General features: G+C 47.9%; 2 protein-coding genes across 2 annotated transcripts; both read right to left on the bottom strand.

Moving 5' to 3' along the window:
- Positions 1 to 7,011: 7,011 nt before the first annotated feature.
- SLC25A22 (solute carrier family 25 member 22) lies at positions 7,012 to 106,017 on the bottom strand. Its single transcript, XM_042862126.2, is given in 11 exon segments — positions 7,012 to 18,701; positions 19,537 to 19,612; positions 22,321 to 22,475; positions 23,693 to 23,811; positions 23,813 to 23,859; positions 30,870 to 30,988; positions 42,097 to 42,187; positions 50,555 to 50,610; positions 51,999 to 52,124; positions 60,113 to 60,226; positions 105,841 to 106,017. Coding segments are annotated over 10 exon segments (963 nt in total). The 5' UTR covers positions 60,133 to 60,226; positions 105,841 to 106,017; the 3' UTR covers positions 7,012 to 18,547.
- LOC135982964 (uncharacterized) lies at positions 91,749 to 94,408 on the bottom strand. Its single transcript, XM_065591927.1, has 2 exons — positions 92,980 to 94,408; positions 91,749 to 92,384 (listed from the first exon to the last, which is right to left on the bottom strand). Exons 1-2 carry the CDS (start codon positions 93,521 to 93,523, stop codon positions 91,882 to 91,884), a joined length of 1,047 nt encoding a protein of 348 aa, XP_065447999.1. The 5' UTR covers positions 93,524 to 94,408; the 3' UTR covers positions 91,749 to 91,881.
- Positions 106,018 to 129,167: the final 23,150 nt, after the last annotated feature.

Here is a 129,167-nt window from a genome sequence, read left to right on the forward strand (position 1 = left end):
CCTAAGGGACAGTGTATGGGGGGAGGGGGTATCAAGGGAAGAAAGGATTGCCAAGGGAGTGGCTGTGTGGGTAGAAATCTATTTGTTAAGGAAGGATGGATCAAAGCTCACCAAATGTGTTTGCGAGTAACCCCTCACTGCACGTCTATGCAGGTGCATGTGTTTTTGTTTACTTCGTGGAAGGAAGAAGAAATCACGTGGGATTGCTGTGCACTCTTTATGCTGGATTTATTCTGTGTCCAGGTCCCTTATCTGGCTCACTCACCCTCACCCCCTCCACCCAGAGAGCCTGACCCACGTACAGCAATACAAGTTTTGTAGGGTGGAGCCTGCTCCCACCTTCCTGACGAAAGCAGAGAGACGGTCTTGAACAGACCAATTCCAGGTTTTCCCCAAGACCTTCTGCTGGGCATTTTGCCAGCCATTTCCTAGACCTCCAGCCAGGCCCGCTGGATTCAGTCAGGCTGCTAGTTCCTTACCCTGACAATTGATTCTCAGTGTGTTCATTTAAAAAGCTCCTGGGGCCCTGGCACACAGTGCGTCGTGCGGGGACACTGTGGTTGTTTGCTTTAATAAGCATGAAACTGTGAGCATGGGATTCCTGCTGTGATGTGATGGCATGGAGCACGGTGGGAGTCATAACGAGCTGGGCCAACATTTCAATGGGAACCACAAGTGCTCAACGTCTTGGACTGTCAGCTCACTGCCTGAGACACGTACATACGGATTTAGGCAATTAACCACAGGCAGCCCAACTGGAAAATGTGGGCCTTGCTGTATTCCAGCCAAATAGTGCACAGAACTGGCCCCTCCCAGCAGCTGGGAAATGGAAACTCTGCTTCTTACTGGTTCTACTTTGCTTCCTTGGTCACTGATGTTACCCTTTCTCAGCCAATAGGGGAGCTCCGGCAGGAATAGTGCCTGCCATCTCAGATAAGCATAGGGGAACTTTTCCTTCTCTTTCCAAAGTGCTCAACCTCAAAATGGACAAAACTCATCCGAAGCATAAAACACAAACAGCCTCAGAAACAACTCTGACATCATAATCAAAAAGGCTGACAAAGGAGGTGCTGTCGTCATCATGAATAAATTGGAATATGACCAAGAGGCTGCTAGACAGCTCTTTAACACTGCGTTCTACAGACCATTATCCTCTGATCCCACTGAGGATTACCTAAAGAAACTACACCATCTCCTAAAAAAACTCCCTGACAAAGCACAGGAACAAATCTGTAGAGACACATGCCAAGAACTCCGACCAGGGGTATTCTATTTGCTACCCAAGATCCATAAACCTGGAAATCCTCGACGCCCCATCATCTCAGGCATTGGCACCCTAACATCAGGATTGTCTGGCTATGTGGACTCTCTCCTCAGGCCCTACGCTACCAGCACTCCCAGCTATCTTTGAGACACCACTGATTTCCTGAGGAAACTACAATCCATCGGTGATCTTCCAGAAAACACCATCCTGGCCACTATGGATGTAGAAGCCCTCTACACCAATATTCCACACAAAGATGGACTACAAGCTATGAGGAACAGTATCCCCGATAATGTCACAGCTAACCTGGTGGCTGAACTTTGTCCTTACCCACAACTATTTCACATTTGGGGACAATATATACCTTCAAGTCAGCGGCACTGCTATGGGTACCCGCATGGCCCCACAGTATGCCAACGTTTTCATGGCTGACTTAGAACAACGCTTCCTTAGCTCTCGTCCCCTAACGCCCCTAATCTACTTACGCTACATTGATGACATCTTCATCATCTGGACCCATGGAAAAAAAAGCCCTTGAGGAATTCCACCATGATTTCAATAATTTCCATCCCACCATCAACCTCAGCCTAGATCAATCCACACAAGCGGTCCATTTCCTGGACACTACTGTGCTAATAAGCGGTCACATAAATACCACCCTATACTGGAAACCTACTGAGCGCTATATTTAACCTACTTCCATCCAGGACACACCACACAATCCATTGTCTACAGCCAAGCTCTAAGATACAACTGCATTTGCTCCAATCCCTCAGACAGAGACAAACACCTACAAGATCTCTATCAAGCATTCTTAAAACTACAATACCCACCTGCTGAAGTGAAAAAACAGGTTGACAGAGCCAGACGAGTACCCAGAAGTCTCCTCCTACAAGACAGGCCCAACAAAGAAAATAACAGAACACCACTAGCTGTCACCTTCAGCCCCCAACTAAAACCTCTCCAGAGCATCATCAAAGATCTATAACCTATCCTGAAAGATGGTCCCTCACTTTCACAGATCTTGGGAGACAGACCTGTCCTCGCTTACAGACAACCCCCCAACCTGAAGCAAATACTAACCAGCAACCACACATCACTGAACAAAAACACTGACCCAGGAACCTATCCTTGCAACAAAGCCCGATGCCAACTCTGCCCACATATCTATTCAAGTGACATCATCATAGGACCTAATCACATCAGCCATGCCATCAGGGGCTCGTTCACCTGCACATCTACCAATGTGATATATGCCATCATGTGCCAGCAATGCCCCTCTGCCATGTACATTGGCCAAACTGGACAGTCTCTACGCAAAAGGATTAATGGACACAAATCTGACATCAGGAATCATAACATTCAAAAACCAGTAGGAGAACACTTTAACCTGTCTGGTCACTCAATGACAGACCTGCGGGTGGCAATTTTGCAACAAAAAAAGCTTCAAAAACAGACTAACGAGAAACTGCTGAGCTTGAATTGATATGCAAATTAGATACAATCAACTTAGGCTTGAATAGAGACTGGGAATGGCTGAGCCATTACAAACATTGAATCTCTCCCCCCTTGTAAGTATTCTCACACTTCTTATCAAACTGTCTGTACTGGGCTATCTTGATTATCACTTCAACAGTTTTTTTTCCCTCTTACTTAATTGGCCTATCAGAATTGGTAACACAACTCCCACCTTTTCATGCTCTCTGTATGTGTGTGTGTATATATATATATATATATATATATATATATATATATATAAAATCCTCAATATATGTTCCATTCTATGCATCTAAAGAAGTGGGCAGTAGCCCACGAAAGCTTATGCTCAAATACATTTGTTAGTCTCTAAGGTGTCACAAGTACTCCTGTTCATTTTACCATTGAAATCAACAGTCATAAAACAGAACCATCACTTTAAAGTCTTATTTTAACGCTGCACAGTGTCAGGCAGCTCCAGGGGCAACTGAGATGGTTTAAAACTTTAATTTTTAAGTTTCATACTGTTTTCTCCTCTTATACAGGGCAGCTGAGTAGCGGAACAACAAGGAAAAAGTGTCACGAGATGGTGCACAAAGAGTGAACGAGGTGGACCAGATCCTCAGTTCCGTAGTGCTAAAGCAGCATTGCTTCATTGACTTCAATATAAAGCATCAACTCCTGCAGTATATTTTACTGAACATATAAACCCACACAAATGAAACCTACTAGAAACATATAAAACATCAGGGGCTTGAAAGTGGAACCCCAGCCCTCACTGAGAAGAATGCGTTTGCTGAATCTACACTGTATTGTGCTGGATTGCCATACTCCATTCCTACACTTGGGCCACGCACAGGGGTGGAGAGATGGATGAAGATACCTTTAAGCCATCTTTGTACCCACTGTATTCTAGGGCCTACCTGGCTCCCCGGATAAGTTAGAGTAGCCCAGCCCTGGCATGCAGGAAGCAGAGATTAGCTGTAGTGCAGGGCAACCTGGCCAGGACTCTTGACTAGTTCTGGTCCCAGTATAGAGCCCTTATACCAGCGCTACATCAGCTGGGAGTGTCAACAGGGGTGCATTTCTATCTCCTTTCAGGCTCCTTTGCAGCATAAAAGGAACCTTAGCGTATCTGAGAATCAGTCAGGCCCATCAATGGCCCCTTGCTGGCCTGCATGTGCGTAGCTATGGTGTTTAGTGCCCAGTATTCATTCTCTCTCACTCTTTCATAGGAGATACCTATAGATTGAATCTGGCTTGCAGTTTTCTTACTCTGTTTTGGAGTTTGTTAGATTTATCAATAACAATATTTATAACAAAGAGGAAGATAGAGTGCTGAACACTAGAGAGAATAGCTTGAACAGTGTTTTCGCCATTCGCATTTAGAAAATCCCTCTTTGTACCACTAAACATGGAAGAGCCTCTATAAATTAGATCAATTTCCTGCTGTTCCGAGAGTAGCTGTAAGTGGGTCACGCCTTGCTAATGTGAAGCACAAAGTAGCAAAGCATGGTGGAGCCCAGGAGTACTGATTCAGATCGAGAGGGGCAAGGCGAAACCAGTGCTTCCCTCAAGGTCAGCAAAGAAGAAAGCCCCATAAGCTTAAAATGTATCTTAATTATGGTCTATGAAATCTACATTCACAGCAGAATGAGGTACAAAATCTCAGATGATTGGTCAGAAGCCAGGTTGGCGGTTGGGTGCTAAGAGGCTGGGGTGCTGTGGAATGGTGACTCCCTCCCCATGCACTACTGCTGATCAATCTGTAAAAACACCTGGCTCCATAGGGCTCCTGCTGCTGCTAACTGGGAAACTGAGTTTTGACATGGTCGGGAGGGGATGGGGGGGGGAAGAGAAGAGAATAGCCCTGCCTTGACCACGTTAGACAGGACAACAGCCATATAGATGGGGCTGTCAGAGAGAACACAATGCACTACAGTGTTCCCACAGTGGCTTCCGCAGAGCTGATTTTCCAGGCAAACTCAGACAGTGGAAGGCGGTTTTTAAACCTTCTAGCACCTTGGGAAATTGTTATGAGCTGCATGAGGCTGGGTGGAACTTAATCCTGCTCCACTGAAGATCATGGGAAATGGCCATTGACATCCTTAGCTCACTGTAGCTTTTTCTTAATGAGAGGTGCTTCTGGAGGCTCAGCCATTGGGAGAAGTGACTCCCACCAATTGTGGACAGGAATTTGCTTCACGTTTCTGTAATGTGTGCCCAGTTGTTACAAGGATGGGCTGAAGAGAGAGGCTTGTTTACAGGGGGCAATTTAGCAGTTTGTTGTAGTGGTCTAATTAACAGGGTGTAGTTATACTAGTGTAACTCCTGACTAAGTATCCACACGAGGCATTATACCAGTATATCTACAGCTGTATTATTAGACTGGTATAGTTATGCCACTTCCCTAGCTAGAGAAGCCTGAAATCCTTACTATCTGCAAAGGGGCGAGGATTGCAAACCTGCTATTCGGCAGCTGGCCAGAAGATGTCAGCCACACAGACAATGGACAGAAGCAGGGAATTTTTGTCAGAATGTATAAGGTGGCTTTGCTGCTTTAGGAGAGAGCTGCAGAGGTCATCACAGAGGAGGGAGAGAGATCGGACTCTGGTCTCGTGCCACTGTACCCCCACTGGCTTCTAGGAGCCACTCCTGATTTCCACTAGGGTAAATACGAGAAGGCTCACTGCCTTAAAATTAAGAGGCTGATTTGCCTCTGATGTCACAATGGTACTATGTCACAGCCCCATTGTCAAGGGGAGGAAGGGAGGCAAGGTGATGGCTAGGGAGTCTCCCACAGGGAAAGGGCAGAGCTGCAGCTCTGGGACATGGTCCAATCTCTCTTACAGTCACGTTTCCATAGAAGCGGAACACATCTTGTTTCACGCGGTACAATCTCGTAAGGAACCATGTCACATGTGTTCATGGCCTGGCCTGGCCCGGCCCAGCCACACACAATGTGTAGAGTAACTTCCGGGCCAGGGTGAAAAGCGAGGTGTCATTTTTTCCAGTGGATTTTTAGTTCTCTTGAAGGTGAGGGACTATAGCACCACCTGGAGGCACGCTGAGTGCAGGGCAGTGCTATGCTGCTATCCCTGCACAGGTTTGGAAATGCACTGGTCACAAACTGCACTGCCTCCTGCTATGCCAGTGTGGTGGTATTATTACTACTACCGGTACATCATCTCTAAGCAGCTAGGCTGATCCTTTTCAATCATGGATCTGCAAAGACTCCCTGCCTCCTTTCCCCTTTAGCATGACTTCCCTCCCCCCCCGCCCCACACCTGATTCTTGACCCAAAGCACCCCCTAATAGTGCACTAACGGGCCCTCACAAGCCAAGCTAATGCACCTCATTCTTGGGTTCAGCTTCTGATCCCAGTTACAGTCCCACTTTTCTTTTTTCAAATGAAGCTATTCTCAATTTACACCAGTGTAACAGAGACCAGAATTTGGCCCATGATCAACAACATCCTTTTTTATTAGTAATACTAGGGTAGTATAGAGAGGCCCCAGCTGAGGCCAGGGCCCATTGTGCAAGGTGCTGTGCACAGTGAGAGACGGCCTCTGCCCTGACGAGTTTACAATCCATGAAGACAAGACAGGCAAGAGGTTTGAGGGGGAAACAGAGGCACAGATATACCTTGCCCAGGGTCACACACTAGATCAGTGGCAGAGGCAAGAACAGAACCAGAGAGTCTCCTAACTCCTAGGCCTGTGTCCTGTCCACTAGACAGCACTGTCTCTCCACCTAGTCTCCTCCCTAGCATTAACTAATTAGTTCATGCCTACCCATGGAGTGATTGTGATATGGTCAAACCTCTATAATGAGCTAGACAGACACACCACACTCATAGCACAGCAGGTATGTCCTGAATATTTTTATTAGCTAGAGTTGTTCAAATCCCTACTTCTATATCCCTCAGTTGGCTTTCCTGGACACTCAGACACAACCCTCCCCACCCCCCACCAGAAAAAGAAATACAAACACCTAATCATAGGCCAGCACCAATAGGGATGGGAAAGATGGGCTAGCAAATGGGGTACTGAGCTGGGACTCAGGAGATTTGGGCTCAGCTTCTGGCTCTACCACGGATACCCCCATGCCTCACGTCCCCATTGGTTAAATGAGAATATACTTTCCTACCTCACAGGTGTGTCTCAAAGTCGATTATCAACCAGAAGCACACAGATACTATGGCAATGGGGCCAGATAAGCAGACAGATCGCATATTCCCCCCCCCCCAAGCAACAGAGGGAATCCAGTTATATTTAGAATATTTATTTTACAAGACAATACACACAAAAAATTACAATATTTTTAAAAACTTCAAATAGGAAAAAAAAATTCTCCCCCTTAAAGCAGCAGTTTTTAAAACAGTACAGGTATGGCCCAGGATCCTACAGTAACAGGATACAATGTTATATGGTGTTATTGAAAAACCACCAAAAGTCGAGGACTGTACGCATTGAAGAGAACTGCAAAAGTTTAATACACACATGTAATGGTCAAACATTACTACACGGAACATGGAACTGAACCAGCTGGGTTTTAAAATGATGGAATGTGGGTCTCCCCCTTTTAAAAACACCAAGAAATAAATAAATTTACACAGAAAATAGTCCAATCAGTCAAAACACTCTTAACTAAGATTAGTGTTGCTGAATGGGATAAGTTACATGGGGATCTATTGGTCTTTTCCATGTTCCTGATTAGCTACTGCTCAAGAACTACACCAAGAAAATAAAGAGAACTGGAAATGAGAAGACGAGCTCTTCATTAGTAGAAGGTCCCAGGGCGCGCTCAGAACAGCACGGAATCATGCCAGCATTGGGAATGCCAAACTTGACAAGAACCTAGCATAAAACAGCAAATATTAGCAAATTGGGCAACGACAAATTTCACAGCTCGACTCCCTTAATGCCTCAGGAGCAGCAGATAGAACCTTGGACACCAAGCCACAGACACCAACAATGCACTCTACAGCTCGTTCACTTCATCACTGCGACGCCACATAGAGGACCACATTTGGGGAGGAAAGACGGGTGATGCAAACAGAGGGGGATTTTATGCTGCTGGTGCCCTTAGCGCTGTCCAATGCCCAGTCAAGACAATGGAAGGACTCTCATGGACTTCAGTGGGCTTTGGAAGGATCACGTGTTCAGCTTTCCCTTCCAAGGTGGGGGGGAAAGGTCAGAACAAAAAAAAAAAAAAGAGAGAAAAAAGACAACACACACACACACACACACAAAATACAGTGCAGAGCTGTGCAAACCCTGACACATACACAAAGCGTGCACACAGATTTGGCCAGCTGTGTGCGGGTACATTCTGCCTTTGCACATACCTTCACCTCCCGTTCATTGGACGCATCTACTGTGCATGAAGTGGATGTGTGCCATGTGCCTGGATTGCTGCAAGGGATAGGAAAGCCTTCCAGGCACAAGCAGGGCCAAAGGAAAAGTGTCTAACCAAAGGCATGCTTGTCTTGCACATCCTCTCCTTGGATTTGCTCATGTCATTACTTTATTTCAGCAAGGAAAATATCCCTTCCTTTCTCCCACACGGGTTTGATCCAAAGCCCATTGTATTTGGCGGGAGTCTTTCCAGGGACTACAACAGGCTTTGGATGAGGCCTTACAATTTGTGCCCTGCACCCATGTCACTGTCCGGCCTACTCCTGATTTGCCAGGTATCTAGTTTTTGTCAAGAATAGTCATGTTTTTCCAGCTTTTTATGGATCGCTCCATTATAGCAAATCCCAAGCCTGCCTCGTCTCAGTCTAGTCTAGGAACAGCAACACTTTGCACTTGTAGGCAGCACTTTCCAAACAGAAGCTAATTCAGTCTCAACTGTGGGGTCGGAGAAATGATCTATTTTACCAATGGAAAAAAAGGGGAGGCAGCAAGTTTAAGTGACCTGACCAAGATCACAGAGGGAGGGAAGTGTCAGAGCAGTTTATAAATTCCTGGCTCTTGGACCAATGATCAGACCACCCCTTGCCTCCCAAACTGTCTGAAGCAACGGTGGGATGTCTAGCACTTTTCAGGGAAGGTCACCACACACAAATGGACACATGCAAACCACTGGCTTTGTGTGGCAGTGGTTTTCTTTAATTGTACCTTCATCAATGGCATTTTCCAGTGTTTGTAGGATCCAGGAATGAAGAGTGTGACAGGGCCAGAATAGTATGGGAACAACATTTCTTCTCTGAAGAAATTAAAGACCCACTGTTATTAGTCTCCAGAAAAGGCTGTGATGCAGTTGCGCCTTTAAATGATAGTCTCAGGACTCGCTGCTTCCCTTCTAGAATTGCAACTCTAGAGCAGCCTCTGGCTGATATTAAACAGACTGAACTGTCCAGAGGGAGCAGTCTCTCTCCAGAGGGTTTGTGCTCTAGCTCAGAAGCATACAGACTCTTGGACAGCCAGTCAGAGAATGGAGCACATTTAGCATGAAGGTTTTTGGGGAAGAGGACTCCAAATATCTGAGCCTGCTGCGCACACCCTCATTCAAAATATTTGCTCCAGATACCAAGGGCAGCAGCACTTCTGCTGTCCCTCAGGCACAACCGCACACACAAGGTACAGGACATTTTGTTGAGGTCCCCGATTCTTAAGAAACAAATAGGCTTGCCTCAAAGAGCTTAGTGCATGGCACATACAGTAGGGTAGGAGGGAGTGAAGTCCTGTTTCCATGGAAACAGGAGTCTGCTCCAGTTCCTGAGAGAAATCAATTCTACTCTGAACCAGAAAGCATTTTGTGTCTGGCTTAGTTAATTCTTCTGGGGCCAGGTGCCAGGTTGACAGCTCTGGAGGATGGAGTCCCCTGTTTACCCGCAGCGTTCCTCAAAAGGCAGCTTTGGAGCTCAATTTTTACTGTCACCTTAGTGGAGGCCACGCCTGCAGGGCCGAAAGGTCACGGAACCCAGGGTATCATTCCAGGTATCACGTTAGTCACCTTCACCTGAGGCTCAACATGGTCCCCAAAAGCCATGAAAATGGGAGAAGGACGGCGCCCCTTCCACACCAAAGCATGAGTCAGGGAGAATCAAGCTGTAGGAGGGAGAAAAGTGAATCCAAAACACACACTCATACACCCCCCGACCCCCAACACACACGGCCTACGGCTCCTTCCTGTGATGTGGCGGATTCCGATAGTGGACTCCAGGCTCAGAGAGGGATGAGCATAGGCAACAGTCAATTGTAGCACAAAATATACAGTCCATGTAAGCTAGCAATACACTGAATAGAAATCCAGACCCTCTTGCTCGTGGGCGAGACCTCCTATCACTGAGCCCCGAAATATTCCAAATAGGTTATGGCGTATGAGTAACTTGAGGAAAAAGGTCTTCCGCTGCACACAAACCTACATTGATAGTATAGCTCACCCCATCCTAGAGATGTACAGCAAAACATCCCCTTCTCTTGTGCCAGCCTGCTTCCCTCACACACGTGCCAGGGTAAGACGGGTTATCCTTTGAGGGGTCCATTTAGTGAAAGCCTTTGTACCTGCCCTTGCTGCTTCTTGTCAGGCTCCGGTCCCTAGGATCATCAGTACCGAAGTAGAGCTTCCTAGATGTGTCCCCCTCATGTGGAAGTTGTGCTTACTGAAGCAGCATTGGGCCTCCACTCCCTTCCTGTTTGCCCGCAGAGCTCATGTCAGTGTGGTAACTGGGCACTGTGCTGTTTGACAGAAGATAAAGGGCCTACTCTGGCACCCACAGAAACCATAGGCAAAACATCCAGGAGCAGGAGAGAACCAACAACACAGTGCATCTGGCCCTCAAGCCTGAACCCATCAACACAAGCTTTGCCACTCCCCAGTGTTGGCAGGATCAAACCCTTGGCTGCTATAGCAAAGGCTTCTTCAGAGTCATGTCTTTTTAGTCCCTTCTATACACCTCCTCTCAGGCTGTATAGCCAGTCCTCCTCCTCTCTGTGCAGAGTCTCTTCTGCAGATCCCCTCGTTTCAGCTCCCCTGTGCCATGTTATATACTCCCTCCAGATTCCCCCCACCAACCGCCATCAGGTCCCTTCCACACAATGCCCCCTTTACTTCTCTCCTTGTGCCCTTGTATTCACTACTCCCCTCTTTCAATCATAAGTTTTCACAGACTCCCCCAGCTTCTATGGGCCTCATTTTCAGAGAGGCTGAATAGAGCTGATCAAAAGTTTTCCATAAAAACACACAAACCACCACCACCACCACACACCCCAAACACAAAGTTTTTCACTAAGTGTCCATGGAAAATTTAATCATTTTGTAAAAAATAAAATAAAAGGCCCCCAAATCTAACTATTTCATCCAAAGAAGAAAACATTTCAGTTCGGGTATGCTGGCATGGTGCCTCATGGAGCTGTAGTTTGATTTCCTCATGTCCCCTTTCTCCTCTGTGAGCCAGGCTCTTCAGCCATACTACATCTCCCATGATGTACCCTGGCCAAGGGCTCCTATGATGCACCCAGTTCGCCTTACCATGAGGAGGCACTCAAACTATGACTCCCATGAGGCACCATGGCAACATTTTCAAACCAAAGTATTTTGTCCCTTCCCCCCCACTCCGACTAAAAAGTCTCAATTTTCCATGGGGAAAAAAAGCCCATTCTGACCAGCTCTAGTGCTGAACCTTCAACCTTAGAGTTAATGGGAACGGCAGGTACCAAGTGCCACTGAACATCAGAATCCTTCTGTAGCCACTCCCCATCCCCATCCTCCAAAAAAACCTTTTCTACCATCACCAGACTCAAGCCCCATGACTGCCCCCCACCTCCAATTTTCTCGGTGCCTCTTCCAGTTCCTGTTCACGTGCCATGTACCATGGCCTCAGTTTGTTATTAACCTGCACTCATGTGGCTGCTTAAAAAAAAAAAAAAAAAGCCAATGGCTCCTTTTTGGTGAGTGCACAACAAAACACAAATGTAACGTGTCACACGCCTCACAAAGTCCATTGGGGACAACAGCACACACGTCCTACAAAAGCCCATAGACAGCCTGAGGTTCCCAAAAGCATCAGCACTATTTGCAGGCCGGTCAACAGTTTGCTCTGCTCTCTCTGAACTTTGCAGGAATGCAAGAGATTTCACACCCTGTACATCTGATTAGTTAGGAATGGACGAGATTAAGGACAAGTGAACATCAGGCTAGAGTGGAATATCCCAGCTGGTCTCATTACGGTGACTTAGAGAACCTATTGCAAACAATCCGTACATCCAGACGGAGCAGTGGCTACATATTGCAGATTTAAAACAAAAAAAAAAAATTATTACTTTGCAATTAACATGCACAAGGCAGAAAAGGCCAGATCCGCAGCTGATGTAAAATTAGCATGGCTCCATTCTGGCTATCACATTATCGTTCTTGCATACGGTCAGGTTTCCCCAAGACACATGAATCCATGTTATTTAATTGGGCCTGAATGCTCAGTTCAATTCATATTTGAAGAACAGTCAACCCTTCTTATAATACCCGTAAGCTGCATTCTGTAGTACCTTCCAGCCGATGCTCTCAAGAGACAAATGGATTAAGCCTCACCACGTCTGCAAGGTAGGCAAGGATTCTTCCCCATCTCACTGGGGCACTTGAATTAGCAGCAGAGCCAGGTGGATCCCAGAATTCCCATCTCCCATTCCTGTGATTAGCCACTACACAACACTCACTCACCCTTACGGGTCAGTTACAAACCACCTCACCTGATTCTATCATTTAGTCTAAAAAGTCTACTGACAAAGACGACTAATCTGTTCAAGATGCCTATGCTCAGGGCACATCACGCAGATGAACTGTATACAATGAAGCTACGACTGTTGCAGTGGCCACAGTTGATGGAAACTGAAGCATTCAGCCACTGTAATGCTGTGACCTCTGCTTTGTTTTTCCATATGTCGTGGGATTCTGGCCTTCAATGATTCACTGAACTGCAAGGATCTTACACTGCCTGGCATTAGGGGCCTGTCTACATTGGGCAGATTTGCTAACTGCTTTTAAGTCAGTACAGCTAAATCGGTTTTAAAACCGATCAGAGCAGTAGCCTTGACCACTTGGCCTTCTAACTGGGTCGGGCTGCCTTAACTGCTTCAGTCCAGGGCTATGCAATGGTTCCTGACTATTTCATAAAAAAAAGTTGGTCTAGCTGAACTGGTTAGACAATTTCTCCAGTGTAGACAGCCCTTGTGGGGTAAGCCACAGGCAGAGCTGGATGGTAAAGGCAGCCTGACAGACTCCTACTGCTGCAGGCACTACAAAAGGTCACTGTAGTGGAACAAAGAGGTAATAGACCTGGACTACAGATCTTGGCACAGAGGTTTTTGGAGCCAATGCCCTCACGTTTGCCTTTGGATTTTGTAATTGTGTCCTGATAGGCCAAACCCCTTGGCCCCTACTGCAAGGCTTAGGGCAGACATTGGGACATCCATGGGTCCCCGTTCCAACAAAGCACCTGAAGTAGAGTATCATGGGGCACGAGGCTCTGCATGCATACACAGCTAGGTGATCAGCAACTAGCGCTCCCAAAAGCTATTTGGAAAAGCCACAGGCACCCTCGATCATGGGCCACAACAAGGCAGTTAAAAGGAGCAGAAATCCATGTCAAAGCACCACCTCAAAATGCAAGTTATCTTGCTGATCACTAGCACTGGTCCACACATCATGCTTTTCCTCTTCCCCTACCATGGAGACCCTTTTCCTGCTGACTCCAGGAACTCCTAATGGTGAGGACAGTGTCCGATCTCCTAGGAGAGTCACAATTACCAGTCAGCTTAGCCTGCAGGATGCTCATTAAAGCTCTGGCCAGGTGAGTCTGCATTTTGAGAGACTAAATTATTTCTGTGTCTCCCACACCACCTCTTAGCTACTCTGAGACCTCTGCAAGGGAAATACTCAAAACTGCTAGGTCTAAACACTGGCTTTTGTTGATGGGGTCCCAAGTCAAAGTCTTGGCTGTCAGGATCCCAGCCACGTCTATTAGTTATAAATTTAGGACCAACATTTCCAAAAGTAGCCTGATTTTAGGTGCCTACTTTGAGATGTCGTGAGCCAAATTTCCAGAGGCACCGAACACCCCTGACTTCAATTAGAATTTGGGGTGCTCAGCTCTTCCAAAAAACTCAGGCCCAAAGCACCTGAGGTTGGGCACCCAAGGACCGAGCAGCCAAAATCAGAGGTCACTTCTGAAAATTTTAGTCTTCCTGTTTCTGAGATGGAAAGAAACAAACTAAAGATGACTCACGGTGCAGCTCACATGGACCTGGAAGTGCATATCATATCAGAAAGGGACAATAGCAGGCACGTCCTATAAAAGTAACAGGCTGGGCATTCTATGCCCGCGCACAAGCATATTCCACAGAAACACCAGTATCAGAGGTTTAACACCCCCTTGGAATCTTCAAGAGGTTGTTCCAAGGAATCAATTTTTAGGTTTAATCATCACAGACACTGATCTCCCTCTTGCAACAGGTAATCTCTTTAGGAGCATTCAGCTTCAACACACTAGTGTGCCTCTGTTTGAGCCCCTGAGCCAGCCAGTGTTGCAAACTCAAATCAAGTTCCCAACCAGAACAGCAGTTGCCAGCAGAATCACCAGGAAATAAAGTCAGGGGGGTCATGGGAAATAGATCGCCTCTTTCCCATGCAGAAAAAAAAACCATCAGCATTTCTGCATTCTAGTCCTCCACTGTTGGAGTGACAGGAGACGATCTCCAGGGAAACACGGATGTGAGCAGGTCCTTTTAAACATACAGCATTAAATACATTTTAAAGAGTCTCCCCTCCCCTGTACTGGTCTCAAACCCTTTCCCAGGCCTCTCCCTCCCCAACAGGCAGAACACACTGCTGAAAGCTGTAGCGCGCACACCGATACAACAATGGTGCCAGACATGCTTTGCTGGGTTCATGAAGCCAGTGAAAAGGGGATTTGGGTATAAACCCAACATTCCTGGCTTCCAGAGGGTTTGGGCATGTTCTGAAAACCCTGTGAGACGTGGGCCTGCAAGCTCCCTGCTGGGTCATAGGTTGGTACTCGATCTGACACTGGAATGAAGATACAGGACTCACTTTGAACTCTCTTTACCCTGATCCTGCTCTCCTCCTTCAGGCAAAGTTTTGCAGGGATGGGAACTGCACTCCTGCCTGCTATTAATCCAGGCTCAGGCCCTTAACAGGGGTGGGTTCTGCACTTGGGCTTGGCAAGGTGACCATAGGGTGTTAGCTAGTCATTGAGCACTGCAGTTCCCCAATGGCCCTATCTACACCACCTGCAAGGAAGTGCTGGCCCTTTTGGTAATGCCCAGTGTGAAGGGGGTGGGGCAAGGTGTACGGAACTAACAGGGAGTCACGCTTCTGTTAAATGGAAACTTCTACAGTTTGGTCTCTAGAGCTGCACTAAGGCCTTGTTCACATGGGGATATTAACCACTGCTGCCAAGCCCTAGCATACCCACGATCTACACCAGTGCAGCTGATTCCACTGTAATCAATGGGCTACAGCTGCCAATACCAACACTGACCGCTCCCCTCCACAGCTGGAATTATCAGAACAAACAGAGGCACCTGCAGCATTCATGGGTGGCACCAGGCAGCCCTGCCAGGAAGGGACAGGGCTTAGCCGGGCGGGGGAGGAGGAGGGGTTTATTAAATGTTAACGTAAGAGTTTCTGACTTGATGGGTTGCAGGGTCACCAGCTAGAGACAGTTACTGCAGCAACGTCAGGGGCCCCCCTTTGAAATTCCAGGTCTCAGGCAGATGCAATTGCTCCTGATTTAAGGACAGACCTGTAAAATTCTGAAGTCTCTAGGCACTAAAGATGACTCCTCACTAGGCTGGAGCAGTGCAAGTTCGTCAGCACCAAGAACTTCAGCTCACAAAGGCCTCGCGCTGACATACCGCACAGGGCTCACTGTGTGCAATCATTCTGCTGAAATTTAAAAATAAAAACCGGGTTGGGGAGGAAGGGGGGAAGAGGGGAGAAAGGAAGGGATATTTCCATGGATCTTTGTCGGAGGCCATAAAGCAGCATTTTCCAGGTCCTTTTCTGTGCCCAATAACCATGGCAACAACATTGCTGGTCCACATCGCAGTGTGAACCCAAATGGGAGCAAAGCAGACAGCTGGGAGCACAGATATCCATAATAAGAGCAGCATATCTTAGGGAGAGAGGCTGCTTCAAACCTGTATTTGCCACGGAGCTCTTCATTTCCTTCTGACAAATGTTTACTGGCAATGTATTTTTAACCCCAAATTGTAAGTCTCATACACAATAATATATGGGGGGGGGGGGGGGGGGGAGGGGGAAAATCACTATTTGAACATTAAAATTTTGTCAAGAAAGGCAAAGGACTGTTCAAAAAATGAGACTGGTGTTCCTTTTGGATTCTTTATGATGTATAGAGAAGGCCTGTTTTTAAAGAGGAGGAGAAGGTCACTTGCTCTTCACCTTTTAAATATAAGGAATTTCAGCTCTTGGGTTTCCCTGGTCTTGCTGGATGACATCTGGGAAGCGAGTGGGATGTTAGTCTGCGCTCTCATACCATAATTGACGGGGTTAAACAAAACCTTCCTTTCTCCAAAATGTAAGTTAGTCGTTAACATTAAATAGGGGTTAACACAAAGAAAAAAAGTTTGAACTAGTGACTAGAAATCCTCTCTTATCAACTGTCCAACTTTCACTCTCGTGGGACACCACCATTTCACCAGCTCTCCTACCATCACTCTTCCAGACTAGACGGGGATCTGAATCTTGCACGCAAAAAATCAAGCAGGGAAAAAAAAAAAACACAACAACAACCACCACCAACAACTTCCTACACCTTTCAGGCCTTCATTATATATCATAAAGCAGGAGAAGAGTCACCCTATGGAAGAAAAAGAAAAACTTTTCTTTAAGTGCAACTCAGAAAAATCCAGAGTGACACAAGCATCATCGTACTGATCACAAAAGATTGTTATGAATAGAGAGGTCATCTATGCAGATTCCCTTCTCTACATAGATAGAGTCATTTTTTATGTCTCACATAGGCAAAAGTAAGAACTTAGCTGTGTAACAACCTCCTTTACATTAAAGGTACATGATCAGGACAATTGGCCTCCAATTTTGGTTTTACAAAGAAAGTTTTACAAAACCTAAATAAAGAGAGTGTTGAAATACACAAAGATTTCAACTGTTTGTTTTACTTATTCTTCATCTGTTGTGTCTGAAACACAAACAGCACCATGATGCTAGTGATGGGGAAGCAGAAAGTGAAACTGACTCGTTTAGTTTACATGTTGAAATGGAATGAAGTGCAATAATAAAGCAAATTAGATTTTCAGTTCTTTCCCTTGTGACAATTCAAAGTGATATTGTGAATATAGATAAAGAAAAGGTTTGGTTTTTTTTAAAAACATTAGTGTCCCTTTAACAGAATTTGCACATGTCTAGGGTTGCCAGCCTGTTATCCAGTCAATGACCACCTCCCCAAAGTGAGCAGTAAGTCTGGCTATCTTCCTCAATCCCACAACTGGACGCACACAGGCAGGCTCTTGTGCCGGCGTGGATCCAACTGGAGTCATACTGCCTCTCTGTATGTATTTCAGAGAAAACATCATAGCAAAACCAGACCTGGCCTTTGAGAGGCAAATCATATGGAATTAGGTCCCTGTGGAAATAAAACAGATGCCCTGGCCTCATTTCTTTTCCACATCCCAATTTTGGTCTGGATAAAGAAGTTGGCAACTCAATCCCCAAGGACATTGAGCCAGATCCTCAGTTGGTGTAAACTATCATAGTCCCGCTGATTTCAAGAGCTCACGGACGTCAAAGGATCTACGACCATTTCAACCAGCCGAGGATGTGGCCTATTCTGATCTTTAACCAAAAGGCCTGACTCTGAGACCATCTTTTTAAGTGACCCTTTGCAAGTGCAAACAACCACAGGAAAGGAGAGGAACACATCTTAGAGACAGGCCAAAAGACACACACAACCAGTACTCTGGGTAGAGTAACTGCTTGACACATCAGAGCTGGGCTAATTTAAGGAATATAATTGGATTTGTTTTTCCTGTATAAATAAAAAGTTGATCCCATGTCATTAAATTCTCCCCTCTCCTGCCTGTAGCTCGTAGCTAAACACTGATGCACCTGAAGCTATTCACACACGATCCCACGGACATACTCTTTCAGAGCAGACGCGTTTGCAAATACGTGCAGCGTATATCTCCCCCCCCCCCCACAGGCCCCATGGCCCCTATTTAGGAGGGAAGTCCCTTTGATTAAAATAAAATAAACACCTTCCCCCTCCTCTGATCTCCAAGAAGTTCATCCAAGTCCAGCTGATTTTAAGGGGGTTTCAGGACAAGTCCTTATAAAGAAACTTTTTGATTCTGGCATCTACCTGCTTCCTCTATTGACAATATGGGTCCCCCTTTAGAAGGTGTGCTGGGGCCTTGTCTTCCCAGAAGCCTGGCACACCAGAAGAGCGACTGGGGGAAACAAAGTCTGGTTCTTTTGCTCCTTTTTTGACTACCTGGTAATTCAGAGGGTGTGGTCGGTTTCTTCCCCCCCACACACTGCTGGGAGAAAGTCCGGGGACTGTGAGCCAGTCTGTGCTAACCAGTGTCTTTAAGAATGTCAATTAAAAATAATAGATATGCATAATTAAGTATTGATCCCTGGAGGGCTGGATCGGGTGGGGCATATAGAGAGGTGGAAAGGACTTTGTTTGGAGACGACCTTCACCCTGAAGGTTGCTGCTTTAACCCTTTATGCTGTGGCTCGGACACCATCAACGACGAATGCTGGATGATTCTGACCAGCAGCGAGTGCGCGCGAGGGTTAATCCCGGCGCTTCGGAAGCATGTCTAGGAAGAATTCTGCGATGCCTATGAAATAGATGACTTGTGCGATGCCGAAGAGTGGGGCAATGACCAAGGCTCTGCAGTACGCCCCCTTCAGGAAGGCCAGGGGCCCTTCCTTCTGCCAGATTTTCCTACAGAGGCACAGAGACATGTGAGATTCAGCATGAGTTGATCCCACCCATTGCCCATAATAGCAACTTGTGCGAACAAATATTTCCCAAAGTAATTTATTGTCTTTGTCACCAGAATCAGGATGCTCAGAGTCCAACTGATCACCATATGTGGGGTTGGAGGGAATTTTCCCCGGGTCAGACTGGCAGAGACCTTGGGGGGGGGGGGGAGGGTTGCCTTCCTCTGCAGTGTGGGGCAAGGGTCACTTGCAGTTTAAACTAGCATAAGTGGTGAATTCTCTGTTACTTGAAGTCTTTAAACCAGGAGTTGAGGACTGCAGTAACTCAGCCAGAGGTTTTAAGTCTATTACACGAGTGGGTGGGTGAGGTTCTGTAGCCTGCAATGTACAGGAGTTCCTATAAGGCAGGATCACAGAGAAAGTGTAGTTGCTGCAGATCTCACCCTTATCTATCTTAGGGTTTTATAGTGCTGCCCACTCTAGGATCTGGGCACTTTCTCATGTTAAAACCAACAGCAATAGCAATACCCCCAGTCAACTCCACAGAGTCTCTGGTTCTTCTCTCTTTTCTGCTTGGGGCTGTGTATTTGTTTTTGAGGTTATTGCTTTTCGGGGAAGGAGGTGGTTGGGTTTTCTGGTAAAAGGGGACACCTGCCCTATTAGCCTTCCCCAAGGGCCGGATAAACCCCTTTTAGGCATTCAGATAAAACAATTAAAAAAAAGAAGCCCTTGGTGCTGCAACTCCTTCCCATTGCCAAGAAGCAGGCAATGGAAGATGCCTAGAACAGAGGCATTGCAACCGGATCTGTCTGGTAACCAGTGAGGAGACCTTTTACCTGGTGCAGTCTAGGATTCCTGAGTATGTGTCTTCATTCACTCCCCTTTTCAAGGACTGCAGCCTTGTCTTGATTACTGAGGACAGAGAGAAGGAGAAAAGAAGCTTAAGAACCCTATTTTACAGGCAATGGGCTGCCTCTGGTTCTTTCCCCAAAGCTTCTGCCGGGTGGCTTTACACACTGCTGCATAGCTCTTTAGTAGCCAAGAGGGATCATTTAGGGCTAGCAAAGCCAAATTGAGATTACTGGGATTATGATCACAGATGAGATTAATCAGAATATCAGAAAACTAGGGAAAACCTTAACTGTTCCTTTACAAATGGATTTAAAAATCCCCACACAAAACACAAAGAACAAGATTTTCCAAACTGACTCTGATTCATGGGTGTCCAGACCTCTTAAGGAGCCGGATTTTCAAAGGCCCAGCACTTTCTGAAAGTCAGCCCAGTGTGCAGTTGGGCACCCCAAAAAACTGAGGCACCAAAAACAAACAAACCAAAAAACAAACAAACAAAATCACTTGTCACTCTTAAAAATCTTGGTAATATAGGATTATGGGAGGGAAAACGACTTCCTATCGTTTCTCACAGGTCAGCCCTACAGACAGAGGCCAGACCAAGCGGTGTTATTGGAAGGCATACACAGTCTAATACACAATAAGGTAATGGCTTCCCAGGTGCTCACATTGGATGTACATAAGCCTGAATACACAAAGGCACGTGCCATGTGCACGCACACACATGATGGTTTCTACACAGAAACACGTCCATCACAGAGACGTGATAATGGCCACTTCTGGTCCTCCGCACCAAGAGTCCCCCCTCCATCCGGTTTAACTAACAAACACACCACAGACAGCAAGCACTCCCATGAGCAGGGGGTGAAGTAAAGGGAAAGCTCCGCTCCTTCTCAGCTGGACGCAGTGGGCAAGCTCTCCCTCCTGAGCTTGGGGAGGGGGGAGAAGAAGAGCTCGGACCCCAGAGATCTCCTTCTTATACTGCTGAGGGGCAAAGAATTAAAAATTCTGCGCACAACAATATTTTAAAATTTTACAAGCTTTATTTGTCAATAAATAAATAAATAAATGCAGTGGCTCCAGCATGGCAGTGTGGAGCACAGGTCACTGGCTGCAGGAAGGTGAGAGATCACTTTGCAGCCTTCCCACCCTCCACCCATGGGACACAGACTCAGTGGTGAGGCTGCACCCAACCCTGACACAGCACAAGGCCTGGGCCTCTGCCAGAAACACCCTAGGGCCCTACCCCTCTGCACCAGGTGTGGGGCAGGCAGGCTCAACCAGGCAGGATCCAAATGTGGAGGGGTTCAGTGGGGGGGCATCCAGGTCGGGGGTGAGAGGATTCTGTGTGGGACAATCTGGGTGCAGGCAGCTCAGTGGGGTGGGGGAGGGGTGGGGTCTAGGTGTGTGTGGAGGATCTGGATGCAGAGGCTCGTTGCGGGGGTTCCAGGTGAAAGTGGTTGGGGCTCAGCAGAGACGTCTAGGTGTGGGGGTCTCAGCAGGGGGGGTCTGGGTGCTGGGGGAGTGGGGCTTGGTGGGGGTCTGGACGGAGCTAGTTGGGGGTCTGGATGTGGGGACTCAGGGTGGTGCAGGGGGTGGGACTCATCAGGGTGGGGGTTTGAGTGTAGGGAGCTCAGTGGGGGGTGGTCTGGGTGCAGGGGGCTCCAGATGCAGGGGTTGAGGTTCAGTGGGGTAGGGTTTGGGTATGGAGGACTGGGGGGTTCTGGGTGTACAGGGCAAGGCTTGGCAGGGGTGTCTGGGAGGTCTTGATGCATGGGGGTTGGGCAGATGGGGGAGCAGCTCCCTGTATAGTGACCCCTCCCCCTGCAGTTGAGCGGCGATGGGGACAGGAAGCAGGGGAGGATGCAGAGCTTCCTGCAGCTGAGGGAAGTTTCTGGGATGGGTCTGACACAGCCCCAGCCACTCCTTGCAGGGGAAGAGGAAGTCCCATCCTCTCCTGCCTCCAGCCCAGCCCAGACTAGCAGCTGATCCCAGCTCAGGGTAGGAGCCACTGGCTGGGGTGTCCCCAGCCCTGCAGTGATTTACCTCTCCACCAGCTGCTCCAGGTGCCTGAAACGATGTACCTGCGCAGCTAGGGAGTGGTGTGTGACTGCTCTTGCAGCTTCCCAATCCGAAAGTCATTTTTCTGTGGGGAAGCAAAGAAATCTGCAGGGGGCATGAATTCTGCACACAGTGACGCAGAATTCCCCCAGGAGTACTTTTATGCCTCTTTCCAGGTTGGTGACATAAGGATTCTTCCAAATCTGGCATGGTAGTTCCTTCAGACCACCAGAGGGACAAAGAGCCTCCAGTTCTCCCACCTCTCTGTGGTGAGCAAAGGGAGACCCTGCCACTTCCCCTCCACTAGACAGAACGGCCCTGTCAGTGCTCTCTCTTCTCCTGGTACTACACAGAGGGGTGTGTGGGTGAGGTGGGAGCATAAGGGATGTCCCCCTAACACAAGCCATCTCCTTCCCCACTCCCCCAGTGCTTGGCTGATTCCAGGGCCACTTGGGGACATGGACTCCCTTTGAGTCCTTCACCCTGTTCCCCCTGCCACATCTCATCATACAAGGGGGCACAGGGCCACTTCAACGTTTGACGCCAACATCATGGCAACACAACCACCATAAGTGGTGAGTTCCTCCTCCTCACTCGATCCATCGTAACCATTGCCCACAAGGGGCCAGGAGCTCCGTGACCAGGTATCCGTGAAACTCCTCGTCGCCACCTTTAGGCAGCCAGCGCTCCCCCCACTCAGGACTCACCATCACACGGATTCACAGCCACTGCTGCCGTGCTGCCCGCCAGGCACCCGGACAGGAAGGACACGTAGAATGGGGCCTTGACGTCAGGGCTCTTCTGGCCCAGCTTGTTCAGGTTCGCAAACAACGGGAAGTAAACGATGGAAAACGGGACGTCTCTGTAATGGAGGGATGGGGAGAAGAGTGATCAGCAAAGCCGCACCCCCAGCCCAAGCAGCCAGTCACGGCAGGAAGGGCTGAAAGCTTTAGGGTCAACAATGGTTCCAGGCCAGGCCTCTTTCCCAGCTACTGGAATGTCATGCAAGGGGGTTTGAGAAAGACATTCCCTCTGCAGTGTCTATATCCCACAGAGAAGAGTCAGAGGGCAGATTCTCAGCAGGTATAATTCAGCACAGCTCTGCCGGAGCCAAGGGAGCTTTGCCTATTTACTCCAGCTGAGGATCTGGCCCAGCATGTCCAGAGTTCTAAAAGAGTTAAAAGTCCCTCCTCCTCCGTCAGTCCCATTGGGTGTTACCACCAATAATTAGTGAGTCCGTCACCTGAGAAGATAAGAGCTATGTCAGAGACACTCTCTACACTGGCTTCCTATGGATCAAATCAAGCTCAAGGTCTCGGTCCTTATCTTCAAGGCACTCCATGGATGGGGCCCAGGATAGCCAAAAGATCACCTAAGGCTCGGGGGGGGGGGGGGGGGGGGGGGGGGGGGAGGAGGAGGGGAGACTTGGCCCAGTGGCAGTCTCTACAATAAGGGGAAAGCTTGCCTGCATGCGAGACGGAACTTTCCCAGGGGCTGATCCAAGATTGTGGCACGAACTCCCCCAGGCACTAAGGACCATCACAAGGTTCACCACCTTCCACTCCAAGAGCAAGGTGCATTTCTTACGACCTGCCTTCTCTAACATGAATACAGAACCACGTGTATTAACAAAGCAAAGACCACCCTATCAAAACAAGACACTCCACTGCACACATTTTTCCAAGAGCAGAGGATGAGAGAATTAACAACATGTGACAGATATCAGTCACATCTCTTCATGCACAACTACAGTGATCAGTATGGTATAAGAACCTATGTAGACTAGAAGGAAGGCAGGTTACCAAGAATTCTCATTCTCTCTCTCTGCCCAACACAAAAGCACTAGGGGCCGTACTCTCCACTCATGTACTCCATTTCTACAACAGGGGAACTCCAGCATCACACTGATCTATGGGAGAGGCGAATTAGGTGCTTGATACACACATTTTTGTTAGTGACCCAGATGATAATAGAGTTGTCCAGTAAACAGTCCCAAATGCAGCAGCAGCACCATTGCAAGGAGCAGGGTTTGGGAGGATTACTTTAGAGTGCTCCGAGTTTCAGCGAGCACAACCCTACCTTAGCAGCGTGGCCCCAAGGCCCTTGTAAAGCCCCGCGATGCCTTTGCTCCGAAGTAGTTCCCTGGTGATTTGCGTCGCCGTGGTCCGTGTCTCCACCACCGACTCCGCTGCCCCAGCTGGTGGAGGAGAGCTGGGCTTGTGCTGCCATTAGCTTCTTCTGGGCCTCTGCATGGGAGTGACAGAGTGTTTATGAACAACACATGCCATGGGAAAAAAAAAAACCCACAACTTTCAATTATTGCACGGCACCAGTGCCAAGGCTATACAGGGACTTGGCTGTTTCAGAAAGGAAGATGTCTGGTGTAAACTGGATACTGGTGAGAGGGAGGGACTAACAGCACTGGCTAAAGCCAGCCATGTACCCTGCAAGCTCCTTCCCCTCAGCATGCCTCAGTCCTGGGCTCAAACCCAGCTCTGCCACCACACCTCAGTCCTGACCTGTAACATCGCCCCTGCAGTTCCACTCCTGGGTCTCTCCTGAGCAGACACGGTCAATCATGCAAGGCTTGCATGGTGTGGAGAACTGACTGCTATCAGGGCCGGCTCCATGCACCAGCCCACCAAGCTCGTGCTTGGGGCGGCACCTGGAGGGGGAAGAGCGCGGAGCCCCGGCCGCTGGGGGAGAGCGCAGAGCCCCGGCCAGGCTCTCCGCCCTCCCCCTGGTGCTCTGGCCGGTTGGGGAGAGCGGAACCCCGGCTGGGCTCTCCGCCCTCCCCCCGGCACTCTGGATGCCAGTGGAGCTGCGGTAGGCTTGCCGCCCTCCCCCTGGTACGCCGGCCAGTTGGGGAGAGCGGCCCACGGCCGGGCTTGGCGCCCTCCCCTCCCGCGCTCATGCTTGGCGCGGCGCGGCGGCGGGAGGCTTTTTTGCCTGGGGCGGCAAAAAAAGCCAGAGCTGGCCCTGACTGCTATAGACTAGGCCGAGCACAAGAGATCAATGCAACAGGGACTTTAAACCCTATTGGGACACAGGTCTTCAGAGGGGAAAGGCCACTAAAGCACACTAAAAATAAGAAAGGCTCATTCCTAATACCTTCCCTTAAACAATCACATTAAAATAAAACTGAAAAGCGCCTTGAAATAAAGTACCCTAGATCTATGCACTATGCTACTTATCTCCCATTACCTTTTAAACCCTAATGCACTACCACCGTTTGGTCAGTAGATGGAGCACATGTCAATCCCTGGGGCATTCTGCAGCTCCCATACATACACTCTCCTTTGCAAGGCAGAGAATAGGCCTCGACTGTTCCACAGTAGTGGTAATCTTTTCCAAACCCCCTGTAAACAGTTTACACCCACATGCCCCACAGAGCAAGGTTTGCATTAAAATTGGCAAGGGAAGGTTCTTGGGGAGGAAAAGGAAAAGAAACTATAACTCTCTGGTCTCATGGGGTGTTTGGGTTATGGGGTCCCACAATTAGGGTGTGATGTTACCATGTGTAATCATAATGGTACCTCCACAGAGGAAAGTCCCTGGACGTGCAGTTGTTATGTACACATCACACTGGGCATACACTCTCCCCTGGGACACTGAGTATGACAATTTAGCTGCTTTGCAGAACGCAACCCTACAGGTAACATGGATGCCAAGCTGGAAGAATCCTGATCTAAGCTGGCTGCAGCCTGGTGCCGGAAATACTTCCTGACGGGAGAATGCGTGGGAGCCACTGTGGGTTAGCTGAGTAGCACCATTAACACTCTACCTGATGGTAGGGTTACCATATTTCAACAATCAAAAAAGAGGACGGGAGGAGCCCCGCCCTAGCCCCGCCCCTGTCCTAGCCCCGCCCCCATCCTGTCCTAGCCCCGCCCCTGCCCCTTCCACTCCCTCCCACTTCCTGCCCCCTGAGAACCCCCAACCCTCCCCCCCACTCCTTGTCCCCTGACTGCCCCCCAGGACTCCACCCCCTCCCTAAGCCTCCCTGCCTCTTGTCCCCTGACTGCCTCCTCCTGAGACCTTCCCCACATCCTAACTGGCCCTCTAGGACCCTACCCCCTACCTGTCCCCTGACTGCCCCAACCCTTATCCACACCCCCACTACCTGACAGCCCCCCCAGAACTCCTGACCCATCTAAACCCCTCTGCTCCCTGTCCCCTGACAGCCCCCTCCTGGGACCCCTGCTCCTAACTGCCCTCCAGAACCCCACCCCCTACCTAAGCCTCCCTGTTCCTTATCCCCTAACTGCCCCTTCCTAAGACCCCTCTCCCTAACTGCCCCCCAGGACCCTACCTCCTACCTGTACCATGACTGCCCAAAACCTTATCCACCCTCCCCCAGAAAGCCCGCCCCGAACTCCCGACCCCCCCCCTGCTCCTTGTCCCCTGACTGCCCCCTCCTGGGACCCCTGCTCCTAACTGCCCCCCAGGACCCTACCCCCTACCTGTACCCTGACTGCCCAAAAGCTTATCCACCCTCCCCCAGAAAGCCCGCCCCGAACTCCCGACCCCCCCCCTGCTCCTTGTCCCCTGACTGCCCCCTCCTGGGACCCCTGCTCCTAACTGCCCTCCAGAACCCCACCCCCTACCTAAGCCTCCCTGTGCCTTGTCCCCTAACTGCCCCCTCCTGAGACCCCCCACCTGTACTCTGCCCAAAACCTTACACCCCCAACCCCCAGACAGCCCCCCCCGAACTCCCTGACCCATCCAACCCTCCCCCCTGCTCCCTGTCTCGACTACCCCCCCCCCCAGAACCTCCCTGCCACTTCTCTGGCCCCCGGCCCCCTTACTGTGCTGCAGAGCAGCGCGCTCGACAGCGGGGGAGGGCAGCAGGGTCGGACCTCCAGACGGCGAACGGCCCGTGATCTGTGAGTGCAGGGCGGGGGGAGGGAGGAGGGGTGTCAAGTTTCAGGAGGGAGGAGGGGGAAGTGCAAGCAGGGCTCTGGCTCTGGCTGTTGGAGCACCGGCTGCTCTGTAAGCCGCGCGCACGCTCTGCATGGGAGGGGGGAGGAGGGGAAGTCCGGACATTGACAAATTCCCCCCGGACGCTATTTTTAACCTGAAAAAGCCGGACATGTCCGGGGGAATCCGGACGAATGGTAACCCTACCTGATGGGCATCGTCTAGGGGATTTTAGGACCCAAGCAGCATCTCTGGTGTGACTCCAGAAGAGATTTAGGTTTTAGCAACACTTCTCTCCACAGATTCTGTTGTTCTAAGTAATTATCTTATAATTCTATTTACATTATTTCTGTGAAGACACTAGTGCCAGCCCATGGTGGACAGTTGGTGCATAACTAACAGCTCTGTCAACACGTCTCACGTGGGTTGCAACAGGACTTCTACGTAGTCTTAACTCCCTTTCCCGTCCCCAGCGCTACCCACGAATCTCAGAACTGACACCACCCTGGTTTGTACTCATGATCCCCTCTTTCCCCTCCCTGCAGCTCTGCCAATGCACCCCAGTCCTGACCTGCAAGACCACTTGCTACCCCACTTCTGGGTTCCTGCACAGTTCTTCCTATGAACCTCGACTTTTACCTGCAGCACCCTTTGCTATTCTAGCTCTAGGCCTCTCCTGAGCAAAGAACACCAAAGGTGCCAGACAATACCATGCTTCTCTACTAGAGACCAAGCTGAAATTGAATTCCATTCCCTGGCTACATGTGCCTTTGTTTGTCCCTTTCTGTGAGAGTTGATTACGCAAGCTCTAGCCCTGAACCAGAGCTCTCCTTTCACTCTGACAAGGGAGTCTGCAATTTCCTCTCAACCTCGTGAGTCAGAGACTCCGCTCCGAGATCAGAGAGGAACCCAGAGAGGCAAGGAGGATACGGGACAATGACACAGAGTCCCACAGGAAGAGCAGGACTGAAATGGTCCCTCCCTCCCACCAAGAGCAGCATGCCCCACATGGGGAGCTTCAGTCACTGTTCAAAAGAAGCAGATTGACTCTTGTTCTCATTCCCTCACAATGAACAAACAAAAAACAAAAAAACAAAAAAACAGATGACCTGCACTAGGGGACTTTCACAGGCAACAAGCCACTTGTGACAGGCTGGGGGAGGAGGGGATAACAGGGTGAGACACATCGAGGGGAAGTATCACAGGACAAGCACAAGGGGAAGTTAAACCCTTCTCCTGTGGCATTAACTGATGAGTTTAATAACACTGGTCTACAATTTTTGAGAAATCGTCTGCTGCAGAGATAAAATGTGCTATTTATTATGTATTTTGATGTGCTGAATTCAAATATGACAATTAAAACAACTGATTGGCTACGATTTAAGATATTTAAGTTTTTAAATTTTATGTCTATGTATAGTGCGTAGATAGAGTTTTAATCGTAAACCTAGGTCTTTTCATGTGTTTATGGTTGCTTTACATGATAATATTTCATCTGTCCTGTTTATGTAACACTTTAAAAATCAGCAAAAGGGTTATATAAATAAAATTTATTATGAAACAAAAAGGCAAAAAATTATGTACATAGTTTAGTCCTATTCAGTGTCTACTCGGCGCTCCTTGGCTTGTTTCTTGTATTCATTAAATGGAGCATCTCTTGTCACTGTCCAGCAATAGTCTGCAAGCATTGATGGGCTCCATTTGCCCTGATAGCGTTTCTCCATTGTTGCAATGTCCTGGTGAAATTGCTCGCCGCTCACTGCTCCACAGTTCGGTGGAAAAAAAATCTAGATGAGAGTGCAAAAAATGTATCTTTAGTGACATGTTGCAACCAAGGCTTTTGTATGCCTTGAGGAGGTTTTCCACCAACAACCTGTAGTTGTCTGCCTTGCTGTTTCCAAGAAAATTTATTGCCACTAACTGGAAGGCTTTCCATGCCGTCTTTTCCTTGCCACGCAGTGCATAGTCAAATGCATCATCTCGAAGAAGTTCACGAATCTGAGGACCAACAAAGACACCTTCCTTTATCTTAGCTTCACTTAACCTTGGAAATTTTCCATGGAGGTACTTGAAAGCTGCTTGTGTTTTGTCAATGGCCTTGACAAAGTTCTTCATCAGACCCAGCTTGATGTGTAAGGGTGGTAACAAAATCTTCCTTGATTCAACAAGTGGTGATTGCTGAACACTTTTCCTCCCAGGCTCCAATGACTGTCGGAGTGGCCAATCTTTCTTGATGTAGTGGGAATCTCTTGCACGACTATCCCATTCGCAGAGAAAACAGCAGTACTTTGTGTATCCAGTCTGCAGACCAAGCAAGAGAGCAACAACCTTCAAATCGCCACAAAGCTGCCACTGATGTTGGTCATAGTTTATGCACCTCAAAAGTTGTTTCATGTTGTCATAGGTTTCCTTCATATGGACTGCATGACCAACTGGAATTGATGGCAAAACATTGCCATTATGCAGTAAAAGAGCTTTAAGACTCATCTTTGATGAATCAATGAACAGTCTCCACTCATCTGGATCGTGAACGATGTTGAGGGCTGCCATCACACCACTGATGATGTTGCAGGCTACAAGATCACCTTCCATGAAGAAGAATGGGACAAGATCCTTTTGACGGTCACGGAACATGGAAACCCTAACATCACCTGCCAGGAGACTGCACTGCTGTAGTCTGGAGCCCAACAGCTCTGCCTTACTCTTGGGTAGTTCCAAACCCCTGACAAGGTCATTCAGTTCACCTTGTGTTATGAGGTTTGGTTCAGAGGAGGAGGATGGGAGAAAATGTGGGTCCTGTGACATTGATGGTTCAGGACCAGAAGTTTCATCCTCTTCCTCATCTGACTCAAGTGAGAATGATTCTGGTGCATCAGGAACTGGCAGTCCTTCTCCGTGGGGTACTGGGCATATAGCTGATGGAATGTTTGGATAATGCACAGTCCACTTTTTCTTCTTTGACACACCTTTCCCAACTGGAGGCACCATGCAGAAGTAACAATTGCTGGTATGATCTGTTGGCTCTCTCCAAATCATTGGCACCGCAAAAGGCAGTGATTTCCTTTTCCTGTTCAACCACTGGCGAAGTTTTGTTGCACAAGTGTTGCAGCATATGTGTGGGGCCCACCTCTTGTCCTGATCTCCAATTTTGCAGCCAAAATAAAGGTGATAGGCTTTCTTAACCATAGTGGTTATACTGCGCTTTTGAGATGCAAAAGTCACTTCACCACAAACATAGCAGAAGTTATCTGCACTGTTCACACAAGTACGAGGCATCTCTGCTCACTTTGGCCAGGGCCGGCTCCAGGCACCAGCTTCTCAAGCAGGTGCTTGGGGCGGCCGGTCGGGAGAGGGGCGGCAGGTCCAGGTATTCGGCGGCAATTCGGCGGACGGTCGCTCACTCCGGCTCAGAGTGAAGGACCTCCCGCCGAATTGCCGCCGCAGATCGCGATCGTGGCCGCGGCTTTTTTTTTTTTTTTTTTTTTTTTGGGTTTTGGCTGCTTGGGGCGGCCAAAACCCTGGAGCCGGCCCTGCTTTGGCTAAACAGAAATGTGTCCCTTTGCAAAATCAAACACTGACAAATAAGAGAGCATGACACTGTCTGATTTCTAGAGCTAATCTAGGGCAATTTGTTCAGCAGAGTGATGTAAGCTTCGTTATGATTGCATCATCCATGACTTCTAGGAATAACATGATGCAATTCATATCATGTATGACGCAATACCAGCTTCAGATTGCATCATTCATTGTTTTGCCTAAAAAGCAAGTACTGTCCAAACCCAGTCATAGATTTATTCATAGGTCTAGTCAAAGTTGTAGTTTAGTCATTTCTGGTTTAAATTGAGACCCCCTTCCCTTTGTAACTCACTTATCCTCCGCCATTCCCAAGTCAATGGTCATATATACTGACCCAATAGCATATCTTGAAAACTAGAGCCAATCAACAATTTTAAGCATCATTTTCATTCTCAGTGACCCAGAATTAGTAAAGTTTGACTACATTTTATTTCAGAAGCATTTTGGCTGTAGAGCAGTGTAATTCGTGTGCTGAATGCGATCATCCTCTACAGCATGCGCAGCAGCCTGCCTATGCCCTCCCATGACATAAGCACAGGTAGTGAAAAGTGCTTCCTCGTGCCACAAGAGGGGGCTCTAAGAGGCCAGCGAAAAAAACCTGCAGGGAAGAGCATGGGGAAAGCTCTGCTACAGCTTAAGACCCCTCTGCGGAAGGGAACTGTGACCTCTACACTCATTCCCTCCCCTTCTCCCACAGTCTCACTCTCCCCACCCCCACTGCCCGCCTGTTGTACAAGGAGAGAAGAGATGTGCAAGGTACCAATTCGGCCTGCATCCTGCAGCTGGATTTTGAGCATCTCCATGGGAGTGGTGACAATCACCTGGCAGGTGCCCGCCCCGCAGCCGGCCAGCATCTCCTTCAGCAGCGTCAGCTTCTTCCTGCCCAGCAAGAGAGAGATTCAGTCAGAAGATCTGGCTCAGAGCAACGTGCCCCTGGAACAACAGAGACAGCTGGGTTCCCTCAGAGAGATGCCCGCTCTCGGTGCCAGGCTCCATCCCCACCATGATGGAATTACAGGACAGATGGTCCTGGGCCACAGCATTGATGCACAGGTACCACCGGCTGGGACACAAAGTGGAGGTAGTCTGTACTGGGCACAGTGAGCCAGCTGGTGTCAAAGGCTGGGCGTTTTGGTCCAGCATAATCTGCTCTGGAGCAGGGGAGCTCACAGCTCCCCCATACACTGAGCTCCCAGGAAAGTCACAAGTACCAGAAGTTACCACAGGGCCGTTACTCTTTAACGGCATGCAGCTGCAGAGGTCAGCAACCAGGAATATGTTCTCCTTCACCTCCTCCAAAACCCCACAAAACAGAGTCAAGACTTCAAAAAGGAACTGCTGAGTTGGGGTGTTCAACGCAATACACCTTACTGAGGCCTAATATGCAGAAAGTGCTGAGCACCAGCCCTTTGAGAATCAGGTCTCCTTAAGGCACCAAAGATGGGCACCCAAGATCACTGTCAAAAAGTTTTCTAAAAAAATCAGCCAGAGTTTTTTTGTTGACTGCTATAGCCAGGCACCCTCACTTAGGGCTGGTCTACTCTAAAAGATTAGGTTGGTTTAACTACTTCGCTCAGGAGTGAGAGCAGCATTGTCAAGCTGACCTAAATCCCCATGTAGACAGCATTAGTTCAATGGAACAATTCTTCCGTCGACCTAGCTACCACTTCTCAGGCAGCTGGATTACCTACACAGATGGGAGACTCCATCCTGTCAGCACAGGTAGTGTCTACACTGAAGCACTATAGTGGTGCAGCTGTAGCGTTTTAAGGGGTTGTCTACACTTACAAGAGACTCAGTGTCAAGGTGTTATCCCAAAATTTGTCCTACCTTAAAAAAAAAAAAAAAGTTATATAATAATCTGATAAGAGTCCTCAGTATCCTAAATATTTACTATAAAAATCTACCATGCTGAAAAATAAACAGCCAAAACACTCTTTTTTAATAGGACCTACTCTAAAGCAATGTTTTTGCTCCTCCTAATGGCTCTGTGGCAATATTTCACTGACACACTATTCCAAGGTGGTACCGATACCACTGATGATACAGACACAAAGTCAATTTGGGTTAGCAAGACGTATGGCTGCATTTATATAAATACAACCCCATTCGATTTTTAACAAAACCATAACAATATCCCACTGCATTGACCCAAACACTTTAACAACAGCTGTTGTGTTTTGGGCCAATACTGTGTTTTGACGGTTAACTCCAGCTCTCTACAAAAGATGGGAGGACCCTGAACAGTTTCCAAGTAGAATAAGAACAAAACACATCAGTAAGCGATTGGGGAGTGGGGGTGGGAAATCAGGTTTATTTTAAAGCCTCTAAGAGAATCTTACAAGCAATAAGATGCATAAACATTGTGTGACATTCTCAGGGCACCCAGGGCCGAGAGTCACCTTGTTACCCCTCCCAACAGCAAGAAGGAGTCCTTTCTTGGGGCAGCACCTTGACACTGCCAGTCCCTCAAGCTCTCTCCTCTGGGCTATGCCAGCCCTTCCTTCACCTTGCAGATTAATAAGAGGTGCACCCCAATCCCCCAGTCCCTTTGAATTGTTCCCCTGTGATATCCCCACCCCTGACACTGGCTACTCACATAAATCCCAGACCCCCTGTACCCAAAGGTGCAATGTACCCCAGTTTACCGGTTTAACCGTAAACCACGCAGCACTTGTGAGTATTTATAACAAAACAAAAGGTTTATTTATGAATAAAAATTTAAATAGAAACAAGAGTGCTGGAAACAAGTAGTTACAATAAAAAAAAAGTAAACGCACAAAAACCTGGGTCTACACTTATCAATTGTTACCTTTCCTATCTAATAAAGTAGATTTCCTCCCAAAGTTTAGTCTATTGCAGAGCTGGCTGGTTTCTCAAGAACCAGCATCCAAAAGTTCATGAAAGCACCCCCCCATCCCAGCCAGGGATTTTCTTCAGTGAATGGATACAAAGTGCCTTATCCTACATTGTGTTACACTGAAGACAGACTGGTTTCTATTCATGGGCAGGGCAAACCCCTGCTTGCTGCAGTTTCTTTTCTACCTTTCCGTGGTTTCAATTGTTTGTCACAGTCTCTGACTGTTTTCCATTGACTGTGACCTTGCATTACCCTGCTGTCTGATTAGGGAGGTGTGACAACTCCCTTTTGCTTGATTGGGTCATCACCAAGACACATTACCTCCTGGTGACTAATTTCGGCTCCAAGCCCAGACAGCGCACTTTCAATATTTCCAATATACATTGTTCCTTAAACATTATCTGTGCATACATCTCGCAACGATTATGAGTCTTGAGATACCTTACATGCTACTCTTTATGGATAAATAGCCCATGAGATGTGTTTGGTGTGGTGAGTCTGTCAGGTCTTAGGTTACAGCTGTTTGCAAAGAACAGGGGAACCTTTGCCAACAGATCTCTGTATCACATATTGAACTTAATGGGCCAGACCCTCAGATGGTGCAAACTCAGCACAACTCCACCAGTTTAAGTGGAGCGATGCTGGATTTACACTAACAAATAATGTTTTCAAAACATCCTTCGAGCCCAGGCTATAAATGAGCTCATGGAAGTGTCACACTGTTTCCGCACCACCACCTCAAACACAATACAGTGCCCTTAGCAGCGGCTCAGAGATTCAGTGAGTTGTCAACATCTCCTGCCACAGGGAAGAATCAGGTGGCATGAGAAATAGCCTCACTCCCCTCTCCTCAACAACATTCCCCCCCACTCCTTTAAAACTCCCTCAAGGCTAAATTCACCTATCCAGTGACGTGACAGGATTGCTAGTCAGGCTGCTACCCGCAACTAATCCCCCATAGCCTGCGTGTCAGCTGTTCAGATTTCTCTACTTCACATCTGCTCTGGGGGGAGGACGCCAGGGGAGGGGATTATGGGAATAAGGCCACAGTGAAGATTATCAATGACTAAAGATAGATTCCTCCCTTGAGAACAAAGGAAGGAATTTCTCACCGAGTTTCCATCTCAGACCCCTGGGTACAGGATGATCAATGAGTCACTGAATTATTAGACAGTCACCTGCAGAGAGTCTGGGTCCACATGGACCTTTTCTCCCCTTCGTTGAGGTGTTTTAAGAGACTCATTGAGGAAGTGGGTGTTTTCCTAGGACAATTATCCCTCACGGCTGGATTGAGGGCTCTGAATACTTGGGAGAGCTATTTAGCAAGCCTCTGATTGTACAACAGCCCAAGAAGCAAGATCCTCACCCCTTTCAGTCACTCAGGAGCCAGGCAGGGTTGTGTGCAATTAAAGGTGAACTTCAAACAAACACTCCATGTTCTATCAGCATCATCAGAACAAGTAGATTCCACCCACTACCACCTGCACACTAGGCAAAGGGCAGTACCTCCGCTGGTGTATGTCAGTACGACTCCACTGGCTTCTATGTTGTTATGCTGACAAACACCAGCTGAGGATCTGTGCATACACCATTTTTAGAAGGCACCAGCTCCTGTGTGTGTCTATGCATCGCCCTAGGTGCCTAAATACTACGGTAAACAGGGAATTGTGGACCAGATCCTCAGCTGGTTTAAACTGGGGTAGAGCAACTGAGTTCAAAAGGAGTCGCACTTAATTTACCCCAATGGCAGTCTGACCCTATCACTGCAGAGACCATGTACCATTCCTGCACCTGGTGTAAAAATATAACACCTTCTGGCAAGCATATGTCAGGGCTGAGTACTCTGGCCGTGGAACCTATCCATTTGAATTTCCCGACATACCGTATGTCATAAAAACTGCAACCATAAAGGCACCATGTTCCATCCTCAAAGACAGCCGAATAGTGGTCTTCAAACTACCCCCATACACACACACACAAACGCCAGCCTAAGACAAAGAATGAGGATTTTCAACCTGAGTCAGTGATCTCGAGAAGGTTATAAGCAATTGGAACTGTGGTTTCAAAAACGAAGAGCGAACCACAGTAGCATCACTGTAGAGTTGGCACTGTGATGGAGAGAGTTAAAAAAGCAACATTACCACCACTTCTCTCTCTGACAGATGCATTCTGTTCCTCCACTGCCTATAACATCAATCCCTTTTTAATCCCCTCACCCCACGTCTACCCCCCTTTAGGACGGTGCTAACACTTGGCTCCCAGAACTAGCAATGCAGTCTCCAAGGCAATGCACTTGGCATGCAGTTTAGAAATTAGAGGCCAGGGCAAGCATTATCCCAAGCATTGCTCCAGCTCAGTGTTCACACCACCGCTGAAATGTGACCTAGCCGTCCCTCCATCCAGAAAGAGGGGCAGCCAGCCCAAATGGTGCTGTGACCTGGTGTGTGGGGAGTTTGTTCCTGCATGGCAGAGCACCGGGGGAGTGCACCCAGATCTCGACTCCTGGCAGCACCAGCTCATGCATTGTGTGGGTAAGTGAGAAATATCCCAAGTAGTATCTGAATTGGCACCCTGTTGTGTTACTGTTGGTGGGCACACAGGGTTAAACAGCTGTCATGTTCTAGCCTGGCCGTGACAGTACTTCCATGGTGGGATGAAAAGATGGATTAGAGAGAATATATAAATATAAACACAGCCCCCCCTCAGAAAAAGTCACCTCTGGGGTGGAACACAACAGCTGTTTAACCACACATATCAACACTACACAAAAATATACAGGGCTGATCCAAAGGCCACTGGAGTCAATGGGGGTCTTGCCATGGGCTTTGGATCAGACTCCTAGTACATTTGAACCTTTTGGGAAGAGTGCAAGACATTATAAAATAAAGAGGAGTCAGGGTCAAACTTGAGATTTGATGGAAAGGAATATTCCCACCAGGAGCCGGCAGAATGGTCGGGGTGCCTGCCATTCTAGCAGATTAGTCCCCAGTACGTGCTGGGGACTAAAACCTCTCATTTCTCTTCATAGAAAGAGACAATCCTGTGTACACAGTGCAAGAAAGAGGAAAAAAATACCCATTTCCCTGCAGAATTCACTTCCGTCAGCAAAGAAGCAATTAACACAATTGTGCTGGGCTTGCTAGGAACCAAAAATCACTGAATCAGCAGCTTTCCAGCCCTGCTCCAGAACAGCAAACCAAGCGAAGGTCAAGAAAAAATATCAGAGGGGAGAGGGAGGGAAATCAATGATAAGAACGTGCCTTGGAGAGGAGCATTCAGCAAGCCAGCCGGCCGGACACTGGGATATTCTGTAAGCAAACCACACCTTTTATAACAAACCGAGACAGTTTTCAACCCACTGAGGCCAAAATACTAGGCAGAGCCTAAATATGAGACACCCTACATGACTGCCAGCTCCCATCACAGCTGCACAGCATGCTGAGTTTAGGAGACAAGGGATGAAACCCTGTGGGGCAGCTTAAAGGCTGCTCTCAGTGCAAATGCTTTGTAGAGGCTGAGATTCAAGGCTAAGATTTCCAGAAGTGACTGTTGAGTGCAAGTGCCCGGCATCAGACACCTTAAAGGGGCCCAATTCTCAGATGGGTGCTTATCACCCAAGCTCTGAAAAATCCGGTCCTTTAAAATGGCTCTCAAGTTGGGTACCCACAAATAAAACATTTTAAGTGTACGCTGGCGCCCCCGTTTATGTCAAGGGTTCTTATGCACATGTTTAAGTGCTTTCCTCAATGGGGCCCTAGCAACTCCTCTCCTGTTTACATATTGCTTCACTCTAGAGGACAAATGCAGCTGCTATCTTATCGACTGGTGTATGTACCTGGGCCTCCCACTGCAGGAAAGAGCATACAGAGACTTCCAGCTTCAGGGAGGAGCAGGAAGAAAGCCTCTCTCCATTCTCTGTAGACTGAAAACCCCCATTCTCTGTAGACTGAAAACCCCCTAGTCTCCCTCTCCTGCCTTCTCCTAGTCCGAGGGGCCTCAGAGAGGACAGACGCATAAAAGAGGAGCAGAGCGAGAACCCTCATGTGGCTCCTCTGTCTACATAGTTCTTGGAGCCCCAGAGAATTTCCTAGCCGAGACACCAAAACCAGAGGATGACGTCAGCTCTAATGATGGGGATGAAGCACAATCAGAAGAGAGACTCAGAATTCCCCTCAAAGGTTTTTTTTGTTTGTTTGTTTGTTTTTGCATTTGAGACACACACAGCAAGCCCTGAGCAGAACAAAACTGGGTCAGCTGCAACCTGGAGGATATTACAGCATCCTCTCGGCTGGTTTCCACTTGGAAGAGATCGTACAAGCATGAGGCCTGCTGCACCCAGCTGCCCATGGTGGACTCCTTGGCTGGACACAGCGAGGGGTAAAAAGAAGCTTTTCTTCTGTAAAGTCAAACAAACAAACAAAAGCACAGAGGGAAATGCAGCAATAGCCAATCCCAGATCATGAACCCCTCTCTCCCCCCCTCACCTTAAAGTGCCCTCAGGATTTCGAGTAGTCTCAGTCAGCCCTTTGTGACTGGGACATACACAGTCATGCCTAGTGGTCAGAGCAGGAGTCAGGCCCAGGGTTAGAGCAGGAGGCAGTAACCAGGAACCAGAGCCCCGGGTCAGTCCAAGTCAGAAATCAGAAGTTGGAGTGGAGGGTCAGAGCTGGGTTACCTGCAGTAAGGCAAGGCAAGGCAAGGCAGGGAACACTGAGTTGCAGGACCTATCGCAGCCATAGGCAAATGCTTGGCGCAGCCACTGAACTGCTGCTGAGTTTAAGAGCCGGTCCGGTGACCCTTTTGACCAATCAGGCAGTCTACTACAGGCCCCCTGTGCTCACTAGGTTGCCTGGAGACTGGCTCTGCAGCAAACCCTGACTCCTGACACAATCCACATCTTTGAAGCAATTAATTTTTGCTGGTCACTCAAGGCAGGTTCACCTCCATGCAGAGTGCAGCCTTGCCTTTCTACAAGATAGCAGTTTGTTATTCGTATCTAGGTCTTGTACCAAGAGCTTACCCAAGGCGCTGCTGATAGACAGCCCTGGAGTTCTTGATTTAGTCACAGACCAGGGGGCACAGGCTGAGCCACGTTAGCAGGGCAGGGTGGATGCAGCTCACGCTGGCGCTGGCACTGCTGTCCCTGGGCTCTGTGATTAAGCAGAGTAGTTCGGTCTGCTGGGTTGCCAACCCTGCCTGACAAGCCTGGCTTGCAGGGAAGGGGGCAGAGGAGATGGCATTTTCCCCCCAAAGGAAAGGGGCTGCCTTGATGGAAAAATTCACCACAGCGAGCAGTTTGAGGAAAGGGATCAAACACAAGATGCATGAGGGAGGCGCTGTAGGGGGCATACACTTGGCTTAATGAACAGGGCAAAATGGCCCCCTTCAATCATCTTACAGTTAACCACGCATCTGCCATAGCTCGGAGAAGGTCCAGTGAACGGTAAGGCAGCAGCATGGGAAGAGCACTACATGGGGCAAGCTCTTTTAATAGGTTACACTCTCTCCATCCCAAGGCACTTAAGAGTTACAGGGGGAAAAAAAAAGGATGCTATGCAGCAGCTTCTAACGGCCCTTATGCTACCCAGGAGACATTACTGCTCATTCAGCCACCTCCCGCTTTCCATACACGACACAAGGGTCTTCCAGACCTCAATCCATTTCAAAAATCAGATCTAAATCGGAGCATCTATCGATATTCTGTAAGGGACAGCCTAGAAGAGCCCCCTTTCCACAGAGGGGAGAGGAGTGGAGTTCCCATCTCTCTAGGGACACAGGTGAACTACCCACCACCACCACATCTGGGCATCAGCTTGAACTTCCTGCTTTCGAACCAGGACTCTTCCCCTCCCCCCTCACTGCCCCCTTCCCCCCCGAGTGCTCCAGCTGACCGGAACCACACTGCTCCAGAGCAGACTCCTCACTGCATTTCTTCCCTGGCCCTGACTCTCACTCCCCAACTCCGGCCAGCATCCACCCACTGCTGCAGGGCAGGGAATGCGGCAGGCTGAGCCAGCACCTTCCCTTTCCCCTCTCCCCTCTTGAAGGGGGATCCAAGGACAGAGCAGCGGAAAAACACCTCCCTTAATCCACAAGGTCAGCGGGAAAGGAAAAACACTACTCAAATCCCACAGAGCGTCAAAGCTCATCCAGGGCCAGGCAGTGAGAATCGAGTAGGGACCATTCAAGTTTATCACGCAGGCAGGACCAGCTCTGGCTCCACAAGAGCCTATGCGCGCTCTAGGCTGTCACCTTGGCTGAGGATCAGAGTGGGTTGTGAAGGAGCTTTGCCAGCAGCAAAGACTGCACATGGTGCCTTTCCCCAGCACTGCAAGGGAAATGGGAAGAGGCAGGGGAGGGAGGGACAACAGGCACCGACTCGGCACGACAGCTCGGCCTCCATGTTCGATGATCTGGGACCTTTTATTTGAATGCAACATTAGGACTGAGTGGCATCTTCCGTACTTTATTCATTCCTAGCGGTATGTAACTTGGAGCATCGCACAGTACAGCCCCAGAGTCCCGGTGCGATCCATTACTGCAGTGCATGCCATGGCACTGGGGCCAGGCAGCTGTTCATCACTTTGGGGGGGGGGGGGGGGTGTCTATAGTTTTATATCTGCACTATTTCACAATGAAAATGAAGAGGGGCTGGTAGCACTGGCTACTGCCAGGCACACGATGGAAGTAAGGGCTCTCCCAACCCTGCTCTAACACAGCAGAGTCTTAAGTTAGATCCCGGCTGGCTATACTAGTCCTGGGCCTCTCTCAAGCAGAGCCTGCCAAATCACCCCCCCCACCCCCCCAGTGCCTGGTGGTTTAGTGATGGGCATAAATGCAAGGCAATATGTAGCCGAGACCATATGCAATTGGATTCTCATGCCACCTAGACCAGACTCCAACCAAGCTATCTAGAGCCAAGTGAGTAAACTGCACCAGCTATTTTGCTGTCTCCAAGAAAGACTCCAAGACTGTTTGGGTTGGAATATGAAAGCTCGCAGCTAACTGCAGAAATGGAGCTTTCCCAAGTGAATGCAGTGCCTGTCCCTGCCACAGCATGCATTCAGGAGCAGCCAGAGGTGCAGGAGAGGCCTATTAATCCTAACCACAACCACCCCACAACCACAGCACTGCCCACCTCCTCCCCTATGCAAGGGAACCAGGAGGCTAAGAGAAATCAAAACTGGAAGTCCACTCCCAAAGCTGCAGACAAAGACCTACTACACTGCTGTACATGACTCCAAACACAAGCCATGCTAACCAGCTGCATCCCAGCCTATGTACTGCCTGGGGCTGCTTGTCACAACAAGTCAGATAGTCTCGGGGTGTGCGGAAGCTTCAAGGTACAGTCCTTTCCTCTTCTAGTCAAAGCTCTAGCGCCTTCATGGGTAGGATCCAGCCTTCCTAATGCTGAAAGACTCAGGGTTAAACATTGATCTGCCAGGATGCTAGGTACATTGAAGTGTAGGCTGGCCAGAGGATGCTATTTCTCTGCCAGTCTCAACTGATCGCTCTCTGGATCGCCTGGTTGAAAAGATACTCTAACGGTAAATGGCTGTAAAAAGCAACAGAGGGTCCTGTGGCACCTTTGAGACTAACAGAAGTATTGGGAGCATAAGCTTTCGTGGGTAAGAACCTCACTTCTTCAGATGGTAAATGGCTGGCAGCCCCAGGCCATTCTTCCTTCCTTCCAACATGATCCTTCCAAAGCCTGCGGCGCCTTCACTAGTTTGGGGCCTTTAGTCCTCAGATAACCCAATGTTAATAGCAAGTTAACAATCTGCAACATCTTGTGCTCTGCAACATCTGGGCTCAGAACCAATGCAATCACAGCTCTGTCTCCACTCCAAGCTTCAGACTTAGCTACTTGGAACAAGGACAGATTCTCTCCCTGTTTGTTCACAGCACAGAATAGCCACAGCTACTGAAAAAGAAACTTAAAATCTAAGGAAAAAACCCATGATGAGTAATTACAGGACTATTGGATGGTGAATCATATGGATCCTCATGTATGAACATTAACTTCTTGTTCTGGGGTCATTAAATCACTAAAAAGTCACATACATAAAAGGCATAATGGGCCAGACCCTCAGCAGGAGTAAATCAGCATGGCTCCATTGAAGTCATGAGCTACACTGATTACACCGTCTGAAGATCTGGCCCTGTACATTATGTGGAACTGATGAATCAAAGAATTGGTAATGGGATATGGAGCTTTTCAGCTGTAGGTCCCTAGTGCAAATCCAGCTCAGGTAGCTAGTGGTCAAGAGCTGTGACCCTCTACAGGACAATTGTTTACTGGCTCATGTGAAACAGGTATCTAATTCCCAGGGAACAGGCATCCACACCACAGATGGCTTCTCTTATCAGCAGAGTCAGAGAGGTCAAGGACTGAATGGGCCACAGACCCTGAACTGTCCCCTGGGCTGGAGCAGCGATATCTTGGCAAAACAAGCAGTAGTTATTCAAGGGATACAGGACTTCAGACTTCATGGTTATCAATTTGGCACCTTTCACTGGCACTAAGTTCACATGAACAAACATTAAATGAAGCCTGTTTTACTGACTTATGACCTTTACATGCAGGTGAAGTAGCAAATGCCAATTATCGGAGAATCAAAATTCACTCCCACTCCCCAGCTGCCAAATATCTTCAAAGAAATCAAACCCCACGAGATTGCAAAGCCACAAGCTGGTGCTAAGCTTAAGGTCTTGGACCATCCAGAACTCGACTCACTACCTGCTCAAAATATAGTAATTGCAAGGGTGGGAGGAGCAGAGGAGTGTCCAACACGGGGTTGAGAAGGACGGACCATCTCAGCAGTTACGTGGCCAGTCGCTGACGCTGTGTTCCTGTGCGGATGTTTTCTGTGGAAATTCTGGCTGAGATTTGGGACTATTTCTGGGAGCTTCAATAAAACCCTCCAGGGAGGGGCTTTTCGCTTTCAGTTCTAAACACAGTGCACACAGAATGCTAGTGCTGGCTGATCCGGATTAATCGCATTCAGAACAGCAGGTTGCCCAACTACAAATCACCAGGTTATTCAGAGCAGACCAGTCCCAGCGAGCCCACGTCCTAGCACAAATCCCTTTCCAGCACCACTGGCAGTGCAAGCCATCCACTCACCCATCTTTGGAGAGACGATACCGGAAGAAGTCATTGGCCGCTAGCTTGATGGCCTTTTCTGGTGTCACTAGAGTCAGGTTCACCGCAGCCCCTGGGAAAGAAACAAGAGGAAGGGAACACTGTAGCAGCCGGAAAGACTTGTTATCTGGACACATTCAGGAGGGCAGTGGATAAGCTTTAGTGGAGTTGAAGTCAAAACTGGGCTAGGAACAAAAGGGGAAAAGGTTTCAAAAGTGCCCAAGGGATTTAGACACATCCCACTGAAAGTCAACAAATGGGATTTCTGTGTCTAAACACATTGGGCTCTTTTGACACCCCCCCGGAAGTGTCTCAGTTCCACTTTAAACAAGCTTTTTATAATTCCCATGGAATTGGTGCAGCCCACCTCTCTCTCTCTCTCTCTCACACACACACACACACACAAATTCAAATCCCACTGAAGAAGTCAAAGGAAAGACTCCCATGGATTCCAGCAGGCTTTGGATCAGGTCCCCCAAGGAGGAAGGACACATTTTATTAGCCCTGCAGGCAGCCTGTTTATGCCTCTTCCCAGACGAGAAGCGTCAAGCTCCCCAGAACAAGACTGCCACACTTAATTTGCCTGCAAGTCAACTAACATATACAGCCAGAGGCTGTGAAAGGCTCAGGGCCTGATCCAAAGCCCACTGAAGTCAATAAAAGTCTCTCCAGAGACTTCAGTGGCTTTGGATCAGGCCCTTGGCTACGCGATTGCACTTGTATTTCCTTGTTGTCAGTGTCATCCTTCCAGCAGCCTCCCACTGGCCGCTTCGCCTAGCGCTTCACTCCTTGTCTGTAAGACATCACATCAGAGCGCCAGGACCAGTCCCAACCGGAGCCAGGAGACTGCCTCCCTCTGCGCTGGTACATAAACAGAGCTTCACACCCACTGTACTATTAAGTACGCTATTATTGAGAGCAACAAATGGCAAATCCCTATATTGTGGCTGCCACAATGAATGGCCTGCCCTGCTCTGTCCTCAGACTGACAGCTATGGAGACCAGTATTAGTGAAACACAGGGGCACCCTAACAGTATTTAAGTCACCCTGAAAGGGAAAATAAAACAGTTGCTGCACCCTGGCCTGAGCAAAAAGTCGTAATGTTTGGTTTGTTGCTTCAGAGCATTGAGCCTCCTAGTGACCTGCGTGTCAGAAAGGACCTCGAAGGGTCATGTTGTCCATTCCCATCCTGCACCAGGGCAGGATCGATCCCTAAGCCATTCTCAAGAGAGGGCACCCAGTTTAGGCCATCGGGCTCTCTGGCACCCACAATACTTGGGAAAGGTCTCTCATTCACTAAGCACTTTACAGAACAAAGCCCTACCACATGCCTGTGAGGAAGTGTTATTCCCATTTTAGGGATGGGGGCGCCCAGGCAGAGAAAGGTTAAGGCCTATATTTTCAAAAGGATCCACTGATCTCAGGTGCCAAACCTGACATATCTCCTGATTTTCATAGGTAATGAGCACCCAGAAATTCAGCCAGAGTCAATGAGAGCTGCAGGTGCTCAGTGCCTCTAAAAATTTGGCCCCATGTTTCTCAGGGTGAGCACCCAAAAACCACATTGCAGAACCCAAAATTAGCAGGCATTTTTGGAAAATGGAAGCCCTAAAGGACTCGCTCAAGGTCACAGAGTGAACCAGGGTCAGAATTGGGACCAGAACTCCGGAATCCCTGGCTTCATGTCCTGTGCTCAGACAACACCGTTCTCCACACTGTGGAAAATCATCCTTGTAAACAAAGAGCCTTCACTGGTTCCTGCCAGATAGGACAGGCTTAGAGCCTCTCTCCAGCTACCATGAGTCTATGTTTGCTGGCAAAATCTTAAACACCTTCCTGGTAAGAGACAGACAGATCAATCTCCTCACTTCACCTCATCAATGAGCAACCATCAGATAGCAGTAACTTCCACAAGCATTACATCCAGGAGATCCTGTGCCGAGTCGCATACACTCTTACTGGGACTCTTGCAACAGCCTCGCAAGGCCAGATATTGGTTCAGTTTAAAAATGTTCCTCCTCCAGGGGCGTGAGCATGTGATCAATAATTGCAAACTCGACCCCCACCACCGACGCATGAATGTTTTCTCTTGGATTTCCCTAGTGACAGCCCCCAGAGTAAGTAGGCAGCCCGTTCACAAGGCCCCATTCTCAGATGTGTGCGCCTAAGGTAAGTTCCTATTCAAGTGCCCAAATGCAAGAGCTGGATAATTAACCAAGTTAAAACACACACACACAGTTAAGGGGAGATTCTTGCAGCTGAGAAATACACCTCCTCACCTCCCACCTTATGTCACTAAATAACATTACCTAGGTAAAAGTAAGAAAACCAAATATCTACCTCCCACTTTAATATCTGTGCAGATGCTTTTTTTGGGGGGGGGGGGGAGGAGGGGGAAATGAATGACACCAGAAGGTGGGAAATGGGAGAGCGCTGACAAACATGGAAGCCCTCAAATTAATGAGGGCGTTTCAGATCAATGTGATCTCCCAATCTAAAATCAATTCGAAGAAAACCCCCACTACATGTAAAAATTAATAGACCTGGTTTAGCAGAAATCCCTTTGACATTTTCAGCAAAGCTGCTTAAGAGAATATAGATAATCCTTGTCCTCAGTAATCCACAAGAGCTTCCAAATCACCACAGTAGGAAGAAAGGGAGGACCGCAGCAACCTCTACAGTACCCAAATATGCCATCCCCCCAAAAATATTTTGCAGATCCAGAATACACACATGTTTTTTCTAACCCAAGTTCACTTGTCGGAGCTCTCCAGGGACTATAAATAAAGCAAAAGGATCTAAGGGTATGCCTGCACTGCATAGCAAACCTGGGTCTGTGTGACTCGTTCTTTCCAAGCTCACCTTTGAGCAACCACACTGCATTGCTATGCACAACTCATACTATGCCAGCACATCCATGCAGTGGTACACAGACAAGCCACTCTAGGGATTAGTTCATGGTATATTGTGGAAAAAAACTTGACAGTAAAGGATTGGGAGTCAGGATAAACTGCTACCATAAAACAAAGAGGTTTTAAAAGAGGTGGGAAATCCCATGCAATCTTCAGCATGCAATCAAGAGTAACTGCCTGACCCTTTTGTAGCCCTAATACATCTTACGTGGGCCTTCCGTTTACAAAATCCTCCAGGCATCGTTCTAAACTATATTTTATCATAAAATCCTGTGTCCTAGCAGCAACAGCTGCAAAGTGCTCCAAAAGTTGAATTGCCCTTTTGGGTTTGTTTTGGTTTTAATAAAAACCATCACTGATCCAGGATCAAGGCTTAGAAATATACTGGTCCTGAAAAATGTTTGTATTAGTCCTAAGAGTAACTAGCCCTCTCAGGTCATTAGGCACAATTGTACAAAGCAGTGGTTTCCAGAGCTAGAAAAAGAGAGACAGTGGCCATTAAAATCAAATCCCAAGTGAAGTGACACACAAGAAAGCATGATGGTAATCGGAACGATGGGTATTTCACTCTGAGCTCTTGTGAACTGCCAGAGTTAAAAATTAATACTGTAAACCTCTGAACAGCTGAGATTCCGACAACAGTCTCAACGCCCACATGACTGTGACTCAGTAGTTACATACCTGATCTTTTATGACCAGAAAGAAACAGAACTTAGCAAGAGGTACGTAAATCCAGCTCAGCTTTCACACCAGCAGTGTTATTTGGGTAGGCATGTTATACTGGAGCGGCCTTGCTTTGGATTCAGCTTGCAGGGTTTCAGATTTTGGGAAGTCCGATTCTGTTGCATGCAGATGTGATGTGAATGCAACAAGGCGAGAGATCTTGGATGAAGTGGAACATCTGGAGACCTTCCAGCAAGGACAATTAAGGGTAAAAAATAAACTCAAACCAGCTTGGTACTGCAGAACCAATACATTATGTGCAGCTGGGTGACCAGGGAGGTCAGAGGAGAATGGGGTGTTGCCATACATGCACACCTCTGCTTCATTCTCCTTGGGAAAGGAGAGGGCAGAGGGCGAGCAATATAAAAATAGCCACCAAGAATATAAATAGCATACGTTAAGGCAAAGTTTTTTGGACATGACCTCAGCAACCCGGAATAGTTTTGGCAGGTATCGTGCGAGCCTGGGGACGCTGCGGAGGGTATTCTTAGCAGGAGTCCCAGAAGGCTGTCCAGTTTGCGTGCGGAGGACTGAAGCGCTATTGTCATGCTGCAATTTGGAGACAGCTTGGCACAGTGACAGCATCGTGCTCAAAGTCCAAAGTGACTGAGGAACAGAGCAGGCTGGGAGGCGCAGCTTTGCTCTGTTAGTCCCTTGGCAATCACGGGGTAATCGGACTGGCTGCCAGGAATTCTATTGGGACCCAAAGGCGGCCATGTGTTAGGATTCCACTTGCTCACACACACACACACACACACACACACACACACACACACACTCTTCCTTTTTGTTACAGTGAAGGACATGTGTAACAAACAAAATCAGTAGGGTTGGATCAGCCCATTGGACCCCTTAACAAAAATGTTGGGCTCTCCGTGTAACAGGTTACACGGTTACTTCTGGGTCAGAGAAGTGCACAGCGCACATCTGTCCTGTGATAGATCACATGGAAACTGTTCTGCTAATAAAGGCTCCTCTTACCTCTCCAGCTATCTTCGATACTTTTATGCCCCCCCCCCCCCCCCCCCAATATGTCACAATCTTCAATGCACTTATCCTCCCAGTGCCCCTGTGTGGTAGAGTGCAGTGCTATTACCCCTGTATTACAGATGGGGGAACAGAAGCACAGAGACACTTAGGGTACATACATCACAGCAGCGGCACTACAGCTGTGCCGCTGTAGTGTAGATGCCTCTTGCGGAAGTGGTTTTTCCATCACTATAGTTAATCCGCCCGTCCGAGAGGCAGTCGAGCCAGCTGCATCTGCACTAGGTGACAGGTCAACCTGCGTCGCACAGGGTGTGACATTTTTCACAGCCCTGAATGATGTAGCTAGGTCGACCTACGTTTTAGATGCAGGCCAGGCCCCGGTGACTTGCCCAAAGTCACCCAGGAAAGAACTGCAGCAGGAATGCAGCCCAGACACTGCCTTAATGATATTTGTCCTGTTGGTAGAGCTGGACTGAAGCAAGTCAACAAAGCCATCTGTCAGAGCTCCTTGTCAACATGCAGCTCCTGTTTTTCTCCTACATAGAACCCTGCCTCTCAGCCAGGGATTGAGAGAAACCAGCAGTAAACACTATGCTTTTGATCACAGCCGGATGTGGCAGGCTGGACAATTTAGGGATTGGCAAGGAGAGGATACGGAGCCTTTCACCCCTAGATCACTGGCTCAGATATAACTGTGATTGGGAGTAACAGGAGTCCACCTCCTGTGCTGGCTACTCCTACACACACAGGAGGGGGTTAGTAGGGCATTTTGGGTTTGGAACAAGGGGCTAGATTGCTCTAAGATGGTGCAGGGGAATGTAAAGCTATTGGACACTTCTTGCCCTCTTTCAGTTGTTTCCACTCAGGTTGAATTCTCCCCTTAACAGAGGCAGAGCTGAGCCCCTAGCTGCACTGACCATGCTCCATCCATGGCCACATTGCTCCCATGCACACCCGTAATAGAGGGGAGGCTGCAGCTACTTCCAACCAGTGAACCCTCTGCCACCAGGGGCCTAGAGCATGCCTAGCAGTGGCCAAATCCAAGCTAGACCCAGGGACGAGTTTGGGCCTGTATGTTTCTGCATGGTTTTGATAGGATAACAACGACTTCTGCGTGTTTTTACATCGGATAAAAAAATTAATAATACACAACTTTGGTAGAGCTGGATCCAGTTAGCTCTGACATCACCGCATTTGCTGCAATGTATTTACCAAGGATACAAAGCACCCTAGAAATCCAGCCCTTGGAGATCTGAATGTCATTCACTTTGGAATATTTCTTTAAGATCAAATTTGCTAAGACTTTGTTAGGTTAACGGCCTCCCTGTCCAGGCACTGCTCCCAAAGCCACCACCACAAATCAGCCAATCCGTAACCAGAATCCACCCCGCCGCCCCCTTTTCCTCCCATCAACAACCTGGGCCAGAGAAGGCTGCTCTCAGCAGCCAATCCGCTGTTCCCATTATATCAAACCACAGTATTCCTGTTTCCCTGGTAACCTAACAAAGAACTGGCAAGATATAGCATGCCCGGGAGCCGCAAAACTCAAAGATCTCTGGAGTCCCATTAACAAAAGGGAGTGAGGATTCATTTAATCAAGTAATCTGAGAACCTGTTCTTTATCTGTACCAGTGAATAGATACTATGATGACTGAAAATATTTGAGGTATTTATATAGCACCATATACTTGCAGCTAGATACCACAGTTAAGAGTTTAAGACCAGTCAGGACCACCAGATCACCTAGTCTGAGTTCCTGTACATCACAGGCCACCAATCCCACAACCAGAATTAGAGCAAAGTATTATCACGCACAGGAGACTAAGCTAAGCTATTATGTGCCACAGGTGGAGAACAAAAGGGACCGAGGTGCACCAATGTCCAATGGCAGGGAATTGATTGAGATGCACCCAGATAATCCCAGCAAGTGACCTGCATGCCATGCTGCAGAGGAAGGTGAAACCCCACCCTCCCCTCGCCCCTCCAGATCACTGCCAATCTGACCTGCAGGGGGGGGGGGAGGGGGGGATTCCTTCCTGACCCCACCTATGGCAAATCAATCAGTTAGACCCTGAGCATGTGGGCAAAAAAACACCCAGCCAGCTAGCACCAGAGAGAGAGAGAGAGAGAGAGAGAGAGAATATCCTGGGTGCCATGTCAGATCACTGACCCACCCTGTCCAGTGTCCCACCTCTAGCAATGACAATCCCTGATGCTTCAGAGGAAGGAGACTGACCACACACACACACACACAAAATCCCTTCCTGACCCCTGCAGGTGACCAGCTGAAGCCCGTAATCATGAGCTTTAGGAACATAAGAAACTGGAAGGCCGCTGAATCTTGCCCCTCTCATCACAAGCAACCCCAGCACATAATCCCACTGCCAAATTTGTCCAGCTTTCTGTTAAAACAAAGTAAGTGGTTTGGCCCCACAACACCTAAGTGGGAGGCTCTTCCACAGCCTGACCCCTCTGAAAAACTCTTATTTCCAGCCTGAATTTGTTCATAGCCAGATTATAACACATGCTAAAGAGCTTACCAGATGTCACCCCCAGCTCCAACCTAGGGCTCTGGTAGATTTTAGTCCTTCAAACCCCCAAACTGGGTTTCCCCCGCAGTTACAAGTTCATCTGTCTTAAATCTAGAACCAGAACCATAGCTGGGCAGATCAGCCATTTCTTTATACAGCTCAGGCCTTTGTTCTTGGCCTTCTGTAAGAGGTAATCAGCAGACAGACAGACAGACAGACAGACAGACAGACAGACAGACAGACAGACAATGTTCTCTCCTCTGGGCTGGGTTTTTGCCTAACCGGAGTTTGGGAATTTGCATTAACCTCTCCCAAGTGGATTTCCTCAGGAATCCCTAAACGCTCATAGTCCCAAAAGTCCATACTTATCCAGCACATTTTCAGTATGGTCTTTTGAACTCCCAGGTCCCATGTCTCTCCTCCTGTCCCCCCCCCAAAAGAGGTGACCAGACAGCAAGTGTGAAAAATCAGGACAGGGGTGGGGGGGTAATAGGAGCCCATATAAGAAAAAGACCCCAAAATCAGGACATCTGGTCACCCTACATACCCTCCAGGCCCATAATAATACATAAACTTTATCCTTGGAAGACCTTATTTGGGAACTTCAGCAACTGCCATACCTGTCTCAATCTGCCAGAAAATCCCCAAGTTTTATGTATAAAACAAAGAGGTAACATTTGTCAATGGAGTTCTCTCTAGAGATGATCTACTTGTGGAACTCATTGCCAATTATTGAGGCCAAGAGAAGATTGGGACATACTCACTTCCTTTGTAAAATGCTCTGAGACCTATTGATTGAAAGCATTACATGAGAGCTAGGTATTACTTGTATGGACAATGAGACTAGCCAGTAGTTATAATAGTAAATATAACAAAACAAGGGCTTAGGAAGGGATATGAACCCACTTGTTTCTGGACATGAACCAACCTCTCAGTTTATGGGCGTTAGGAGGAATTTTCCCTGAGGACATAGTACCCCATAACTCCCTGCACCATCCGCTGAAGCATTTGGCACTGGCCACTGACACAGACAGGGAACTGGACTGGGTGAAGCAGGGGGGGTCTAGCCAGCCTGGCAAGTCCTGTGTTTCTGTATATTGAGCCCCTGGTTTTTAGGTGAGATTTTTTCAAGGTTTTTCCAACCAGTTCAGGGCACCCCTAATACCTCACTCCATAAAGAGAGGAAAGTGGCTTTGTTTTTATTTCACCTGCGGTCACAACAGCGTTTCAGGCTAGGACGGATGAGTCAGATGCTGCACTTCTGCTCTGCCTCCAGCCCTTACCTCTGTACATGCCGAAGTAACCTTCCGAGCGGATTGTCTTAATGAGGCAGTCAGACCTGCAAACAAGAGACACAGAGAAAACCTCAGGAGTTCAAAGGTGGAGAGGGAGGAATCTAATCAAGCGATTTGCATTTACAGTTTGTCAGCCAAAGTCCAGGCAGAGAGGAGAACAGCGTTAGCCATGGACACCACCATTGTGAGAGCCCCAGTAGCACTCCTGTCCTTGGCGCACAGGGGCTTTGAAATACTGGCTCACCCCGTACACAGAAAATAAGTTTGCTATCTACAAATTCAAAAGGGAAAAATGTTAATTGGAGGAGCTGCTCGTTAACCAGACGGGAGCCCAAAAACAATAGCGCAACATGTTTCAGTGATCAGATCTGCTCAAGGAAGGGAAATAAAGAGCTGCCTAATGAAGTCAATGGAAAGAATCCCATTGTCTACAGTGGACTTTGGATCAGACCTATATGCACTTATTTATACCAGTCCCAGGCTTTGCAAACAAAAACTGCATGGCTCGGTCATATCTTGTGTTATTGGGGAAACAAGATCCACACACACAGTGACCTGAATCCAAAAAGCCTCCCAGGCTCCCTGTTAAGAATAATGCACTGTCTCCTGCTGCCATGAAATCAATGGCTATTTGGTCACTGATTTCAGCAGGAGCAGAGCCAGACCCTAAACTTCTCTAGGAACTGAGAAGGGTCACCTTCAGAGCGATCTTGAAAGAACTTGGAAAACCGTAAACCCTCTGTGCAACAAGCCAATATTAACAAGGGACAATACTACCCCATCCACAGCTTCATGACCCCTTCCCAGTAAGTCAGACTTGCAGGTGTAAATGTGTTACTGGTTGATTAAACGTCACTCTGTTTATTTCAAGGCTGAACAAATAAGACACCTGTGTGCGTTCAGAACCCCACTGTGCTAGGCGTGGCACACACACAGTAGCAGGCAGCCTCTGTCGCAGAGAGCTTGTAATGAGAATAGGTGAAGCAAAGGAGATATTGTTATCCCTATTTTACAGCTGGGAAACCAAGGCAGGGGAAGATTAAATGGCAATTTCACAAGGGCAGTCTGTAGCAGAGCAGAGAATTGAACCCAGCTCTTGATTTATAGGCCAATGTATAACCCCAGCCTTACTCGCAGCTCTGGTGCAACAGAATGCACTGCTGCTAGGGGTGAAAAAATTAATATAATGCAAGACACACAAGTAAAAATACGCCCAGCAGGGACTTCATCTGTGGGGTTTCAGCCTGGGCTAGTTAAAAATAAATAAATAAATTTAAATACAACTCCTTTTGATGGCTGATTTTAGGAGAGTTAAACTCCTAGAAATGCTGATGTCACCATAAGTGTGTGTTGGAGGGAGGGAAAGTTGAGAATCCCACCCAGCCAGATCAGGAGGTCCCAGCTGAGCCAGTTTGGGCGAGGCAGTACTTACATGCTGGTGTACATCCGCTGGCCATTTTGCTGGTTCTGCAGGCGAGTTTTCGCCAAGTCAATGGGAAATACACAGGTGACTCCAATCAGCCCAGCTATCCCTCCATTGATCAGCTTGGCAGGTAAACTGCAAGGGGGGGGGAAGGGGAGAAGGAGAGAAAAAAAAAAAAAAAAAAAAAAGACAGATGCATTGGCAACAAGATATCAAAAGGGAAAGAGGAAGACAGAACCACGACCTTCAACAGGAGTGCTATGAGCTGAAATAAACCAAGCTTCCCACAAGCAAATGTTGCACTTGGCACTTTCCATCTAACACACAAAGTACTCTGCTGGGGGTATAATTAGTCTCATTTTACAGATGGGGAAACTGAGGCACAGAATCCAAGCTCAAAACACTGAATCAAGAGTGCCCAGGTCCCACACACAAGGCACGTTGCCATGCTCTAGCCACTAAGAAAGAATGAGGGGGATAGTTTAAGGCATTTTCAGCAGTCTTATTGTGACCACTTCCTGCAGTACAGTATTGGGATCCTTCCAGCTCCACAGGGGAAGGCTGGCTTTGTGGGTGAGGCCCAGAGTGGGATTTTGGAGATCTGGATTTGCTACCCTGCTCTGCTACATACTCCTTGTATGACCCTGGCCGAGTCATTTAATCTCTGACAGATGGGGAACTGAGGCACAACAGGAAGGATTATCATCCCCGCTTCCTACTCTTCGTCCCTCTTGTTTGTTTAGACTGTCTTGCCCCATACGTGTGTATGTGCAGCACCTAGAACAATGCGGCCCTGATCTCTGCTAAGGCCTCTAGATGCTACTGTAATACAAATAACAAACATTATACATAGCTCTGTCCGACGCTGCCCCCCTTGTGTGACCTCTTGTCGTAGACTTGGGGAAACCTAGTCATGAAATCTAGAACCCACCAGTAGATGGGAGGAGGTAGGACTAGAATCTGTGCCTTTCCTCTTTGCCTTCTCTGTGCACTGAGTGCTCATCACTTCTGTCCTCCAGCCCAGAAGGTCGAGCAAAGCTCCCATCTGGGTTTGGTTCTTGTTACTCCTGACCAACCAGCAGGTGGCACTGCTGAGCGATACAATACTCCCCACTGAGCTGTGGCTTCAGGGGGTTTGGGATTCATTCAGAAACCAGAAAGGGGCTGAGTGAGGTAAAGCCTTTGCCAGATAAGCAGAAACATGCCCCACTTTTCCAGACAGATGCCAGAAAATAAGCCATGGGCCCAGATTTGGGGAAATCCACCTGTTCTGGCCCAGGATTCAGTGAAATATTTGCCCAGGCCCACTAATAGAAACACTGGGAGTGAAAGTTACACCAGTTCAGGGTGCAAAGCTTTCTATAGTCACTCAAGAGCCAATGCCCTGCTAGACCAATGAGGTCAGTGTAGACTGACTCATTTAAAGGATCTGAGGTCTTTCTAATCCTGATGGTTAGTAATGAAGGTTTTACAACCGCAGAGGAAAGTTGGCATCAGACATGCACCTAACTAGTGGTTCATGACACCACAGCTGCTAACATCATGTGGAAAGACCAGTGCAAAGGAGCTTTGTTGGCAGGCTAGCCCTACATACTTTCAGAACCAGTAAGACATTTCAAACACTGCACCTGGACCTGTGATCAGAGAAGACTCTGTGCATGTGAGGAATTAAATTTCTGATATACACAACCGTCAGTGGAGCCACATAGACAGAGGTTAAGCTGAGTGCATGTGGATATGGAGGAGTGAGATTACACATAGCAAAGAAAACAGACAAAAGCAGGCTGTATTGTGCAGGGGGTCTGAGTTGAGCTTTTCCACCTCCCTTTTTTTTTTTTTTTCTTCTAAGCCGCTCTCCCTGCTACCTACATGCACCTCAGTTTTAAAGCCGATCTACCACCCTGCGTAGCGAGGGTCCAGCACTCTTTCAATTACTTGGAACATCTGACATTTAAAAACCTAATGAATCACTGATGTCAGAGACAGAGGATGCCTATGAGATCCTTCAAAGGCATTCCGCCCAGCAAAGGGCAAGATACAGACCCTTGAACAGAGGATAGATCAGCTATTAGACTGATGACTGATAAGCACTCCTGATCACAGCTAAACAGACTGAGAAACAGCTGATCCCAGGTGGCTGCCTCAGAGGCCTCTCCCTTCTGAAGAATAATGGACATTGCACACAGGATGCCAGCAGGCAGGGCCATCAGTGGTGCACTGCTTTGAACTGAGGAAGTGGCAGGGATAAGTTGCTGGAGTGAAGCAAGGGGAGCAGGAAGGCCTATTAACTCCTCCGCAGCTCAGAGGCATTCCAGAGGGCTCAATAATGGATGAAGACTGCCAGACAGAGACCAGGCTTCAGAAGCTGTCCAGCTACAGGTATTCTGGAAGGTCTGCCTCTCTGCTACAGGCCTGATGGAAACCCTCTGAGAGTAAGAAGGCCCAGGGCATGAAAGACCATATGTATTTATGTGTGTTGGGGGGACCTCATGGAAAAGGCCTCAGAGCAGCGTATAGAAGGAAGTAACCTTGGCTTTCTATACACGCACAGAGACTCTAACTTTTGCAAAGCTAAAATCCCAGGGAGGGATCCAGGGCTGGAAAGGTGCATGCGACAAGAGAGGTGTCCCAACAGGAAGAGTCAGACGCCTATATAAAATCCTAGGGCTGTGGTGAGGGGGGAAAAATAAGGGTTAGATGCCCTCGAGGCCCTGCCTCTCCTACCTTTCACCCCATAGATCAGACGGGTGAACCTGAACCATTTCTTGGCGCTTTTTGTACGGGACAATACAGTGCCATTCTGGAAGGGCACTCAACGTTGCAGAGCAGAGCTGCTCTCTTGGCGCCAGATTTTCAGCTGAACTTCAGCCCGCATTCTGCGTTTACATGTACTCTCCTATTGCCTCTACAATAAATCAGAGGTGCAAACAGAAAATCAATAGTTCGGCATTTTAACTCTCCCATTTGCAGAGTCACAAAGGAAACTGAACATCTTGCATCTACAATTTCCAACATGTGCACCCTCCGCCCGCCCCCCCACAAAAAATATATATATAATAAAATGCATCCACAAAGCAGAGGCCCCTTTAAAAGCTCTAGCACCCTGTTTCCAATAACTATATTAGCATCTTCTCAACACTAGTTCTCAGGGCCCTCACACATGACTCTTTCAGTAGGACCCACCCTGAGGGAATGAGGCTAGAGAAAATATAGTACCTTAGACAGGTCACCATTACAGGGCATAGCATTAGTGAAGCAAGGCCAAGACACCAGTGAAAGGAAAAAGAGGGAACATTTAAAGCCAGGTGAACTGAGCTCAGCTGATGCAAAGGACATTATTGCCTGGATCTGTTCATGCAGCTAATGCAGGATGGGAGCCTGACACCTAAATGTGATTTCAAAGCATCTGCTGGTAAATCACAATCCCGAGGAGAGTCAAGCTGGGAACTGGGACAGCCCCAATCCTAACTCTGGCAATCTGAAGCAATAAGGAGAAATTATCGCTAAGAAGAAACCAAGTGGGAGTGAGGAACCCAGCCCCATAGCTAGCATTGTATACAGTAGAATACTAGGCACGAGGCAGGACAACCTCACGCATTTCAGTGTGGACCCCAGCACCACCACACAAACATAAGAGGACAAACTAGAAGGCTTGGGCATGCTGACACATGCAGAGTGTGAGGCCATGTGCAATTTGCAAGTGACGGCTGTGAGAAGCTTCTCCCCACCCCTGTTATTTGAGGGCAGAAAAGCATTGCTCAATACACCTATTCAACTATTCCGGTTCCTCTGGGCTCATCACCTAGAAGAGGAGAACATGCACACAGACTCGCATGGTCAAAATAGTTCAAAAAAAGAACTAGATAAGTTCATGGAGGATAGGTCCATCAACGGCTATTAGCCAGAACAACGTCCCTAGCCTCTGTTTACCAGAGGCTGGGAATGGGCGACAGTAGATGGATCACTTGATTACTTATTCTGTTCATTCCCTCCGGGGCACCTGTCATTGGCCACTGTCGGCAGACAGGATACTGGGCTGGATGGACCTTTAGTCTGACCCAGTATGGCCGCTCTTATGTTAAATAATAATTCTCTAGCATCTCCGGGATGAGTCTCACAAAGCACTTTACACACACAAATGGATCTAGCTTCACAGCACCTATGTTAGGTGGGTATTATCCTCCAATTTACAGATGGGGAAACTGAGGCACAGCGAGGCAGGATGACCTGTGGTTAAGGCAGTGGAACTAAGGTGATCCAGGTTCAATTCCCAGCTCTGCCACAGATTTTCCTGTGTGATCTTGAGCAAGTCACTCAACATTTCTTTGACTTAGTTCCCAGTCTGTAAAATAGTGATACTACTACTACTACTACTACTAACTTCCTCCCACCCTCTCTCGGTCTTGTCTACTTAGGCTGTAAACTCTTCTGGGCAGGTACCATCTCTTACCGTGTGTATGCACAGCCCTTACTGCCTTCGGGAACTCTAAGTGCTACTGTAATATAAACAGAGATTAAATAATTGCACAAGTTTATACAGCAAGTGGATCACAGACGTGGGAACAGACTCGTCACCCCCTAGGGATTAAAATACAGGATTGGGATATGGGAGAGTTGGGAGAAGTTCCTCATCGTTCTGTGCTCCATGTGCCAGCACTGCCACGGACAGAGCGGTGGGCTGAGAAGACGTGCTGGGTGACAGCATGCAGAGGAGTATTCCACTCTGCCACAGAATTCCAGTGTCCTGCATAGCCACCTCCAGCCTGGTCAGCTGGAGCCAAGGCTGAAGTCCGCAGCTGCTGACATGTGATTCACTCCATTGGGGCTCTCAGGCACGTACAGCCATGTGGCCTAGCAGAGATTAATCTCGGCTTGCAATTCAGACTAAGGAAAGAATACACACAAACACTGTAGAGCTCCTGAAATCAGTTAATGGACGAGACACACTGCTCGGGGTTAAACAAGCAATGATGTTTTCTTGCTGCTGTCTGCTCCGCCTGGGACTCTTCCATCAGCTGTCTATGCCTTGCAGAAAAATAGCCCAATCCTGACAAGTCCCAGTAAGGGCACCATCAAACACAACCAAATCAAGATAACACCATTCTCTGACCCAGGCTAGCCCTCCCACTCTGTTCAAAGGTGCTCTTGGGAGACAATGCAGGTCTTGGGAGGTCAGGTGTTAGCAAAGGGGCACTGACAATGGGACTACAGTGAAGTTCTGGAGCCAGACAACAGTCACCTTTCTTCAGGAAAAGCTTTATGAACAGCAAGTGTAAACCCCGCACACACTAACAGAAAGCTACACTCACCCTTGGGACCATGCTGGGCCAGCCATCATGGTTTCTGGAAGGCCAACAGCATGATCCACAACAATCAGAAGCATATTCCAGATTTACCCGCCTAAAGGACACAAATATAGCTCTGGGACAAGCCAGGAGCAAAGTCTGCAAGCTGCCTGCTGTGTCCTCACATCATCTAGTTGTTTTAAACCTGGTAGCATCAGTGCTTGGATACCAAGGAGCCTACGGTTAGATGGCCAGACTAGGCTTTAGGAAGAGAAAGCTAGGTCACTGCTGTGTATTGTTCCAAAATGGAAAGTGCCAGATCCTCAGCTGGTGCCTGTCAGCATAGCTCCTTTGACATTAGTGTATTGAAGTCAGAATGACCCCGATTGAAACCAGCAGAGGAACTGGCCTTCGAAAGGAGAGGGGAGCTAAAAAGGAGGAATGAATTGGGGGCTGGCGGGTGGACAGATAAAACAGGAAGTGGGGGGTGTAGGGCAGGATGAAAGGAAAAGACAATAGAAGGACACAAGAAAGGAGAAAAGGAGAGAGGGGAGTTGTGCCACCAAGCACTCCTGTATTCACACACTATAAACTGCTGTGATAATCTTTGTACAAAATATGCCTTGTGAGGTATCAGTTGAAAACTAACAACTCGCTGATCATATAATATTGAGTGATGTATGTACGTGATGTGTACTAAGAGTTATGACTATATGCTGCAATAATGACTGAATGTGTGTAAACCAGGTATGGCAGAGGGAACAAAGGAATGTATATTTACCTCAGTTGACACATACGCAGTAAACAGGACCATCAAGGCAGCAGGGGGAGGAAATGGCAGGAAACCGAACAATTTGCATTTGAGCTAATAAGTGGGGGGGGGGGGGGGGGAGAGAGAAAAAGCATGGAGCTTCCTTCACCACCAGACAGCTTGAATAAACTTTACTTTGGAGAGAACCTTCAGAAGAATCCATTGCCAAGGTTTACTGGTCTATAAAGACAGGGGGGCTGAACCTCAAGTGATAAGCAACTGAATCAACGGATTGCACTTTTATACTACAGTAATATTGTATGCCTAGAGTTAGGTCTGTTCTGATAGTGAATGACAGACACACTGGTGATTACGAGCATTCTGAGAAGTATGTACTAACACTACATGAGGAAATATGGATACCTAACGATACTATGTTTTAGAGACTGTCCAAACAAAGGAAGAAGTGGGTTCCCTCCTAGGCAGGAGGGAACACCACAGCTATTACCTGTCTCCTATGTAAATCAAGCATGGTGGAATCAAAACAATGGAAGTTCTATTTACATAGAGGGGGTGGGAAGGCCACAGGAAGGGAAGAACAGCATAAGGTCAGCCTGCCTCATGAAAAAGTCACTGAACTCTGGAAGAGATAAGCAGAGAGACGGAAGCCATCTTTGGCTTCATCACTAGACAGACAAGGAAGCAGAGCTCTGGCACGCTGAGATAGATGGGTCCTTCAGCCAAGGCTGGGTCCAAGTCTCTGGAAAATGATTGAAGGTAGACACCATCTTGAACAAAGCCTGTATCTTGGTAAATTACATTTTTGACGTGTTTTCACTTTTATTTGCATGTAACCATTTCTAAATTTTATTCCTTTTACTTGGCATCACTTCATCTAGGTTTCATAGTTAATAAATTTGTTTATATTTTTACTATCAACCAGCTCAGTGCTGTGTTCTAAGGGAATGGTGTATTTACCCCAGTTAAATTAATAAGCTGTGATGTACTTGTGTGTCTTCCTCTGACCTGTCCAGGAGAGGACATGGTTTGGGGAAAATTTGGGATGAAGGAGTGTGTTGGGGTCACCCTACAAGCAGTAATTTTAGGTTGCATTAAGAGAGGCATAGCATGCAAGTCACGGGAGGTGAAGGTACTGCTCTACTCGGTGCTGGTTAGGCCTCAGCTGGAGCACAGTGTCCAATTTTGGTCACCAATTGATAGAAAGGATGTAGAGAAACTGGAAAAAATCCAGAGGCGAGCGACAAAGATGATCAAAGGGATGAAAGGCAAGCTATGAGCAAAGGCGGAAGGAACTGGGTATGTTTATTTTGGAAAAAGATTGGGGGGGGGGAAGGAAAATATGACAGCAGTCTTCAGATATGTGAAAAAAAAAAAAAAAAAAAAAAAAAAGACGGAGAAAAGTTGTTTTCTCTTGCCATGGAAGGCAGGAGAAGAGGCAATGGGTTCAAACTACTGCATAGCAGATTTAGATTAAATCTCAGAAAAAACTTCCTAACTGTAAGAACAGCAGGGCAATGGAACAGACGCCTCCACCAGTGAAGGAGCTTCCGCAACCTCCGGTTTTCAAAAGGAGGCTGGACAGCCATCTGTCTTGGATGGTTTAGACACAACAAATCCTGCACCTTGGCAGGGGATTACACTAGATGACCCTTGAGGCCCCATCTAACCCTGTGGTTCTAGGAACCAAGGCTGGTGGAAGCCAGAGTGGGACCGTGGGGCTGTAGACAGGCTACGTGGGTTAGAGCTGCTGAACCAGGGGTATCTAGCACACAGACACTCAGGGCGTGACCTGCATGCTTTTAGGCTTGTTGAGAGCATCCCAGGTTGGGAGCTACAGCAGCAAAGCATTGTGAGGCACCCAAGGTTGCAGGGAAAGTGGTGACACAGCCCCTCACTGGTCTGGATTGCACCCTGAACCCTGACACCGGAGTGGGGAAAAAGAGAGGGTCACAGATTTTAGAGGCCGGAAGGGATCATCAGATCATCTAGTCTAACCTCTTGTACATCGGGTGAGATTCTCTGGCCCAACAGTTACTCCTAACAAAAGGAACAGCAAAACTTTTTACCTGATCTGTTTATCAGCCATTTAATTCAGACGTGATCCTGTTAAAAATCGATTTGCTCCTCCTGAATGTCCCTTAACTTCTTTTTATCCCCCTCAGTCCTGGCGAGTGGTTCTCCTGAGAAGGGCGAGAGAGAAACACCAAGATTGAGAACAGGACTTTACATTCCCCCAAAAACCCAAACCTTAGTAGGCAGAATACACAGGCTCCCTCCCCCACCCCACTCAGGGACTGCCCAGTCTGTACTTGGCACCTAGCCAATGCCTCACGCGCACACAGCACAACACGCTCCAACGACAGACTGAGTGAGTGCCTGCATCCATGCCCCTAAACCTGACCCCGATCCCAGAGACTCCTGCGAGCAGTTCCCAGACACGGATTATTCAGAGAGGAAGGAGGGTTAGTCATATCATTTCACTCTTATTTTTAAAAGAGGCAAATTTTACAAATGACTTTCCCTCTGCCACGCACTGCAAGGCTGTGAAATCATCACACCCACCCACCCCATGGTCTCTAGCTGGCTGCCAAGAGCACCATGCTCCAGCGCATGAGGGAGGAAGGATGGCAGCCAGACGCTGCAAGCGCCCTGCAGGGCTTAAAGGGACAGCAGCCTGTTTTGCAGCTGTCTGCTCTTGGGAGCAGGTGGAGGGGGGGGGGGGGGTGTCAAACTTCTACACCATCTGGTCTCACAGGGAGGAGCCGGTTCTCTCTATTACGCTGCCCCACAGAGTTACCAGGGAGCTGCTGGAACCCAGCCCATGAAGGAACTCAACCCCCAAAAGGTGGACATTTTGAATATTCAGCATTTAGATTCCTTTAATATTTGTCATTTCTTGCCACCTACTCCTCATCCCTGAAAGCAGCTGGTCCCCAGCTCCCATCTGGTAATGCAGTGCTGCTCATTGGCAGCTTCCTTGTCAGTTACCTGGGGAGTAGCAACCCATAGGCTGGAAATAAACTGTTTGTCTTCTGGCTTGGCAATGAAATGTGCCACTGGGTTACCCATGAGAGAGTGTGTACACACACACACACACACACACACACACACACACACCTTTAAAGCAGTGGTTCTCAACCAGGGTACACCTTGGGGGTATGCAGAGGTCTTTCGGGGGTACATCAACTCATCTAGATATTTGCTTAGTTTTACAACTGGCTACAGAAAAAGCACTACTGAAGTCAGTGCAAACTAAAATTTCATACAAACGACTTGTTTATACTGCTCTATATACAATTCACTGAAATGTAAGTACAATATTTATATTCAATTGATTTATAATTATGTGGTAAAAATGAGAGAGTAAGCAATTTTTCATAATAGGGTGCTGACATGTTTGTATTTGTGTGTCTGATTTTGTAAGCAAGTCATTTTTAAGTGAGGTGAAATTGGGGGTACGCAAGACATCAGACTTCTGACAGGGGTACAGTAGTCTGGAAAGGTTGAGAGCCATTGCTTTAAAGGCTAACACTGCATTGTCATTGCAGGGTACAATTTCATGACTCTTCGTGTTTGCGACAAGGAGAAATTCCTAGAGCTACATGAAGGCGGCTACACTGCAGGCAGGCCCTGCATAAGATTCCGCACACAGACACTGCTTTGCTGGCGCACCTCAGTCTTGACCTACGATCCCCACTTTCTTCACGATAGTCCAGCTGGGGGTCTCTCTCGGGCAGAGACTTCAAGCTTCAATGACAGGCTTGGTGGTATCTTCACAGCCATCCACCATTAGGCTGAGCCTTCAAATCCATTTGCACTTGAATTCCAGGACTCATTTGAAGCCATGAGAGGCCAGTGTACTAACCCACTGGGGAATGGAGCTCTTTCTAATATACTCTGCTCTGACTTCATTCACCTGCATGTCTTCTGGGTTTCTTTTCAGACAGCCAGTCTTCGTCATTCACTAGTTTTGAAAAGTGAGAATATACTAAAATCCCTATAAACTAAGGCCTTGACTACACACAAAACTTGTAGCATTTAGTTAAAATGGTTTCAATCTCCTGTGTGGACACCTTTTCATTTACTTTAGCTTAAAGTTACCTGAGAAGCAGTTTAAGAGACACAAATCACTCTTAAACTAAAGTAAGAGTGTATACACACAAAGGGGTTTGCACCAGTTGAGCTTCACACCTTTTGTTAAACTGGTACGCCTCCATGTAAGCAAACCCTAAACCATGAAAACTCACTGGTAACAACTACAATAAATAGGGTGTTCCCTTATATGGATAGAAGAGGTCTGGCCAATTCCAAACAGTCCTCATACAGCTCTGTTGCTATCACAGAGGCATTAAGTTCACAAGATGTTTTTCACAATAGGGCTTTTGCCCAGAATACATGGTCACACCACTGCTGCGTACTAGTCAGCTGTTGCCCTCCATTCCAGAGGCAGCTGCATTTCAGATATACTACATATTTTGTATAATAGTTCAACACACAAAACACTGTAATTTTAAATATTTACATTTTAATCGGTCGAGAGGAAAAATTGATGCTCAAGAGACAGTTGACCATGTAACTTCTTGATCTCCCAAGACAGTGGGAATGGTACAGAGCAAAGATGGTTTTGTAGCCAAGGCACTAGACTAGAAATCAGAAAACCTGGGTTCAGCTCCCAGCTCTGCTATATGTGTCGTGTCTGTCTGTTCGTTCTTCAGGGCAGGTACAGTCTCTTTACGTGTGTGTCCAGCACCTAGCACAGGGGAGCCCTGCACCTCCAGAACTACAGGGCGCATTAGGGAAGACTAACCACACCTGGAGGTTGAGCCTTAAACCATGACAGAAGGCAGGCTTATCCCAGCTTTGTTTGGAAAGGGCTTCAGTTGATGCCCATTTGCAAAGCAGCCCCAATTGCCAATTTAAACTCCACCAGTGCACTTTGCTGTATTCTCCAGAATCCCATCATTCATTTTAAGGTATGAAATAAAGTTCCATGCCCCTTGGTTGGGAAGATCCGAGCGCTGTGCCAGATTCCAGTTCCTCTAACAGCCGGATGCTATCTAGCTCCATCCAGGGAGCGAGGGGGGAGTTCAGGCTAGGAAAAAGTGAGAGGATCCCATCCCTGGGAAATTCCGCAGGAGGTTAAAACACTTAACAGGGAAACAGAGGAATAAGACAGAGAACTAAGAAAAATCTGTGTAAAGCACAGGGCTCTTCATAACCAACGACACAAAACAATTAAGTGAAGCTTCTGAAGCAGAGCAAGTGCCCAGACTCACTCCTGGGGCATATTTCAGAGATCCAGACTCCTGGATTCATTCTCACCTTCATAGTCAGGACTCATCTACACTTGGAACGCTACACTGCCACTGTAGTGTTCCCAGTGTAGACACTACTGACACTGATGGGAGGGCTTCTCCCATCAGCGAAAGTAATCTGTCTCCCTGAGAGGCAGGAGCTATGTCAACAGAAGAATGTCAACGGATGTGGCCTAGCATGGTCTACATGGGGATTTACATCAGCTTAATTGCGTGGCTCAGGGGTATGGATTTTTCACACCCTAAGCGATTTAGCTTGGTCAAGCTAATTTTCTGGTATAGACCAGCCCTAAATCCCTGCCCTGCAGCTGGATTGTGTCTGCAGCAAGACAGATGGTGCCAAGGAAAGTTTCCCTGAAAACCACCACATGGTCACTCCAAAATGCTACAGGCCAGCCATGTGAGTCACACCACTGCTGAGACCACTTTCCTGCAGCCCAGGTAACAAAGGGGTTCTGCAAAGGACTGGATGTAAGCATGGATAGGAAACTAGAAAAATCCAAGAACTCTCTAACCTGTAACACCAGAGAAAGAGTGGGGGGAGACCCTCTCTCTTGCCCCTCAAATGGGAGAGAGAGGAGTATACCATTCAGCAAGCAGAAGGGTTTTCTATGGGGTCCTTCCTTTAAGCAGGACTAGCCAATGAGCCCTAAACAGCGGCAGTTCCTAAACCTTACAAGCCATGCCTTATTAAGTAGGAAGAACCGCACATAGGATGAATTATAGGGTGTTAATTTTCACCTAGCGTGTTGTTAATGCAGCCAGGCATGGATTAATGCTCCATTATTCACGCACCGGGATCTCCCTTTTATGTTTATTAACATGATTGAGCAGATTAGTCTTAGCATGACACACACATCCTTCATTATTTGAGGAAGCTCTAGAGTTCTAGTCAGACAATCCTAGGGAAGGACCGTGGGACACAGTACATTAACGGCACTCGTTAAGGGCATATATGCTGCATTACAGCCACTGCCGCAGATTATAGACAATCGCACTGTTTCATCTGCCTATTTTATAAATGCCTGTATATGATTAACGCAATAGTCCATGTAAACTATGCTGGGCCCAATACTAGTCTACATTCATGGTTCTCAATCTTTTCCAAACCAGAACCATCTCAGGACAGCAGCCCCATTTTACCAGACCCCCTTTCCATCCAGCCAGCCCGCTCCAGCCCCATTTAGCAATCTGGGGAGGGCAAGTGTTCATGATAACCCACGCTCAGATGCTAGGACATGGGTACACATTTCTGGAGTGCTGGGGTCCCTAGTGAATGCTTTTGCAGCTGTAGCTCATTCTGTTCCCACAAACTTCCCAACAGCCCTGAGCCACCCTGGTTCGTTGACCACTGGCGTAGCTGCATCAGGGCAAACTCCCAGCATACACCTGGTTTATACTGGCTTCAAACCAGAATAAACTGAACTCTGACATGTTGCAGCGCATCGGTGTAAATCATGTCTACATAAGGGATTTGCCCTGGTTTGAAGCTGCACCTCAGGATAAAGTCCTAGTGTAGCCAAGGGTCACATTCCAAAAATCAAATTATCCCTTCCCCCGCCTTCTCTCTCTCACACACATACACTTTCTGCAGTCATTCCCACTAATTCCAGTCCTGCCTGTGAGGGATCACAGCTGTCCAGTGCACTGTCCTCCTTCCCTCCCAAGGAAATACCCTGCTGCTTAATGCCAAGAACAGAACTCTGACCCAATGTACCGAAATCCCCAGGGGAACTGGAGCTTGTGAACCCAGTATCCTGTGCTGGCTGCACTGGATCAGATCACCGCTCTGCATTACAGCTACAAACGGCTCCCTTTGCATTTCTTAGTGAGAGGGAGTTACACACCAAACCAATTAACAAACGGAAAAGAAAAGAAAAGACTCCAACCTCCCTCTGCCGCCCACCCTCCCGTCCAGGGGACCTCTCTAGCAAGTCTGTGCCTCACCTTTAACCTACTTTTCCAACACCTAGTTCCCCCAAACAGCCCCACAGAGATGGAACCACCACACCCGGCTACATCAGGTAGCACCACAACGCAAACCCAGTCAGTTTCAAATGCCACTGTGGCCCCCTCATGCAGTCTGCAAGGAGGAAATAGTCACAGAAGATAAATTAATATATTCCTCTCATACGATCTCTCTCCCTCCACATGCACGGATCTCTGATGTACTGTCCACAACTGAATTCCCCTTGCATAAAATTTTACCCTTTCAAGCTGGTAAGCAGTTTTCTTCAGGGACTGCAACCTTAGTACCTCCGACTCCTTTGGTGCAAGTGTATACCTGTGCACCTGGCTGGCTATTAACCTTTGTTTCCCTTCACCTTATCACATGAAGGAAAGTGCTTTATCACTGAATCACAGTCCACTCTGTGTGCGCAAATGCTCTTTGTGCAAACAGACCACTATGTGGAGAGAGGCAAGGGGGAGGAACAGGAATGGCAGGAGTTTGCTGGGACCCTCAGGTACTTCCAATGACCTTACTAGGTGATCAAAGACACTTGAGGCTTGTGTACTGCATGTCCCATTCAAAGCAAACCCTAGCTGGCTGATTCTCACCACAGCCCTCCGAGACAGGTTAATAAGTATGGTTGTCCCCATGGGTAAAATGAGGTGGCAGGGCTTGAATGGCATGCACAAGGCAGCATCAGCATGGAGTTAGCACTCACGAGTTCCCAACCCTCAGGCCCATGCTCCTGCCATCAGGCCATGTCCTGCTACTCCATCTAGAACACTAACCAGGCCTGGATTCAGGTGACATGCAACTGTATCAACTGAAGAGTTGGGGGCTCCCAAACCCGTTACCAGTCAGAGACAGGGAAGTGCTGCAGTTGCAAACTTTCAGGTCCGAAGGAGACCTATCTGCTCACTTCCCTCCAGGGTCGGTAGATTTGCCCAAGTTTGGCAACCCCCATTCGAAGTGCAGGACCCAGATCAGCTGATCTGTCAGAACCTGCCTGAACCCACCAATGCTGCTGAAGTGACAGTGCGTTAATGTCCAGGTGTATTGGGGAGAGCCCCAGAACCCTGCTAGGTCACCACTTGGCAATTTTGGGGCATCATCTGACCCACCTTTACACTGCTGTCCTCCTCACAGACACTCATTCTCCGGAGATGGGGGTCTCACCTGGGCGAGATGCCACTTTTGGTGTTGCAGAATAGATCAGCAAAACTTGCACTTGTCACCAAGGTCTCTTCTGCAGAGCCTGCACTTGGCCCCCACTAAACACGTGACTAATCCACAGAGCCAGTTGTTAAACCAAGGAAGCTCTCCTGCACACCTATTCCCAGCTCAAGAGGATTCCAACCAGAGCCCAATCTTCAGAAGATCTCCCGCTGACATAGCACTGTCCACAGTGGTTCTTAAATCAGCATAAGTTATGTGAGAGCGTACACAGTGCAAGGCAACATGACTTTTGTCGGGAAAAATGCCTGGTTTCAGCAACAACCTTCCACCCCACAAGAGACTTTTCTTTTCCCCTCCCTTTGACGACAAAGAGCCAGTGTAGACACCGCTGTTTGTTTTGTCAACAGAACTGGTTTCCACCAGTATCCCACAATGCCTGCCCTGATCCCTCTACTCAGTGTTTTGACCTCTACTGCCCTGCAGGCATGCGCCCCTCCCCTTTCAAAGCTGCAGGAAGTATCTGACAGCTGAGGGTGCTGCCCTTTGGGGAACAAAGAGCAAATCATTGGAATGCTCCTGTTCTGCCGGGCACTAGGGACACAGAGGCAGGCAGACTGCTGTCATGGAAGGGGGGTGGGAGGGAGGAAAACTGCTGTGCTGCTTTGCCATTCCTCAGCACCGAGAGCTCACAGAGCTACCCAATGTGTGCAAGCAATCAGCTCCGCCTTCCCACAACATACCCATGGTGCATTTCTCACACTGTCAATGATGGTGCCTACAATGTGGACATGATCTGTCAGAGGGAGCAAGTGTGAACACCCTTTGGCGATTTTTGTTTTGACGACTTTTGGGTGTCGACATAAGTTTTCAGAGTAGTAGCCGTGTTAGTCTGTATCTGCAAAAAGAACAGGAGTACTTGTGGCACCTTAGAGGCTAACAAATTTATTGTAGCATAAGCTTTTGTGGGCTACAGCTCACTTCATCGGATGCATGTAGTGGAAAATACAGAAGGAAGAAAATAAATTTTATATATAAACACACACGGAACATGAAACAATGGGTGTTACCATACACATTATAAGGAGATTGCCCCAGATCCCTAAGTGGCCCCCTCAAGGATTGAACTCACAACCCTGGGTTTAGCAGGCCAATGCTCAAACCACTGAGTGATTATAAGGAGAGTGATCAGTTAAGGTGAGCTCTTGTCAGCAGGAGAGAAAAATAACTGTTTGTAGTGGTAATGAAAATGGCCCATTTCCAGCACTTGATAAGGAACAGAGGGGGGCGGGGGGGAGAAGAGAAGATAAGCATGGGGAAAACAGTTTTAGTTTTACTTTGGGTAATGGCCCATCCACTCACAGTCTTTATTCAAACCTAATTTAATGGTGTCCAATTTGCAAATTAATTCCAATTCAGCAGTCTCTCGGAGTCTAAGTTTTTTTGTTGTAATATTGTGACTTTTAGGTCTATAAATCGAGTGGCCAGGAAGGTTGAAGTGTTTTGAATGTTATAATTCTAGACGTCTGATTTGTGTCCATTTATTCTTTTACGTAGAGACTGCCCGATTTGGCCAATGTACATGGCAGAGGGGCATTGCTGGCACATGATGGCATAGATCACATTGGTAGATGTGCAGGTGAACGAGCCTCTGATGGTGTGGCTGATGTGACTAGATCCTATGATGGTGTCCCCTGAATAGATGTGGGCAGAGTTGGCAACGGGCTTTGTTGCAAGGATAGGTTTCTGGGTTAGTGTTTTGTTGTGTGGTTGCTGGCGAGTATTTGCTTCAGGTTTGGGGGCTGTCTCCAAGCAAGGACTGGCCTGTCTCCCAAGATCTGTGAGAGTGATGGATCATCTTTCAGGATAGGCTGTAAATCCTTGATAACGCGCTGGAGAGGTTTTAGTTGGGGGCTGTAGGTGATGGCTAGCGGCGTTCTGTTACTTTCTTTGTTGGGCCTGTCCTGGAGTAGGTGACTTCTGGGTACTCTTCTGGCTCTGTCAATCTGTTTCTTCACTTCAGCGGGTGGATATTGTAGTTGTAAGAACGCTTGATAGAGATCTTGTAGGTGTTTGTCTCTGTCTGAGGGGTTGGAGCAAATGCAATTGTATCGTAGAGCTTGGCTGTAGACAATGGATTGAGTGGTGTGGTCTGGGTAAAAGCTGGAGGCATGTAGGTAAGTATAGCAGTCAGTAGGTTTCCGGTATAGGGTGGTGTTTATGTGACCATCGTTTATTAGTACTGTAGTGTCCAGGAAGTGGATCTCTTGTGTGGACTGGTCCAGGCGGAGGTTGATGGTGGGGTGGAAATTATTGAAATCATAATTGAATTCCTCAAGGGCTTCTTTTCCATAGGTCCAGATGATGAAGAGGTCATCAATGTAGCGCAAGTAGAGTAGGGGCGTTAGGGGACGAGAGCTGAGGAAGCGTTGTTCTAAGTCAGCTATAAAAATGCTGGCATACTGTGGGGCCATGCGGGTACCCATAGCAGTGCTGCTGATTTGAAGGTACACATTGTCCCCAAATGTGAAATAGTTATGGGTGAGGACAAAAAGTTACAAAGTACAGCCACCAGGTTTGCCGTGACATTAATCGGGGATACTGTTCCTGATGGCTTGTAGTCCATCTTTGTGTGGAATATTGGTGTAGAGGGCTTCTACATCCATAGCGGCTAGGATGGCGTTTTCAGGAAGATCACTAATGGATTGTAGTTTCCTCAGGAAGTCAGTGGTGTCTCAAAGATAGCTGGGAGTGCTGGTAGCGTAGGGCCTGAGGATGGAGTCTACATAGCCAGACAATCCTGCTGTTAGGGTGCCAATGCCTGAGATGATGGGGCGTCCAGGATTTCCAGGTTTATGGATCTTGGGTAGCAGGTAGAATACCCCTGGTCGGAGTTCTAGGGGTGTCTGTTTGGATTTGCTCTTGTGCTTTTTCAGGGAGTTTCTTGAGCAGATGGTGTAGTTTCTTTTGGTAACCCTCCGTGGGATCAGAGGGTAATGGCCTGTAGAATGTGGTGTTGGAGAGCTGCTTAGCAGACTCTTGTTCATATTCAGACCTATTAATGACGACAACAGCACCTCCTTTGTCAGCCTTTTTGATTATGATGTCAGAGTTGTTTCTGAGGGTGTGGATGGCGTTGTGTTCTGCACGGCTGAGGTTATGGGGCAGGTGATGCTGTTTTTCCACAATTTCAGCCCGTGCACATCGGCGGAAGCACTCTATGTAGAAGTCCAATCTGTTGTTTTGACCTTCAGGAGGAGTCCACCCAGAATCCTTCTTTTTGTAGCGTTGGTAGGAAGGTTTCCGTGGGTTAGTATGTTGTTCAGAGGTGTTTTGGAAATATTCCTTGAGTTGGAGATGTCGAAAATAGGATTCTAGGTCACCACAGAATTGTATCTTGTTCATGGGGGTGGAGGGGCAGAAGGAGAGGCCCCGACAAAACTTGGTAGTGTAGACAAAGCCTTAGTATTTGAGTGGAGATTGTTAATCCTGTTACTTTATTTGAAAATGTTTTGTGATGTGCAAAGACTGGGACTAGGAGACCAGACATTTTCCCTGGCTACTCAAGACAAGTTTTGCAGCTAGTTCTTGGGAGGGGACTAGCCCACTGAGCATGCTCAGCTGGTGTGTCTCTTTGATCAATACCTGTTAATTGTACACGACAATCAGACACTAACCTGAATGTCAGGAAAGGGCCAGTGGAAAGGGCTAGCAATCAGATAGCTGAATCAATCCAAACCAGGTATGGGTCACTGGGATTATAGCTTATGTACAGAGACCTCCTCCTTCTTGGGAAGTAGGTTTAATACCGAGAAGCAGTGTTCAGACTCAGAGTGACTGTGTGGAAGAGGAGATGGAAACTGGTGCAGGAACAGTCAGGGAGCGTAGGGATCAGCCATGAGGTGGGAAGATTTTACACACAACAGCACTGTGGCCTGGGCCTGCAGGATGCAATGGCTCATGAGAAGCGAGGTGGTGATCTAAGCCCAGCTCTTAGGACAGGTGTGCTCAGCACAACTGGCACAAGTGAGAGCGGTCCCCACACAGAGGCGAACTCTGCTGTGACAGCTAGAAAACAACCTTCAGGGCAGGGCTACCTGTAGCATCCTGCCTCCCTGCAGGGTACAGCCGGATTCTTGCTTTGCTGATGCTTCGGCTATGGTTCAAGAGAGGACTTCAGTCTCCAGGGCTACTAGGCCAGCACCTCTAATTAGCACTAAATTAGCACGCACACACACTTTATCCAAGCAAGGATGTCCTGGGTTAATCCCCACAATTCCTGGGGGCTGGAGGCATTTAACCCATCACTTGATGCCTCTCAATCCATCCCAAACCTGCAGTTAGGGATGTGGTTATGGTATCCAATTACACTGTATCCATTTGTGTATTTTACAAAGCAAAGTCCTTTCCAGTAATACTGAGCCGCAGATACCCTGCCAAGCTTCACTAACTAGTAAGGCGACCACGCAGTTACTGCGATGACATTTTGGGAACATAAATGAACTGAAAACGTTTCCAGAGAGAAGTTTTCTAGCCTCCCGGCGTATAATAGACCACTGTGTATTGGCGCTGAGAAATTTCTCCCGGGGGCTTCTGGTGAATCAGACACTGCTCTCGCTTGATACTTTAAAGAAGGGAAAAAAATGAAATGACCTCCTCTGTATTTCCTTCCTGCGCGCCATCTGCCTTTCAGACTGTAGGCTCTGTGCAGCAGAGTGTTTGAGTCGCACACAGGGCTGGGCATCTCACGGGGCTTAGATAATAAAACACCGATGCCCCCTGAACTGCTTGATGACATTGTCCCCTTGCATTACAGAGTCACGCCTCTCCACAGCGCAAACACCAAATGCTGCAGTTATAAAATACTGTTGGGGTTGCAGATGTGAACTCATCACCTGTCATCAGAAGCACAAAGGTTATGGGCTGGACATCTCTGTACAGGCTGTGCCTTTAAGAAGTAGAAAGCAGGGAATGAATCTCTTCCCCCTCCTCCCCGCCTTTGCTCTTAGGCAGATACAGACCAAAGTCCCTGAAGGTAGAGGGGAGGGGGAAGGCGTCAAGCCAAGCAGCTTTCCGATTGGCTGCTGGGCAACAGGGGGCAGCGCAGCCACTGGAAGGCCTCTGCCCACCCAAGCTGCAGGGATGCTGCTTAATCAGCAGCTCACAGCAGGCTGCTCCCTAGCTGTGCAAGAATGGCATTCCTACCACAGACCAGGCCTGCAGCACCTGGGAGTGCAGCTCTCTCCCTCATCTCCTTTACAAGGCTTTTCTCCTCCCTGTTTTTCAAGTGGGTGATCTCCATAGGCTGTCCTCACAGGGGAGGGCTGCCCTTCAGTCCCAAGCCAGAAATGATGTCAGGGCAGATTTGCTGTCAAAACTAGAGCCTGGAGACTTGCAAAACAGCAACTCACAGTATGTCCAGATCTCCTGCCGCCACTTTCCCCATTAGCTCTCTAAACAGACTTGTTATCTCAGGGTTCCTAAACCTGTTCCAGGCCATGTTACAACCAAAAAGTCTCAGGGGACCCACCCTTCCCATCTGGCCATAAAGAAGAAAAAAAAATTAAGTGTGGTCTTGTGCTCACGGGGGTGGGAGAGAGGGTCACAACCCCCAGGCTGAGAATCTGCATGTTCTAAAGGCATTCAATTCTGCAGACTCACAGTTTGTGCTTCTTGGACATGCCAGGATGTCTAAGCACCTAAAACCAGTGGCTGGAGCACATGACTGGTAGCTGGAACAGCTGAAGTGGAATCCCAGCTCTGCCACTGACTCGCTGTGTTATCTGGGCAAGTCCGTTCACCTCCCTGCCCAAGATTTTAAAGACTGAGTTGTGATTTGCTGAGCACCCCCAAAAGATCAGGCCTTCAAAAACTGAGGCACCCCAAAAATTGTCACTTTTGAAAATCCTGGTCTCTGTATCCCCATCTGTAAAATGGGAATGCTTTCCTCATAGGGGTGCTGAGAGGCTTAATTCATGGACATTTATAATGCACTGAGACCCCTGGATGAAATGTGCTATGAGAAATGAAGACAGAATCATTTCTCCTATGCGTGGCACTCAACTGGTTAATAAACTGATGATTCCACCTACCAGGTCCTCTACCCTGCCCAGAACGGAGAGAGGGAAAGGGCCACGACAGTGCCCAGTGTCCCCCTCCCACATTGCGGACATTCTTCTGTGTGATCCAAGGATCCAACGGCTGGTACATATCTCCAGAGTGCATTCTGTGGACACACTCCAAATACCCCCACAATCCCCGCCAACCCCCTAGGAGCTGTAATTTTCCCTCTAAAAGGAAACCAAGAAAGACTTTCTCCCTGGCATTTCTGCAGCGAGCAAGGCAAACAGAGATTCCAGATGGGGCATGGTTCGCATAACAACTTCTGCTGCTTGTATTATTTGTACTGTGGTAGCACCTAGCCACCCCAGCCATGGGCCAGGACCTCACAGTGCTAGGCACTGTACAAACAGGACACACACACAAAAAGTAAGTCCGTGAGCCAAAGAGCTTACAATCTAACTAAGCTCTGCATTGAAGGAGGGAGATTGGGCTGACATAAAGGAAGACCCAGATTGCTAACAAACCCATCTCTTGCAAGCTGATCAGCACCCCCTGCGGGTTAGAGAGAGCACCCTGAATACTCATGTTCTTATACTGGCATCTATCAGCACAGCATTTGAGCACTTCCCATTGAGTTCAGTCAAAGTTGGGGCTATCTAGCACCTTGGAGAAACTGTCCCAAAAGCCTCTGAGAAAAACCAAACGTTTTTCTCTTTAGTTGGTGGGACTGTCTCTTTATATGGACAAGATTGAGCCATGCACCCCATAAGCCACTCACCTCAGCACAGGCAGAAGAGCTAGTGAGGATAAGCAGTGGCTGCTTAGCTGCAGGAGGGAGAGGTTATCTGATGTACACTTTTCTCTCCTGTTGCTCCATCTGTGGGGCCTTGTTGAGACTTCTTCATGTGTCAATACAACCTCTTCTGGCGGTCCAGTGAGCAGCACCTCATGGAAGAGGAGCCCAGTCCAGAGGAAGTCATCACACTGCTTTCAGTGCAAAATAGTCACTTTCAGGCCAGCCACATTCCAGAATGGTTAGCAGGAGTGCATAGCAGGGCTTGTAAAAGGCTGTCCAATCAGCCAGGCAACTGCAGGCTGGTTAGTCTCCGGGTTAGTCTCCGGGTAAGTCTATATTGCAATCACAGGATTTAACTGCAGCTTGAGCTGACAAACCTAAACTAGCTTGGGCCCTAGAACTTCAAAGCCACAGCAGTGCAAGTTTAAGCCCAGGCTGTGCAAACCCACCCAGAACTCATGGAACCAGTCCACACTGCCCTGGCTTCTTTGCTCCAGGACGTGAGCTAGATAGATAAAAGCTAGATCAGGTATGCCAGATCAAGCTGTCCTGCAGTCACCAGGAGTGATTGCAGACATATCTCCCCACACTGAAGGATAGAAAGGCTTGAACAGCAGGTCTGCCTCAATCTGAAATGAACTCCAACTATACCTGAAAAGTTTGACTGCACTGGGAAACTGCTCCAATCCAGTAACCAGAAATTAGTGTACCTGCATTTAAACCGAGGTATAATTAATAACACTATTGCAGTAGCGCTTAGGGGCCCCAACTGAGATCAGAGCCCAGTTGTGCTAGGTGCTGTACAGACCCATAGCGAGAGAGACAGTCCTTGACCTGAAGAGCTCATACTCTCCATAACAAACGGTGGGGTTTGGGGGGGGGGGGGGGAGAGAAGAGAAGAGGAAGAAGAGACATGCAAACACAGCTGGTCAGTGACAGAGATGAAAACAGAACCTCGAAATCAGGGTTCTATGAGAACTCAGAACTCCCCCAATCAAGCCTGTATCCACTAGACAATGCTGTCCCCCTAGTTCACTGGTGCAAATCCCAGTTTGTTCTTATCAACACTTAGGGTGGTCAGCACCAGTGCAGCTTCCCCAGTTACCGTGTCAGGGCTATTTGCTAGCATTGGCAAGCTCCAGGACACCAAGAAGATATATAGAAATCAGGGCGGTCAAGCAGTGAGAATTTTAATGGAGGGAGTTTTCAAAAATAAGTACAAGTGAGACTGCAGTTCAGTGAGACCTTCACAGAGTGGAGTTCTGCTACATAAGAGGGAGACATTTTAAATGCTTCCTTACAAATTAAAGCAACTTCCCTCTGATGAGCAAGACTTGACAGGTGTAAAAATATCCACTGCGTCTCTCGCAAAAAAAAAAAAAAAAGAAACGTCGCTAGAATTGTGAAGAATTTTACAGCTGTGCCAGCTCCCATTAAAAAAACATTCTAGGAGAGGCAGTTTGGTCCAATGGATAAGACAAAAGACTAGGTCTCTGGAGACATGGGTTTTATTCTTTGTTCTGCCAACGACTTGCTGTGTGACCTGGGGCAAGTCACTTCACCTCTGCTTCTTTTTCCTCCTCTCACCCTGTTTTTTGTGTATTTAGGCTGCAAGCTCTTCAGGGCACAGATGGTCCCTTATTGTATGTATGTATGTACGTACAGCACTTCATACAACGGAACCCTGGTTTCGGTTGGTGCCTCTGATGCTACTGTAACACGCAACATGATTCTTAGCGCTATAGACACCAAGGTTGTGCCATTCATGTAGAAAGGCAATTCCAATATTGACCCAATGTGACTTACAGGAAAGCTAGAAACGATACATGTGACCATAAGGTTACAGAGCCAGCAGGACATTTCACGTGCATCTCTTCTTGCAAAATCCTCATTCACATTGGGACACAATGTCAGAGCTGTAGCACAGCACCAGAAGTTGAAGCACCGCATTTTGTTTTAAACCAATCTTAAAGCAATTGGGAGCAGTAAGGAAAGTCATCTGAATTGCAAAAGCTAATACATATTACTTTTCCGTTTCTTGGCAACCATGGTGATGTTAAAATATAAATAGATTTAATTCACTATTGTTGCCAAGAAATGAAATCTGTTAAAAAGGTAGCCAAAAAAAGTTTATATAGGTCCTACATTAATTTGTGCCTGATGATCCAGCAGAGGGAGCAGAAGTTAAACTAGCCAACCCCATTCCCAGTGTTGTCCCAGTACACAAGCCAGGAGCGAAACAAAAGAGAACCATTGTGGCTTGAGATTTATGAAAAGCTTGGAGGGAAAGGGGGCCAGTGAATGGAGAAACTGAAGTTTGCTAAATGGAAAAACGAAGCTGGTAAGAAAAGACATTTCTTTATCAATATGCTGAGAGGGTCTGACAGGCCATGAAGAATAAAACCCAAAATGGATAGACACAGACACCAGCTGACTGGGGCCCTTCAACTAGCTACTTTAGGAAGGGTTTGGCATAGATGCAGAATGAGTGACTTCGACCATTTATTCAGATTCTTGTGGGTACCAGACAGACAGACAAAGGGCTACTGGCAGGGGTATACGAAGAGCAGGGGCATGAGAGCCAGAAAAAACAAAATTTCCTCAGTGCTTTAATACAATCAAGATATTAAAGCAAGTCATTAAAAACCCAAGAAGCCTGATATAAAGAGAGGGTCTCCCTCCAGTTCATTACTTCTAGTGGGAACAGGCTGAAGCGAGCCCTGCCACCCAGCTGAGATCTCCAGGAATGAAAGGCCCCATTCATTCCCCGTGAGTGACAAAATAAGGATCCTGGCTCAGAGCCGGCTGCTGTACTCCAAAAATAGGGCTTCAGAGGCCCCGTCAAGAAGAATAAACTTCACTTTTGTCTGGAATCCCTGCATCATCTCATCAGGAGTAGCGCCTAACACCCTGAGAATGGCTTCTCAGGGCTACGTGTTCTCCAGTAAGCTTCCATAGAGAGGCACTGGCTCAATGCACCAGACTTTCACCTCTGTAGTCTTGGGTTTAATTACAAATGGTCATGAGCGTCAGACTCCATCTTAGGCCTTACTGGCACACAACTGGCAGCCTTGACTCAGGAGAGTATTAAGGTTAGACTAGCAGTGCATGCTACTGGTCAGGGTTGGGGTGCATTGGTGGAGGGGGGGGCAGGATGGGATGGCTGGGGGGTGCTTTGGCAGAGCAGTGGGAGGGGCCCAGGGCAGGGGATTGTGCAGGTCAGGGTTGAGGGACATAAGCAGAACTGGGATAGCTAGGAGCCCTGCAGAGAGAGAGTTGTACAAAGGAAGCTCACACATTGCCTGGCTCTGGCCAACAGCCAATCTCACAAGCACTAACATTTGCCCACAATGATGTTTACAGTCTGGTATAAGGCCTTTTTTTAAAAGCCATTTTCCTTCTTTAAAAAAAACAAAAACAAAAAAAAAAAACACACACCACCACCTTTTGCCCCCTACGTTGTCCCTTTTGGCAGATGCTGAACGACAACACCAAATGCCAGAAATAGACTCTGCTTCAAATATTCCAGTGCTACAAATCAGGCAGCAAGAGCTCTGACACTCAGCTACTGCTGCAGCACTGCACCAAAAGAAAGGAACGCGGGATCGATACTTTCTGTTAACTTTACCCACATCTCTGGGACCCATCTTTCTCTGCCTTGTCCCAAACCCGGCATTTCCCTCCATCCCCACAAGCAGACATTCCCAACAGGATCACCACTACAGCTAATGCCATCTCTCACACACACACACACCCACCCCTTGATGAGATTTCCACTGCAGTGGAAGAGAACAATGTTCCCCTATGTGACCCAACTAAACACACTTCTATTTCCCTTTGGGGGGTAAAAGGGGTGGGTCTCCATTTTTTCTGCCCCACCCTATCATACTACTAAATGCTGGTGAGCCAACTCCTCCACTAAATTGCCCACCCTCTTGGCTACTTTGACAACTCAGGCCTGGTCTATGCTAAAAGGTTGGGTCGATCCAGCTCCATCACTCGGGGGTGTGAAAAATCCACACTCCTGAGCAATGTAGTTAAGCTGGCCTAAGCCCTAGTGTAGACAGTGGTAGGTCAAGGAAAAAACTTCTCAGAGCGGTGGGTTTGCTACAGGTATGGAAGAACCTCTTTTGTTGCAGTGGTAAGCGTTTACGCTACAGCAGCGCAGCTGCAGTGCAGCACCTGTGTGGCTGTAACATTTCTAGTATAGACATGGCCTTACTGTGGGCCCAATGAGGCCATGATCCTTTGCATACAGACTCACGTAAATAGAGATTTAAAAAGATATACACCTCTACCTCAATATAACTGTCCTCGGGAGCCAAAAAAAAAAAAAAATATCTTACCGCGTTATAGGTAAAACCGCGTTCTATCGAACTTGCCTTGATCCACTGGAGTGTGCAGCCCCGCCCCCTCCTGGAGCACTGCTTTACCGCGTTATATCTGAATTCGTGTTATATCAGGGTAGAGGTGTATTAGATCATTAATGCTAGTCCATTCCCCTGCCAGCTCAAGATTCAACTCTTCATCTCAAAGTTTTTAAAAGCAAAACACTATTTCTTTATTTCCCCCCCCCCCATGGTCTGTGCTCTGCAGGAGGATTAGATTATCAGATTGGTTCCTTCTGGCTTTAAAGTCTATTAACATATACTGAAAGAGATATCGGAAATATCTTGTAAATTAGTTATTCAGCAAATTCCCACTAAAGCTTCCTTTATCTCTTGCACATGTTGGTATTTCACCAGAATCATGAGCTCTGTTCACACACACACACACACACACACACACACACACACACACACACACACTTCAAAACTGGATGACCCTGAGTCCCCACCTAGACGTCTGGCAGGAACAATTGGTGTGCACTCCTGCCAAACAATGAAGAGAATATCGTTATTAGGCAATAGGATCCGCTTAACCTGGCTACTAAGACACGTTTGTGTGTGCTTTACTGACCTAATAAGGCATGTACGAATTATATTAATTCAAACAATCCCCGTGTGCCCTAGGGAAAGGGCAGAACAAACCCAGTTTGTGAGTGATATCGAGGAATGGCACAAAAGTAAAACAATCTTGTCTAGACTAGGATTTAAAGGTCTGATATTAGATCGAGTTACCTAGTGCACCCTAGCGAACGCCTTCCAAAACTCTAGACAAAACAAAACAACTATATATTAACAGCACCTGCTAACCTGGTTGATTTAATTTGGTAACTCTTACATTTTTTAATCCTAGTCTAGAGAATGCCTCTATGAACTAGAGCTATCTAAGTAAAGCCTAGGGGGACCCTACCCCTGAAATCCCATCCTGGGTGTCTACCAGAGAGTGATTTGAAAGGCAATGGCACTTCTGCTCCTAAATAATTTTGACACTTTCAAAAATCCCATCCCAGGGGTGAGAAGCAGCAGCCTACATGCCTTTTTTTGCTTGGAAATCACCACCAATTTGGGGGCAAGTCCTAATCTTCAATCAGCGTAACAGGGTGTGTGGATGTTCAGAATAATGCTAATAGTTTGCACTTCTCTAATACGCTCCAACTAGAGAGCTCAAAGCAGTTGATCATCTACCTTAGGGTTTTATACGGCTGCAATATCAGAGCACCGTCCATGTATAATCAATAGCAACAGCCAAGTACCTTGTGCACTGAATGGGGTCTCTGGCTCTTCTCCCTTTTCAGCATCAAAACTCTGCGTGGGGTACAGGGTTTTTTTGGGAGGGAAGGGTCATTTTGTTGGCAGTTTAGGGATAGAAGGGAGTCAAAACAGTTTCAAATCACTAATAAATTAATCCAGATATTCTTCCCTCAACTCCCCAGCCATGGCACACACAGACTCAATGCTTCACATGCACTCAAGTCCCAGAAGTGCCACAGACATTTCAGCTTTCACCTTTAAACTGTATAAAGGAGAAGGGAATGGAAGCACCAAGAGGCCTAGCAAAGTTATCAGATGGGGAAGGGAAAGGGTCCTAGGGGGCACTGGGAGACATACAGCAATGGTGACTGCATGAGGAGAGAATTTAAAAGAGTCCATTGGACGTCATCACCCCCTAACAAGCTGCAGTACTGCTTTAGGTGGGCCTCAGAGTCCCACATCGAGCAGCCAGCTGCCAATCACCTGTCTGAGTCTCAGGGGTTCAATACCATACAACAGGAAGGGGGCTGATGCAGACACAGATGCAGAGGGCAACTGACCTTGATCAATGATCCCAATCCCTTATACCAGGGGTGGGCAATAATTTTCACAGGGGGGGCCACTCCACAAATTTTGTTAAGTCACCACAGGCTGCACATTTCTACTACATTAATGGAGGGGGATGCAGGGTCTTGGAGGTAGCTTGGGTGCAGGGGGTATGAGGTGCAGGCTCTGGCTGAGAGGCGCTTACCACAAGTGGCTCTTGGCTGGTGGCACAGCAGGGCACTCAGGCAGGCTGCCTGCATGGCATGGCCCCCCCACCCCCATTCCTGGAAGTGGATGGCTGCTGGCACCATGGCACCTCTGTGTGTCCCTTGGGGGGGGGGGGGGGGGTCAGCGGGTCAGCAGCCGGCCACTTCCAGGAGTGGCATGGGGCCACAGCTGAGCGCCTGCTGTGCCGTGTGACTTCTAGCAGCCAGGAGATCGTGAAGGGGTAGCCAAAGAGCCTAGCAGGACAGACAAAAATGTTAGATGGACCAGATCTGGCCCGTATTTTTCCCATCCCTGCCTTATACTGAACCATACTGTTTAACGGGGCTCTCTAACCTCAGTTCATGTGCCCATCTGGGAATGGGGGAGGGGGGGAAAAAAGGGGGATTAATTGTTATATTAGCCTCCTAGACTTGAAAAACAGATCAGGATTTCCTGAGCAGAGGCCTGGCTCCCCCTCTCCCCTCGCAGGAAAAGCAGGCAATCCCAGCAGCCTCTCTTCTCTCTAACACCGAGGTAGCCAGATCCCTGAACTCTACCACCACTAGAGAGAAGTATTTCTGACAGCTCTGCTCACACCATGGCTATATTTGTTGAGTGCTGTCACCTCCCCTGGTGCATGCAATGTTGGGGAGGGAGGAAGAACAAAGGAGATTGGTCATATTTCTTCACACCTCCAAGGAAACGCCATACACAGAGCACTTCCTAAAGCATGCCCATGTTCATACAGTCCCTAGGGGCCTGGGAGACTGAATGGAGTGATAGCCCCCTCTCTTTGTTCCTCTGCCACAGGCACCTGGTTATGCACAGAACTGACGCTTCGTAGGCCTGGGGGGAAAAAAAAAAAAAAAAAAGAGTTGTACCAGCTCTTGAGAAGGAACTGAGCACAGGAATTGTAAAGCGTCTTAAAGAAAAAAGTGCTGACATTTACCCTCCCATAAAATACCACAGAATCATAGGACTGGAAGGGACCTCAAGAAGTCATCTAGTCCAGTCCTCTGCCCTCATGGCAGGACTAAGTATTATCTAGACCATGACAGTTCCAAGGCTGTGAATGGGCACTCGTATGACGCAGTACATTCGTGAACAGAGGCAGTTCCAGTACTGACTCCACATGACCTTCCCCGGAAAGCTAGAAAGGGGACACATGACCAAGCACTTACAGGGCAATCACCTTTATGTTTGTGACCTGCCTTGCAAAATCTTAACATTGCAGTGCGAGGTCACAGCTGCATCCCATGATCCACAGCCCTGAGCAACGTAGTCAAGCCGACGACCACCAGTGTAGACCGCACTGGGCGGACATTGGGAGAGCCTCTTCCGTCGCTCTAGCAAGCGTCTACACTGAAGCACTACAGCGCTGCTGCTGTAGCGCTTCAAATGTAGACGAGCCCTTAGTTTTAACCAATCTTAAAGCAGTTAAGATCTGTTAGGGAAGACATCCTTGGACCTTAAATACTTATATGGGGTGCTCTTTGTTTAAAAAAAAAATCACTATTGTTTGCCAAGAAGAAAAAAAATAGCCATTTTTTATATAGGGCCTACAACATTTTGCATTCTGCTCCTGCAGAAGGCGCATCAGAAGTCACTTCCCTGTGACCTTGCCATACACAACACTTGGAAGCAAATGGTGCCCCCCTAGATCTATAAGATGCCTTTGCCAGAAAGGGGGGGTGTGGGGAAAAAAAGAGGCCCTGTTAAAATAACTGCCCTTCTGAGTTATACGTGACTAGGTTTATATACTAACACAACAGCCATCACACAAACTCTGGGAGAACAAAGTCTTCCCATCACATTCAAAGAGTGCAGCCCTTTGAGGCCCAGTGTTCAGCAGGAGCTTGCACACTGTAATTAAAGGCTAGTCTACATAGGTGGTTATACCGGTTTAAGATAAACCATTATAGTTATACTGGTATAACTTCCCGTGTGGACACTCACTCCAGCCGAAGAGCGCTTTTTTTCCTGGCTTAACTTATGTCGCTTTGGAAGCCGTTTATGCTAAACTGGAAAAAGTCATTTTTATTCTGGAATAGGAGTGACAGCCTGGGGAGTTGTACCGGGGTAACGAGAGAGGTGTAACTGCACTAGCATAGCTATACCAGCATAAAGCTCCCCAGGGGGCACAATTCCTAAGAGGGAAAACACTATACACATGGGGGGGGGGGGGAAGCAAACGCAATGCAGTCTCCTACCTCATCTCATGAGGAAGAGAAACAGCCTTCCCCAAGATTTCCCTCATTCCTTCCAACAAAGAGACAGAAGTGGGGCGGCTGGGGTGTCTTTTCCACAGCCTGCTCTCCTCCCCGGAGCGGCCTGAGGAGGCAGCCTTAGTCTGCATGATCTGCTTTCCAAAGTGAGGGCTTGTTCTAAGGCCCACTGAAGTCAATACAGATTACCCCCGAATGAGAGAGACTGAGGCCTAGTCTAGATTAGGAAATTACGTCGGTGTAACATCACTCAGGGCTGTGAAAAATCCACACTCCTGAGCGATGCAGTTAAACCAACCTAACCCCCAGCACAGACAGTGCTAGGAGAATTCTCCCATTGTTCTAGCCTACTGCCCCGTGGCGAGGTGGAGTACCTCCGCGGATGAGAGAACCCCTCCAGTCAGCATAGGCGGCGTCTTCACTGAAGCACTAGCGCAGCATCACTGCAGCATTTTAAGTGTAGACAAGCCCTGAAGCAGGAAGGCCTTTCGAACCTAGCACCTGCTTTCCGCCTCAAGAAAAGAGAGACATTTTCTTCTGGGGGGTGGGAACAGGGCCGGCTCTGGCTTTTCGGTCCTCCCGGTGGGGAGCGCAGCAGGGGAGGGCGGCGAGCCCGGCCACGGCCCCGCTCTCCCCGGGTGAGCGCCGCCCCCCTCCAGGTGCTGCCCCAAGCACATGCTTGGTAGGCTGGTGCCTGGAGCAGGCCCTCGGTGAGGAGGCTCATTATGAGGGAAATATAAAGAAACCTGAAGGGAAAAAAAATTCGATGCAACTAAGGATAGATTTTTTTATTACATTTTTCATTTTAGAGGAAGTACTTGTAGTAAGCATGAGAACAGCCATATAGAAGTAGTGCTGCCTGCCACAGAATATAAATAACTCCAGCTGTTAGTCTCTAGGGTGCCACAAGGACTTCTTGGTGTTTTTGCTGATACAGACTAACACGGCTACCACTCTGAAACCAGCTGAAGATGTAACACTAATTCTAGTATCGTGGAGCACAGCTTGGACTCTATAAGAGGACTTATAAATGGAAATTCAGAGACAGAGCCCATTGGGCCTGCATTTCCCACTGCAGGGTGCAGCAAAGAATGACAGCTGCCTCCAACAGTCCTCTTGGAAAAGCAGCAAACACATGATTTGACTGCAGAACTCTGCCACAAGAGGTCATTGAAGCCAAGAGCTCAGCAGCATTCAGAGAAGAATTGGACATTTATATGGATAACAAGGGCATCCAGAGTAACACCAGTAAGGGTTAAGGAAACTCAACCAAGAGTTTCAAAAAGGGTATAAACCCTCAGGCATCAGCCTCTAGCAATTGGCTGTTGGAAGGGAACATTCCCTAAAGGGCAGGTTATCCCATAACTAAACCACACCTCTCTCTGAAACAGCTGGCACTCCCCACTGATTGAGAGGCATACTGGACTTGATAGGACACTGGTTTGATCCAATATGGCAGTCTCAATTCTTCACCTCTCAGAAGGTAGGGTTACCATATTTCAATACTGAAAAAAAGAGGACACTCCACGGGGCCCCACCCCAACTCGCCTCTTCCCCACCCCCTCCCCTGAGGACCCCGCATTCCCCCCTCCTCCCTCCCGCCCCCTGGGCTCCGGCTGCTGCTGCGCTGGGGAAGTTGTTTCGGCCCCCACCGCAGTGGAGAGTGGCGGGAGCCAGGAAAGTTGGAGCCTGGGGAAGAGATGGCTGCGCACTCGGATGCCGCGCGCCGCCTCTGTGCCCCTGCAGATCGGCGGAGTTGTTAGTTTTGCTGCAGCCACTCCACTCTCACTCGGGATCCCCCCGAGCGTCTTTTGCCCGAGTGCGAGTGGCTGCAGCAAAACTAACTCCTCCCCCAATCTGCAGAGGCACAGAGGCGGTGGGTGGCATCCGAGCGCACAGCCCCCTCCTCCCTGGGCTCCGCCTGCTGCTGCGCTGGTGAAGTTGCTTCGGCCCCGGCGCGCGGTGGAGAGTGGCGGGAACCGGGAAAGTTGGAGCCCGGGGAGATGGTCGTCCCCTTACCATGCCTCCCTATTTTTCCCCGGACATGTTCATCTTTTTTGGAAATTCCTCCCGGACGGGGATTTGAGGATCAAAAATCCGGACATGTCCAGGAAAATCTGGATGTATGGTAACCGTACAGAAGGGGCCACAGCTGCTCTAGCCTTCAACAGAAAATACAACTGCAGGGGTGGGGATACAGGATGGCACAGGAGTCTATTGAGTCCGCCAAGCCCTTTGTTTCATGGGTACAAGAGCGTACCTGCTCTTCTCCAAGATCACAAATCACACGGTTCCCCTCCCATCTCCATTGTTTGCTGATACTGCCTAGGAACACAACAAAATGGCTCCTAGCTAAGTGCATTTCAAACAGCGATGCGCTGGTTACTTCCTCCCTAAAGAGGTTAGTGGTTACTCAGGGGAAGCCTATAGATACCAACAGTTGGCATAGAGATGGTATTTCCAAGGCGACTACAACGGTGCAAATCCGATTGACTCTGGATTCTCTGAGTTCTCTCTCACATCAAGCACTGTGAAATAGCAGTCTCTTTGGTGGTCTTTAAAGCAGACAAGCTGCTTAGCTCTTTCCAGTATATGATAAAAGCTAGAGACACAACGCGCACACAATCCTGGATATGGGATGTTTTCTTGCTTTAAGCACATTTCGTATATTGAGTGAAAGTAGATGTGGGACACGTTTTACACATCAATAATCAGAAGAAATTATTGTAGGTGAAATTACACATGTACTGGCCAATGCCCCCCATCCCCCAGTACATCCAGAGTAATTTGTCTAGGACATGATTGCTGATCCTCAATAAATAGGTTCTGCATAATGCATATATTTACACATGCCATTGAGAATCTTCAAGGGTTTTTACAAAATTATCCCCTTGTTCAAAGTTTGCACAAGAATCCTGCTCTCTCAATTCCCAGCCCTGAGCCGCAGCCTCTAGACCAGGGTTTCTCAACCTTTTTGATACCAGCGACCAGCTTGCTGTCTTCCTAAACTGTGTCAAGGAGATCACAGGGAACAGCACTGGTCCACTCATTGAGAAACACTGCTCTACACCACCTGGCCTACAGCATACAATAACCACCCTATTAAATCTGATATTAGCTCTCATAAGACAATTGTGTTAACACTAGAGTAAGGATGGTCTCGTAGTTAAGGAAATAGACTGGGTGCTCTGCCAGACTTCCTGACCTTGGGCAAATCACAGCCTCTGTGTTTCAGTTCCCCATCTGGAAAATGGGCATATTGATGCTCCCTTTCTCCCAAAATGTCTATTTATATGGCAAGTGCTTCAGCAATTGTCTTACTATGTGCTTGTACAGCACCTGACACAATGGGGCCCTGATCTCAGCTGGGAGTTCTAGGCACTACTGTCACAAAAAACGGTTAAAACTAACAAAGTTGTTATGACTTTCCAGCGGATCAGAATGTACAACACCCTTATGTCTGGGTTAAATGATCCTTTGGGATCAGCGAATCCATATGTAGGGGGCCTCACATCTGTACTGAGCTGACAGATGAACGTTGTGACACAAAGGTGCGTGGGTGCACATATGCCCGTCTGAGCAGGGTGTGCGCATACTTGCAAAGCGTCACCCTGTCTGCCCCAAACTATGGATTACCACAATCTGCCTGGAAAGCGCAGCTCAAGGATGCCTTTGCACTGCTGCCGATACTGAATAAGCATGCCCATCCCTTCAATGCTATACAAGCCCAAGAAAGGGACAAACATCCCATGCCACGTCCTTCACATAGCAAAGGGAGCTCCAGCAGTGAGCAGAGCTTGGCTCATGCATACGCCCACACACCAGGCACAGCAGTCACTGCGCCATCTTTCCTTCCAGAGCCAAATTCAGACCATCTGTTGAAATATTTCTGCAAATCACTTCTTCCTTCGGTTAGAGCTGGAGGCTGGTTCTGGTTATTTATCTACAGCACTCGGCACTGTAGGATCTGAGCCCTTTCCGTTGCACTCTTAATTATATTCAAAGAACAGGAGGGAGAGAGGTCGGTGCATCCCCATCCCACAGTTTTTGCAAAACTTATGCTGAAAGACAAAAGCTACTTGGGTCAAGCAAACTTCTGATTGCAAACCGAGTGATAAGACAACTGTTCCCATAGATTATCCAGCCAACGAGGGTCAGGTCAATGCAGTGTAATTTTGCACAAGCACAGGTTTTTAAATGGATTTAAAACGCTCCCATAAACAACAACCAGGTCCAGTGAATGAGACAGGCTAACAAAAATGCCCACTGCATAGGCACACAGGCGGAGAGCTTTTTCACCAATGGGCTGAAAAGGAAGCTTATGGGCAACATGCGGGATGGTTATAGTGTTGGTCCCAGGATCTGAGACAGACCAGAGAGGGGAGGCAATATCCTTTATTGGACCAACTTCTGTTGGTGGAAGGGTCAAGATCTCGAGCTTCATAGAGCACCTGAGGAAGAGTTCTGTGAAGCTTGAAATCTTGTCCCTTCCACCAACAGAGGCTGGTCCCATAAAAGTCATTATCTCACCTACCTGGTCTCTAAAGTGTTCCTCCAAAACAAACCTGCCATCTCGCAATATAAAACCGAAGAGGGAAGTGAAACGACCAAAAAGGGAGATCACGCTTTAATGCAACAGACCTAAGGTACTTACCTGGCCCACCATTACTATAGTATCAAAGCACCTCACCATCTTTAATGCATTAGCCTCAGAATACCCCTGTAAGGCAGGGCCATGCAGTTATCCCTGTTTTACAGATGGGGATCAGAGATACTGGGAGACCAAGATCTGCAAAAGGTATTTAGGCACCTTCCTCCCACTGACATCAATGAGAGTTAGGCACCTAAAGTGATTTGCCCAAGGTCACACAGGGAGTCTGTGGTAGAGCAAATAATTGAACCAGGGTGTCCCAAATCCTACCCTCACCCCCGCCCTCTGGCCATCCTTCGTCCTACTGGACTATCCCTCCTCTTTGTCAGATATTGAGACAAAACGACTTTTCTTAAGCTTTCCTTCGGCTGGGGTAGGGAGGATGACATTACTGGATAGCGTACTGGACCTCAAGAGACCCGGATTCAATTCCCAATCGAAGACCCCCTGTGCAACTCTGGCCAAGTTTTTCCATCTACCCTTTCTCAGCTCCCTATTTGTAAAAATGGGGTGTTGTGAGGAGAAAAAAAATCTAACAACAATTGTGAGGGGCACAAATACTCCAGCAGATGGCCATACAAGTACCTAGATAAATTGCAACATTGGTGCTGGAAACTAGTTCAGACAAGGCACTTTCATGTATGCCCGTTCCCACCAATGCAGCATTTAGCTCTGCTATAAGGAAGGTCAGATGACACTGTTAAAAAACTACAGGTGTCCTGATTGCATTAGCACCGATCCCATGCCATATGTTTGGGGGCCATATTGCATTAAGTTTATGTAACACTGTGGGCTGGGGATTGTACGCAGCTCCAGAGGGGAGGGGGACCAGAACTCCTGAAGTAGCAAAAAACAGGAGAAGGTGATTAAGGTGAATCAGTCAGGTTGTAAATACCTTCAGAGAGGTACCACTCCCAGGATGGTTTGCATATATTGTTCAAACTGGGTTGTCGGAGACCAACAGACAAAAAAAAAAAAAAAAAAAAAGGCTTTGCACTGGCTTGCTTGGGATATCACAGTGTAAGGCAGGGGGATGTGCAGCCTTAAAACCTCCACTCAGAAGAGAGCAGGTTGGGGTCCCTGCCCAGAGACAGGTGATGACTGTAGACCTGACGAGGCACTTCTGGAGTGGACCACAGAGGGAGATGGGTACAGGTGCAGTTACCCTGAAACTGCAGCAGCCACCACAAATGGAGCTGCAACAGTAGGAAATTTTAAGAAACAGTTTATTAAGGCCACGCACAAGAGTGCTTGCAATAATGCACAAGCAGTTGCAGTGGTGCCAGTACATGTGCTTGGAGCCAGGCTTCCCCCATCACAGCTTATATCAAGTCACTCTGCAGGGCTGCAGCACTACTGTAGATTAAAGGTAGAAAGGCAGGACAGTCCAGTGATTAGGGCACTAGCCTGAGACTTCAGAGACCCAGGTACAAGTCTCTGTTCCACCCTAGACTACTTGTGTGACCTTGGGCAAGTCACTTAACCTCTCTGAGCCTTAGTTATCCCCATTGCATGGAAGGGCAACAGCAGTTCCCTACCTCACAGGGGTGCTGGATGGATAAATACATTGCGAGGGGCTCAGATACTAAAGTAATGGGCTCCATTACAAGTATCTAAGCTTGAAAGTGATGGCACTACAGCCACACTGTTGCACCTGCTCTTTCTACCCCATTCCTAGTGTGCTTCAATGGCCATTCTGTGCTGTGTGCCAGACTTCCTCATCTGGACACTACGAGACACTAAGGGTACGTCTACACTACGAAATTAGTTCGAATTTATAGAAGCCGGTTTTATTGAAATCGGTTGTATACAGCCGATTGTGTGTGTCCACACAATAAAATGCTCTAGGTGCTCTAGTCGGCGGACCGCGTCCACAGTACAAGGCTAGCGTCGACTTCCAGAGCATTGCACTATGGGTAGCTATCCCACAGCTATCCCACAGTTCCCGCAGTCTCCGCCGCCCCTTTGAATTCTGGGTTGAGATCCCAATGCCCGGATGATGCAAAACAGTGTCGCGGGCGGTTCTGGGTACATGTCGTCAGGCCCCTCCCTCCCCCGTCACAGCAACGGCAGACAATAGATTCGCGCCTCTTTACCTGGGTTACCTGAGTTACCTGTGCAGACAACATGGAGCCCGCTCAGCTGAGCTCACCGTCACCATATGTCCTCTGGGTGTCGGCAGACGTGGGACTGCATTGCTGCACAGCAGCAGCTGCTAACTGCCTTTTGGCGGTAGACGGTGCAGTAGACTGGTAGCCTTCATCGGCGATCTGGGTGCTGGCAGCCGTGGGGCTTGCCTTTTGGCAGTAAATGGTGTATTACGACTATTAGCCGTCCTATTACAAGTCGGGTCATCGCACATTAGCAGAGTCTTCCCCGAGCAGCCGATTGTGCAATAGGCCTGAAGACCATCGTCATACGCCGCCCCGTATTTGCTGCCAAGCACCCAGAAAGATGCCGAGGGCTATCAGTCACGCTGCACCGTCGTCTTAAGATGTAAAAAATAGATTTGCTCTGTATTCATTTGCTTCCCCCTCCCTCCGTCAAATCAACGGCCTGCTAAGCCCAGGGTTTTCAGTTTAATCTTTGGGGGGAACATTCTGTGTGACAGTTGTTTGTGTTTCTCCCTGATGCACAGCCACCGTTCTTGATTTTAATTCCCTGTGCCTGTACGCCATGTCGTCACTCGGCCCCCCTCCCTCCTTCCCCTAGTCCGTCAGATACTACGTTTGCGCCACAGCTCAGAGAGCCGAGAAGCGGTTCGCGCCTTTTCTTTGAATTCTGGGTTGAGATCCCAATGCCCGGATGATGCAAAACAGTGTCGCGGGCGGTTCTGGGTACATGTCGTCAGGCCCCTCCCCCCTCGTCACAGCAACGCAGACAATAGATTCGCGCCTTTTTACCTGGGTTACCTGTGCAGACAACATATCACGGCAAGCATGGAGCCCGCTCAGCTCAGCTGAGCTCACCGTCACCATATGTCCTCTGGGTGCTGGCAGACGTGGGACTGCATTGCTACACAGCAGCAGCTGCTAACTGCCTTTTGGCGGTAGACGGTGTAGCATGAGTGATAGCCATGGGGCTGGCAGCCGTAGGGCTGCATTGCACCAGCCCCTTGCCAGGCGATGGTATATTATGACTGGTATCCGTCGTCATCGTATTGGTGTGGCTGTCAATCATGGCCACCTGGGCAGACATGCTACTGTTTCGATGATGATGGCTACCAGTCGTAATATACTATTTTCTGCCAATTGCCCAGTATTGTCTGCTAAGCACCCAGAAGAGGCCGAGGGCGATGCTGGGTGCTGGCGGACGTGGGGCTGGCAGACGTGGGGCTGCATTGCTACACAGCAGCAGCCCCTTGCCTTTTGGCAGATGATGGTATTTTATGATTGGTATCCGTCATCGTCGTACTGGTATGGCTGTCACTCATGCTGCACCGTCGGCTGCCACCTTAAGATGTAAAAAATAGATTTGTTCTGTATTCATATGCTTCCCCTTCCTCCGTGAAATCAATGGCCTGCTAAGCCCAGGGTTTTCATTTTAATCTTTGGGGGGACCATTCTGTGTGACAGTTGTTTGTGTTTCTCCCTGTTCCTGTACCTGTACGCCATGTCGTCACTCGGCCCTCCCTCCCTCCCGCCCTCCCTCCTTCTCCTGGTCCATCAGATACTACTTTCGCGCCTTTTTTCTGACCAGGCGCCATAGCTAGCACTGGGATCATGGAGCCCGCTCAGATCACCGCGGCAATTATGAGCACTATGAACACCACGCGCATTGTCCTGGAGTATATGCAGAGCCAGGACATGCCAAGGCGAAACCCGGACCAGGCGAGGAGGCGATTGCAGCGCGGCGACGAGAGTGATGAGGAAATTGACATGGACATAGACCTCTCACAAGGCACAGGCACCAGCAATGTGGAAATCATGGTGTCACTGGGGCAGGTTGATGCCGTGGAACGCCGATTCTGGGCCCGGGAAACAAGCACAGACTGGTGGGACCGCATCGTGCTGCAGGTATGGGACGATTCCCAGTGGCTGCGAAACTTTCGCATGCGTAAGGGCACTTTCATGGAACTTTGTGACTTGCTGTCCCCTGCCCTGAAACGCCAGGATACCAAGATGAGAGCAGCCCTCACAGTTGAGAAGCGAGTGGCGATAGCCCTGTGGAAGCTTGCAACGCCAGACAGCTACCGGTCAGTCGGGAATCAATTTGGAGTGGGCAAATCTACAGTGGGGGCTGCTGTGATCCAATTTGCCAGGGCAATGAAAGACCTGGTGATAGCAAGGGTAGTGACTCTGGGCAACGTGCAGTCAATAGTGGATGGTTTTGCTGAAATGGGATTCCCAAACTGTGGCGGGGCCATAGACGGAACCCATATCCCTATCTTGTCACCGGAGCACCAAGCCACCGACTACATAAACCGCAAGGGGTACTTTTCAATGCTGCTGCAAGCCCTGGTGGATCACAAGGGACGTTTCACCAACATCAACGTGGGATGGCCGGGAAAGGTACATGATGCTCGCGTCTTCAGGAACTCTGCTCTGTTTCGAAAGCTGGAGGAAGGGACTTTCTTCCCGGACCAGAAAGTGACCATTGGGGATGTTGAAATGCCTATCGTGATCCTTGGGGACCCAGCCTACCCCTTAATGCCATGGCTCATGAAGCCGTACACAGGCAGCCTGGACAGGAGTCAGGACCTGTTCAACTACAGGCTGAGCAAGTGCCGAATGGTGGTGGAATGTGCATTTGGACGTTTAAAAGCGCGCTGGCGCAGCTTACTGACTCGCTCAGACCTCAGCGAAAAGAATATCCCCATTGTTATTGCTACTTGCTGTGCGCTCCACAATATCTGTGAGAGTAAGGGGGAGACCTTTATGGCGGGGTGGGAGGTTGAGGCAACTCGCCTGGCCGCTGATTACGCGCAGCCAGACACCAGGGCGGTTAGAGGAGCACAGCAGGGCGCGGTGCGCATCAGAGAAGCTTTGAAAACGAGTTTTGTGACTGGCCAGGCTACTGTGTGAAACTTCTGTTTGTTTCTCCTTGATGAACCCTCCAAACCCCCCCCACCGACCCGGTTCACTCTACTTCCCTGTAAACCAACCACCCCACCCCACCCTCCCCTCCCGCTTGCAGAGGCAATAAAGTCATTTTTTTTTAACATTCATGCATTCTTTATTAGTTCCTTACAGAGGTAGGGGGATAATTGCCAAGGTAGCCTGGGATGGGTGGGGGAGGAGGGATGGAAAAGGACACACTGCATTTTAAAACTTTAACTCTTATTGAAGGCCAGCCTTCTGATGCTTGGGCGATCATCTGGGGTGGAGTGACTGGGTGGACGGAGGCCCCCCCACCGTGTTCTTGGGCGTCTGGGTGAGGAGGCTATGGAACTTGGGGAGGAGGGCTGTTGGTTACACAGGGGCTGTAGCGGCGGTCTCTGCTCCTGCTGCCTTTCCTGCAACTCAACCATACGCTCGAGCATATCAGTTTGATGCTCCAGCAGACGGAGCATTGCCTCTTGCCGTCTGTCTGCAAGCTGACGCCACCTATCGTCTTCAGCCCGCCACTTGCTCTGTTCTTCCCGCGATTCAGCCCGCCACCTCTCCTCTCGTTCATATTGGGCTTTTCTCATCTCCGTCATTGACTGCCTCCACGCATTCTGCTGTGCTCTATCAGCCTGGGCGGACATCTGCAGCTCCGTGAACATCTCGTCCCTCGTCCTACGTTTTCTCTTTCTAATGTTCACGAGCCTCTGCGAAGGAGAAACATTTGCAGCTGGCGGAGGAGAAGGGAGAGGTGGTTAAAAAAGACACATTTTAGAGAACAATGGGTACACTCTTTCATTACAAGGTCGCATATTTCGGCTTGCAGGCAGCCATCGTAGGCCACAGTGTTTTGGCTTTTTTAACCTTCTTAACATGCGGGAAAGGTTGCAAACAGCAGCGCATTTCCCATATCAAGGATGAATTGGGTTGTCCATTTAAAATGGGGTTTCAATGTAAAAGGAGTGGCTGCGGTTTCCCGGTTAACATGCGGCACAAACACAAGTAAACCCCCCCGCCCCACACACACACACGATTCTCTGGGATGATCACTTCACCCCTCCCCCCACCGCGTGGTTAACAGCGGGGAACATTTCTGGTCAGAAGAGCAGGAACGGGCGCCTCTGAATGTCCCCTTAATAAAATCACCCCATTTCAACCAGGAGAGCTTTCTGGAGATGTCCCTGGAGGATTTCCGCTCCATCCCCATACACGTTAACAGACTTTTCCAGTAGATGTACTGGCCGCGATTGCCAGGGCAAAGTAATCATTAAACACGCTTGCTTTTTTTTTGTAATGTTTACAAATAGTTACAAAGTTACACTCACCAGAGGTCTCCTGTGTGCCCTGAGGGTCTTGGGTGAGTTCGGGGGTTACTGGTTCCAGGTCCAGGGTCACAAACATATCCTGGCTGTTGGGGAAACCGGTTTCTCCGCTTCCTTGCTGCTGTGAGCTACCTACAGTACCTCCATCGTCATCATCCTCCTCGTTCCCCGAACCGTCTTCCCTGTGTGTTTCTCCAGTGAGAGAGTCATAGCACACGGTTGGGGTAGTGGTGGCTGCACCCCCTAGGATCGCATGCAGCTCCGCGTAGTAGCGGCAAGTTTGCGGCTCTGCCCCGGACCTTCCGTTTGCTTCTCTGGCTTTGTGGTAAGCTTGCCGTAGCTCCTTAATTTTCACGCGGCACTGCTGTGTGTCCCTGTTATGGCCTCGGTCCTTCATGGCCTTGGAGATCTTTTCTAATACTTTTCCATTTCTTTTACTGCTACGGAGTTCAGCTATCACTGCTTCATCTCCCCATATGGCGAGCAGATCTCGTACCTCCCGTTCGGTCCATGCTGGAGCTCTTTTGCGATCCTGGGAGGACTCCATCACGGTTACCTGTGCTGATGAGCTCTGCGGGGTCACCTGTGCTCTCCACGCTGGGCAAACAGGAAATGAAATTCAAACCTTCGCGGGTCTTTTCCTGTCTACCTGGTCAGTGCATCTGAGTTGAGAGTGCTGTCCAGAGCGGTCACAATGAAGCACTGTGGGATAGCTCCCGGAGGCCAATAACGTCGAATTCCGTCCACACTACCCCAATTCCGACCCGCAAAGACCGGTTTTATCGCTAATCCCCTCGTCAGAGGTGGTGTAAAGAAACCGGTTTAAAGGACCCTTTAAGTCGAAAGAAAGGGCTTCGTTGTGTGGACGTGTCCAGGCTTAATTCGGTTTAACGCCGCTAAAGTCGACCTAAACCCGTAGTGTAGACCAGGCCTAAGTCACCCTGGGGCATGTTTCTTAGACAGGGCACATTTCTCCAGGTTGCTCTGTACCTGGCATGTTACCTCCCCCTTTGTCATTAGCCCAGTTGCACTGGCCATTGGACAAGTGAAAGGAGCCGGATTAACAACAGAGGTGTCTGAAAGCTCTTCCCCCACGGAATAAGTATACGACAGACAGCAGCAATGCCTTCGCCAGGCCCTGCACATACCCCCCTAGAGCAGGGGAGGAGGCCTACTCAGGCTCCGTTCCCCCTTTCAATCCTTGCCTGCTCTGTAAGAGTGCCCACAAGTGCCAGTCACAATTGGCATGCTAGTAGGCTGGTGTGTCTACTTGCTTCACACCGGACCCCAAATCCCTGCTGCGCAGCAACCATTTCTGGTCCTTAATGCCCTGAGCTGGATTGAAACCAGACACCTCAAAGTGAAAGGCTCCCTTGGGGCCTGATCAAATACATCTTTCCACTGACATCAGTGAGCATCTGAGCAGGTTCTGTCTCCCCCTCCCAGCAGCCTTGGTTTAAAAAAAAAAAAAAAAAAAAAAAAAGCCACACACCACACATCAAGGCCCCAGCTACATTGATACAGTAGCCACGTGTGACAGTGCTGTTCAGACATGGTCTTTAGTGAACCATGTTGTAGATACTGTTTGGCCAGCACCTAAAGACCAATCCCTCCCCCCCCCCCCAAAAAAAAGTGTGTGTGCGCACACACACGCAGCGGGAGTTGGCTCCCAAACAATTTCTAACATGGCTTGGCCCAGTTCACACAAGTTGGACCAAACCATGGGCTTGGACCACACCACTAGCTATTAGGCACAACTGTACAGCCCCATGTTATGGCCTGGCTCGCCAGGAGCCCCTTTTTGAACCCAAAGAGGAAGGATGAACTTGTGGATAAGGCACTGGACTAGTGCACAGGAGCTTTGAGTTCAATTCCCAGCTCTCTAGAACTTATTTTCTACATGACCACTGAATATGTTGGTGCTTCAGTTTGACCCCCCCCCCCCCCATCTGCAAAATGAGAGGTGGGCATTCTTCCTCCCCCAGCACAGAGAGCTCACTGTAAAGTTCACTTTCCCCTTCCCTTCATCATAATGGTAGAAACAAACAATCAGCTGTTTAAATAGATGGAGAATATAGGATCTTGTGAGTAACTCATTCTGTCAAGATCAGGCTTTCCACTCCCCTTTCCATGCTAGTTTATAGGCAAAGCAGAACTTGTCTGGGAGCTGGAACTAGAAATAACAGTTTCATGTTCACGGTGCCTCAGAGACAGCTAATAAATCTGCCTGGAAGGGGAAGAACAAAAATGCAGCTAAAGTGGCCTCGCCCAGCTGGAAGAGCAGAGACCATATTGCCACTGCATGCAGTGAGTGCAGGCGTCTTGTATGAAGTGTCAGAGGGAGAGGAACGTGGCAGCAGCAAGAGGTGGCCTCTGTATCCCAGGGCGGGGATGCAGAGAGCGCGCGCGCATGTCCACGGCTTGAAAAATCCACCCGCTATCAGGCACAAGTAGGAAACTTCATCTGGTGATCCTACATTAGCAACTGTGGCAAGATTAAAGCTCTTTAAACATCAATTTTCTTCTCCCTTATATTCCTGGCTCTGACACAAACTTCCTTTATGACCTTGGGCAAGTTTCTGTGTGCCTTGGTTCCCCATCTGTAAAACAGGGGGGATAATCCTTCATTTCTCCCACCCTCTGTCTAGATTATCTATTTAGACTAGGTTTTTTGGAGCAGAGAAATTGTCTCTCACTAAGTATATGTACAGTCCCTTGTGCAATGGGGCTCAGGTCTTGGCTGAGCCCCCCCCCCGTGATACTGCAATGCAAAGAGTAATAATGCCCGGAGCACAGCTAAACACAGTCCAGCACTCTAGCCTCTGTCCAGCAAAGCACAGACTCTGATGGGACTTGAGTACATGCTTTAGTGATCCAAATTCAACGAAACACTAACAAGAATCTCAAGAGCTGGAGGGGAGGAGGGATGGGCTTCCCAGCAGGACATTGCTTCTGAACCTGGTTGGTACCAACCACTCTTTTCTTTCCTATAGGCCTCTGGCTAGAAAGCACATGGTAAATTGTTCATGCCTAGGAAGGGGGAGAGTTGGGCCAGGAAATCTTGATACCCCACAGGCTGACAGCACCGGCAGAACATTGGCACAGGAAGGCCTGAAAGCGTGTAGTCACCCAACTGCATTATAGGGACAAGAGCACCGAGCAGTGGAAAACAAGGGCAGGAGCTAATTACAATATAAAAAGGTTTTAATGAAACAAACATCAAATTGCATTGCTGTCCCCCCACCCCCTTACAAAGAGGCCACATTGGGCTGCTCTAATCTGAGACCTCAATAGCTCCAGGTTTAAAAAAAAAAAAAAAAAAAAAAAAATTCATTCAAATCTCTGACACGAAGTCAAAGAATAAACATGCACTCCAGCGTGCACACCCCTTCTCAAGCAATAATCCCAGCAGAAGCAGCTGTCATAGGAAAGTAAGTATTTCAAGAGAGTTTCTATTTTCAGATATGTAAAGGGAAGTTGCCCAAAGGAGAAACCAAGCCACTGACAGGGAGAGCTTGTTAAAAAAAAAAAAAAAAAAACCCACCACCACAGAATCCGTGTTGTTCGATTTTGAGTGATGTTGCAAAGTTAAAGCTGCAGCACATAGTTTTGCTACCTGGCGAAGCCAAGCAATTCAATTTTCATCTCTGCCTTTAAATAACCTGAACAAAGATTTGCCTCCATGCTAGTGAGTGATGGGAGACCTGGGCAGAGCAAAGCTACGTATTCACAGTTAGCTTTTCTGGGTTCGTGCAATGTTATTTTTATTAGCATGCATCGCAGGTAAAAGATCCCAGCCTATTTGAGGACTGGGAGTAGTGGGTGAGGCACACCTAAACAATGGAAGCCCCCTCCAATGACAGAGGGACCACGCAGAACCCAACCTTGCAGACTCCAGTCCTTTGGTTTACCCACAGACCAATCACAAGCAGCAGCACTGCAAGGGAATGCACACTGCCTGCCAAAGTGCCTCAGCTCTGACGTGGTATCCTTCCAGCACAAGAGAAGGGAGATCTGTCTCTTGGCCCATTCAGTCCTTCACCTCTGTTGAGGTAGCAACAACAGAGCCAGCTAAGGCCATAATGCTTTCAGTAAGGTGAAGTGGAGTGAGACTAGCAAACTCATTTAACAACTGACACCCACAGCAACTCTTGATCTCTAGTGACCTGGCCTAGATTTGAACTCATGATGCAGAGATGAAAGTCTGCAGCTTGTTACCAGACCCCTGAGGCATGAGCTCCACCATGCATACATATTTTTTCAGACTGTAGCAGGGACAGCTATGGGCTACCATTAGCGGTAACTAGGAACTGTGCATGCAAGTCCTAACCGCCCCCCCATGAAACATTCAGCCCACCCTTCTGTCATGGGAGCAACTGAGAACCTGAATGTCGAGTATCTCAGCAATAAACTGGGACAGACTGCGACGGGACAGAGTGAGGGACGCCACACAACTTAGGGGGTAGGGGAAAAGGACACCCACAACACACAAAGAACATTCCCATCACTGAAGATTGGACTCGCACTGAAGGAGAGGCCAGAGAATGACTTTCAGAGCTACAGGCACCACTGAAACAAGAGGAGCTTGAATTATTCCATTACTTAATGTCCCCAGGAAACCAGTAGGGCTCACTAATTATTGATGGCCCCTTTAAAGCTTTGCAGAGAGTGATGTGGAATCAGATAAGCTTGCACTCTCTCACACCCTGCCTCATTCTTCCTCCAGTTAAATAAATACTTTGTTCATTATTACATTCTTACTTTCTGGTACCCATGGAAATTCACAGCTAGGTTGGATGGTGACAGCAGTGGTGGATCTCACTCCAATTCCCTTCCTTGAGGCTTATGACTTCTGTAGGGTACAGCCATACAGGAAAACCCAAGCACAAGAAAATTTCATCCTGCAGAAGGTAGAATTCTGGAGGAGACAAGTTTAGGCCTTGTCTACATTGGGTATTTACCCTGATGACAACCAGCAGTATAGCTGCATCAGTTTGGACAGGCAAAGTTGCTATTTGCACCAATTGGTCTTACCCCAGAAAGGTCAGAGAGTCCTTGAAAGTTATTTACGGGGGGGGGGAGGGGGGGGGGGGGAAGAGAGCAGGGGAAGGAAACCACACACAAACCCAAACCAAAACCAACCAAATACAGAAAGCCATACTGACACACAACACAAAGTAATAGAATAGAACAACAAAAGAAAAATATGCTGCCATACATCGGCTGACATTTGCAGCTCATTTAGCTTTCCAAGTAAATGCCTTGGTACCATCTATATCAAGATTTGTATAACCTTGGTATCTGAGCATCTGCTCTACACCTAAGAAAACACTGCTGTGTAGATGTGACCAGCTAAGTTTGGGGCAATTAACTGCCAAGCTTTCTCTGAAGTGCACTTAAGAAAAGTGGCCTGCCACAGCTTTGTATAATACATGGGTCCTGCCTTTTATCGATATTAATGCAGTTATAAGAGAACTGAAAAGTGTTACATGCATACACGGCATCTTATATATAGTTATAGAAGGAAAAGCATCTGACATAGAATATGCTATTCCTCAATAATTAAAGTCTGCCATAATGGCTACGTACAAGGAGGTAGAATTAAGGTTACATAGACAATTGTAACCTTAGGCACTCAAAATCTGGAAGAGCCTGATCATGAAATGAATATTTTCTTTGCATACTGTTTGGATTTCTATTTTTAGATTAATATAGATTAATGGTTCTCACACTATGCACCACTGAGGATCTGATCCAAATGGGAGTTGCTCAACTGACTTCCCAGAATCATGCCTATTTACACCAGCTGAGGATCTCTCTCACTGTCTATGGAACACCAGTGGTGGGCAGAGCCATTTCCGAGGGGGTGGGGGTAGAAAGGCAAATGGGAGCAGGGGTAGGTCCTTGAGAGGCTGTGTCTGTCTCTGAGGAAATGGCCCAGAGAATGAGAAATAATGGCGATGATTCTGAACAGACTTATGTTCTACTGTAACATGTATACAATATATTAAGTGTGCTCACTACAGAGTTTGGTCAGCCCTGAGCATTCCAAACCAGAGCTTGTTACATATTATCTCCACCTCACAAAATATTTTGAATTTCTCTCTTCACAAACATAGGCCTCTGACTTTACATACCCATGGGGCCTGACACAGTTATGCTAATGATCTTTTATGCCACTCTGGCAGCATACATGAGGGACCTTAAAGTGGGTGCTAACAGCCCACTGAAAATACATCCTGTGCAGAGGGCCTCTCTGGGCATTGAGGAGTTAGTGGAAGGGTTCTGCACTAGCCCTGTTCCTAGATGCCCCTGACACAGACAGGAGATGAGAAATATGCTGGAGGTGTGGCCAGGGCACATTGTACTCTGGATAGTCTGTTCTCAGAATAGCGTGTATGCTGGAGTAGCCCTGTGGCTGCTCTAATTTAGACCAGTGGTCAGGCAGGTCCTTGTACAGCCCCAAAATTCACAGTGTTGACTGAAAAGGAGGCCGTAGGTCTAGTTATATTTAAACCTATTACTACACCTTGGCAGGTCTTGCAGCTTATAAATCATAGTCCTAATGCAGATATCGAGCTGAAGGAATTTCTGCAGGAACCACTGTATTCCCTTCCCACGTAGCCAGTGTAAGAAAGAGTGGAAAGCAAGGGAATGCACTAAAAGTTTGCGATAAGGGGGGTGAGGAACAATTGTGGTTAACATTCTTTCCCTCTGCCATGCTGGCTGAACAGCACCTGAGGCACTCTAAAGAGAGATGAATGGAGTGATGCCCAGATAACGGCAGTTGGGTAATGTGGTGTGGGGAGCTGTCTGAAGGGAAAAGGGTGGAGAGGTGATGAAGTGGAGCCTCTTGAGCCTGGTCTTTCCCAAGGTAACCCAGTGAGTGAGGCCCACTTGAGCCAGAGGGCCCAGAAAACGAAGCACTGTTTAGCTGAAGTGAGAGCCAGCCTGGCAGGGTTCCTCAGAAAGCCTCACCACCAGTTTGCTTAGGTGAGCACAGTCCACTCAGGTAGAGTGGATGTGGATAGATCTTCCCTTTGCCAAGGCAGTTGGAGCCATCTCCCTCTCATCACAGCTGCCTCACCAAAGTGTGCCATTTCTCCACAGCTGCCACCCGCTTGGTAATTACCCCAAAATAGAGAGAGATTTTGCATCTTCAGCTAGTCCTAGGGGATGAAGTCTGGGTTGGGCTCTTAGCCCAGTGAAGATTCATCCGAGTCTGCAAGATGGCCACCATCGGGTACAACACAGGTATTGAATCAGGGAGTTCCAAAGACTCAGGCTTTGGGATTTACAACTTGAGCTGTAGACAGGGCCGGCTCCAGGCACCAGCCTACCAAGCATGTGCTTGGGGCGGCACCTGGAGGGGGGCGGCCCTCCCCTGCCACGCTCCGGCCGGCCAGGGAGAGCGGGCCCCGGGCGGGCTCGCCGCCCTCCCCTACAGAAGGCTTTTTTGCCTGGGGCAGCAAAAAAAGCCAGAGCCGGCCCTGGCTGTAGAGCCAGATTCTCAGGCTTGCACAGTGTCATCCCCTGTGGCTGGGCAAGGATGAGGGGGATACATAACATCCCCGTGTAACACCTGGATGCACCCTCCCAAGGGTGGGTGATCGATTGGTCACTCCCTCTCTGTGGGACCTCTCCAGTTCCCTGGGGTTATTTGGTTGCAGTGAAAAGATGATCACTTGATACTTCTGAGATTTTAATAATTATCTATTTTAAATTATTTGTGCAGCCAGAACACATTCCAGCAAGACTACTCCATGTAGTAAGCACTGTGCTCCATCCTAAGCACCACTCTGGTGAGTAAGTGTGGACGGGCCCTGCATCACTTATTTTCAGGTGTCAGCTCTCATCTTTCACTCCACTCCAGCTCTGCACATTTCCCCTCTGCTTTCTCTTCTGCTGCCCCAACTCCAGAAACCTCCCTCTCTGCTTGGCCTCCCTCTGAAGAATTTCACAATACTCAGCATGACAGATGTTATGCAAGAGTTATTGTATATGCATGTGAAATATGAGGCTTGTACCCTAGTGCACTAGAGATCAGTGAAGTTCTCCTTAGAGATGGGCCTGAACCAATGCCCCAGACCCAAACTCCCAAACTTTGAGGACATATAAAAATCAAAACATTTACCTCAAGCCCCTCTCTAGCTATGACACATGCCAAGGTATCATTGCATAGATAGAAATCTAGAACATGGGATCAGACAAAACACAAGACCTATTTCCATGCTCACAAACTTCGAGTCCTTTGCACTGACCAGGAAATCATGCAAATGTTACCCATTGCCAATATCCAAATGAATGGGAAGGGCAGTAAGGGAAGCGAATGGGCCTGACAGATTATCGGTCATTTGTACAGTGTTTGGTTAACCAAACACTGTACATGTCCCTCACGCAATGATGACAAGAAATCTGATGAGGTCTCTGGTGTCTTGATAGGATATTAAGAAGGTTGCTAGATCTAAAAATTGACCATTGATGTTACTGGACAATACTCCCATGCTGTAGTTCTTCTAAAGTCTGGATTTGATCCATATTTTACCTCCCCCTGCAAATAATGGAATCATTGTGATTCTCCACATAAGCAGCCTTACTCTAAGTCCCACTGTAAAACAAACTGGCCCACACATATGGTGATAAGAGATAACATGACTTACTGGGTTGGATTTTAATGCAAATAAAATAATGCACAGCTGAAATCCTGAAGATAAGAACTTCAGTGTGGGGCAACTGTCAAAGGAGGTAAATCCCAATTAAAGACTTGTACTTACTTTCTGGGGCATAGGTTAGAATAACTCTTTTTGTTAGGAGTCTGCTATGGCCTTGCTTTCAAGGCTACCCAGCTGAGCTAACCCAGTACGCAGCAAGTCTAGAGAAACTAGCTAATGTCAGAATCCTCTCACATAAGATTCTGAGGGATCTGTTATTTACAACTTTATTTTGATGATCCATTGAGTGTCTATTTGCAGACAGCTTTATTTAAAAGCTATCTGCAGAGAATAACATTGATCAGAATCATTGCAGTTGCAGCCTGAAATAGCAGCAACCACCATGCTGTTATTTGTATTACAGTAGTGGTTAGATGGATATAGTAGTGGCTCAGAGATTGATGCACCTTTGTGCAAGGGGCTGCGCAAACACACACACACACACAGTAGTAAGAGACGGCCCCCGCCCCAAATAGCTTACAATCTAAATGGGCAAGGCAGAGAACGGACAGGAGGGGAACAGGCACAGAGAGTGAAGCAACTCACCCAAGGACACACAGCAGGTCACTAGAAGAGAACAGAACCCAAGTGTCCTGAGTCCCAGACTAGGGCTTCTATCCACTGGGGAATTTAAACAAAAGAGATAAACTAAGTAAATGCTCCTTGCATTCTACCCTGAAGTTTGCTAGACTGCAGCAGACTGTCAGGGTGTATGAATTAAAAAGGTAAGAAATCTTGATTGAAAAAGGCTGGGTGCTTTGGAAAGTTCAGTTTATATAACTACACACACACAGCCACAGTCTTAATGTGTTAGAAGTCAGAAGAAACCAACATCCACCTCCGGCACTTACTGCCTTCCCCCCCCCCCCCCCCATCAGTCCATAGAGAGACTTACAAACATTCATTAATTAAGCTTCATCACCACACAGCTGAGAGATCAGACCACAAATTAGTCATTCCCAACTCACTGATGGGGGACCTGAGGTCCAGGGAAATTAAGGGACTCACCCAAGGTCACAAAGCAAGTCAGTGTCACATCCAGGAACAGAAACCCAGAGTCTTACCTCACAGTCCCTGCCACAACCACTGGGTACCTTCCAGACACCCCGTGAGTGCAAAACTACAGGAACAAAGCAACAAATCAGGTCTTGGAATATGCAACACTCAACTCACTGGTTTCCTCTCATCTCTTGAGGGTGTGGGGCGGGGGAAGCAGCTTTGGGAAAGAAACAGCAACATGAATTTGCCCAACTTTCCAGTACACCATGGGTTAGCCACACCGACTGGGGGTAAGGAGGGGTGTCCCAGTGACACCTCCACCTCACTGAAAATACTACTGCCCTGGAGCAGACAGGTAGAGATGCAGTTCAAGGTAAAGCAAGACACGTTTACAAAAAGGGGGCATGATGCAACAAATTGGGGTGGGGGTACCTCGAGTGGAGCTGGGGGAGATTATGCCCCCACCTCGTAATAATAGAGGAGTTCATTGCAGCCAATAGCATGTAAGCGCACTGTTTCTCTCTGCATTACAGAGGGAGAAAGGGCGCACACACACACAGGCAGCCTAATCCCGGCTGCAGGCCAATGCACAGCGAAGGGGCACTCGCAAACCCTAGTGCATTTGCACAGCATTGAGCGCGGCGCTCCCCCAGGCGAAGGCAGACGCCGGGTCCCAGTGCTGGCGAAGGGGAGACTGGAAAAGGGACGGCCTCCCACACCCCGACCTAACCGGTATCCCTGGGGAGGCTGCGGGGCCGTAGGGAGAGGCGTTCAGTGGCACTTACCGGGCTCCCCGCGAGCCGCTGCTCTGCTTCTGCCTGGGATGGGGAAGCAGCCGCCGTCTCCCTGTGTCCCTCTCGCTGGCTTTCCCTTTAACTGGCGCAAAGCAGGATGTCTGCACGGTTCCTTTCCCAGCCCCACAAGGCAGCTCGCCCCTGCCCCCTTTGGCCGCTGTGCAGAGCTACAACCTCCCTCCCTCTGTTCTAGTCCCCAGCAGGAGGTTTCACGTGAAATCGTCCACGTCAGTAGAAAGTCTCCATGACTAAACACACACACCATGGGTATTACTGCTGCAGCAATAGCACGAGACTGCTAACGCCACCCGCAGGCCTCAGGGATGAGGTTAGAGCCCCCCAGCCCCCGGGACATGGTCCTTGCTAGGCAAGAGCTGCCTTTCCGAGAGAAGGGGAAAATCAGCTGCCTTTTCTGCAGTCACTTTGGCAGAAATGTTCATTGCAAAGGGCAGGGTATTTATGAACAAAACAAACAAGGCTACTGAATGGCACAGCAGACTGGGCTCAAGCTATGGAGCCTGAATTTCAGAGGGGCAGAGCACCCTCACTAGGGCTGGGTCAATCATGGATTTTTCAGTTCGCTGGCCAGTCTAAAAAGTCGGGAGAGGAAATTTGTGTGTCAGGCCCAACAAAACATTGTGTTTCGATTTTGGCCATTTTCAATGTTTTTGATTTATATTAAAATAAAAATTAGATTTCAAAACAAAAATGTCATTTCAACAACAAAAACCCCATTTTGCTTCAAAGATGTCCACGTGAAACAATGTGGAACTCTTGACACAAATTTGCAAAACGTTTGGGGATCACCAAATCTGCATTTTTTTCCAAAAAATAAGTTTTGTCCCCAAAATGTCACTCAGCTCTACTTGCAGCCACGTACTACATAAGGAGAACTTGCGCTGACCATCCATGTGGATAAACACAGTCCCTGCAAGGTGCGCACAGCAACGGGGAGCATAGGCCACTAGCTCCATGGAAATGCGGGGGGTGGGGGGGTGTCCACCCTGCAGACCTCTCCCCACCAGGGCACAGATTCAGCAGCAAGGCTGCACTCAACCCTGACACAACACAAGAGCCGGGCCTGCCCTAGAAACACCTTCCCCTTGGTGCTGGAGATAGCGAGCAAGAGGGACAGAGTCTCACACACATGCCCGGCCCCCCAAACAGTGATTTATGTTGCTCCCAATACCCTAACTGACACACCTGCTAGGGACCACTCCTGGAGAGGAGTCAAGTATTAGGGGTAGCCGTGTTGGTCTGTATCTACAAAAACAACAAGGAGTCTGGTGGCACCTTAAAGACTAACAGATTTATTTGGGCATAAGCTTTTGTGGGTAAAAAATGCCTCACTTCTTCAGATGTTGCAAGTGAGGTTTTTTCACCCACGAAAGCTTATGCCCAAATAAATCTGTTAGTCTTTAAGGTGCCACCAGACTCCTTGTTGTTTTTGTGGATACAGACTAACACAACTACCCCCGATACTTGCTCCTAGGAGGTAATCATAAGCGTAGAGCTAGAAGGGACCTAGAGAAGTCAAGTCCATCCCTCTGCCCTGAGGCAGGACTAAATAACCCTTCATGACATAAAACCACCATGTCCCAACAAAACATCAGCAGAGTGAGACAAGAAGACCTATCCAGCTGTTGCAACATAGTGTCTGGAAAAAGAAGAACAGGAGGACTTGTGGCACCTTAGAGACTAACAAATTTATTAGAGCATAAGCTTTCGTGGACTACAGCCCACTTCTTCGGATGTAGTCCACGAAAGCTTATGCTCTAATAAATTTGTTAGTCTCTAAGGTGCCACAAGTCCTCCTGTTCTTCTTTTTGCGGATACAGACTAACACGGCTGCTACTCTGAAACCTTTCATAGTGTCTGGAGCCATTCATCACTGTCAAGGCTCTTCAAGGGTTCTCCCAACAAAGCACTATCCCTTTAAGAGCCGGATAGGATGGGATCAAGAGGTATCCGCCCCAAAAATCGAGACACTAGGTGGTCTCCGTGCCATTACAGCAGAACGCAGCCAGGCTGTATCTTTGGGGGAGTGACAAGAAACAGTAACTAGCCTCTCAGCAGTCACAGTCCTCTTAAAGAAACAGCACTGAAAGCGAACACGTGCGTACACACCCACACAGAGAGACAGCAAACCCCTTGCAGGAAAGCGAACCTTCCTTTTGGTTCAGCAGAAGCCGCCCAGGGAGGTAACAGAGGCACCCCACGGAGAGGAAGGCGGGCTGGGCTCTCTCGTTTGAAGTAGCTCTTCCTGCTCGCTCATTCTGTGCTTTCCCTCTGACAAAAGCACGGGGGGTTCAGATGCAGCAGTTCGCTCACTCAGAGCCTGCAGAGCGATCTGTACTTACACTGGGAGCATGTGTCAGACTCTGGCTGGATTCAGACTCCCCACCAACGCGGGGTTGAGTCATATCCCTGCAGCATCAGAAAGGCTGAATACCTGCCGCTGCATTCTCTCTTGATGAGTCACTTTCGTGCACTCCTGCCAGAAAGCACCCTTTCTGGCTGCAAAAGTGGGTGGTGCCCAGATTAGCATAGGCTGGGAGAGAGTGACTCACAAATCGGCTAAACGCTGCCTTTCTCTCATCATCAGCACCTGTGGAACTAGTACTCTACAGCCAAGGCGGCATCTGTACAGGCACCTTACTCAAAACAGGTGGTTTAGCTGAACCCACGTTGAGAAGTAGCTACTGACTCCAGTTAATAAACACTTTTCCATCAGATGGTCAGAAATCAGTGTTTTCAGGTAAAGCACTGAGAATATTATTGTAGAGAGGGGTTGAGGGATGAAATGAACTGAGAACAAATCAACTCATTGCTTTCAGTGCAGTCTCTTGTACAAATCCCAGATTTCCTTGATACATTGTCTCATTTAATCAACCAATTTCTCCTGTACCAATCAGCATGATTTCTTAGCACCATCCAAGCAGGAGCTGGGCCAGCCTAAAGGGAAGAACAGGCTTGTGATTAAAGCACTGAATGGGACCCAGGTGACAGGTTCAATTTCTGGCTTTGCTGCCGACTTCTGGTGTGACTCAGGCAAGTCCTCAAAGGTATTTGGTGCCTAATCCTGTAGAAATCAATAGGAGTTAGGTGTCTAAATACTTTCAGGAATCTGGCTTTTAGTCCCTCTGTTTCCTATCTGTAAAACGGCCTCCATCTCTCCTTTCTATTTAGATGGTGGGCTCTTTGGGTCCAGGACTGTCTCTCATGATGAGTATGTGTAACACCTGGCATCATGGGGCTCTGATCACAGTCGAGATCTCTGACTGCTACTGTAGTACAACTAATAATGCTATGACCATCTTCTCTGCAGCTCCTTCATTGAGGTCTTATTTCACAGGCCTTCTTCAGAGGCAGATCTCTACGGGAGAAGGAAAACTCGCCAGCCAATGTGCCGCCGACTCTATTGTGGGAAAGTTTTGCCAAGAAATGCTTTTTGCAACTAAGGACCCGATCCAAATGCTATGCAGGTCTTGAATGGGATTGGGATCTAGCACTAAAAGTGGCAAGACATGAAGTCAACCTGATATCCGGCAGTAGGGAGTTCTACAGTTGGCATCCTTCACTACAAAAGCTTTCCCCCAGCTCCTGGAAGCTTCATGCTGGCTAGCCAGAGTGTCCCGGTTGATCCTGGTACTGTTGATTTAAGGCGGAGAGTCTAGTTCTGTGAACTGTTCAGGTATAGAGACCAGAAAAAGTTAAATGGCAGGTTCCTGAATAGCACCAGTTTATTCTGAGTAATAAGCAATAAATCCTATCTTGACTGATGGGACTTAGTCACCATTTCAATAGGGAAGAGGGCATCTAGGGAGTCCTTCTCCTCCTTTCCCCATGGGCAAACCTGGGGTGAATTTAGCCTCTTATGTTGCAGTATAAAGGATCTGGATCTCCCCCTCATGGAATTCCTCTGGGTATCACAGGGCTGATATAACAGCCCTTCACTGCTCCCCCCTTGTATTTTTGGTAGTGAGGTGTCCTGGGATATAGCCAGACTGCTCTGACCTCCAGCTGTTCTGGGCTGCTGGATGATCCTGTGGGGGCTGTTGTAGCCCAGGCATGCATTACAGCAGCTCCTGGGGCTGATTTGGCCCTGGCAGCCCCAGAATTACAAAGATGCAAACATAGCACAAAGCTGTCTTCTCCTGCACTGCCACATGCACCACCAGCCTGGGCTGTGCCTCCTGAGACGTGCAGCTCAGAATCCGGGCCTACAACTGTGAACCAAAGCACTGATCTCCTACTTGATGGTACAGAGCATGTTCTCATAGCACTGAAATCCATGAGAGTTACTCAGACCCTACAGTAGGAGAATTCTAGCCTGGAGACACAGCACTCAGGGTCTGTCTCTATTTCAGATCTGTTTAGAGAGGACACTACATATTTAACCTAGACTCTTTAGGACAGAGGTGGGCAAACTTTTTGGTCCAAGGGGCACATCTGGGTGGGAAAATTGCATGTAGGGCCATGAATGTAGGGCTGGGGTAGGGGGTTGGGGTGTGGGAGGGAGAGCGGAGTGCGGGAGGGGGCTCAGGGCAGGGGGTTGGGGTGCAGCAGGGCGCTCAGGGTAGGGGGTTGGGGTGCAGAAGGGGGTGTGGAGTGCAGGAGAGGGCTCAGGGCAGGGGGTTGGGGTGCAGACTCCAGCCCGGCGCCGCTTACCTCGAGCGGCTCCGGGGTGGCAGCAGTGTGCAGCGGGGCTAAGGCAGGCTCACTGCCCTGACCATGCTGCTCCCAGAAGTGGCCAGCAAGGCCGGCAGTGGCTCCTGGGGCTGTGGTGGGGTGGGGCAGGCGACTCCACCGCATTCTGCCCTCGCCTGTGGGTACCACCTCCGAAGCTCTCATTGGCTGCGGTTCCTCATTCCCAGCCAATGCAGGGGGCGGTGCCTGCAGGCGAGGGCAGCGCACGAAGCCCTCTTCCCCCCTCTCCCCAGGGGCCACAGGGACATGGTGGCGGCTGCTTCCAGGAGCGGCGTTGAGCCAGGGCATGCAGGGAGCCTGCCTTAGCCCCACTGCACCACAGGGCTGGTAATCCCATAGGCAGGCTTGAAAGTCCTGACGGGCTGGATCCAGCCCGCGGGCCGTAGTTTGCTCTCCCCTGCTTTAGGAGTACCTTCTGTGGCTAAGACTTGGCTCCATTTAGCCCACCCACCTCTTAATACTTGCCCTGAAAATTCAGTCACGCTTTGCCAAACCCACAGAGCAGTGTTACAAAGGTCAACTACTATCCAGTAAATCTAATTTCAATCCCTAGTAAAATAACAGAACAAATATTAGGAGAAACAAACCTGTAAACACCTGTAGAATAATGAAACCATCCTTATGGCAAAATTCATAACCTCTGGTCAATCACTGAAAAACTTCTTGCCTCCTGAACCAATGTGCCTGTGTCACACATTGCTCAAAGGCTCCCTGGGACAGATTTTGCTGTCAATTCCATTGGTGTAAACCGAGAGTGATGCCAGTGGGACCACTTCAGATTTGCACTGGTGTCACTGACATTGGAAGCACCCTCTTGGTCCGTAGAAGTCAGAAGTGACTTTTGTTTTTCTTCAGTCAGTTAACTGGTGACACATTGGGATGACTGGCCACAGTGCTTAATTTGTAATGAAAGAGGTGCCGGGGCTCAGCCGTGACACAAATTAAACACTGACTGGCAGATCAGGTGGCTACCTTACCAAGAAGGTAGATTTACTTTTTGCAACTCTCCTGAATACCAGTTTCTTTTATGATGCCAGAGATGGTGCTAAGTCGTGTTTAGCAAGTGAAGTTTTCTGTTGATTTTTCCTATTTTTAATTGGAACAGATGGAGTTTGATTTTCTCAAACTCATTATGTGTTGAGAATAACAACTCTTAGATCAGTGCTGAGTAGGCGGAAAGGAGTCACCATACAGCCCTGCAAATGCTCTTGCAGTCTGGACTTGGCTATATAGAAATGCAGCTTGGATGCAGAGCAAAGACAATTGGTACATGAGGTATTGATTAGACCCCCATCATGTGATGGACCTTCAGCTGGTGAGCAATACGCAGCATGCGCTTCAGAAGCACAAATTGCTTCAGAAGCACAAATGATGCCAGACAAATTGGATTGCTTTTTCAGATAGAATTGCAAAGGCTCACTGTACCAAATGCCTTACTGACACCCAAGCTATATTCCATCCCCTGGCCCTGCATGCCTGGTTCTCTGCTTAGCTATACCAGTCAGTGCAACTCCATGGGCAGTGGATTTACTCCTGATTTACACCTGTGGAAGTGAGAGCAAAAATCAGTTTCTGTGTCTTCTCAAACCCTTACCTCTACAATTAATTCTGCTGGCACTGTCACGTGGATTGAAAACTGAGTGAATGAAGTCAGAGCTATAAACAGCAATGTATCAAGGGAGCTGCAGCAAGCCTAGATGTCAGGTCCTGTTTTATTTACCATCTTCACTAAGAGGGAGTGAAACAGCATGTTAATGACATTCAGAATTGATGCTGAATTTAGTGGTGATGTGAACAGAGGACAGAGAAATAGTACATAGGGACTTTGGGTTTGAACCATACCCACTGAAGTCATTCTAAATTCTTCCCATTAATGTCCCTGGGCTCTGCACTGGGCCACCAGTAAGGGTCAGACATGGGGACATGAACTAAGAAACTAGCAGAGCTGCTCAAAAACCGGGAACATTTTTGTGAGAAAGTTGTCCCTTCTTTTTTATTGAAAAATGTTGAATTTTGAAAAAATTTCCACCAGCCCTAGAAAATAAGCCTTGGTGTGGGAGAATACGAGCTACCATAGCAGCACGAAAATAGCCGCAAGGCTAGACAGGCAACAGGAAGGAGGGATCTGAGGTGGGCACATAACGGACTGCAAATATTTGAGATGGTGACCACACAAGGGAGCAAGAGGAGTTAGTTATCATAAAAGGCGTATGGGCAGAAGTGATGGGAGGCTGTTAAGAACAGGAAAACGTAGGTTGGGCAGAGCATGAGAAAATATAGTGTAGAGACTGTTGTGCATAGGCAGAGTCTCACTCTAGAGCAGGGGTAGTCAATAGGTGGACCATGGGCCAAATCGACTACCAGAAACTTTTGAACAGACTGTAAAAAATCTTTTAATTTACTTATCATGATAGTTGTTGTTTTCTCTGGAGTCTGGATCTTGACTGTACCTTGAGCAAGAAATTTGGACCTTTCCCAAAAAAATAATTGACTGCCCCTGCTCTAAGACTGGATGGCCTTCTGGTTAAGGCCCAGGGCTAGGACACAGGAGATCTGGGTTTAAGTCTTACTCTGCCACAGATTCTCTGTGGGACTTCATTCAAATCTCTGTGTCTCAGTTCCCCATCTGCAAAATGGAGATAATGCTTCTGTATCCATTTTGACTGTAAGAGCTTTGGGGCAGCCCAGTCTCACTCCATGTATATAAAGTGCTTAGTGTAATTATGCCCCAGTCTTGGTTGGTATCGCTAGGTGTTAATGCAATCACAATACTATTCTTAATGGTCCTAAGACATGGTGTTTATAAACCAATGACCTATTATGTTTTTTTCCATCTCTGATTTGTTTGTTGCTGTAACAAGTGGGTACTGGGACTCAGCCTGGGAGTACTGGTACTGGGGTATATTTAGTGTTGCTTTCACTAGACAGCCCTGTTCCAGAGCAAACTGAAGTCACATTACAATACAGCGTAATATTACAAATTGGAAAAGAGACTTCTATGGCCCAAAGATATTGATGTAGGGCACAGGGCAAATGGTCACCACCTGTCCATCTTCCTCAATTTCCTGCTCTGTAAACTGCAGCTAATATCCAATTTTACAAAGGTGTTGTGAAGCTTACTTAATGTTAATCCCTAGCAGGGGTGTCTGCAGGGATTACTCCCCAAACGCCTGGATCTAAAACTTCTACTGCTTGAGCTAAAGGAGGAATTCCATTCGTTTGGTGACAGTAGCAGCCTCACCAATCACTTACATCAGGGGTGGGCAAACTATGGCCCAGAGACCGCATTTGACCCTCCAGATGTTTTAATTTGGCTCTCGAGCTCCCGCCAGGGAGAGGGGTCCAGGGCTTGCCCTGCTCTGGTGCCCCAGCCGGGGAGCGGGGTTAGGGGCTTGCCCCACTCCAAGCGGCTCCCGGAAGCAGCGGCATGTCCCCCCTCTGGCTCCTATGTGTAGAGACAGCCAGGGGGCACCGCAGACTGCCCCCACCCCATGCGCTGCCCCTGCAGTTCCCATTGGCCAGGAACCACGGCCAATGGGAATTGCAGGGGCAGCACCTGTGGCTGGGGCAGCGCACAGGGCTGCCCTGTGCCTCCGTGTAGGAGCTGGATGGGGGACATGCCACTGCTTCTGGAAGCTGCTTGAGGTAAGCACCACCTGGAGGCTGCACCCCTGGCTTCCTCCCGTGCCCTGACCCCCTGCCCCAGCCCTGATCCCCCTCCTGCCCTCAAACCCCTTGGTCCCAGCCAAGAGCACCGTCCTGCACCCCCAGCCCCACCCCAGAGCCCGTACCCCTAGCTGGAGCCCTCACCCTCACCCCCTCCCACACCCCAACCCCCAATTTTGTGAGCATTCATGGCCCCCCATACAATTTCCATATCCAGGTATGGCCCTTGAGCCAAAAAGTTTGCCCACCCGAGTTACATAGTCCTGCCCCTAGAGAGAGACAAGAGATGCAGACGGAGAAAGTGGGAATTACACTCATATACGTGAAGCGCTTTGAGATCTTTCTTAAGGTGCACTGCACCTTTAAATGCCATAAATCTATTTGGCCAAGTGGACTCAGCCTAGGGATGAATTGTGCTCAGCGTACATAGTGCCCAGCGGACATTACTTTTTATGGCAATTGCCGTCCTGGGGATCACGTGTACTTTCATCTAGCAAGGAAGGGGTTAAAACAGTTATGATTTAAAGTGCTCTCTCGATACTGCAGTCATTGTACTTCTTTTTTTGGCTCCACTACTTAAAAAGTCGGCCATGTTCAAGCTGGGTCTGAAACCTGCATGTAGCAAGTGTCCCACTTCCTCTGACAGCTGCAAAGAAAAGAAACAGAGGAAAGAGGATGCAGATTCAGCCAACCCCAAAGCTGTTGCCAAGGTTCCCTGTTCTAAGCGAATGTGAATTCTTTCTTCTGACAGCCGAGAGAGAAATTTTAAACCATTCTGTACAAAGGGGAGCTAAAAGATCAGTCGCACCTTGAAATGGATTTGATGTTTTTTTTTAAAGGCGTCACTGTGTTTAAGATCATTGTCCTGGAGTTCTTTCCATATGCGTCCACAGGCATTGAATTAGGCCCTAAAAGTTTCATGAGAACAGTGTCAAGGTACCTAAGGGAAAAAAGAGATGGATTCAATGGATTACTTATAAATATTTCCCCCTCAACAGCTCATGCCTGTAACTTAAAAACTAGAGGTATATTAAACATTCTGATGTTCAGCTTTCTGCAATTCTTCCCTGTAAGCTCCCCTGAGCGCATGCTTTCTCTCAATAGCAGTGCCCCTACCCCCAGATGTCACCCTAACTGAAAGGCAGGTAACTTTCAGGAAAAAGGATGATAATGTAGATAAAGAATTGGACTCGTGATATGGGTTTGATTCCTGGCTCTGGCACAGACTGTGTGTGCGTGACCTTGGGCAAGTCACTTAATCTCTCTGTGCCCAGCACCAAAAGGGGGAGAGTAGGCCTTCCTTTCTCTCTCCTGTTGGCTATTTAGACTGCAGAGTCTTTGGGACAGGAACAAAGTCTCTTACTATGGGTAAGTGCAGCACACAGCACAATGGGACCTTCAGGGCTGCCGCAATACAAACAACCACAGTTGGCATGACCCTTGGAAAGGGAAACCCATGTTAAAGCCTAATTTTTCTATAGCTTAAATGTTAAAGAGCAAATAATAAATGAGAATAGCAAATATGTTCAAATAAAAACTATTCACTCAGCCTCCGGATTGATCTTTATTTATAATAAGGGTAGCACCATGTTAGGAGTTATTTAAGTACATCTAACTACTGGAGTAGTGCAATTGCAGGGAAAATCAATTTCATTACCTACTGTTAAACCTATTGGATAGGTCCAGGCAGTCCAGTTAAATGTGATTTGTACAGGGGAAAACCATGTGTCTCTGAGATTCACAAAAAATATAAAGGCATGAAGGAGCTCTCAAATTTTTTTTTCCATTAAAAATTCAAGTCTTCTCCCCACTATTTTTCCTGGAAGACTCTATGGATGACTGGAGAACCAATGCTATAACAACATCTCAGGTACTGACAAAACGAATGCTGATTAATTGAGAAAAGAAAGGAGTTTTATTGAGACTGTTCAGAAGTCATCATTTTTCAATTTCATATTTTTACAACTCATTCGACTTTTAGTAAGTTTTGGGATACCAGGGGAATTCCAGAAGCCTGGAAGAATGCTAATGTCACACCAATATTCAAAAAGGGCAAGGGTTATAGGCCCCTTAGCCTGACATCAGTCTCAGGTAAAAATGATAAGGAATTCATTTGATAGGGAATTAAAGGATAAGAATATAATTACCGCCCTCAACATGGTTTTAAGGAAAATAGGCCTTGTCAGACAAACCTGACTTCATTCTTTGAGGTTACAAGTTTGGTTGATAGAGGTAATTGTGTAGCTGTTACAGACTTAGATTTTTGGAAGGCATTTGATTAAAAAATTAGCACGATACATGATCAATAAAGCACATGTTAAATGGATTAAAAACTGGCTAACTGACAGATCTCAAAAAGTAGCTGTCAATGGGGAATCATTATTGAATGGGGGCATTTCTAGTGGGGTTCGACGGAGATCAGTTCTAAGCCTGCCCCTATTCAACATTTTCATCAGTGACTGGAAGTAAATATAAAAGCACTGCTGATAATATGTGTGGAGGATACAAAGATTGATAAATGATGAGACGGGGAGTCATGCAGCATGAGCTGGATTGCTTGGTAAACTAGGCCCATTCAAACAAACTGTGTTTTAATAAAGCCAAACACACAGTTATACATCTAGGAACAAGGAATGCCAGCCATACCTACAGAATGGAGGACTGGATCCTGGAAAAGATTGACTCTGATAAGGATTTAGGGGTCGTAGAGGACAAGCAGCTCAGCATGGGCTCCCAGAGCATTGCCGTGGCAAAAAGCACTAATGTGAGCCGTGGATATATAGAAAAGGGAAGTAGGAATAGGGAGGTGATTTTACCTCTGAATACCGCATTGGTGAGAGAGATGCTGGAGCAATGCATACAATTCTAGTGCCCACACGTTAAAAAGGGATGTGGAAAAATTGGAGAGGGCATAGCAAAGAGCCACGAAAACGAGTGAGGGCTGGCGAGAATGTCTTCCCGTGAGAGACTTAAAGAGCTCGGTCTGTTTACCTTATAGAAAAGAAGCTTGAGAGGCGACGTGATATAGTAGGTCAGTACCTCCATGGGGAGAAAATACCGAGCACTAAAGAACTCTTTTAATTTAGCAGAGAAAGGAGATAAAGAACAATGCCTAGAAGCTGAAACAGATACATTTTTTTAATTGTGATTCAGATGATTAACCATTGAAACAAACCATCCAGGGAAGTGGTGGATTCTCCGTATTTTGAGGTCTTCACATCAAGAGTGGATGCCTTTCTGGAAGATATGCTTTAGCCAAACAACTTATACTGCTTAAGACAGGGGTGACTGGATGAAATTTAATGATCTGTGACATACAGGAAGGCAAACTAGATGAGCAAATGTCCCCTTCTACCTTTAAACTCTATTAATGAATCATAAGAATGGCCACACCGGGTCAGACCAAAGGTCCATCTAGCCCAGTATCCTGTCTTCCGGCAGTGGCCAATGCCAGGTGCCCCAGAGGGAATGAACAGAACAGGTAATCAAGTGATCCATACCTGTCGCCCATTCCCAGCTTCTGGCAAACAGAGTTTAGGGACACCATCCCTGTCCATCCTGGCTAATAGCCATTCATGGACCTATCCTCCATGAACTTACCTAGGTATTTTTTTAATCATAGGTATTAATACCTATTTAATTCAAAAGCCTAACAGACTAGAAAAAAGCTCTCTCTGTTAAAGACTGAATAGAAACCCTCATTCAATTAAGAGATGAGAAACTTCCTCTTCTTTCCAGCCAAAACAGGGAAACAAGACTGGATATCCAAGAAATTAGAACAAAATAAAATGCAAGAAAAACTCTTTCAGGCCTCCTTTATTGATCATAAAGCAGCAAAAAAGGGCATGGACTCTCAATGTTCTCCCCTTTGTAGGTGACCTTTAAAACTGAACCAGCAAGATCCAAATTCACTGTGGGTGCCCTATGAATCTGCATGATACCACCACAAAAGTAGCACCCAAGTTGGCCTGTAAAATGGGCAGCTCCCTCTGAAGGAGCAACATGCGCACTACAAATACCCAAGTAAACATTTAAGATGTAACCATAATCTCCAGGACTGTATGTATTGTGGAAGCATCAATAGGTCCAGTTACAGACCAGGGCCCCCGTTGTACTAGAGCCTCCCCTTATCTTTACTGAATTTCATCTTGTTCTTTTCAGACCAAACTCTCCAATTTGTCAAGGCCATTTTGAATTGTGTATCTAGTATCTATAGTGACTGCCTTGCATGGGACTCCTGGGTTCCCATAGAAATTTTGATGGGCAGCAAAAGGGTTGATTTTTTCCCCCCTCTTTCGATATTCTCAAGTATTGCTCCACATGCAGAGAGATGCCAACAAGGAGTCCCACATGCAGGTTAGAAAGAGAAATAAACAGTGTTCTCCACTGTGCTCTTATCTCCTCATCCCAGATAAAGAAGTTAAGCAGTTTGTTTTATTGAGTGCTGATGAATGGAGTTTGTCTTGGCTGAGAATTTGGGCTCAGGTTCCCATTCCCAAAGCATGGAGTTGGAAGCAGTGTACTGCCACCTATTGTCAAGAGGGTGTTAGTTCAAGCCTAATCCTCTGATGCATCCATTTGGCTTATTACTTTGAAGAGGAATAGGAGGTCCAAGTTAGGCCCAATACGGAGATCACTGAAGTGCAAACCTTTGGCTTTTGCTGAGTGGAGAAGCAGAGGGAATCCTGCCCTCTTTAGCTGTTGTCATTGTGTACCAGAAAAGAAAGAAAGGAATTCATTAGCGATTCACAGGCCACGTTTCCACCACAGCTGCAGTCCAAAACACCCTCCTCTTGCCCAGACTCTGTCTTGTCCTGACCCTACTTGACCCCAGAGAGAGGGAGTCAAGTGTTGCAACATTTCACTCAGCAGGAGAGATGATAGGAGGGCATCACAGTGCTGAAGGGAAACCAGACGTCCTTGCCACTCCTCAGAAGTGCTGTAGCAGGTGAGGGGAAGGATGGTTCTGAAAAGGAGATCCGGGCCCTCTAGCCAGCATGGAGACCACCATGAAACCACAGCTGGAGGTGGCTCCCAGAAGGGGAAGGAACAGAGATAAATTCCTTTTGGGAGAAAACAAGCAAGCTGTGAGTGTTCCACTGTGGTTAGTGCAAGAGAGAGGATTTTCAAAGGTAGAACGCCCATTGACTTCAAAAGGAGCGGGGTTAGGCCAACAGTGAGTGCTTTTGAAACACTCCCCCACCCCATAGGTCCTAATCCTAAACCCACAGAGTGAGCCTTTAACTACCCTCTCGTATGGCCCCAAATGAAGCAACACTGAGTACCAGTCTGGAAAGCACACATTAAAGAACTCCATGCATGTCCACATATTTATCCACAGATCTTGAAAAGCATTCTGGGTAGAGCTGTGCAAACAGGCATTCCAAGCCACCCACTTGGCTTTAGGACATCCAGATCCCGATCTCCATCCCTTTCTGGAGCTTGTTTGTGGATCTCTCATTCAAGCAGCTGGTAAGTAATGAGGGAAATTTGTATTCAATATGAACATTATTAATGGCACAGGGAGGTAAGTTTGCTCCACTGCTGTTAAAACAGGAGTCCCAGAAGCAGAAGTTTAAAGCACCCTCTGAAAGTGAAATAGTGTAACCTGTATCTTTGTGGGGCTAAGCTACACCTGATGCTCCAAGCCAGCCTTGGTCCCAGTGAGCCCAGGAGTGAAACAGAAGGGGTGCCCACAGTTATTTCCAGGCCCTCTTAGTTTGAGCTCCCAAGCCCCTGCTTTTAGAAGCTAATGGATTCATTTGTGACCATCTTGGTCCTCAAGCCATTGCTGATACTCAGCAGCTGTCCACTGCGCCATGTACTGTTTAAGCAGCAACGTCCTCATTTCTGTGCTTGGGCTATTATTGTAAGGGATATTTGGTTAGGAGCTACTGTACAGTTGCTTGGCTCAGTACCCACTGAGCTATACGGAGACAGGGAATAAAGCATGGCCGGGGGATCAAAGGATTCCTTCTCTCCCTCTCCCCCACAAACTCCTATATCAGCACAGCAAGGCTGCACTGGGAGTCCAAAAGAGAGTCTTCCACAGGGGCTAGAGACATATGAGGCAGCAGGTGCTACCACCGCCAATAGTGCAACAAACTGTTTTCACTTTCAGCCCAAACTACAGGACAACCCAACCTCATCCCAGTGCAGAAAATCAAAATCACACGTTTTTCTTTTTCTCCAGACTGCACCCTAGAACATTGCAGGTAAGTCAAAACCATGGAGACCTGGGTGAAGGGTTGGAATCTGGGGGAAGCACGAGCAGTTATAGCAGGGACAAAGGAGAGGCAAGAGGTAACATTGGGGAGAAATCAAAGCAGTATGTTAGATGTCTGTATATTAATACAAAATGTATGGGGAATAAACAGGAAGAACTAGAAATAGTAGTGAATAATCACAATTACGGCATAATTGGCATCACAGAGACATGGTGGGATAATTCACATGACTGGATTATTGGTATAGAAGGGTACAGCTTGTTCAGGAAGGACAGCCAGAGAAAAAAGGGAGGAGGCGTGGCCTTGTATGTCAAAGATCTATACACTTGCACTGAGGTTGAGATGGAAATAGGAGATAGTCTTGTTGAAAGTCTCTGGATAAGGATAAAAAAGGTAAAAAAACCAAGGGTGATGTCATGATAGGGATTGTCACGGAGTTTGGGGGGAGACAAGGCCCTAGACCCCCGGCTTCCTGCGATTCACTGTGACTCTCAGCCAGGCAGTAGAACAGAAGGTTTATTAGATGACAGGAACACAGTCCACACCAGAGCTTGTAGGCATAAACAGGACCCCCTTAGTCAGGTCCTTCTGGGTAGTAGGGAACTTAGCCCCCAACCTCAGGGTTCTCTACGATTCCCCAGCCAGCTCAAGACTGAAACTCTCCAGTCCCTCCTTATTGGCCTTTTCCTCTTTCCCAGGCCAGGAGGTCACCTGATCTCTTTGTTCTCCAACACCTTTAGCTATCCCCTTGCAGGGGGGAAGGGCCCTGGCCATTAGTTGCCAGGAGACAGAGTGCCAGCCATTTATGCACACTGGCCCTTTGCTCTGCAACAATCTCACCCCCTAGAGACTTAAGAAATGCATAGGGGAAACTGAGGTACCCACGCAGTATTCAGAGGAAACATTAAGACCAGTCCCACTTCATCACAAGGGGTCTACTCCAGACCATAGGCACTGACTCCGTGGGTGCTCCAGTCCTGAAGCACCCATGGGGAAAAATTGGTGGGTGCTTAGCACCCACCGGCAGCTCTCCCCCCCCCCGCCAGCTCACCTCCGCCTCTGCTCTGCCTCCACCTGCTCCACTGAGCGCGCTGCATGCCAACTTTCCCCCCCTAGCTCCCAGTGCTTGCGCCGCAAAACAGTTGTTTCGCGCGGCTTGGAGGGAGCGGGGAGGAGGGGAAATGTGACACGCTTCGGGAAGAGGCAGGGCCGGGGCATTGATTTGGGGAAGGGGTTCAATGGGGCAGGGAGGGGGCGGAGTTGGGGCAGGGACTTTGGGGAAGGGGTTGGAATAGGGGCGGGGCAGGGGTGGGGAAAGGGTGGAGTCGGGGCGGCACGAGCACCCACCGGCGCCGGGGAAAGTTGATGCCTATGCTCCAGACCACCTAACTAGGAAGAAGAGATGGATGAGGCTTTTAAAAAACAAAACAAACTAACAATCATCCAAAACACAGGACTTGGTGGTGAGGGGGGACTTCAACTACCCAGACCTCTGTTGGGAAAATAACACAGCAGGGTACAGATTATCCAACAAGTTTGTGGAATGCATTGGAGACAATTTTTTATTTCAGAAGGTGGAGAAAGCAACTAGGGGAGAGGCTCTTTTAGATTTGATTTTGACAAACAGGCAGGAGCTGTTGAGAATTTGAAAGTGGAAAGGCCCTTGCGTAGAAGTGATCATGAAATGGTAGAGTTCACAGTTCTAAGGAATGGTAGGAGGGAAAAAACAGCTGAATAAAGATAATGGATTTCAAAAAGGCAGACTTTAGCAAACTAAGCAGTTGGTAGGTAGCATCCCATGGGAAGCAAGTCCAAGGGGGAAAACTGTTTTAGAGTTTGAAAAACTGCCACGAGACATTATTAAGGGCACAAGAGCAAACTATCCCACTGCGTATGAAGTATGGCAAGAGACCACCCCGGCTTAACCAGGAGATCTTTAATGATCTGAAACTCAAAGAAGAGTCCCACAAAAAGTGGAAGATTAAGCTAGCTAGAGACATGAAGGGTAACGAAAAAACATTCTACAAACACATTACAAACAAGAGAAAGACCAACGACAGGATAGGCCCATTACTCAATGAGGGGAGAAAGATAATAACAGAAAATGGAAAAATGGCAGAAGTGCAAAATGACTTTTTTGTTTCAGTTTTTACCAAAAGGGTTAGTAGAGATTGGACATCTGACATAGATCCTACCTCATTTTCACTGACATTCACTGAGGCTAAAATAGAGAAAGAACAAGTTAAAAGCAACAGAGGGTCCTGTGGCACCTTTAAGACTAACAGAAGTATTGGGAGCATAAGCTTTCGTGGGTAAGAACCTCACTTCTTCAGATGCAAGACTTGCAAGACAAAATGGGAAATGACTGGGAAGGAGTACTGTGGAAAGGGATCTGGGGTCATAGTGGCTCACAAGCTACATATGAGTCAACAGGGTAACACTATTGCAAAAAAAGCAAAATCAGTCTGGTATGTATCAGGAGTGTCGTAAACAAGACACAAGAAGTAATTCTTCCACTGTACTCTGTGCTGATTAGGCCTCAACTGGAGTATTGTGTCTAGTTCTGGGCGCCACATTTCAGGAAAGATGTGGACAAATTGGAGAAAGTCCAGAGGAGAGCAACAAAAATGATTAAGGGTCTAGAAAACAGGACCTATGAGGAAAGCTTGAAAAAGCTGGGTATGTTTAGTCTGGAGAAGGGAAAACAGAGGGGACACGATAACAGTTTTCAAGTACAGAAAAGTTGTTACAAGTGTGACGGTGCCCCCCATAAGGCTTTATGGAAATATGCTTATGAATGTATATATGACATAACTAGAAAATGTTTTATGCTACATATGCCATGTAACATATCTCTGTAAAGGTTAAGATCTACTGAATCTATTAATCCTATTTGTATGCATGTATCATTTTTGTATTCGAAATTATGAATATTGGCTGTGTACTGGCTTGATTTTTAAGTAGCCTTTGTAAAGCATTTGGTCAGCTTCTTGAGAAAGGAATGTGCAAATTAAGTGCCCAATCAAGCAGCACTTAAGGGACAATGGATCTTGGAAGGCTCCAATCCACATAAGAAGTCTACATGAGGATGTTCAAAGTAGCAGGTAAGCAATGGCTGCTGACTGTAAAAACTGAGTCATGCATGGACATGTGACTTGCCCATGTGACTCCAAAACTCCCTCTTGGAGCTGGACTTTGCATAGGAGAGAGGAGGGGGTCTCCACCCACAAGAGAAAGTCTATTTAAGCCCGTGGGAGACTCCTCCATTTTGTCTTCAGCTGGCTAAAGAGAGAGCCTCTCCACCCCCAAGGATACCTGAAAGAAATTGGAACAAAGGACAGTAACCACAGGGGGGGTGAGTGATTGCTGGACCCAGACTAGAAGGAGACTAGTCTGTAAAAGGAAGCTTACTGGAATTCCTCTAAGGGTGAGGTTTTTATCTGTACTCAGTTTTCTTACTGTATTAGACTCAGACTTGCGTGTTTTATTTTATTTTATTTTACTTGGTAATTCACTTTGCTCTGTCTGCTATTATGGAACCACTTAAATCCTACTTTCTGTATTTAATAAAATCATTTTTTACTTATTAATTAACCCAGAGTATGTATTAATATGGAGGGGGCCGCAAACAGCTGTGCATATCTCTCTATCAGTGTTATAGAGGGCGAACAATTTATGAGTTTACTCTGTATAAGCTTTATACAGGGTAAAATGGATGTATTTGGGGTTGGGACCCTATTGGGAGTTGGGCATCTGAGTGTTAAAGACAGGAACACTTCTTAAGTGGTTTTCTGTTAAGTCTGCAGCTTTGGGGCACGTGGTTCGTACCCTGGGTCTATGTTGGAGCAGACTGGTGTGTCTGGCTCAACAAGACAGGGTGCTGGAGTCCCAAGCTGGCAGGGAAAGCAGGGGCTGAAGTAGTCTTGGCAAATCAGTTGGCAATTCCCAAGGGGGTTTCTGTGCTCCAACCTGTCATAACAAGGAGGAGAGTGAAAAATTGTTCTTGTTAACCTCTGAGGAAAAGACAAGAAGCAATGGGCTTAAATTGCAAGGGAGGTTTAGGTTGGACATTAGGAAAAACTTAACTGTCAGGGTAGTTAAGCCCTAGAACAAATTGCTTAGGGAGGTTATAGAATCTCCATCATTGGAGGTTTTAAAGAACAGTTTAGACAAACACCTGTCAGGAATGGTCTAGTTATTACTTAGTCCTGCCTCAGTGCAGGGGACTGGACTAGATGACCTACTGACATCTCTTCCAGTCCTACACTTCTATGGTTAATGTTCATTAAGGCACCACTGCTTAGAACTGGCTGTAGTCAAACTTATTCCTTCCTCTGCTCCCATTACCCTGTATTCATAAGTGAATATAGCAGTGACCCGATTGTCTCTGGATTCCCGATCACCATAGAAGCTAGGCTATTGGGGGTGCAGAAAAGTAAGGTGCCAATCTATTGGACCTCAGAGAAGAAGAGGGGGCCCTGGAAAGTGCTCACTCACAGGAACATCATTGGTTACCCCTCAGAAGAGGGACAGGACAAAGGTACAGGAATGGGCGTGGGGTCAAAGGGACAATACAAGGGAACCACTGGGGTCTCCAAGCATGAAACTCTCCAAGCCTGGCCTATCTGAGCTCTAGTAAATGGGCAGAGCCCCCAAAGAAAAAAATCCAACCACCTCCCTCTTGACAGAGGTGCAGGGCCATAACACAGAATTCAGCTAAATGCAGGGGACAAAGAGAAACAGCACAGGGATGAGCGGGCCGGTCAAAGGGCCAAGGCAAGGGAATGAGAAGATGGCCCTTAGCAGACTATCCAGGATGGGGAAAGGTGCCAGACTGAGGGCCCCAGAAGGCCTGTATTCATCTACAGCATGTGTAGTGTCAGCCAGCATGACCCTCGACCTCTAGGGGGCAGAGGAGAGTTCAGCAATTGTAACGGTAAGTTTAATGACTGGGATGCCTGTTCGCTCCGAACTGCACCCAGGCCACCAGCTCCTCACACACTGACCCCCCAAAACAGGCATCAGTTGGGGATTTCCCGTCAGTACAATCAGGGGCTGAATGCAAAGGCACTACATGGCGCTGAAGGGCTCCATCTCCACCATCCTTGCTTCCAGTGAATGCCACAGTAATAACACCGCCATTATTCTGAGGCACTTAACTCTCTCTGGGGGAATTGCCTTTCCATAGCCATACCTTCATGAGCCCATTGTTTTCCTCCTCAGCCCACACCCTAATTCCAGCAGTTTTTCCACCAGGCATCAACTAAATGGGGGGATTTTGTTGTTGAAAGTTTAATGGTAAAAATCATGGCAGAAGGAAACCCACGTGGAGCCCAGCTGAGTGATGGGTGCCAGAGAACCCATCTCTGCCCCATCTTTCCGTTTGGTGGGGATTCCCTTTCTTCTCTCCCAGAACCTGCAGATCTATCTTTCCACTCCCTGCAGTCATACAGTACAACGGCTAAAAGGCCAGCAGAGGCTCCTCGGGGCATGAGCCCAATCTGCTCCTTGGAGCATCTGACCTGCACATGGAAGATGTCCAGCTAACATGGTAGATTCCATGGATGTCCAGAGATGAGGGTGCAATGGAACCTAAATCAGTTAGCTGGAAACAAGGCAGTTTCCATAGGAAGGGTTTGTTGGGAGCATATGGGCCTCACTGGAATAGTAACAGACTGCTGGGGGCAGGGAAACAAGCATCCAGAAGCAAGAAGCAGGATGTCATTCCTGCATGCAGAGTTACTATGGTCACTGGGTGAGGGATAGGGACCCAGAGCCCACAGTGGAAGCTTGACAGAATGGAAATGGCAGAATTATCAATAATAATAATATAGAAAAGGCAAAAGTGATCCATAAATATTTCTGTAATGGATCTGGGAAAAAACAGATGATAGTCTCATCATGTGATGATGATAACACTTTCCATTCCACTGGTATTTCTGGAGGATGTTAAACAGCAGCTATTACAGTTAGACATTTATAAATCATTTATAAATCAACAGTGTGATGTTGCACACCATATGTTTTATGGAAATATGTTTATAAGTGTGAATATGATGTAACTGGAATATGCTTCATGCAAAAAGTCTCTTGTAAGGTATCATTACAAAGCTTATAATCTACTGAGTGTATTCGTCCTATTTGTATGAATGTATCATTCTTGTATCTAAAACTAGAAATAGGAAGTATTACTCTGAGGTCCTATTGTAATTATGCAAAGCATTAATGGTGGCTTAGGATCTTGATGGCTCCCATTATCTATAACAATTGGTTGTAAATGGCTCTATTTACCTGTAAGCCTTCCTGTGTTTGTGAGAGTCAGGCCGGAAAGAATGGAGGCTTGGGGTCTCACAGGATATGTGACTATGTCACCTGGTACTGGAATACCGATCAAAAAAGTTTGGAGACCACTGGTCTCTAGCACAGACGGCCTTAGCGTGCCTTCTCTAGAACAGACTTGTGAGCTAGACTTGGGTAAGTCCTTACGTGATTAGCTGCTATATATACTGCAGCCCATGCTGAGTTGTTACCCATCATGTACTTACAAGATACAACGTGATTAAAGTTTCTTTTATTACAAATTAGGGCAACATGCCCAAGTGCATCACTCCAAAGCTGGAGCAAAGAACAGTAACTCCCCAGACCAGACAGAAATGACACACGACATATTACAAAACTAACAGGAAGAAGAGGTTAGTCATTTTGTGCAGTAACTGCAGTTCTTCAAGTTGTCTCCCTCAGTGGGTGCTTCACTTGAAGTGTGCTTGCGGCTCTCGAGCCCTTGATTGGAGAGTTTCAGTTAGCAGTGTCCATTTAGCCCACGCATGCGCCCTATGCCTCCTCATACTGGATACCGAGGTTATACAGGGATGTGCGAGTGAACTGCCCTTGATTCCTTCTCCACCCAGACATCACCTAAAGAACAGTCCGAAGAAGAGGGAAAGGGGCAGGAGAGGCGGGTAGTGGAGCACCCATAGAGCATGACATCTCAAAGAACCACAATTACTGCACAAAGTGAGTGACCTCTTCTTTGAGGAGTGTCCTTATGGGTGCTCCACTCCAGGTGACTTCCGAGCAATCTCGCCAGATGGAGGAGGGAGTCCCCCTAGCCCAGTATCCTGTCTTATGAAAATGGCTAATGCCAGGTGCTTCAGAGGGAATGAACTGAACAGGGCAATTATCCAGTGATCCATCCCCTGTCATCCACTCCCAGCCTCTGGCAATCAGAGGCTAGGGATGCCCCAGAGCATGGGGTTGCATCCTTGACCATCTTGGCTAATAACCATTGATGGACCTTTCCTCCAAGAACTTACCTAGTTCTTTTTTGAATCCCATTATAGTTTTGGCCTTCACAACATCCCCTGGCAACAAGTTCCAGAGGTTCATGGGGCATTGTGTGAAGAAATACTTCCTTTAGTTTGTTTTAAACCTACTTCCTATTAATTTCTTTGGGTGACCCCTGGTTCTTGTGTTATGCGAAGGGATAAACAAAACTTCCTTATTCACTTTCTCCACATCAGTCATGATTGTATAGACCTCTATTATATCCCTCTTAGTTTCCCCTTTTCTTAGCTGAAAAGTCCCAGTCTTTTTTAATCTCTCCTCATACGGAAGCTGTTCCATACCCTTAATTTTTGTTGCCCTTCTCTGTACCTTTTCCAATTCTAATATATCAGTTTTGAGATGGGGTGACCAGAACTGCACACAGTATTCAAGGTGTGGGTGAACCATTTGTTAGCTTTTTTGACTGCTGCTGCACATTGAGTGGATGTTTTCAGAGACCTATCCACAATGACTCCAAGATTTCTTTTCTGAGTGGTAACAGCTAAGTTAGATCCCATCATTTTGTATGAGTAGCTGGGATTGTGTTTTCCAATGTGCATTACTTGGCAGATGAAATTCAATGTTGATAAATGCAAATTTGTTACCCAGTCACCCAGTTTTGTGAGATCCCTTTGTAACTCTTTGCAGTCTGCTTTGGACTTAACTATCTTGAGTAATTTTGTATTGTAGGCAAAATTTGCCACCTCACTGCTTGCCACTTTTTCCAAATCATTTATGAATATGTTGAATAGCACTGGTCCTAGTACAGATTCCTGGGAGTGGCATGCAAGGTTGGTTCCACCACCCTTGATAATGAGCTCAATCTTCCCTATGCCTTTCAGAAAATGGGTTCCTGAAGGAATATGCTAGAACTCTGAACAGAAATAGAAGAAACTGACTGGAAGTCTCCTTCATCCTCCTCCATCTCATCCAGAGGAGGAGTACCTGCATAAAACGGTGGAGAGTCCTGCAGTGCCAGAGGATGGTAGTCCAGAGATCAGGGTCTCTGTACTGGGAGATGCTTGGTACCCATAAGGAGTGGAGACTCCAGTTCTTCTGTTATCAAGAGGTCTTTATTATATCTGAACTCTTGTGCTATCGAATAGGGGATCACTACCAATGCAGTAGCTATGGCCATGGTTGCTGAAGCCAACAGTACTGCTGATGGTGGGCATTCCAAAGTAGACGTGGATGGTATCTGGTGCTGCCCCTTGCTCAGTGCCGAGGGTGCTGCATGCATTGGTCCCAAAGGCTGGGCTGACTTCAATGGTGCCAGTCCCAAGTGTCTATTCTTGCTGTAGAAGGTACCGAGTCCCTAACACAGCAGTGTCTCTCCTTCGTGCTCCAGGACTTTTCCTCGAGTACTCACAGTGCTGCAGAGTCCTCTGACTTAATGGTATCAAGTAAAGAGGTTGAGGCTTCAGAGACCATAGATCTCACCAGGGACATGGACTTTCTTAGAGCTGGCTCCTTGAGGAGAGAGTCCACGCTCCTCTTTTTGAAAGCCTTCCCTGAAGCCTCCAAAGTCTTCCATTTCTTAGGGGAAGCCTGTGCTGGTAGAAGAGGTAGAAACAGTGCCAGACCTGTCCGGAGACAGATGTATGTTGGTGGGGGAGGGGGTGACCCCTGACCTGACTCAGAAGCTAGCTGAAGGGAGCGCTCCTTCATTAACAGTCTGAGTTTAATCTTTCTGGTTTTCCGTTCCCTGCATTCGAGGGCCAGGCAGAAGTTGTATTTCTGGGAGACGTGGGACTCCCCCAAGCAATGGACACACTTAGAGCGGCCGTCACTCAAAGGGATAGCCTCTCAGCAGGAGAGGCAACATTTGAAAGTGAAGTTTTGGAACAGCCTTCCGAGGGAAACAGTGGGGGCGAAGGACCTCTCTGGCTTTAAGATTAAGCTTGATAAGTTTATGGAGGGGATGGTTTGATGGGATGAAGTGATTTTAGTCAATAGGTCAATAACGTGCCATGGCTGGGTAATTAGTAACAATGGTCAATGATGGGATATTAAAAGTTACTACAAAGAGAACTTTTTCCAGAGGGTCTGGCTAGAGAATCTTGCCCACATGCTCGGGGTTCAGCTGATCGCCATATTTGGGGTCGGGAAGGAATTTTCCTCCAGGGCAGATTGGCAGAGGCCCTGGAGGTTTTTCGCCTTCCTCCGCAGCATGGGGCAGGGGTCGCTTGCTGGAGGATTCTCAGAGATTTGAAGTCTTTAAATCATGATTTGGGGACTTCAACAGCTGAGTCAAGGGAGAGAATAATTCCAGGAGTGGATGGGTCAGCTTTTGTGCCCGCATCATGCGGGAGGTCAGACTAGATGATCATAATGGTCCCTTCTGACCTTAGAGTCTATGAGTTTATGAAACCTGGCAAGCCAGCTATACCCTGCCAGGAAAAAATAAGTCTCCCCAAAGGGTAAGAAAGGAGTAAAACAATCCTCTACTGACTATCTATAACTATGCTAACAACTAACTAACTAGATAAACTATCTTAATCACTACAGAAATATTAGAAGAGCCAAGGCACACTCAAGGTGGGCACACCAGGCTCCCTCTCAGGGCAAGCCGATTGAGAAAGAACTGAGGGCAGTTCACCTCCTCTCCCTCTCCCCTTCCACATAGCCTCAGTTTCTGGCATGAGGAGGCATAGGGCGCATGCACGGGCCGAACGGACACTGCTAACTGAAAATCTCCAATCAAGGGCTCAGGAGGCACATGTGCACCTGAAGTGACGCACGCACAGGGACACTACTCGAAGAAGAAATAAGTTTTAAAGCGGCACTGTAAACCTGAACTTAGATAATGAGAACTTGCAGGCAGTGTTGTCTAGCAGATAGTGCCCAGCCTAGTACCCTGATACCTGGGTTCTATTCCCATGTCTCCCACTGTCCAGCTGTGTGACCTTGGGCAAATCACTTCCTCTCTCTATGCCTGTTTCCTCTCCCGCCTCTTGTCTGTGTAGATTGTAAGCTCTTCTTATGAGTTTGTACAGTGATTGATCTCAGTTGGGGCCTAAGTGCTACTTAATACAAATAACACCAAACAATAACAAAATTCCAATTTCTATAGAATAAAGTAGCATTGACTATATCACATCAAGCCACTGGTCTACCTAGCCCACCATCCTATCTCTGACACTGGCTAGTACCAGCTGCTTCAGAAAAAGATACAAGAAACCCAAGTGGACAATTATGCACTAACTTCACCATAGGGGAAGTTTCCTAAAAAAAATTTCCTTCAAAAAAAGATCAAGGGTTTTTCTGCTTCCTTGTCTTCTCAGCAAATCAAACTGACTCTGAGGTGGAATCAGTGAAAGTGATGATGCACAAAGTAAAGAGGCTAAAAACCTACCCCCAGAAATCAGTGGTTTTTGCTAACTTCTTCCAGCTGCAATGGTCATAGTAGGTATAAAAATTTTGATAGAACTGTGATTTTTCAAGTTGACGGTATCCCTTCAAGTATTGCTCCCGGGATTCAGTATACGTCATTCAAGTCGATCTCCTAAGGAGCACCCTTAATAAAAGAGGGATTCCAGTGGCTTTTGGGGGAGTCCATGGAAAGACTCCTATTGTCTTCAGTTCAGGCCCATTATGAGATGGATTGGAGACCTGGGGAAGTCAATAGAGAATTCTCATTTGCAGGATACTCAGATTAGGAAGGTTAAAGGTGAGGTCAGCACCATTCCATCCAGATCCCACAATGCTCTGCTCTGTCCTGCAGCTGACCTAATCAGCTCTTAAAATGCCACATGAATATT

The sequence above is a fragment of the Chrysemys picta genome, chromosome 4 (genome assembly GCF_011386835.1).
Source record: "Chrysemys picta bellii isolate R12L10 chromosome 4, ASM1138683v2, whole genome shotgun sequence".
Taxonomy (NCBI): domain Eukaryota; kingdom Metazoa; phylum Chordata; order Testudines; family Emydidae; genus Chrysemys; species Chrysemys picta.

Excerpts from the sequence above, each read along its gene's own strand:
- LOC135982964 (XM_065591927.1), bottom strand. The coding sequence starts at position 93,523 with ATGGAGTCCTCCCAGGATCGCAAAAGAGCTCCAGCATGGACCGAACGG. Across the intron at positions 92,385-92,979 it reads GGGCACACAGGAGACCTCTG|CTGCAAATGTTTCTCCTTCG; the intron begins GTGAGTGTAACT and ends CTCCTCCGCCAG.